The 120,214-nt window shown below is 42.1% G+C and overlaps 2 protein-coding genes across 7 annotated transcripts in view; both read left to right on the top strand.

Annotated features, from left to right (window-relative positions):
• The window catches only part of fermt2 (FERM domain containing kindlin 2), a 41,295-nt gene extending 1,240 nt beyond the window's left edge, over positions 1-40,055 (top strand). Inside the window, exons 2-17 of one of the 5 annotated variants that reach the window (XM_035167694.2) lie at positions 554-724; positions 15,323-15,556; positions 21,993-22,121; positions 24,345-24,377; positions 26,363-26,588; positions 26,740-26,842; positions 27,137-27,244; positions 29,865-29,999; positions 30,387-30,436; positions 31,040-31,164; positions 31,793-31,899; positions 31,990-32,208; positions 34,688-34,708; positions 36,564-36,688; positions 36,827-36,968; positions 37,102-40,055. In XM_035167694.2, the coding sequence (XP_035023585.1) occupies positions 568-724; positions 15,323-15,556; positions 21,993-22,121; positions 24,345-24,377; positions 26,363-26,588; positions 26,740-26,842; positions 27,137-27,244; positions 29,865-29,999; positions 30,387-30,436; positions 31,040-31,164; positions 31,793-31,899; positions 31,990-32,208; positions 34,688-34,708; positions 36,564-36,688; positions 36,827-36,968; positions 37,102-37,275 (2,088 nt within the window). In that variant the 5' untranslated portion in view covers positions 554-567 and the 3' untranslated portion in view covers positions 37,276-40,055. The remainder of the gene's footprint in view (positions 1-553; positions 725-15,322; positions 15,557-21,992; positions 22,122-24,344; positions 24,378-26,362; positions 26,589-26,739; positions 26,843-27,136; positions 27,245-29,864; positions 30,000-30,386; positions 30,437-31,039; positions 31,165-31,792; positions 31,900-31,989; positions 32,209-34,687; positions 34,709-36,563; positions 36,689-36,826; positions 36,969-37,101) is intronic. The other 4 variants (XM_035167693.2, XM_035167696.2, XM_035167695.2 and 1 more) reach the window with 4 other exon arrangements.
• A 14,138-nt stretch (positions 40,056-54,193) lies between these two features.
• stxbp6 (syntaxin binding protein 6 (amisyn)) lies at positions 54,194-113,169 on the top strand. 2 transcript variants are annotated; one of them, XM_035168429.2, is made up of 7 exons: positions 54,194-54,533; positions 64,711-64,936; positions 98,959-99,089; positions 99,203-99,368; positions 102,817-102,915; positions 109,071-109,228; positions 111,669-113,169. In XM_035168429.2, exons 2-7 carry the CDS (start codon positions 64,783-64,785, stop codon positions 111,690-111,692), a joined length of 732 nt encoding a protein of 243 aa, XP_035024320.1. In that variant the 5' UTR covers positions 54,194-54,533; positions 64,711-64,782; the 3' UTR covers positions 111,693-113,169. The 2 variants fall into 2 exon arrangements, with proteins under 2 accessions (XP_035024320.1, XP_035024321.1); XM_035168430.2 differs by lacking the exon at positions 102,817-102,915.
• Positions 113,170-120,214: the final 7,045 nt, after the last annotated feature.

The following is a 120,214-nucleotide window of genomic DNA, read 5'->3' as shown; positions in this document are numbered from 1 at the left end:
ATATACATTGGATCAGTTGAATGTGGTCTATGGATTCAATAACCAAATGGAAATCTTAGTAGTTGTTTTTTTGTCTATCCAGTGTATTTCATGTCTGACAAGTCAAGAGATCATAGTAAATTCTCAACACTATGACTTGCAGCCTTTCCTACAGTGACCTTCCTTCTACACTGCTGAGGTTTTGTGTTGCACTTCCATGAAGCTGGTGGACTTGCAAGAGCGATAATGTAAACTCTTAATTTGCAAAGTAACTAGCAAGCACAGCTGTCAGGGCAGTGAAGTAAATGTACAAAATCCCACAAATGTACTGGAGAGAAAGCTTTTGAAAAGAAAATATTCACGATTAGTACTTTATTCATTCAGAAATGTGTGCCGAGTTCCACCCCTGCAAATAACAATTTAGAGATATCAGCCTAGTGTCTGTTTGGAATATCTACTGTACAATTCCTTTCCAAGAAGCATGCCTGGCTTATTCCTCTCCAGCAGGTCCAAATGTTTCTTTACACCCCAGTGGGACAGAAGTTTAACTGGACCTTTTCTCTCCGGTTTGTGGGTTTGTTCGGCAGGATGGCGCTGGACGGGATCCGGATGCCTGATGGCTGCTATGCCGACGGGACGTGGGAACTGAAGATGCATGTCACCGACCTCCACCGGGACGTGTCGCTGAGGGTCACTGGGGAAATCCACATCGGCGGAGTCATGCTCAAACTTGTGGAGAAACTAGGTAACGCTTTCTAAGCTTCTTATCTGAAGATTAACATGCTTGAACATGGATGAGCATGAGTTCTGCAGATTTAACATCCATATTATTTGCAATAAAGTGGAAATGGGTCAGGTTGGCAGCTCTTGCCTTTGACCTCTTACCCTGCACCATGCTCCTATAGCTAGTTCTGTGTGTGTGTCAGTGGCTGACTTGTGTTATCTGTTAATATTTCTTGGGCAATAAATACCTTTCTATTTGCGAATAGTTACCATTTCCGAGATGTGAGATTCCACTAAGTATTAAGCTGTTTCGGAACACTGGCAAAGTGAAAAACAGACCTGCCTTCTCATGGCTCGGAACTCAAAAGTAAGAATTATGTCTGGGACACTGAGGGAAAACGTACAAAATCACAGGCTGAGGATCTGCTTGTGTACAAGACATGTTGTTTAAGGAGAAGAACGGGAACCTGTTTGTTTGCTACTTTTATAACAGTGCAGGATATTTACAAGAACATATGAGTGTTGAGTTTTGTTGTCTTTGATAACCAACTGAGGTAAATGTTCCTCTTTGTTACCCTGCGGTGAATATGGGTCAGTTACCCAAGGTATAAAGAGGCCTTAGACACTGCCCTCCCCCCACCGTATCATGCACTGTTCTGCAGCCATGCACTTGACAAGTTTGGGTACAAGTAAGCATAAGAGTCCTCTGTTCCAGTCACTTGAACACTGTCCTGTTTCATGCGGGCTGGAGAAAGGTCAGTGCTGATGGCGGCAGTGCAATTCGGGAGTGACAGTGTGTTGTGTGTGTCGTTGGCGCTCGAATGCTCGGCATTCCTGCAGCGCTCCCAAGGTTTTATTCCCTGCCCATGGTCCCGTTTTTAGCTCTCCTGTTAGAGCCTCCACATAATTGAAGTCTTTGTTCTCTGTGGTCGTCTGTGCTGAGCAGCATCTATGCAAGGCGAGTGCACTGTTGACTGCCGGAAGTGGGACGTCATGAATTCATTGGTCCTCCCCGACTCCACTCAAGGCCCGGCCTTATCCTTTGTTTGAGGTGTGTTCGCGTTGTGTGTTAAGGTCTTTTTGAAGGGTATGACTTTCCTGAACGTGAAACCTTTACTGTGGTGTAGTGAGAGGAAAGTCTGGTGACATTGGTTGGTTTGTCATAACAGTCGGATACAAAAGGGATAACAGTGCAGTGACCTTTATAACGGCTAATAGAAAATTCCCCACGTTTTTGAAGTTGTCTTCATTGTATTACAGTAATATCAAGTTCTATTGGGTTCTTTTGTTGTCACTGTCTAGTTTTCCTTGTCTTAAGGATGCTGCTATTTTGCTGATGATGCCCTTTTTTTTTATCTCTTCAGGATTCTGGCGTTTTGATTTCCTCACATGCACACTAAAAATTTTTTGGGGATTTGTTTACCATGATCTGTTGTTGACTTGCCCAAGTGAAATAATACGACATGGGTGTGCACAGTTGTTTGTGCTGCCGTCCTATCAAAACAATACTATAACTCCAGCCTGCATGGGTCAGTATTCTTAAACATATTTCAGTCTGCATCATCAAACTACCACCACCATGTAATAGAGCCTCTTACTGAGAAGCAAAACGCTTGAAGCGGTATTAACAGCTCTGTGAATATCTACGTTTGTATTTGAATCCGTTGACTGGTCGTAAAAAAGTAACATTTAATTTGCCTGCCATGTCCCTGCTACCCTGGGCCAACAGGTTGTTATTGCATTGTAATCATTAACCATCCCACAACATGGGTTTTCCACATGGCCACACGCAGCTCGTAACTATGCACTGTTGGTGTGAGACGTGATAATTTGTGCTTGAAACAGCCAGTGCAGATATGTTTTTTATAGTCCTAAAGAAAAACCGCAACATCTTAAATGTGATTTTTCTTTCATGTACAAACTTTAAGTTGAGATAAAGCTATTTGTGCAAGCTAAAAGGTATTAGTTAAAAAGAAGAATGCTGCACAATTTGTTCTGTTCTCAATGTGACAGTGCGGCACAGTCCTCACTGAACACCTTGTTCGTGCACATATCCAGATGTGGTAGTTATACATAGATACTGTATTTGTGCGTATGCACTTGTATCCACCTCCACAGTGCTGTGAGAAGGGTCACGTAGATACCGCTGAGTTTTGGAAGGCAGTGCGTCACTCTCGCATCGAAAGGACATCCTTGTGCAATGACAAATCTCTCTCTGTCCTTCCCAGCCACCTCTCTTTCCGTCTCTCAGTCTCTTACACTTCAAAATGAAGGACCTCTTGTGTTCAGAAATTGGCTGACCCTGCCATTTTTGTTCTATGGTCAACATTTGTTCCTTGATACTTTTCTTTGTCCAGTGAAAATTTATGTCTGTAGCTTTCACAATTGTGTGGATGTGTGTTGACGTCAGCTCTCGTCTGCGCAACTACCAGTGTTCACATTAGTAGTATTAGTGCACGTGTTTCCACATGTGAACATAGCTGTGTGGGTCGGTGGGTGTGTATCCTCCACATGTATCCTGCTTCCCTCGTTCGGCTCTTCCTGTCGGCCGCAGGTCTCCCGTCCACATCGCAGGCTCAGATGGCCTTCGATAATGGATTAAATAGACAAATGCCAGGAAGGCACTTAGCTATTGATCACGGCAGTGAACGTTGCCTCCATTTCCCCTGCAAACCCTTGAAGGGGAGTATTTAAAGCAAACTGATTGACCACCCTCTGGTCCCCAGCTCCAGTAATCATTTCATCCCTCTGCTGGTTTCCATCATCGTTGCTTTTTCTGCCTTAGTTGATGTTTTCTAAAAGCTCTGCCGCCCTCTCTGATCGCAAACATTGCTCCATTACAGAGGGAAAGCAAATAAATCACAAACAACATTAGCTAGCGGAAATTTTATTGGATTTAAAGGGGTTTTTCCCAAGTTACATAGCTTTCAGGACCTCGGCTTGCAGTAAGTGTTTGGAGTATCTGTTTCACACAAATACATCGCCACTTTGCAAATGCTTCAGGTGGACAAGAGCTTTTTAAGTGCAGCCTGAGCTAAATGTCAAGGATGCTGTTTAGCCTATGGACGAGATTGCATTTTAGCTAATTGTGAAAACTGCGGTAGAGGCAATCTTGGAATGAGTAGCGTGTTGGGAAATGGGGAGAGACTGATATTTCAGTTGCTCTCCTGCAGGCTCTGCTTATCCTCACCAAGACAGCTGAGGGGAGAGGGACGGGATGGAGAAGAAAAAGGGAGGGAAACAGAGAGGGGGAGGAGTGAGGCGTGTGGAGCGAGGGCTGCCCTGCTCTCTTCTCCTCTGTCCCTCTCTTTCTCTGTGACGTTAGCCATGCTGCTAGAATTCCATAAAAGTCTTCGATGGGGCAGGAAATGACTTCCAGGGTTTGGCATGTTGTTCTCTGGTCACTGTCGTCATTGCTGGATTCTCTGCTGACTACTTCACACACGCCCCTACTCCCTCTCTCTCTCCCTGTCAGCCCTCCCTCTTTTCCTTTCTCCCGCGTTCTCTCTTTTATTAGTCCTTCTTCTTCTAAATATATGTTGTGGAAACTATTTTTATGATTTAGTTTCACTTCTTTTAGGCATTTGCAGCCATGGCTTAGTATTTTGACACCATATACTGCTCCAGCCACGTAGCGAGGCCTTACTATCAATAGGAAAGTTCACATTGTTCACTTTGTCATGATTTCAGAACCAGATTCATATACAGTGACTGTTCATTGTTCCTTAAATAGAACATGAGCAAACTAATTGCTCTGGTCTGACTCTGATAGTCCATGTGCTTGTTTCCAGTGAGGGGCCTCACGTTTTTTGGCTGCTGTAGCACCAGTTAGCCACAGAACTTTCCCTGCCTGTCAGAGAAAATGTTGTTTTTTTTAAATTTCATTTGCGATAACCCACATATTGAATTTCATCATCCCACATTTATTTCAATTGTTGCATTGAATCATGCAGGAACTGTACTAGTATTAGTTTTTTCATTTCTACACTGTTGTGTTCAGAACCCCTGACAAAACATCAGGAAACTAAAATCCAGTTATTGTTTTAACGTTCAACTAAGAATGACTTTAATGTTTCCTGTTTTCATGATATTACTCTTTTTTTCCCGCCAACTATTTGAAAATTCTGTGTTCTTTTTAACATGCTAAGAGGCCGTCTGCTGAAGTTGTGGTGGCCAGTTGTTGCTTTTGACAATGGAGCACAGATTTCATTAGGAAACAGACACAATTCAACACAGGATGCTGAACTTCCTCTTGGCTTTTTTTGTACGCGTTCTCCCTTCTGCCTTCCCTACATTCCCACCTTCCTGCCCCTCAGTGTGTTCAAGTTTTTTAAGGGACATGATTTTGCAGAGAGTAAGATGAATCTTGTCCTCCAATATCACAAATCAGGGGAGAGGAGTATTTTTTGGCCAAGTCCAATTTCCCTCTGCTCATAATCTTGCCATAATAAATCGTTACTGTGGAGCCATCCTAAAGGCTTGGCATTATGAAGTGTGAAATGTCCTGGCAGCCTGTGTGATCGTCCTGCTCTCTAATCTCTCTGACAGGAAGTAGTTAGCCTAAGTAGCAGTCCTGCCCAGGCCAGAGCTTTCCTGTTTCACTCCAAGATGCTGCAGTGATTGTGCTGTTCTGTAATCAGACGTCCACATATGTAATCATACTGAGACTCCTTGTCCTATACATTTCCATGCATACTCATTGTTTCTCATAGAGTTTGTTTATTTTGGCATCCAAGCAAAGTAGATCTATTTTTGTTTACTTTCATGTTCTGATCCACAATGCAGCTACAACTTTGGATTGACTAAAAAAGTTTGAGTGTAACTATCAGTTGATGAATTCATTAGTAGATCACACAAAACTGGGTTTACCAATTTTATTTCCCCCCACTTTCTTACATTTTATAACCCCAACATTTAATCAATATAATAATCAGCCGTTAATCTGTAAAGAAACCAGACTTAGCAAGCACATTAATGAGACGAAGACACCATATAGAGCTTGACTAATACCTCTTTTACACCAAAAGTGGGTAAACCTGCTGCAAAAGGCAATGACTCCTTCTCCATTGCCATTAGAGGAGTTTGCATTTCAGTTCAGCCATGAACAAGTCGGAAACTTGCTGCCTTGCCAGTGTTGCATCTTGTGTGATACAAAGAAAAAGATGCCGCAGCCTGTTGTGTATAAAACAATAAGTACTCAAATGTTTTTGGCTGTTTGCGTGCCAATGTCCGGAAGTTCGATGCGCGACATAATGTTGTGGTGGAAAAGGTTCAGCATCAGCACTTAGACTTCCAAAATAAAGAAGAAGACAAAATATTTCCATCACTGTCGATAGGAGCTGAAGCCGATTTAAAATAAAAAAACTGTGTCCACAGCTAAATTATTTGACCCCGGAGTGAATGCAGATTGTTTCCCTTCTCGTTGCACACACAAGCCAGATGTTGGTGAGTGTTGGTGGGTTTTTTGACCAGTGGAAAAGGGCCTTTTACTTTTTTTCCCCTGAACAAATCGCTCTAATCGGGCATCTTAAAGAGATCATGTCAAGTAAGAGAACCAGCTGTAATTTGCGCCGTGCTACTCAGTTTGTAAGTAAGTGCTACTTTCACATGACTTTAAACTAAACCAAACTTGACTTTGACAGCTGGTGGTTTTCACTCCCTTGATGAAGAGTCATGTGGGAACAGTATCAGCTGCTTCGTGCTCCAAATATCACAAGATGCATTCATCTGAACGAGGCAGTCAGCTCTGGACTATTTTGCCATTTTACAAATTTATCGATGAAAAACACAGCATGATCAAATATCTGTAGCTTTTCACTGTTTGTCCAGTTTTTGTGGAAGCGCACTGTTCTTGCTAACATGCAGTGGAACAAACTTTCATGGCTCCTCTGGGGAATCTGAAGTCTGTTGAGCCCAGTGGCTCCAGTGGAAGGAAATGTTAGAGGAGCACATTGTTGTTGTAACACCACACCTGTGTGTCAATGGAGTAAACTGAGCTGGAGTTTTTGTTGAGGCTATAAGCCCATTTCATTCATTTAAACCTGTTCCCGCCTCGCAGCCTCTCTCTGTACTCGCCCTCTTCACAGAGCAAAGCAGCAGGAGGTTGTGTTCAAATCCTCTTTTAGTGGAGTTTGCTCTACAGTTCTGTCACTCTTAAGTTAATACATGACATTGTCTCTATTTTACACTTCTTTTTATACCTTTAACTAGATTGTGCTTTTACCCTAAGTCTTTCTTATTTTAAAACTATGTTTGAATATTTAAAGTAATGATTAACCTCTATAAGCAGTGGCCATCCTTAATTTCTGCTCCTTCAAAGCCTGAGAAGCGGCAATTGTCTTTGCTCGACATTGTGAATGTTTGTCCTGTCACAAATTATAGAAAAGCAGCACATTTTTCACAATTAAAAAGCTGTAACTAGTAAATATTTGATTTATTATCAAAGTCTTTCTCATTTACTACTTGATACTTTACTATTCTATATTCATAATTTTTATATTTCTGCATTGCTGCAGTTTTTCCAGATATTAAACCTGAAACCAATCACACTTAGTGGCCTCGAATATTCCAAAGTGTCGCATTAACGTGCAAACTCTGATGAGGTTTTCTAGAAATGTGCAGCAAGAATCTGTCGAGCGACTGAGCTTCCTGTTGACCTCGTAGATGCATCACTGGGATGGCTTATCACAGTCCTGAGGGGTTGTCTGGCAGGATGTGTACATGGGTACAAGGAGAGATGAATATTGTCTAACTGCACCATTGATCTCAGGCACAGAGTTTGTAATGTCATTATTCCAGCGGGTCCCTGAACGCTTAATTGTGTAAAGCTGTGTCAGGGCGGAGGGGAGTACTCCCTCTGTTTGGATGTGTTTGGATTATGACACAAATGGATACAAACTATATGTCTCCAAGGAGGTTTCTTCTAATGGCCGTCCAGGCCTCTACTAATGCATCAGAGCCAGCACTGTTGCTCTCAATGGATGCTCCTAAATTTCCTTTTAAGATTTCTGCTTCACTACACTCACACAGGAAAATATCTGTTTTCTATCAATCAGTTGGCCTCCACATCTTCACCTGAAGGCCTCTGTGTTTTGTCCCAGCTCTTCTGTCGACCTGAGCTCTAGCAAAACGGTTTCATCTCATCCTCTGGAGATCTCAGATGAGCTAAGATGTGAACCTTGGTGCACCAGAGATCTGGCCTGAAGCCCAAGTGTTAACAGCTTGTTTACAAGGCTTATCCTGAAGCATAGCCCAGGCTCATCTTACATTCTTTAGCCTATAGGTGTGTGAGAGTACATGTGTGTGTTGTGTAATCCGGCAGAATGTTGCATTCTGAAAATATATACAACAAGTTATGTAGTTTTAGACCGGATTGTGTCTCTGTGTGGAAAAAACTGTACATTTTTCACTATCTGAATGAGGTGTATGGCCCACTGAAGCAAGTATTGTAATATTTTTGTATTTGTAGTATTGTATAGTATTTTGAATTGTGTTGTAAACTGTGTCCATGGTGACATTCCCAGAAACAACTTTGTTTAATTGCTGCCAATCCCCAAAAAAAGATTCCTGTCTCCACAGCTTCACAATAAAAGCATTTAACAGGTGAAATACATGTTTAATTTTATTATGAAGAAACCACAGGAATTGCAGTGTGTTTTTTCAGAGATCTAAGCACTAACTGCTGTTCTACAAAACAAGACAGCAGTCATTTTCTGCTGTATTTGACAGTCGATCAAAAGAAAGTAATGGATCAGGGAGGAGCAGCCATAGTGAGTGGTTAGATGAAGAGCTGCAGACGAGGGCCTGCACACCTCAGATTTTCCTGTGAGGTAACCAACTCCTTTCACTGTGTCCTGCTGTTTCCAAACTCATGCCGTGTGCAGAAAGAAATCAGATCACAGTTGCTCACAGAATGACGGACTTCTTTCTTAAAGCAATCGTTTGTTTTGCTCCCTCCAAACCTAACCTCTAATATTAAACCTTATTCGCTGTTACCACCACTAAATAGAGCTGTTGCTAAATCAACCAGCAGTGAAATCTTCAAGATGACATGAGCTGTGTGTGTATCACTGACACAGGGCACAACCATGATGAACTTTTGTTTCCCATTTCTGCATCTGAAGAAGCTTGAACACCAGCGTCTTTCTGTTTGTCCAAATGCTTTGTCACATAAGGATTAACCTGCTTGAAAAGCCTGTTTGCAAAATCTCCGTCTGAATACAATGTGTCTTGCATAGTAATGCCTGTGATAAATGGCCTGTTTTGAATTTTATTGACTGTTGGCAGAAAGCTGAGCTGTTGTATAATAACTGACTGAAATATGCTCAGCTAACCTCAGTCAACTGGGCCTGTAAACGGAAAGCACTTGGGTTTAAGTGGTATTGGTTAGTGAATACATGAGGGACTTGACTGAAATACATCAACACTTTAGTCAATGATTTCACCTTTGCTGGTGTCTGGAGTCTGGCAACAAGACGTGTAGCCAGCTGTGTCAATAGATGATACAGATGCACTGAAAAAGATGAGTGAGATGATCTTTCCATCTCTTTGTCACAAGTCCAGAAACGCGTTTGTCTGCTCCTCAGATGGAGCGGAGTCGACAAATGCTGGTTGTTTCTGGTCCAATGGTTGTTGAATTTCCTGTATCACTTCAATCTCCCATTGTAAATGTGCCACTATCTCATGTCTGCGAGACAGATAACATCATCGCCTGTCTCTATCGAACCTGTTGTATACATGTTGTGTATCTGATGGCGATATAATCTGGCGTGACTGCACGAGCGAGCGGCTGCCTAAAGGCCATTTACTGTTACAGATCTAATTTGAGGAAGGGACAGAACACTTGCTTCCTGTATCTTAGCTTGTCAATAGCAACCTTCACCCTGCATCAGACGTGGAATATATTTAGAAAGAGAAGGGCTTTGATGTTGTAAAGAGGGATGAGTGTGTGTGTGTGTGTGTGTGTGTGTGTGTGTGTGTGTGTGTGTGTGTGTGTGTGTGTGTGTGTGTGTGTGTGTGTGTGTGTGTGTGTGTGTGTGTGTGTGTGTGTGTGTGTGTGTGTGTGTGTGTGTGTGTGTGTGTGAGAGACAAACCTGCTGCTGTGTGTGCTTTGTTATATATAAAAACACATTGTCGCCATGCACCATTGCACCTGGGGCGTCAGCCAGGAGTCACCAAGGAAACAGTGAGACCAGCCTCACCCCCTTGTAATGTTTTTATCAGCTGATGGTGGAAAATGACAAAGCCTTCCACTGGTTATCACTGACAACAACAGCTTTGCTCTGACCTCTTGTGAAAAACATTATTATAAAAGCGCTCACTATGCAAACACAGTGAAAGGTCCTGACACAAATTGTGTCTCCTCTCAAATCGCCTCCATCAGTGATGCTAGAAATGAGCCTGCGTGTTGCTTTAGGCATCAGCTGACTATCACAGCTTTTCGAGATAAAACCTTGTAAGGAGAAAAACTAAATGTTCGTCTGAAAAGATTTGCACCAAACTTGGTGGAGGGATGAGTCAGGAAAGAAGCAATGAACATTTTTGTTGCATATGCAGGTAAAGAGGCAGATCCAGGATCACTTTCTAAACACCATCACTTTTTTTTGGCTTTGTCATCAATCCCTCAGGAAGTAATGTTTGGAAATTTGGGCTGGACGAAATGGATATCAAGATAAAACATGTCAACATCAGTCAATTTGGATAATTGTCACGATAAATGTCACATTATTTCTTTGTTGCTATTGATGAAAATTATAGTGCGATAATTATGGATATTGTTTTATATGTTGTATGAAATGTACACAAACTAAAAATTCTAGTATTGAATTAAATACAGCAGTTTTTTCTCTTCGACTTGCTCCGACTCCCTCTGATATTGTTTCGTCCCCGGTTTGAGCTCCTCCCTGTCCTCTGCTCATCCTCCTCTTCTCTCCTTTCCATGCCCTTTCTCTCATTCCTTCTGTCTCATCCTCTCCAATTTTGTCCTGTCCCCTCCCCCTCACAGACAGGCTTCTACAAACATAGCTGCCACTTCGAGTAGGAGGGGAGGGACGTTGCGAATAAAGTGGTTGGAAGGAGAGGGACAGTTCAGTTTCCTTTTTTTTTTGGTGCCAACAGTGCTTTTAATCTCAGTTTAAATGTTTTGATTTTGCTTTATCTTGTTAAAATGCTACTTAGAATATTACAGTATTAATCCATGTGTTTTGGAAGCAGCATCTCTATTTGTGTCATCGGGTGCACAAACCAGAGGAAGACGTCTGGGTCGAGAGCTGCGGCGTTGATGGCGCTGAATGAAAATAACTCAGTTTGACAGAATTTATGGATTAATTTAGCTTGTTAAAGCACACACACGTACAAACACACAGAGCTAATGCCGTTAATGGATGGATAAGAACACCCTCCCTCCGACAAACCTGCACACACTTCTGCACGCATAACACACACACACACACACACTCCGTATCATCTTTCACGTCCTGCAGAGGTCATAAAACATGTCTTTGTCATTCTGTTTCCCCTCCCCTTGTCTCTCAGGCCCTCCTTGTGCACACACCCACATACACGCATGCATCAGTCCACTCGGGGTCTGTGGGTCCACATTTAATGCAACCAATTACTTAAGCCACCCCCCACTCCCGCTCTTCTGGCTGCTGCATTACGTCAGGCTTGGCAGGCTGTATTTTTAGCTGGGAGATGCCATTGGCCCTCTCTCCCTCCTTCTCGGTGGATTGAGTTTCCACCTTGTTGCTGAAAGAACCCAATGGACGCCTTTCCCAGCTGCCCTTGTCCAATCACAGCACCTCGAACCACCGTGTAGGAAGCAGTAGGAGAGAATATGTCCAGTGAGGTTTTGGTGGTGAGCAGCGACAGAGACACAGTGGAGCAGGGGCCAGTGGGAGTGTGTTGAGGGTAACTGAGACCCGCCAAGATGTGCATTCATGCCTTGCCACAGACTGTATGGTGGTCATGCATGCTGAGTATGAAGACGCTGCTATAGAACGTCTGTGGTGAATACTGGAGTGCCAAATGTTAATGCTAGCTGTTTAGCATTTCTCCCAGACACCAGAAATTATAAGTTTGTGAGAGGAAAAACAGTGAGAAGAGTTATAAAAATACACGCAGCTCTATTTTCAATTTCCCCCTTCCTTTTTCCCCTCTTATTATTTCAGCCTTTAATAGCGGCTGTATACTTAAGGGAACAGTTTTTCCCGACGGTGGCAATGAAGCTGTGTTCTGCACAGCTGAGGCATGAGGATGGAGCGATGACAGCTAGACCCCATGCTGCTAGAGCAACTCACAGAGGGTCAAAGAAAGCTTGGAATGTTTTCTCTTGAGTGAAACACCCAAGTGTCAGCCTATCGGAGTAAACAGTATAAAACCCAACAGCTTGACAAACAACCCAATGCAGTTCACACAAGGCCTTCACAGTGACATGTGCATTGAGATGCTGTCGGCCACTCTTCTTCTCAAACTTTCCTCCCCATCTCAATCACCAGTGTAATCTCCCCCTCGTCGCAGCCGTCATGTTTCCTGGGTCAAAGCAGCCAATCTGTTGTTTCACCAATTCAACCGCTAATCCCATTCACTCCGCTTTATAAACTGGATCAGCAGGAGAGTGTCAACAATGCATACGAATGCCCCTATGTAAAGTTAAGGTCAGGAAAAACAATAGCAACTGGTGGAAAACGGAAGGCCACTCAAGGTTTAGGTTTCCATGGCACCAAGCAGCCTGATTGACAGACAGAGGAGATCACCAGAGGGTAACATCAGCATCATACTTATGACGCATGTAGGTTGCATTTACTCGTAATAGAAAAACTTGGACATATTAGGAGTTACAGATCAGCTGTTTCTTACATCTTGCAGGTAATTTGTCCAACTCTTACAAATAATGTTGCATTACTATTTCTTATTGGACATGAATGACCATTGCAACAGCCGAAGCTTAAATTGAAAGACTCCACTCAGGCCCTGCTGTAACTGCTGTTTGCTCACTACGCTATGTATTAGTAGTGCATTATGGTTTCAGTTTGTCCATTTGTAGCTGTGGTCTTCCTCTTGTAGTGTGTATATATACCACATTTAGCTAATGGGCCACCAGCCTTGAACACAAATAGATGTTTCCTCATGGGGATCAAAATGGAGCTGGGATTCCTTGACCTAAAGCATTCTTATTTTTGACTCACTGTTATGTATTCATTACTATGGAAGATCACGATCCGGGGATGGGGGGGTGGCTTAAAGTTATCGTGGTAAAAGTTTTAAATAATCGCAATAGTGATTTAAATTCCTATCACCCAGCTTTACTCATTACAATGGTACGGCTGAAACAATAAATAGATTCATATGTTTGTCGATTGAAAGAAACTCCAACAAGTCTGATAACTATTATTATTTATTAAGGAAAAATACCAAATATGTGCTGGTTTAAACATCCTAAATGTGAGACTTTTCTGCTGTTCTGTCTTTTATATAATTGTAAAGGGAATATTTTCAGATTGTGGACTGTTTGATAATGTGACCTTGAGTTCTCAAAGCTTGTGATGGGGCTGATTGTGGCCCTATAGTACTGTGCAAGGCTACCTGACATGAAAAATGTATGTAATATAACTATTGTATTATGCAGTGATACATTATTCACTTAAAGGACAGGTTCACATTCTAGTGATGTGTTTCAAAGTCAAATTTTTAGGATGAATGTTTCTTGTGATATTAAACATTGGCTGTGACAATACATGACAACATTTTCTCCTCGATCAGGGTTGTCCCCCTTATCAGAACTACTGACACAGCAGATTTAAAGACCTAACACAGTTCAGATTAAATGTTTTGATTAAACGATGACTAAGGAAACCAACGTCTGTGTCTGGACACTGACTCATTGAGAGGAGAGAGAGAAAGAGAGAGAGAAAGAGAAACCCAGAGTAAGATGCAGTAAGGCTGGAGAAGCGATGAAGGGGTGTGTGGGTGGAGGAAATGAGACACTGTTCTAGGAAGTGCCTTCCTGGACTAATGCTAGAGTAATGACCTCAATGTTCAGGGGGATATCTGGAAGTACAATTAGCTTCAAAACTATCGGCCTGTTCACTCATTCTTATCTATCATAATCTGCACAAGGCAACATGCATGACGTGGGGAACACGTAAACAGCCAAGACTTCTGTTCTTGTGCCAGCTAACCTGCAATTCATTTGGACCTGCAGCCTAGCATACTTAGCTATTCAGTGAAGGTAAACAGTGCTTTTCTAGTCTTCTCAACCTTTCAAGGGCTTTACAGTACAAGCCACATTCACCCATTCATGCTCTTATTTCATACAGCGCTACTATATGCTGCTCTTTAACCATCACCATTCACATACAGCCATCCGGGGTAATTTAGGGCTCAGTATCCGGCCGTAGGACACTTCTGCATGTGGAGTGGCCCAGAACCACCAACCTTCTGGTTAGTAGTCGACCCGCTCTACCCCCTTAGCCACAGACGCCACCTGCCATTAGAGGGTTAAATAAATATGACTTGGAAGCAGAGGAACAAATGCTCTCCTTGAGTTTGGGACTACTGCGTTTTTTACCTTTTTAGCTTTGAAGTGAACTGCAGCTCAAACCCCAACCTCAGCCCATAACTAGCTGTTCGTACAGAAACCAGAGCAAGGTGATCCTGAAAACCAGCTGCTTCGAGTTCCCTTAAATCCCTGCTGTTTTCACAAGTCAGACACACATCATGAGACCACAGGTCCGTCCCCATTGTTCTGAGCCCCTGCGGAGCAAAAGCCTGGGAGCTATGTGGGGTTTTGGGTGGCTTGTGTCTGCTTTGGAGGGATCATAGTGTGACTATAGAACAAAAAGGGAGGTATGAAACTGATATCCCCACAGTGTCATACAAACAGCCACGTCTTTCACGCACTCAGTTGTCTCCTCCCTTTCACTTTGACTTCACCGCCCCCGTGCAAACCTTTTCTTGCCACCCCCCCCTTCATCCTGAATGTGACCCCCTGCCCCCTGAAGGGACAAATTTGGTGAGCTTAGGTCAGTACAGTGAGAGGGATACAGCCTGAGCGCTCTAGTTACACCTTCCCTCTGCCTACAATATCTTTACCTTGGTGACACAAGTGACACACAAATGGTCACCACCAATATAGTCTATATCCATACTACTACATGTAGTGTGAAAACAGCTTTTTCAAAATAAAACAATCTCTGTCCACACAAGCATTTTGGCTCCATATCAGTATTAATCCCCGTCCATACTAACACACTTGAAAACGCATATCACGTGACCTCTCAAGTGCACTGGGCAGGCACATGCCGGTGTACACGAGAATTGCTTGTCTTCTATGCATGTAAGCATTTGTAGCAGCGGCTGTTAGCAACGACAACAGGGTTAGCAACACTTGCAATTGATTATCCATGTTGCGTCCTACACTGGTAGTCGAGGCTAATGCCGGTTGTTTTCCTCTGGAAGGGGGTCATGTTATCGATAGGAGCCAGGGTTTCCAAACTAAAATGTAGTAGTATTGATGTAGCCATTGCCTTGTTATGAGATATGATGTGTTTCTGTTTTTATTTTCATCCCTGCAGTTCTTATTAAAACTAATCCACTCTATTTTTTTTATTCCTCTGTACAGATGTGAAGAAGGACTGGTCAGACCATGCTCTGTGGTGGGAGAAGAAAAAGACATGGCTGTTGAAAACCCACTGGACATTGGACAAGTACGGCATCCAAGCCGATGCCAGGCTGCTCTTCACGCCGCAGCACAAACTTCTGCGCCTCCAGCTGCCCAACATGAAGCACATGAAGGTCAAGGTCAACTTCTCGGACCGCGTCTTCAAGGCTGTGTCTGACATCTGCAAAACTTTCAGTAAGTGGAGCGAATGCAGGAATCATTTAGAGAACAGCAGGCGAGGCAGTGTTCATATATTTGGTGGTGATGTGGAGTTCAGTCTTACTGAAGGTGTCCACCGGGCTCAACCTCAACTTCCCCCAGTTATACTATTTTTGGAAAGTTTCTGGACATTATCTAAGGCAAACAGAGCTAATCATGTTCTTCCTCTAACTGTTTTCATCTCCACCAATTTGTTGTGTTTATTAAACACGCTCTGAGCTCTGTGCACCGGAGTCACTTCTCCTGACTGGCAGTCCGCCGTTCAACTGTGGCGTCTTGTCCTTGGAACCTGGGCTCCATCTGTTTTACACTAATGTTTAGTAAACGGAGATTATGAATCCGTCTCTGGATCATAACACAGACGCACACCAACAGACTTATTCATGCACATGTAAATAACTCCTTCTCACTGTCTGACTTACCTACCTACCATCTCTTGCACTAATAACATTTCCAAATTTAACTGTCCCACATGGCGTAAGTAATACCGAGGGGCTCACATGTATATAGCTTCTATCATGGGCACCCCGGTGTCCAGTCAGAGACGTGTCAGAGGTCACACCCTGGACCCTGCGGACCCCCTGACTTGCTAACACCCACTTTTCCTTGGCTCAGCTCTCGCCCACTTGCCCCTGACTCGTAGTCGGTGTCTGCAGTGGGGATTGCAGGTTTGGACAACACCCACACATCAAAATCCTTCTATCAGGCAGGGTCATCTCGAGCAGTCAGGATCAGGAGCTGCAGTGTTGCTCTCCTGTTTTTATTGGCTTCTAGGGTTTAACCTTGTTTTTACTTTGGTACGAATGGAACATTTAAATGATTGATCAAGAACAAATAGCACATTACACCTCTTTGTGTAAATACAAAGAGGTTGTTTTGCTGGGGCACGGGGGAGAAACCGGCCTGCAGTCTTGTTCTCAGCCAGGCCTGATGAGAAATATGTCTGTTGCTTCTCTAATAAATCTATTTCAGGACAAATTGCTTTTGGCTGACTTTGTTGTGTGCCAGAACATTGCAACAAGTATGGTGGCTGTAAAGGGCCCCACAGTGAGATGTGCTTCTACTCTTTGAATCACTATGTATTATAGCTTGTAAAAAGCAGAATTTAAGTTAGCGGACAGCGGGAAGCTCTACACTGTTAAAGAGGGTATGACAACTGACTTAGCTGATTTACAGCTGGTCTGGCTTGGAATTGGTTAATTTTGTTATCTGGGCAACTTTTGAGATTTACAATTTCCTGGACATATTTTCTGCTGACTGCCTGTGAACTGCACAGCACAGAGAATCGGAGGGGACAGGAAGAGACCAAGCCTTTTCCAACTGGCCTTCGCTCCAGACAGCAGAAAGGGAGTGGCAGAGATCCTGGAAAGACAGTGGGGATTGTTTCTAAATTGTTTTCAATTTCTTTTGCTCTGGCAAGTCCAGTCAATTGGTAACACAGAAGCTATTTCCTCTTCCAAAATAAGTTTGGATTTCAGTCCTCTAGTGAAGTATTTGGCAGTTTTTTTATCCCCGCCCTCTTCATGGTGGATTTTTTCCTATTATGCTCTACAATTTAAGATTAATATTAAGCCATCAACACTCTGCTATTTTAAAATATAAACAATTTGTATAAACAAACAACAAACTTTCTATTTTCTCTTTAGCACAACTTAGATTATGTAAGTGAGCTTCCCATACAGGACCAAAGCATATAAAATCAACATAACACTACCAAGTTAAAAGCATAAAACCAATTATCACTGCTGTACTTCTCCCATGTCCATAGCAGCTGGGTCCTGACAGAGACACAGTCCATCTGGCCCGGCTGGGAATGAGGAGGACTGTGCGAAAGGTCGATGTACTGTAACAGATGAAAATCAGTTTCACTCCTGTTCTGACCTCTGTTTCCATTAGGCAGCTCCTACGTCCTGTGCTGCTCTGCTTACAAGATAGTTACGGTTAAGGAATTTGGGCTTTTCCATTTATAGTTGCAAGATAACATTATGATAACGAATGAACTCTGACAATTCAGAGAATTCTCTGCATATTTTTGTTCCTTCGGATGTTTCTGAATTTGTTGCGCAATGGTGCCACTTGAAACCCTGTAGAAATGCTGTAGGGTTTTTCAAGTTGACATGTTCGTCTGCATCTTCTACGTGTATGGCACCTCTTTTTCATCCTGAGATATTTGTATTCTTTTAGTTTTTTTTTTTTGTTTAGTTATAAACGCCATCAACTTGCTTACCTTTTCCTGCTGTATTCTCACATGGGCTCACTCTGACTTTTACCTGACATTTTACTAGGTGACTGGCAGGAAAAGTTCTGGAAAATGTCTGGGGTAACTCAAGAAGATATCCGGAGTTCAGTGCATGTCAGCAATCAGATATTAAGATGGCTTGTTTTGTCTCAATGGCTGTAAACCCCTAATTCTTATTTGACAATTTTCTAAAATAAAGATCAGCCATGGATACTCACATTAAAAAAAGTCAGAATGTACAAATATAATGATCTTTGTCAAAAAATCTAATAATCAACTAATAATTTCAGCTATAAAATGCAAAATGAATAATATAAAGTCAGGTCTGCAATGAATTGGATATCCTGGCTTTTCTAAACAATGATTTGCCAAGTGAAGACTCATAGTCAGACATAAGCTTCTCCTGTCTAGACAACCTGGACTCACTTCCACACTCGCACACACGTCCTCCCTCTAACAGGAGGCTGTTTTTTTACTCTTCCTGTGGGCCAGCACACAAAATGTACTCTTCACAAACTGACTAACACATGACTGTGGACCTGGGACTCGAGGCGGTACAAAATGAGGCTGCTGCTCTCTGCGAAGCACCACTTCAGGGTAACAGGAATCAGGCTGTTCCACTTAAGCACTGTGTTTTTTGGTAAGAACTGCTTTGCTACCATTTGTTGGAAACCTGAGGCACCAAAGCGTTCGGTGGAAAATAGAAAGGGCAGCAACGCTGCTGTGACTTCTCTGCAAGTGGAGGTAGCAGGGATGAACATAGAGGGCACAGGAGGATGAGTTTGACAGTTGAGAAGTGTTTGCTCACTGCGCACTGTCCTCCAGAAACCTTTCTCAATGTGTGGCACTGCTGCTCCATCGTCTTGGTCCAACAGATTTGTGGCACATCAGCCTGTGGTCTGCTTGACTGGCCCAAGCCACTGTTGTCATAACACAGGAGGGGTGCGGTGTAGCCTCGGCTCCGGTTCCTAAATGAAAGTGCATTATTGTTCTTTCTGAATGGCCTTTTAGCACCTTTTCAGCCTCCTGTCTGATAAATGAAGGACTCCTCAGACGCCAATTCCTGTTATCGTTTGTCCTTAAAGTTGGACTGAAAAACACTAAAACTGGTCTGTGACGTCTGTCTCATGTTATTGTATTAAATCAAAGCATCACTTGACTCAGCTCAGATGCCAAACATCTGACCTCACTGCACTTCATCACAAGCTGAATTCCTTAAACGTAAAAAAATCCACATCATGTTGTCTGTTTCCGTTTAGACCCAGAATGTGTCAGTCCTTTCTTAGCCCTGGTTTTATTGTGTCTTCCCTGGAACAAATGACAAATTTATTGTTCCACAGTATTGATCATTCCAGCGAGTGCCTCTTCGAATCAGTAAGAAATGTGCAAAGGGGGAAATAGTTGGTGAAATCACTCCTCTATAATTTTTTTGTCCATGTAGGGTCTCCATCTGTTTGTACTGTAAACCTTAGTGCTGTAAAATTAGACTGTGACGGTGTTTGTGATTCTTCTGCGGCTGGCCTTACTCACTGCAGTGAATCATGTGTTCCAAGGAGTAGGTCCTGCGAGCCCAGCTGGCTCCAGTTCAACCCCCCTCTCCTCTGGCTCCCGGCCTGGAGTCTGCAGGATGGAGGATTGGGGGGGGGTCTTATTGTCAAAGGTGTCATTTCTGCTAATGGAAGTCGACCAAGCTTTTGTAAGCACTCAAACCATCACTCACTCCTCCTCCTCGTCCTGACACTGGCCACAAGTATGCAGTTTGTGCAGGAGCAGTCTTTCCCACCAGTTCACGATTTCCCTAAATTGTCTCTATAAACATACAATTCAGAACTCGTCTGGGTATGTCAGCAGAAACTGACTGTTTCCTGTCTAGTGGAGTGTTTTTATATAGTTTTTGTCTTCTTTATATTTTGGATAGTGTTTGTGCTTCAGGACACATCCGTTACACCTCCACTCCTTTCATAGGAGTGATAAGTACATCTGTCAATTTATTTACCGCATCTTCCCTCTTTCCCACACACTGGGGCACAGCAATCTAGTAAATGGGTCTAAAATATTGATTTTACAGGAACATTAGTATATTAATTTTCTCCTCTGATAATGGGCTTTTTTTTCATCACACTGAGTAATTGGTTAAAAAGTCTTTGTGACCAAAATCCATGCTTTTGAGCCACACGTTTCATCTATAGATGGTTGTAATATTCGTCAATGTTAGGAAGCTACAGTATCATTGAAATACTTTCTATTTCTATGTATAACATTTATTTACACAGGGTCTAAAAACATTCTAAAATTCAGTAATCTGAATTTTAGGCTTACATTTTAGATACAGATATCGACACGCCATAATTTAACTACAACCAAGACAAACGTGGAACTGTCGTCTTAGTTAAGGGAAAGATTATGAAAACCCATGTCTCTGCCTCTAGTGTCCAAGTTAACGTGGCATTTCAAGTGTTATTCTAAACTCAGCTACTTCACCTTAACCTCAATTATGTGGAAGTCTAAGTAATTCTGGGACTTCCATATTCCTTCATTTCTGTCATACTTGACATAGGCCTTAAATTTAATTCATTATGGTATTAAATACCCTTAAATTTAACTTGTTGAAAGCGGCAGAAACCCTGTTATTATCACTTATTACACTGGTCAGCTTGTTCTGTAGATGGCTCATACTGTACTTCCTGTGTGGACAATGAGGTCATATGTATGAACAATTAAAGCAACTTTGTAGTAGAATACCACATGCCTCTGTAATGCCTCAACAAAAGACAGGAGCCCTGTGTACATACACAATTTGATACACACTCCACTGTGTGTATTAGGCTGCTTGCACAGCTCCGCGCGGCTGAAGCTCGGCAGCACGCCTGCAACTCACATGGCTGTATAAGGGCACAGGGATTGCACTCCACCACTGCAGCAGAGCAAGAATGAGGGAGGAGGGAAGAGGGAGTCAGCGAGAGACGAAGAGAGAGGGTGAGCTCCCATCTGGTAGTTCTTAAAACTCCTGGAATGCTTTTGCTTTAGTTACACAAACCAAACAAGATCTCTCACCAAGCCAAGACGTTCGCTCTCTCCCCTCACACGTTTTAGCTTTTCCCCCACCGGCCCTCAGCAACTTTTTTTTAATTAGTGTGCAACACCTTGTCAATTCTTCATCTTTGGAAAATCAAGAGAGGTTTATTTCAACTGATCTTGGAGAAAACCTTTTCTTTTTTTTAACATTCTTGTCTAAAACAAAGTGAAAATAATGAAATAAGATTCTCGGATATCGGCTCACTCCTTAATTCATATGGAATCTTTGACAAAACCAAATCCAGCTGAGGATCCAGATGTTCCTAAAGCTTCTAGACTATAGCCGCATGTCTCCTGGTTCTGACACTTTCTGACTGTCTCACCCACTAGATCAGAACCAACCCAAACTCATCTTAAAACGTCATTGCCGCCGCTGAGTGATGGCTCCCTGGCCTCCAAGCTCAAGGGTAGGAGGGAAAAGAGGGGAGAGAAGTCGGGGGAGAGAGGTCGGGGGAGAGAGGCTACTCTGTTTTAGTCATTATCTTCAGTGCGGTATCTCATTTTCTGATCGGGATCTTGCACACAACTCTTTACGCACGCAGAGTTAAGTCGTGGGTGTTTATTTAATTTATCCTATCCGAGGACCATCAGTTTTGTTCTGTATTTGTGAAAGCTGCGCTCTCTTCCTCCTGGTTCTGGTTTCATGTGTGTGAGGAGAATGATCCAGGTTGTGTCTGGCATGTGTCTCAGTTGGAGATTGGATACAGTTAAAGAAAGATTTGTTGTGGCCCAGAGAGAAGGGATTTGCAATTTTCCACCCCTCTTGTGCTCAGCTCTTTTCTTGCTCATCTCCTCCATCCCTTTGCGTTCTCTTACTCCTTCTCCCTTTTTTGCCTCTCAACTCATTTCAGTTCAAGTTTCTTTAGCATCTTTATTTTCACATATAAGACTGGTTCTATGCATTTATAGCCCATGCAAGAGGTTGTGTGGTTTATATGAGGCCTGTAGTTGAACAACATATAAATAAGTGTATGCTTTTAGTAGGATTCTAACATTAAAACCTGCCCATCCTGGTGTCCACATTGCTTTTGCTTCATTGTTATTCAAGGTTATTTTTATGTAACATCAAATGAACTTTCTTTCTCTCTCCCTCTCCAGATATTCGCCACCCAGAGGAGCTTTCTCTACTGCGTAAGCCCCGTGATCCTAAGAAGAAGAAGAAAAAGCTGGAGGAGGCAGAGGAGGATGATCTTGAGCTGGAGGGTCCACTGTTAACCCCCGGATCAGGTGTGTTGATGGACAGTAACTCCGACACTAATGTGGAGATGAAGCACGTATGGCTTCAAACCACTTGCTACAGTATTTTCCAGCTGAATATGAGGAAGGAGGAATAGAATTTAAAGATTATTTAGCAGAAAAGGAAAATATGAGACAAGTGCCAGTTCTGCTGAGATGAAAATGGTGAATTTATACAAATGTAAGTCAGAGGAATCAGGTCTTTAGGTTCAGATCTACTGTGAAATAATTATAGGTTTCATTTTTGTATATTTTGAAAAACAATAATCTAATTTCCCTCAAGCAGCAGGGTTGAATAACAGGTTCCACTGGCTGCTACAGAGCATCTTCCATTCTTTTTTTAGTTTGATTGCACTTGTGGTTCAAAACAACCCGCTAAGATAACTCCAGATTTCTGCAGCCTGCCTCTAATGACCAAATATGAATGTGTAAGTTTGAGGCCTGCATGTGATCTGCAGCCTAGGCTTCCTGCTCCTTGGCAGGGAGGACGAAGAATGGTTGAGATTCCACGCATAGTTGGTCACGCTGCCATTTTAAACCCAAACCAGGCTGCACGACTGCATCTACACCAGCCACGCCTCCCTCCTTCTGCCACTGATGGGAGGGTTACGACCATGTGAGCAGAGAGGGGCAGAACAAAACAGGGTACACCGCTGTCACAGAGTTAGCATTGAGCAAAACTGCAAACTCTATGAGACAGGGTGAATGGGACTCTTTGTACGCTCTGCTCTGGCCCTCGAGTCTGTCTTCTTTCTCCTCAGACCCGGCTCAACATGCATATAGACACTCATGTGAGTGGAAAAAGGCCTGAACTGTTACTGCGAACTTGGTGAACCCTCACAATTCCCTGCAGTAAAGAAAGGCTGATAATGCTGATGTGCAGAATTGATTCACTGCCCATGTATAGAAATATGAGTGACAGAAAAGGCTTAAAAGCAGCACACGTATTCACTCTTTTTCTTTTACAGTTCATTTTTATGGACACAGCTCATGAAAGTCACACCCAAAGTTGCACCATTACATTTCATGGGTGTGCTGTGTTGATGCCTCTATTGTGGATACATTTTTTTTCCCATTGGGCAACTGTGGTCACAATACTACGTGGTGCAAAAATAACAGTTCCATCAGGAATGTGCAGAATTTGTTCAATGTCACTTCACCCACACACTTCCTGTCATCCTATCCATCAGATCAGTCACATGCTGCAGTCAGAAGGTGTATTTCCTGGCCAAGTTGAAAGGCGTTGTTTTGTCGCTTGTGGGGAAGGGCTGACCTCTCAGCTCGGGTCTCTTGATAGGAATCACAAGGTTTTTCACACAGGCAGCGATGCAATCAGAATCCCGGTGCTCTCCTGTGCAGCTAAAGGCTCATGTATAGTCCACACCACTTTGGGGACAAAGAGAGGAGAGCTCACTGTAGCTTGCCATGGCGTTAAGTAAATACTATACTGAGCACACTCGGATATCTGTCCCCAAATGTGCCTGATTTGTTCCCTCCTTGGTGGAGGTAATAATATTTTCTACTTCATTTTCTCCCACAACCCAAAACTGTGGAACTGGCATTTCTGTTAAAACTGATAAATTACCATTTCACAGCTCGGAAACATACAGTATAGAGTATGTGCAACTTTATATAGATGGTGACTAATTATTTCCACTTTAAGACTGGCAATTATTTTCCATAACCTCAATCTCTGTCTTTAAAAGTACCATTTTGGAAACTCTGTGTCCCTTGTCTGTCTGCACGCTCGTGTCAAGTGCCCACAGAACTGTTCATTTTGGTAGAAAAAGCCATGTTACTAATCCTCAGCTGTTGTTTTGACTCAGCCTGAGACCCACTATGTCTCCCAGCACTTTATATTTGTGCTGCAGTTAATACGTGCAGGGCTGGGTCACACTGACCAACGTCTTGCTTGGGCTTTCAATCAGTTGCGCTGGATGGTAATGAACGTGTGGATGGAAAACGACAGAACCTCGCTAGTCATGCCAGGGTGTTCTCCCTCTGTAGAGAGGGTAAACTGAGTCATCCGCTCTGAGGCTAGCAGTTGGCATTCTTCTATTTCTCTATTTTTTTTTGTCTTTTCTCCTCTGTGTCCTCACCGCCCAGTCCTGCTGTCTCAAATCTGTCCACTTGATGTTTTTTTTCCATTCCTTTTTCGTCCCTCTGCTTCCTTTCCTGTCCTCCTTTCTCTTACTCTTTCTCTTTCCATCCTAGCCTCTGAGATAGTATACATCGGACCTGTCAAAGGTAAGCTTTCCTCTTCCTCTGTCCTTTTACTCTTCAACACTGCTTCCTCACCCCTTCCTATCTACCCTCCACCCCCCTCCCACAGCCAGAGTGTTGAGGTCACATGACATCTGTAACCTTTGGGACTAGCGGCCGAGTCACCTGACCGCTCCTCGAGAGGAAGTCAGCTGGTTTGAAAGGTCACATGATGTAAACACTTTGCCTCTCCTTAGAAATTGGCTCAAAGCTCACTTTTTTCATTACAGCTACTCCAGGTCTGCTCACAGCCACACTTTATACCATTTAGCTTTAGGCATATTTTGTTGTGGTAGCTGCTAGCTGACTGTAGGCTAACTTCACATGCTGCCAGAGTCATGGGAAACTACTTCAGTACAGAGCTCAGGCACCAAAATGATGCACCAAAATTTGCAGTGGGATTCAATCCGATATGTACTTGCCGTATAGAAACTGGTGCGTAATTGGCACCAGATTTTGGTACCAAACCCTACTCACGATTGGTCAAGCTCGTGTTTTGATGGGACCTTTTAACGCTGCTCTATGCTATGATCACTACTGCGCAGCTTCTGGCTCCAAACGACGTCGAAAGAGCAACATGACCACACCCTCATTTAGGACATATTAGTTACATTCTTGTACAGCAGAGGAAGCTGAGACCCGCTGTCCATCCTTATATACAGTATGGTTTTTGCTATACATTTAGTCCAAGATTCATATTGGTCCACTACTGTACATTCGTTAGTGCAGCCCACACAAAAACTTTCTTATAAAAATCAAAACCACCAGAGACGCATCTCATTATTTTTCAACCCTCTCTTGGTTTACTTCTCGTCTTAACAGCCCATGGTGGTCCAGCTCCTTCCATATAAGCCCTCTACAAATCCCCAGTGTGGGAGCATTAGGAAGTCAAGTCATGTTGACATTCTTTGTGTAGTTTCGTTTGTATTGGAGAGTCAGTAAACAGGATGGAGGAGGACCAGTTTTGTTGTTCAGTGGGATGCCAGCTTTCACCTTATACATGGTGTCTCTGAATATTTGGGATTCCTGAGGAACCCCTACGGGAGATGGGAGTACTCTCCCTGACCCGATGAACTCAGCATCAGGGGGAAAACCCTTTATAGAGTCACTGAATAAAGCCTTCCCCCGCAAGGGATGGGTGGCCATAGCCGGCACCCTGTTCTCATGACCTCAGCTTGCAAACACAAACACACATGTACACACTCACAGACACAAGCCAAGCCCACTTCCTGATTTCAGAAGGGATTTAGTGGTTTAGCCAGTGTTGCTTCTTGACCTGAGCCCTACAGAGGGAGAGAGGGAACGGAGGGGTGTGGGGCCAAAAATACTCCACAAGGCGCAGCCAACAGGAAATGCAGATAACTTCTCATTGGTGTCCTGCTTTTGTTTGGAGCCAAAAGCCAAGGTTAAAAAACAAATGGATAAACTAAACCTCAATTCTATTGGAAAAACAACATTCAAAATATTTAGACAATTTCATGAGGATTTGAATTTACAGTTACATCTTATTGTAATCCAGGCATCCTCCTCCCACATCTTTGCGTTCCTCCTCTCCTCTCTGCAGCACGTTGTGCAGTTGTTTGCTGTGTGCGGTGCATTCCTGCAGGTTTTTTGACTGTGAGTAAGCGGGTGACCCCGATCATGTAGTGCATCATCTGCATGCTGATCCACATCAATCCCACCATCAGCAGGAGGACATGGATGGTTGAAGTCACTCATCTGCAAAGTGTGGGCTCGTAGTCACATGGTTGTTGTTGACTGCTAGCTGGCCTGGCTATAGGCTGCAAGTGTGTGTGTGCTTTTTGGAAGGCGTTCACCATTTTACCCCATAGCTGTTTTTAATGATCTATTTGTGATTGTGCACCTAATTGGATTGTCTAAAGCAAAATGTCAAAATTATGTTTATTTAATAAGTACTTTGTGTGTATTCTTTGCACTACAAGAACTGATTGATGGCTCTGTGTTTCCAGGGAGCATCTACTCCAGTCCAGGCTTGTACAGTAAGACAATGACCCCCACCTACGACTCCAGGGACGGAAGTCCGCTGTCGCCCACCTCTGCCTGGTTCGGGGACAGCCCCTTGTCCGAAGGCAATCCCAGCATCCTCGCCGTCAGCCAGCCAATCTCCTCACCAGACATCCTGGCGAAAATGTACAAGCCCCAGTCTCTGTTGGACAAAGCCAAAATCAACCAGGGGTGAGATGAACTCTGCTCAGTGGTTTGGCCCTTTGGTTAAACTGGTTTAAGTTTTTCAATTGAACAAAACAGTTGCAAGAGGCTGCATCTCTTCCAGAAAGATTGTTTTAAAAGACAAATTCTAAGCAGCTCATTCACTGTCTCTTTACAGGTGGTTGGACTCATCCAGGTCTCTGATGGAGCAGGATGTAAAGGAGAATGAGGTGCTGCTGCTGAGGTTCAAATACCACAGTTTCTTTGACCTCAACCCTAAGGTACATCCCACAGACAAAGCACAACAACTTAACCTTACAGTCTGTTGAAAACATTTCATACTGACAGAGTTTTAACCTGTGTAGTTTGCAGTATATATTACATCATACTGACCCTGACCATCTATGACATTTGAAGTTCAACTGACCTAATATTTTTATGACAACAAAAATCAGGGTAGAATATAACACATACAACCTTTTAAATATTGCATCACCAGATTTACTGACATCCTGTGTGTATCGGACTGTGAGACAGCGTTAGTTTGTTTACTGTTTGTTTGTGCCTGTCCACAGTATGATGCCATCCGAGTGAACCAGCTCTATGAACAGTCCAAGTGGGCTATCCTGTTGGAGGAAATCGAGTGCACGGAGGAGGAAATGATGATGTTTGCTGCCCTGCAGGTAAGAGGACTCAGCATGTTTGTGTCCTTCCCTGATCCTATTTTTTTCCTGTTTCAGCAATGTTTAGTCAGGGTCTGAAATTTGAAGATCTGTACACTTCTCTTCATCGGCCAATGGGCACATTTCCTTCTCAACCGCAAGTTAATAAACGGAATGGGCTTCCAGCCCAGAGCTGAGCCATATGGCTGCCAGCTCTGCTGCAGCATGCATACTAAAACTTGGCTATTTCACAGTCTTGCAGAAGGAGTCAATAGGGGTATTATCGCACAGATTCCCAATGGACTCATCACTATGCTTTGATATCAATCAATTCCATTTATATCTGACTTAGTCAATGGAAAATGAGTCATTAGGCTTTTAAACCAAAAATCCTTTATGAATAATTAATTTTAATGGACTTTCCGTACTTAGCTCAACAGAGTGAAATCACTTTGATTCCTAGAAACAGTGTAATGAAGAAGAAATGAGATGTTTTAATGTTATATTCTTATTTTCATTAGCATCCTTGTTGGTATCTAGTAAGTAACAACAGAGCTGTATTCTTCACTGTATTCTCTGCAAGGCTTTTAGCTTCATGTGACCAAGTCATTTCTGCCAACCTCGGGGCCCCTTGCTGTAGCCACTCACACTGAGTTGCTCTGCCCTGGACAATCGTGGCATCAGACAAACTTTCTCTTATGAGACAAGTTTAAAGGACGATCAGATGAAAGTGAAATGACAACAAGTGGCTTTAAAGGGGATCAGTGGAAGTGATATACAGATGTGAGCACCTTTGCCCCCCTCAGGATGCCCCCTTCAATCTGGGGTTGGTGCCCCTGCTATTTCTGACCCTCATAAACTGTGGGTGCCAAGACCTGAGGACGCCATCCTGTCCGCACCCCCAGGGTAATTATAGAGCATCTTGGTCCCGGGACCCAGCGCTGCAGCCCAGACCACCCACCCCATCATGACACTGTCTCCCAGACAGACCTGCTCACATGCCTCTAAAAGCCCTTTTACACTCTGAGGTGTTAGGTGTGTCTCATCAGGCTGGTTATAATTACACTTAACTAGTTTCTTGTTTCATTTCCTGAGAGAGATGCTAATCTACTACACTGTTGCTACCTGTCTGTTAGCACTTTGGGGAGCTACCACTATGTTTCAGTTGGGTGGCGTGGGCTAATGTTTCATCGTTGAGAGTGGATACACAGGGTCTAAATTAAGAGCAATGATTGTCCACTTCCAGCATGTTGCTGGCCTGTGCTACTGTGCCATCACCTGGAAGTGTCCCTTTGGCAGAACATAGACGTGAGGTGATCATTAGTCGAGAACAGTAATCGACCTCAGAGTCACGCTGCCCACAGGAGAAACTTAGGGCACGGGTTGTACTTTGTATCTCAGTAGATAAACAGTTGGGTTCAGCCATTTATACACACAAACAGGAAGCAAGCCCCTCACTGTGAAAGCATGGAGGGTTATCGAGGGCCCTTTGTCCCACATTCTGTAACCTTAGCTGACTAAAGCCTCACATATCTCTGTCAAACTCTTGTCTCTGTTTCTCTCATCTGCTCGACAGCTGTTCATTCATATATTGGTGGGGGGTTGGTGATGGGTTGACATTATAAATACCATTTGTCAACAAGTTGTATTTAGTATCTGTGACTCACAGTAAGAGGAAGCCACAGGCGGGTTTTTCAGAAATGAGTCCCATCTTGATGAATTGCTGTCTCCATTGTTACAAGAGCACACTGTCTCTTATCACATCCCATTGGCCCAGTTGCACATGTGTTCCCAGTAAAAAACGATTCATGAGGCTGTTATAGTTGCTGAGAACACATTGTCTAAATCGTCTAAACTATTTCTCTCAGTGAATCATCACCACCAAGCACTTTATTCTCCCCTCTTCCTGAAACTAGTCTTCTCATCTTTAAGGACATTGTCCCATCACTGCTGAACTCAGTGCTGCGCAGTGGCATTATTTGCTAACATAAATGCCAACAAAGCCTTTCACTATTGAAATGGTAATTAGCCGAGACCAGTTCCCTTTTATAATGCAAAGTTTTAGTGTCTCTGCACCAGTCGCACACATTGCACGAAATCAAAACTGTTGACAAAGGTGTTGGAGTAGCTCACATTTGCTAGTAAAGTGTTTCTGCAACTTGCTCTTATTTTACTTAAAGTCCGTCTCTGACTGAGGCTGTTTTTCTTTTTCTTCTGGAAGGCTTCCATTTATCTGCTGGATAGAAACCTTTTGTAACTGGAAGAGTTTAGGTTTTAGTTGTGCTGTGAGGATAATAAATGTGAAACCATTTTCCATAGTACTTCAGACTTTTGCTACAACTCGCCTCTGATCCTAAACCTCCAGTGAAGTACATATTGCACACGTGTGTCTGAAAGGAAGTCTGTAATAAATATTCTTACATTTCTCTGTATGTGACTGGTTCATGTGCAAGTCTGAGTGTAAAATTGTAGAATATCACCGTCACTTGTTATAATATTTCATGTTTGTCAGTCCATTGTACTTTGACATTTTTTCATATGTGGAATTTCTGAAAATATCATGGATTGTCCTAAAAATGTTAGAAACCCTGGTTTAATGCAGAAAACTGGTGTAACTGGTGTATTTTCTCTTTTCCGTCAGTACCACATCAACAAACTGTCAATCATGGCTTCAGACAACCACATGAACAACAGTGAGAAGGAGGTGGACGAGGTGGATGCAGCCCTGTCAGACCTGGAGATCACGTTGGAAGGAGGGAAGACGTCCAACACACTGGTACGACGACACTGCCACATCATCACATGCACTGGAGGAAATAGCCTCTATGGATTAATTGCACTGGGCTTTTTTTTCACTTTGTTTCTCTACTTCAGTCTGATGAAGTCTCCTTTCATACGTCACATTAAACAGGAGCATAAACCTACGTAAACACTGCACACTGACCGGGGGGAATTAACAATGACATTCACTGTGAGAATTAAGTTTATACAGCTTATCAGAGGAAACTGAGCTCTGAGATATTACGCAACAAGTGTTTTCTTTAGAATATTCCAATGACTAATGACATTGAAAATGAACAACGTTGATCCTTGAGTCATTGTTTTGATTTCAACCACTCTCTCATGTTCTGTGTTTTTACTAAAATGTCTCCTTTCCTTCCAGGGTGATATCACATCTATTCCTGAGCTAGCTGACTACGTGAAAGTTTTCAAGTAAGTCCACATTCACTTTCAATGTTGTAAAAAAAAAAACCTGCGTGTAACAACTGTGTATGAGTGCTTGTGCAATGATTTAGTTTGTCAAAAAGATGTTGAATCTATTAGAGGAAATAGCATCTTCTGGCTAAATACGCGCGCCCTTGCCTGTTTTGCATCAGTGTAATAGACCAGGTTGTTTGCCAGAGGACATTTGCAGGCTGAGCTTGCAGTTTCGTTCTTTTCTTTTTCTAAGTGATTACAGTTGGACCAAGCATATTTTGAACCACAATAATTTTTGGCTGTAGGTCTTTGCTGACAGGCAGGTGGCCCCTGGGGTGGTTGTCTCATAAAATGTCTAAACCATCAAGGCGGGGGGGGGGAACGATATCGAGAGGCATTTCCTCTTTAATGGTTTTCCGTTAATGTTCATGTCCAACGCTGGCTCCTTTCCTGTTCACCTCGCTGACTTTGCACTGGAGAACAGCCCCTTCCTCCCACTCCTCCTCCCTCTTTGTACTCACTTATGATCTCCCCTCCCCCATTAATAATAAGAAAAAGTTGTTGTTTTTTCCATCTGAAGTATGACATGTTTCCCTCTGTGTCTTACATATTTTCCAGACCCAAGAAACTGACGCTGAAGGGCTATAAGCAGTACTGGTGCACATTCAAGGATATCACAGTTTCCTGTTACAAGAGTAAAGAGGAGGCGCACGGGACACCTGCTCTACAAATGAATCTAAGAGGTGCAGACCCTCATACAATTTACATAGAAACACCAAAATAAAAGCTGTTTTCAGACACTCCAGAGAATGTCGGCACAATGGGGTCCGGACTTTCTCCAGAGTTTGCCTTCCATATATATATAAGAAGGAGCAGGAGATTCTCCGATAAATCTCTGGAGTGTTTAGGCGAGAGGTGGCGCAAATAGATCAATAGTCGTCACCAGCGCTCGCCCTTATCACCAAAATGTTCTCTTGACACCCTTTTTCATCCTGAGATATTTGTCTTAATTTTGTTATTTTTCATTTTTGCATCCGTCACGTATTAGAAACGTCATCAATACCTTCATTCGCTTGCGGTGATCTCCTGCTTTATTCTTACAAGGGCTCATTCGGACATTATCCAGAGTTTTTACTTGAGGGCTGGCAGGAGAGAAAGTCCGGAGCCTCTCACTCGGACGTTTGCGTTCTCACTTACAGCCCCTCAGGAGAATAACAGGAGATTATCCAGAATTCCACTGCATGTCTGAAAGCAGCTTAAATCACTTCACACCCATACAAGAATTTAATGCTTTATTTTTCGACTGCAAGTATGCATTCTTTGCACCTTTGACCCATTTTTCCTCTCTGCACTATGGCTTCACATGTGTAGGTTGTGAGGTAACTCCAGATGTTAACATCTCGGGTCAGAAATTCAACATCAAGCTGCTAATCCCTGTGGCTGATGGCATGAACGAGATCTGGCTTCGGTGTGACACAGTAAGACTTGACATTGATCCACCGTTCACTACAGTTTCTCGTGGTTTGACGGGTTTTTGATTATTAGCTTTGTTTGATTTTCATCTTCAGGAGAAGCAGTACGCCCACTGGATGGCCGCATGTCGTTTGGCCTCCAAAGGGAAGACCATGGCTGACAGCTCTTACAACCTGGAGGTCCAGAACATTCTGTCCTTCCTCAAGATGCAGCACATGAACCCCGACCCTCAGTTCATTGAGCCGATCACCACCGACATCAACCCAGAATGCCTGGTGTCGCCGCGCTACCTGAAGAAGTACAAGAACAAGCAGGTAAGCGTTTCTGTCGGGAGCTGTCACACAATTTCCATATTACAACTCTGAGCAAAGTTAAGTGTGTTGTCGGAAAGAGACAGAAAGAAGACAACATCTTATCTGTGGTCATGTGTGTTTTCTGGGAAGCTCTTTACTTGTTTGATGAGTTGCTTGTGGGGTTAGACCGAGCAGCGTTTGATGCTTCCCAGATGGGCGCCTCCTGGCATCAGGGTTGTCTTGCGATGGAATGCAACCTCTCCTCTACTCCCCCTCCTTTACATTTCCTCCTCCTCTTCCTTCGGTTCCTCCTCCCCACCCCTCTCTGTCCGAGGGGAAACCAGGACAGCAGTCATCCAAACCACTCAGGGCTGCACACAGTGGAGCTGCTCATGTCAGACTGAAACAGATACTTAAGCTCAGCTCCCAGTCTTTGTGCTTGTAGACAAAAGGGCTTATAGCGAAGAGATCCCAAGACGAGACAATTCAATTTATTTGTCTTTTTAAGGTAGAAGCGACTATAAGTAGCTGTCAGTAGCAAACATCCTAATAACCAGGTGTAACATTCAAACACTGACAATGAATCTTTGTAGGCGTTAGGTAAATTCTACGATGTGCCCAGCAGATTTGCATGCAAGCAATAGGCTGGTGTGTGTGCACTGGAACAGCTGAGTACACGAACGCCATGGCAGTGTTAGATGAGGAAGAGAGGGAGGGGTCTGCTCGCATTAGCTTACTCACCCAGCCTGGTTTTATTTAAGTCATAGTAGAAAAGTAGAACGGTGCAAGGGGGTTGGAGAGATGTTAGGTAATGTTAGGTAATGACTCAGAAATGGTCAGAATTATAATGATTGTCCAGAAAGTGAGGAAAGATTAGAGGGGAATGGAAAAAGATTGAGAAATGATGCACCACAAGGATCTAGGCGTGTGTTTTATATACAAAACCAGTGACTGATAATACAGGAGAAAGACGATTCCAGCAGACACCTTCGATAGTAGACGAGTAAAACACCAGTGTTGTTTCTCATTTCTTTGATACTTTGTCATACAGGAAACGTGTTAAAGTTAAAAGTTTGAATTATCCAAATACCAACTGTGGCTTCAGTTCTCACTCTTTCTGTATGTCTCCTTTTAGACAACCCCTTAAATATAGTTGGAGCCAATGTGTTCCATAAATATAGATTTTTTTGAATCATTAGTGCTTTTTTCCCACTGAAAAGCTGAAACCTTATATATAGATTTCCTGATCGCATATTTCAGGAGGTCATCACTTCAGTGAGATGAAGGAATACTATATTTGGGAGCATTTAAGAGTTAAAGCTCCCGTGAACCATATGCGTTCTATCAAACCGTAATGGGAGTTGTTATTGTTGAAAACTAACAAATTCCTTACAACGATAAGCTGCTCAAATATCACAGTTCACTGTTTACTGACCCAGTTTTGTAAAGAAGACTCCAGTTTCATATTTCAGTGTTTTTCACTACGACAAATAAGGAAAATAAACCTCTTTGGCTTAATTCAGTGCCTGGAAGCGAGGCCAGATTGAACAGGAGGCAGGACGTGGACGAGAGAATGACCCCAGCAGGGTGTGTGTCTGTGGTTCTTTCTGGCTCAGGTCCAATCGCTTCTTCAAACCCCAGTCTAATAGCGGGTGTCCCCAGGCTCAACATGAAAGTATGGTGGCATTATGTACAGTATGTGCATGTACACACATACTCATGCAGTTAGTGTGAGGCAGCAGGAAATGAGCCCTTCCTGGGAGTGCTGCGCGGGAAAAGTGTCTGGGAAAAGCCCGTTAGCTCTCAGTCAGCTGTGACCCCTCCCCACCTCCCTCAAACTGGACTTCCTGTGGTAAGATTTGTCCGAGGAGACTTCCGGGCTGCAGCTCCCAGCGGATACACACACACACACACACACACACACACACACACACACACACACACACACGCACACACTGTACACTTCACCATGATGATCAGATCTATACATTTACATGAGAGAAAACGAATGATAAAGGCACAATGATAAACTCCTGGATCTTGGAGACATGGCACTCCTTCACACTGGTGCTTCCGAAGTGTGTTGCTTGGTATATATCACCATCTTGTGGATGATAGAGGAATTGCAGAGAACATGTGTGATTCCTACCATGACCCAATGTGAAAGTCTATAAAGAATAAACAGACACTATCTAGACCTGAAATATATACACAAATGTTGTTCAACTTTCTCCCTTTAAAAAAAATCTCAAAATGATACACTGTGTTATTGCTGCTATACACCCCTCTTGTGGCCAAACACTGCATGACATGCCAAACCCTTCTCTTCCAACTTCTTATTTTCTTTTTTATTACAGTTATTGTCTACTTGTTATTTTGTCTTTTTCCTCGCTCAACATTTATCTTATCTGCTTGTTCTCTTTATCCACTCTGTCTTTTTCTCTATGCATCTCCTTCATTCCTCTGCATCTTCCTTCCATCCCCACCTCTCCCTCCTCAGCCAGGCTATATCAGGGACCTGGTAAGTTGAGCTGTGTGTCCACTGGGTGCCGAGCAAACCTTAGATATGTGCATGATTGTCTCAGCTCTGAGCTCTTCACTTTACCAGAGAAGTAGTTGTAGGAAATCAGTGTTTCCCACAGGTCAGAACTATACTTGTGTTGGTAGCTGGTGAATATGAGAAAATGGTGTTCAACATGGGACAAACTGGAAATAAGTGTGACCTTTCACATTTTAAAATGCACTGAATATATATTTAAATTAAAATAATTTAAATTCACAGATCCAGAATAACCGAACCCTCCCCTCCATTTACCCACATGAACACTAAGAATATAAAACTCTGTCTTTCTGGGTTTTTCAAACAAGAGCTCCAGTGTTTGTGCGTATGTGAATACATCTAGTGCTCGTCCATTCATTGATATCCACAGACAAGCAGCCAGGTGCTCCTCAGTCTGTTTCTGCCGTCAGTATTTGAATAAACAGACGAAAAACAGATGCTTGGCTTTAATTTAACTATACAAAAATGAGATGCAAAATATTTGGCGCTGAAAGAAAGATAAAATCCATCACCAGGTTGACAAAGGAGACATAGATTAAGCGGCGCTGCTGCAGATTGAAAGCCAAGGTAAAGATTTGTGCACTGAATAGACTCTTGAGTCTTGAAGCCAGCAATGCAGAGTATTGTTGTTACTAATGTCTGAGAACATAATTACACAATAAGGAGAAAAACCTTTGCTTTACCTGCTCTGTCCTTGCTTGTACAGGAGGGTTAGAGCGAGGGGAGGGTTTCCATGAATTAACTGATCACATTCTTCCGTTGGATAGAAATGAAAGAAAACTACCAAGATGTGTCACCAAATACATTTGACAGCCATTGATACACCTGTGCATTCAGCCCAAGTAAAGTCTGTGTGGGAAACATTGGACGTAGTCATCATAGTGGCCGATATAGTAGAATAATTAGAAACCTTCTTAATAGTTTACTGTATCTTCTCAAGTTTTCAGGGTGACATAAGACAGAAAAATTACATTTAACTCTATTGATGTGACATCAGGGGGCATCACTGTTGTGTTTTTATGTCTTATTACATTACATGGAAGGGACAAGTAGTGATGTTACATGATATATTCATTTCCACCGACCGTTTATCAAACCACACCACAGGTTATTACATAGTTTTAATGTGTTTTGGAAAGTTTCTTACCCTGAAGGCTGATACGGATTTTAATTCATTCGTTTTAATATAAAAAGCAGAGACTAGACACTTGCTGAAGGTAAGTGATCCGTCACAGTGAAGCTCAGTAATTACTTTAATTATTTGATTGGAATGTTGTTAAACTTAAATGTTGAGCTCAACTCGAGAAAGGAAAGCTACGTTCTCATGCATAACTTTAATTTGATTTAGAAAGTAATCAGCAGTGTGTCTCTAGACAGAGAAGTCAAAATCCTCATGTTGCGTGAAGTATAACTTGAATTAGTTAAGGACAAAAGAAAAGGATTTAAGGACATGAATACACACATGCATGCACACGCACACAGACTAAACACTTCTCTTTGCTTTTTAACCGTAGTCTGGCTCCCCAGGTGCTCATGAATTCATAAGTGTGTGTGTGTTTTCTAGCTGTGTGTAGACTTGTGACACCTCTCTGGTTATCTGTTGTCACTGTGCGCTGATGGCTCTGTGCAGTTGGCCTCAGCTTGTTTATACAGCGGGTGTGACGATGTGGGTGTATTGGGTTTCAAATGTGGTGATGTTGTGGTGATGGGAAACATTTGTTTACTTTGGGGAATGTCTCAGTGTTTCTGGTGACTCAGATGGTGGGAACACACCGAGATATTGTGGGTGTAATGTGTATGATTGTGTGCTTGTCAGATTTCAGGACGGATCCTGGAAGCCCACCAGAACGTGGCACAGATGAGTCTCATCGAGGCCAAGATGCGTTTCATCCAGGCGTGGCAGTCGCTCCCCGAGTTTGGAATGACTCATTTCCTCGCAAAGTAAGTTCAATAAATAGCTCATTTGCTTTATACTTTAATCTCCTTTAAGCACACATTCAGTTTTACGTCCTGACACCGACTCATTGGGTCATTTCACATTTTCATTCGCCAACTTCTTTTCCAACATCTTCTCTGCAGGTTCCAGGGAGGAAAGAGGGAGGAGCTGATCGGCATCACCTACAACCGTTTGATCCGGATGGACGGCGGCACCGGAGATGCCATCAAGACCTGGCGCTTTAGCAACATGAAGCAGTGGAACGTCAACTGGGAGATCAAGATGGTAGGAACATATAAAAAGTGACAATGTGGTGAATTAGCTTTTCCAAATCAGCACGACACGTATCATTAATATCTGTGAGGATTTGACACGGAATGTCTGATGTGACGCGCTCCGCTCCGCTCTGTGCGCGCAGGTGACGGTGGAATTCGCCGACGAGCCGAGCCTGTCGTTCATCTGCGCCGAGGTGGACTGCAAGGTCGTCCACGAGTTCATCGGCGGCTACATCTTCCTGTCCACGCGCGCCAAGGACCAGAACGAGTCTCTAGACGAGGAGATGTTCTATAAGCTGACCAGCGGCTGGGTCTGAGCTGCACCACCACCCCCCCGAACAAGCCAGGGGTCAACGATTGTGGGCCGGGGGGGCCAGGAGGGGAGCGGTGGGAGTGGAACCACGTTGTATGGGTTTATTTTATTCTACTTTTCTCAGTCTTTTAAAGTTTTTTTTGAGCTGTGCTGAAGAGTCCAGAGCAGCAACCGTTGCCATGCCGACAACCGTGTTCTCTGTTGTTTTGCCGACGAGGTCACTTGTTCTAACACTAAATTGTGGTTGAATCAGTTCAGACGAACTTTGAACTTAAACTCCTGTGGTTGAGCAGAAGCCTGTTTAACTACGACCACCCGCCGCCTCCTCCTCCTCCTCCTGGACCGCCGGCCATCAACTTAACGTCCATGACTTCCCTTTAAACACCAATCAAACACCAAATTTAATCCCAAAGATCCTTTGATTTTCTTTTTTCCTCTTCACTCTTTTGTCTTTTCCTTTTTCTCTTCTAGAACCGGACTAAAGAGCTGATGTCCAACTGTCGTTGAAACATGTTGTGATTTAGTGCCACAGATACCCACAGTCATATCTAATTATTTATCCTAAAACACGGACCTCCTCAGAGTCTGATGGAAAGGGGGGGGGATCTGTAAACAGCAGTGTACATCCTATCCGCTCTATGAAGGGTTTAATCTCTATGAAGTCACGTGTAAGCACTTCTACACTACACAGTCCTGTTTTTGAATAAGCTGTTTTTTGTTTTTTTTAAATGTCCTTTTTTTCTTTCGATGTCTGCGTCTCCACAACCGGAGACAGTCTAGTCCCTCCTATGAACTTTCATCGTATTCTCTGACAGGTGCGACACTGAGAGCCTCAGTTTAGTTTTTTGTATTTAACGGACTGCTGATAGTGAGCATGTCTGCAAACACACTACAGCTCAGTGCACTGTAACGAGCGTCCCGTTTGTTCGGAAATCTGGGTTCAAACCATAGACCGGAAAATAAAGATGGACATCGCCGCTTCCTCCCGTTGTACAAACATGAAGCTCAAATATCTAAAATGCGGCCATCTTGCACTTTTGACTTGATTTGGAGCCGGAGTCTGGGCAGTAGTAGTTGTTATGAGGTCCTGCCGATGCACGCGCGCAACCAATCATGAAGTTTCACCCCATTTTTATAGCATCAAATAACTCATTAAAACATTTCAACGAGCATGTGTGATAAGAACTACCTAAAATGACCTATTTTTATCCATGTCCCATCCACTAACACAGAGGAGGCAGGGACCTTACACTGCCGCCAACCACCAGGGGGCGATCAAGACCGTTTTGGACCTCCACGAGTCGACCTAACAGCAAAAATAGCTCAGTCTAAAAAGTCATTAATTCTCATGTTCGCAACATTTAGTGTTTTCTCAAAACACGTTTTATAAACACTAATCAATAATGTCACAAGTTGTCAGTGTGTGTTTAAAGTGTCTCATCCCATCGACAGGTTTTATCCTTGTTTTTTTAATATTTAAACACTCAAGAAGCTAAATGATTTGTCAACATGTCCACTACGTTTCCCAAAGTTTAGAATGTTCTTTCATCATCATGTGACCTGGAAAGTGCACGTTTAGAAATCATCCTATTGGCAGTGATTTTTCAAAGTGTCCACTCCCTTTCTCCAACCTTAAGCTCGTCTCTTAGACCACATTCTTTCCTCTCCTGACCTGAAAGTGCAGATTTATAAGTAATGTGCATTAACATTTATCCAGACGTGTGTTTTTGGCTGCATTTGAAAATGAAGGAAATCACATTATCATGCTTTCGATTACATTTAAAAGCCCTGACATCTCATTGCTCTGTGCATTGACACTACATAACACGAGGGATCATCGCTCCCTTCTGCCACCTTTTTCCTCTTCTCGCCTTTCTGTCTCTCACACCGTATAGTATTAATATTGTTGTTGTTATTCTTATTTTTATCATTACACACCAGCAAAAGGTCACTGAGTTTGAAGAATGAATATGCAAAATGTTTTTTTCTTTTCTTCTGTTCTCAGTTATGAAGGATCAGTCAGTAAAGTATTATTTTTTTGTAACTAATGTAAAAACACAAACATTTTATAGAAATTGTACAGTTTTTTTTCTGCTTTTTGGGGGTTGGAAGTATTTCCTTTCAGGAAGAAAAAAAAAAAAAAGTGGGGTGTCATCTGTCAACGTGTAGTATTCAGAACCGTGCCTGCTCATGTTGTGGTCTTACCGGGTTTTCAGATGAAGATATATATGATTATATATGAAGATAACACTAGTCTCAAACTCCAGATTTGATGAAGATGTTTGTCGAGTACATATATATATTTTTTTCTAAAATACAGATACGTATGCCTTTTCAATGTGTTCTTTGTTTTCTTGTATTACTGCTTAATTTTATTGATTTTCTGCTTTCTCTTCTACCACCTGCGGCCCAGAGTCGCATTTTACGCTCATTCTTTCGACTGACGGTGAAACTTTACGTGCATTTTTCGCTGCAAATTTAATTTGCTCTGTGCCTTTTTTTTTTGTTGTTGAAGTACTTCACCTATTCGTCTGATATTGTGTCACAACCGAAGTGTGCCATTTAATAATTGTCCATATGAAGGAGACCCACATTGCTTAGACCTTGGAGTTTGAGACAAATCAGCAAAAAATGAAGTTGGGAGGAAAATCAAGCCTCGTCTTTGTTGTCTGATGTGTTTGTTTGCCTCCAGTGTCGGGAGCAGCAGTGCATGTCCTGCTGCTCTGTTTTCTGACTGTAAAAATGCATTTATTTTAAAAAATAATAAAGTAATTTTTATTTAAACTCTGTGTGATCTGGCCTTGATTATGCACTTTAAGCCACATTCAGTTACCACCACTGGGTGATATCTGACACTCCCTGTAAAATATGCTTAAATATCTAAATTAGCTTCATATTGGGTTGAGATTTACAATCGGCTGCACCTCGGTTTCTGTTACGTCTACGTACCACTACCAGCTGTCAGATGAGGTATAATCCACTTTTTAAATCCACATAGGAGCGCCAGGATATAAAAAACTGAGCAAGTGCAGCTGGTGACAAGTCTTGCTCCATCAATTTGTGCAAAGTTGTAGTAAAATGCATCAAAGTTGGATCAAGAAACTGAAACTATGGTAGTTTAGAGAAATTACACCAAACAGTTACAGATATCAGAGAGGAGCTAGACCTTGTGTAGAGATCAGTCTGAAATCTTTTAGTTTAAAAATGGCAAACTGAAGATCTATTGCAACATGTATATATCTATAGCGTGTGCACTGGTTATGTTTGTCCATCAGAGGGCAGTGTGCAACAACCTTCCTCCCCTGTGCTCTCTCCCTCTGAGGCCTCATCCTCACTGCTGTCCAAACTTCTCCAGATCTGACATGTTTACCTGAAGTCCCAGCACCGACCGAGCGGCAGATTGAGGAGGAGATTAGATCAGAGCCGCCTGCAGACAGGCTGTCTATTCGCAGACCCCCTCTCACACACACACACACACACACAGTTGACGTGGCACATATTAGTGCTGTCCCCTGCTGAGCAGCTGGGGTATGGAGGTGGCTGCTTCCACCCCCTGATGTCCACTGCAGTGTCATTTAGAAAAGACATTAGTGTCTCTGCATTAAAGAACAATAGCTCTTCTCTCTTGTTGGTGCAGTAAGAACCCAACAGTCTTTGCTGGAACATGTGAATGTCCACTCTTCTATTGTGCATCTAATATTTAGATTTATCAGTTTCTAAGTATTGTTTCAGTTACAGCTGACACACAGATTTCTGCAGCTTCCAGTCACGTCTGAGATCAGATGAGTGTCGCAGTGGGAGCGATGAAGCTGAGCTCTGCAACAACATCCTCTTCTTCCTGAAGACGGGTCTCAGTACAACACTTACACTGTTGTGTTTGACAGGAGTAACTTTCAAGGAAGCTTTCGAACGAGGTCCCCTGTTCACCCGTCAGCCACAATATTAAAGCAACACTCTTACAGAGCAACAGCGCCCTCTGCAGCCCCACGTGGTGATTGATGCTCTGTGTCCGAGCGAATAACTTAACAACTTGTTATCTTGTGATCGGGAGTCTTGCGGTTGTTGTGAGTTTACCCCACGGGCTCACACTCGACATGGTCTTTCATCAGGAGAAACCCTCTACTGGTATGTCCGGTCTGCTCTGATTGGCCAATTTGTTCATATATTTAGACTATGGATATCAGTCGGAAGGGGAAATGTGTCGGCGAGCATCTTGAAGAGTTTACATGTTTCTGTTATCGAAACTAAACACAGACTTGGCTCCTTTTGTCAGCGAGTTCCAAAATTTGTCGAAAATCTGGTTAAAAACCATGTAGTACGAAATCGTGGATTTCATGTGGAGAAAAGACAAAGCCTATCAACCTTTGACTGGAGCTCTGACTGCCCAGTAACACTCACTCAACTGAAACACAACTAACCAGTGGACATTACCCATGAACCAGAGGAGCTGCCACTGCAACAAATCCAACAAAGTCTGGTTAGAGTTCTTCATATTTTAAAGAAGGACATAGACACTGGATTTTTATAGATTTAAGACTTTTTGACTGATCTACTGTTCGACGTCACTCTTGAACTTGGGCCTGATTATTGGAATCTGAGCTGTTACATAGAGCGAGAGCAGGTGTTCAGGGTGAGGAGCGTCACCATTCTCCTGATTCCAAGTCAGTGAACCATCAAAATGATTTTGAAAAGCTGATATACTGTTCCTTTAAAACCTCTTTTAATGCTCCCTGTACAGCACATATTTCTGAGGGACTCTAGCCCCACCTAGTGACGAGGAATTCCTCAGAGACCTCTGGAGGACGGAGCCGGACGGAGGCTTTGATGTGAAAATGTGGGAGGAGACCTGATGCAGACTGTGCTGCTCACAAACAATTAAAATGCAGGAAGTGAAAACATGAAAGAAGTTGCACAGGACAAGGAGCAAAGTGCCGGGAACCATTCAACTGCAACTTCCTGGGTAAACAAATGGCATCATTCAGATTCAGGGGAACATTGATAGCATCATTCCTGACGTTCACCACCAGTACAGTCACTGGTATTGTCTCTCTCTCACATTCTCTCTCCTGCAGTGAGTGGAGTTTTAAAGACGATGTCAGACACGGCAGCTGAAGTGCAGATTGAAATTTTGCTTGAAGAATCTCACTCTTATTCCCTTCAGACGTTTTGACCTTGTCGAGGAACAACTGCTTTTTAAAAGACATTCTCTCTCTCTCCACTGTCACCAACTGTCAGGAGGTAATTTTCAGAGTTCACTTCGTGGCGGCTGCAGGTGAAAGCAGCTGCTGTCACGATGACAGAAAGAGATGAGATCTTACAGGTTTCTCTGGGGACGCCCATGTTGGTCTGTCCCTCCATCCACCGCTTTGCTCCAGACTGAAATATCTCAACAACTGCTCGATGGATCGCCACCAGATTTCTTTTTAAATTACATCCATGGTCCCCTGATGTTAAATGTCATTTTCTCTAGTGCCTCCATGAGGTTATGTGTGAAATCTCTCAACAATTATTAGATCTTCACGACATTTGATGTAGAGATGTTCCTCTCAAGATGACTTTAAATGACTGTGACGCTCCTTCGTCTTCTCCAGACATTCACGTCAGCCTCAGTTGTAATTTACTAATAAGCGATTGTGAGCGTACTAGCATGCTAAACAAAAATTGTGAGCATTATAAACATTTTGTCCTTCAAGTCATGTTAGCATCGGGAACGTTTAAGCGTCCTCCTGTTAGCATTTAGCTCAAAGTATCTTGACGCTGTAATGGATGGAGACTGTATATTACAGACTGTATATATATATTTATATTAATGGACGTAGACTCGTGTGAAATGTGAAGCCAATGTGCCTGAAACCTGTATTATCTCCATTGACCAGCAGAGGGCGACTCCACTGGTTGCAAAAAAAAGACGTCAGTTTCTATAGAAGTCTATGTCTCTGTGAAAACTACTTCTCACTTGATCTATAACATTGGTAAACATCTTCATTAAAAGTTTATGGTCTCAATCGCTAGTTTCAAGTCTTCTTCAACACAACATGATGTTCATTTAGTAAATTATGGTCCTGTTTAGAGTCAAACAGACGATAAAGCTCCATATGCATTGAGTCGTGGATACCGTATGATTGACAGCTCGTACCACCCAATGGGTGCAGCTGTAGGGGACGTGCAGCTTTCAGTCAGGTTCAGCTCCCATATGATTACTCCTGGTTCAGATTAGCCAAGAGTGGCTGCTGGACAAAATGTCAAACTGGAGGCTTCAAAGCGGCTGTTCACAAACCAGTGGGTGAGGTCATGGTTACCACTTGATGCAGACCTTTAGTCTTGAGAGGTTTTGCTTCCCTGTTTCTCTTTAATTTACTTTGGTTGCAAGAAACGCTCCAATATATCTACTTTAATCAAAAGCCATAATTTAACTTTTCAAAGTAAAAATTCTTCTCAGCATAATTGAGAGCCTTGGATATTTTGGTTTGTAATCAATAGCAAATGGAAAACACTTTAATTACTAAGTAGCTGGATGTGTTTGCTGCATTCATCCCCTCATGAGAGTTTTGCAAGTCAAACCATTTTGGATTCTTACTCAGATATTAAAAGTGTTTATTTGCCATAAAAAGCAAAAAGTAATCGTTATGATGATTTACAGTCCCTTCCCTACGTAGAGTCTGTGTGTTTGACCTCTTTGTTTTCCCATCAAATTCTACCTTAAAAAACCTCACATATGTTCTTCTCATCATCTCCGACGGTTCGGTTTAAATATGTTTCAGTGGAAAAGGCTCAGTCTGGGCTGAACACGGACGAGAGCCAAGACTCTTATCTTGATGTCATCAGTTCTACTCTGGAGCTGCTAAACTGAGCCTGAAGGCTCCAGGAAATCATGGATCTGGTAAAAAAAAAAAAAGAAAAAGTTCTCTTTGGTTCAAAGCCTAGAACAACAGTTTAATACGCCCAGAAAATCATGTCCAATTTAACCATTAATTAAGTCATGTCAGTGACATTTGTTAACAGATGTAACAGGTCAAGAGCTTTTAGTTTCTATTTCAGGAAGAACAGTTTACAAACAAGTTATCGTCATGACGTTTTTTCTCCCTGACTCCATCTACATCTTCTGCAGAGATGATCCCTCACGTGTGTTCTTCTCTTCGTATGAAACCTGAAACAGTTGAATCTATAAACAACATTCTGCGCCGCTGCATCTGGAGTGTACGTGGAAGCCTGAGGTCATGCGCTCTGTTAGTCTTGCCGTACCGTCTGGGACATCACGCGTGCCGCTGCAGAAATTCTAAGCATGTCATTAAAGTCTCCGAGCCGATCTGCAGGGTGTCCTCTCAGCTGATGAGGTCATGTCACATGGTGTTTAAAGAGATGAGATGGGACTGTTGTGAGCCAAGATGCTAAGACCATCACTTTGTGCAGCACGCAAGAATTGCACGGTCATGCATACATACGCTAGTATAAGCACACAGGCGTTTGTGAGTGTGTTGTGCTACAGATGTTGTGTATTCCAGCTCACATAACAAATTCAAGTTGAATCTTCTCTCGGGCTATTTGCTGTGGAGTCTTCTAAAGTAATGCACTTCTCCCGCGGGGGGGATCTCTGGCTTTAAGCACTGTTGCACAAAATTGGGTAATTTGCATCACTCACTAAAACCTGTTGTGTTTGGCAAAATCCAGTTTTTCTGCGGAATTAATGCAATTTCGAGGCCTGACGTTGTTTTGGAAGACAAACAGACAAAGTGTCAGGTTACTTTGTCGTTTGCTTTACGTGGTGGTTAAGGAACCTGTCTTTGCCTGGTGCACGATGGGAGCATCAATCTGCTGAGTTTTCCTAAAAGAAGGAAACAAATCCAGGGAAGATATTTCATCCAAATCATAACATGGCAAAAGTCAATATGGAATCCAGGTTTAAAAAGAGGAAATAAAGAGCAAACAGAGGCTCAAATGGGACACCAGGGGCAACTTTCAATTAAGCCGGCTCCGTGGCAGATACTCAGATAATTCAGCTGCTTATAAATTGATCCCTGTGGATCCACAAGCCACACCACATATCAGGACCTCATTGGCGCCTTCGTCTTCAGTTTCATCCATTTGCTTTTATTACGTTTGCCTCAAATTGTTCCCAGACTTAATAAGAAACAGGTCTGTGTTAATCTCAAACTCTCCGAGCCCCCTGTGTGCAGCTCTGCGGTGTTACGAGTGTGACATTGTCTCCGAGTGACACCGCTTGTCCGGCGACAGTAAAAAGACCAAATTGAACTCGCAAATAAAATTGGATTCTTGGCTTTTTGTGTTACCCAGAGGGGCCCTGTTCATCGATCGGCCAAATTAGGTGCTTTTGACTGTCATCTGCCAACAAAAGGATAAAAAGGGGGGAGAGGGAGTGGGTTTACTGGCAGAGCAGCAGAGACAGGAGAGAGAGGATGGTGGAGACACGACTTGCCGCGGTCTTTCTGTGTCTGAATGCAGGTTTCCACCAGGAACTCCGGGTTCCTCCCACAGTCCAACGACGTAGATTGGGGCTGGGTAAACTGGAGACTCTAAACTGACCGTAGGTGTGAATGTGAACCCTGTGATACTCTCGCTTTGTTTGTCAATGCCCAGCTGCCCACGTGACCCTCAAATGGATTAGTGGTATAGGCAAGGCATGGATGGATGTATGGGTGGATGGATGGACGGGTGGATGGGTGGAGGGATAGATGGCTGGATGGGTGGATGGGTGGATGGATAGATGGATGAATCCTCAAAGGTTATAACCAACACTGACTGATGCATGGAAATAGCACCTGTTTCCCAACAAGGTCCCGACATTTTCAATCAGTCATCGACCACTGAAGCTGAAGAAAGTGAAGGGGTCGTATTCTTCAATATGACTGAGACATGGGGTCTGAACCCTCTATAGTAACAGAGGTGACTTGGTACATTGAGAAATGCCCCACACACAACCACCCACTCCCCCACACATCTATCATTCAGCTGTCTGACTGCCACGATGGAGATGGATATAGTTTGAGGTGTTTAATGGCGTGTGGCTCCATTACAGAGTCTTCTACCCGGAGAGTTGCTCAGAAATCTGACTTCAGCACACCCCAGAGTATTCACTCTGATTCAGGACGGGTTTTTCCCTCTGAAAATCCTGTTTTCACTCCCGAAAGCGTATAAGCTGCCGCCTGTGGGAGCAGTGAGATTAAATGTTTCTCCAGTGTTGGCATGATGCGTAACAGCAGGCGAGGAGGAAACAGAGAAGTCAGACTGAGAGACACATCTCACTGTTTTGTATTCCACTTGGTATTTCCCTTTGTACTCTGTAGTGAAACAGATGTAGGGCTTACAATACGAGGGTTTATGTATTTACCATTTTCACTTCAAAAATGTCCTTTTCATAAGACCCCAGATGTAGAGAATGATCACTTACAATCAGTTGTATTGACGTTGTGTTAACTGCATTGGCACCGATTTCATACTGTGACAATCTGATATGTGAAATCAGAAAAAGTGCTTAGACAGACAAAGCAGACAGAGGGAATTAAAAGTCACACTAATGAAAACCGTTAAGAAATATAAGCAATTAGAAGTCAGTATCACGCAAAAACAATAAAAAGTTGACATTATATAAAAGTAATTAAGTACAAATAAAAAGAATAAAAGCAATAAAACGATAAAAAGTTTAAAAGATGACATCACATTTAGGCAAGTCTGTAAAAAAGGTTTTTAATAAGTGATTTAAAAGACTGAGGGACCCTGATGGACGCTCACCTTTAGACTTAAGTCCCGACTGTGGGACGACCAGAAGGCTCCCACCTTACAAGGCTCTGATCTGGGGCCTCAGCATCTCTGCTGTGTAGTTTGGGGGCAGACCAGGTGGGCTTAGAAAGTGATCAGTAAAATCTTAAAATCAATTCCAAACCGAGCAGGGAGCCAACGATTGAGAGAAGCCAGGATTGGTGTGATGTGACTTTGTCGATTAAAACCAGTAAGAAGCCGAGCTGCTGCGCTCTGAACTAGTTGGAGGCGAGAGCGTGACTTGATTTATGCCAGAGAAAAAAAAATGAGTCACAGTAGTTGAGTCCTGAGATCACAATTAATAGGAAAAACTTCTACCAGGTTAGAGTGGGAGAGAAGAAGTTACATTTTTGAGATGGTTTACTTCAAGAAAAAGACAAAAACCTGTCCAACCAGATCAGGTAAACAGAATAATATTGTTGTGTTAGCGATAGCTCCCTCTTTCCCTCATAAACCAGCCGCCTGAATGTGATTAAATATTGATTTTTGTATACATATTAAAACTAAATACGTCACCGGCTGAACAACAATCTCTATTACTAATGCACAATTCAAAAACTGACTGGGACTCAGAACAACTTTCTTTGCCATATTTTCTGAAGTGTCAAAGCAGCTATGATTGATCCGAGTATGAAAGCGGTTACTTGAGGCTGGCTGGCGTTCACATGATGGATGGTTAATATTTGCTTCAAAGACAATTAAAGTGGCTGCTGCTGGCACAGAAATATTCCAATGACGGATCCCTAAATCCACACTTGAAAAGGTTTCAAAAGCCATGTCCATGTGCGCAGTTAGGAAAAGATGTTTTTAAAAGAAACGACAGGCGCCTCTGCTCCAGCAGTGTCTCATAGGTCATGTGCATGATTCCCATCATGTGACAGATCATCTGGACTAATCAGATGAATCCTTGTTACGACTATTGACCGAGAGTCACTCATTGTAAAAAATAAATGCAGATATGGCTTCAGAAAATGGCCGTGAAAACTGGTTCTGCTCAAGAGAGAGATCTTATTTGTATTTCCGTGCTACACTGAACCCAATTCTGCTTGAAAAAAAGAAAAATGATTTCTGCAAGTGCATCCCAACTGAGGCTGATTAGCAGAGGATTTAAACCAAAACGCACTCAGGCGAGGAAAGCTAATTGAACATGAGGAATAGGTGAGATTCAGTATTGCAGGAAAATGTCATTTATTCAGCTTCTGGTGAATCTAACAGGATCGTTTAGTGGCCTCATGTGAGAGATATTCTATCAGGACACTTGCAAGTGAAATCAATACCAGATCTGAGGTATTTGATTTTTCTGTTTTTACGCCTCTCAAATATTATCAAAGTGGATTGTTACACTTGACCTGGTTCGATAATGTGAAATGTGCACACACACACACACACACACTCACACACACACACACACACACACACTCTGATCCTCTTACTTGACAAGTGAACCTGAAACGATTGGTTTCAAATGACCTCCTCCCAGGGGCCAGACCAGGGGTGGGGCCAGGGGGCACCGGCCCCAGCTAAAATCTGATTGACCCCTAGAGTGCCCCTCTCCTCCCAGCAGTCTTTTTTAAATATAATAAACAAGTCACTTACTAACAATACAAACAATAAATATGAACAAAAAAGATTATTTATTTTTCTAAGCTTTTTCATGAAATAATTAGAAATTTCACAATATATTCAATGATGTGAGGCTTTGCTATAGATCTAACAGAAAACAAGGAATCGTGTATCGATGTTGGACATATGTAAATTGTGGATTTACACAGAGGGGCCCTGTATGGCCCCTTATTTAGAAAAATCCAAGATCCGCAACTGCTCCCTCCTCATATAAACACACTCCCACCTCCCTGAATGTGCCGAGTTCCACGAAGTTACCGAGAAACCACGAACACACACAAACCGATGAGAGAAAATCAAACACGTACTGTTTGATTTTCCCCACTTGGAACACAGACAGACTTGCAATGAAATCTCAAATAAAAACATGCAACAACACACACACACACACACACACACACACACACACACACAGTCCCTTTTTGAAGTAATGTATGCATGTCAGCTCCACCATAAAAAGACATGTTTTTCTCCCCAGTGCAGCTCTGTATAACCAGTGTGTGATGTGTGTGTGTTTCATGCCTCACACTGTGAAGAGTAAATATCAAACCACATGAATGCAATGTTTGATAAGTGCAGCAGAGAGACGGAGGGAGAAAAAAGTGGCGATGAAGTGTGTTGGGTGTGTGAGTGTATGGCGGCCATCTGGCCATTTGGGGGAGATGAGAGGCAGCTGGTGGTTCCGAGCAAAGGGTCCCTCGCACCGTTCCATTCTTCCATCGTCAGATCTCCATGTTTACCCTGCTCGCCACAGGGACTGAGGCAACTCCTTCTCCCTAATCCAGCCAGCGCGCACTGCTCCGTGAGTGATGTCACAGGCAGGAAGGATGTTTATGTTTTCCAGGATTTTTCGGATGAGGGATAGAGAGGGCGCCCAGAGAGAGGGAGGAAAAGGGGATGAAACACCAGGTAGAGCTCCTGCTTTCTGTGGGAGTGCTTCAGTGATGGACTCAGAGAGAAGTCACTGATTAACCCTTCAATCCTACAGATGCTTTTTAGATTCCCGACATGATTCAAAGGTTTTAAATAATGCCAAATACCTAAAACAGAATTGAAACCTGTATAAAGGGAAAGGGATGTATGATTTTCCATCAAGTCGTTTATAAATATAGAGCAATTTAAAAACACAGGGAGTTGAGTCAATCAGGAAAAGAACAACAACAACAGGAAGTAGTGCAACGATAGAATCAAAAACTATGCAAGAGAAAAAGACAGAGGAAAAGACTAAAGTAACAGATTAAAAAACATGGAATCATTCAAGGCCAATTTGATATTTTAGTTTGGTCCATCGCCCATCCATTAACATGGAGGAGGCAGGATTTATGACCTATACTGCAGCCGGCCAGCAGATGGCGTCCTATACGTTTTGGCTTCACTATTGAGGAGCCGTCATGTCGTCCATCTTTCTATACACTGCCACAAGCAGGTACACATGATATCAAAGTGCATTATTATAAAAAATTTTAAAAACAAGCTAATGGAAACTCAAAAGGGAACAATTGGAAGATACATTTTTCATAATGACGTGTGCTCAGGGTCATGGGAAACAAAGGTGCTCCAGAGAATTAAAGGAGTAGCTCAACCATTCTGTAAATTTGGCGTGGTGTTAAAAAAAACCTAGCACAGTGAGACCATATGACCACTGCATAGAATATTCAAACCAATCCACAAGGAGAGCCGCGATTGGTTACTTTCCCCCCGCCGTTCCCAAAGATTCCAATCCTATAACACATCTCGGAAACTTCAGGCCACAAGAGCAAAACCTGGAGGATGTTTCCGTCTCTGCGGTGTGTCATGGATCCAGAGCCCAACCTCAGGACTGGATTGAGCAATAAGCTGTGTGCAAGCTTTCAACGTGTTTGCTGGCCGCTCATTCGGCAGACTGAGACTGGCGGTGCCATACAAATACAAAACCCGGACGTGGTTCAGTGTTTCGCCTCTGTCATCGGAACAAATCATCAGCCAGCGTTTCCCTGGAGAGACTCAACTGCCTGAAATCCCAAACGCACCGGCAGGAAACAGCTAATGCCCTTTTAACCCTCTCTGCTGGTGTGCATCACTCTGTGTTTGCACATGTGTGTATGTGTGTGTGTGTGTGTGTGTGTAATGCATCATTTTTCCCCCTTCGGCATTCTGCTCTTTTCCCCTCCACCTGGAAAAAGTGACTCATTACTGTGAAAGTGTTTGCTCGTGCAGGGGAGCACAGATATACAGTTCATTACTTCTACAGTGCCACGGTCTAGAGAGTGCAGCTCGGTCCCCGTGGCCCCCCCGAGCCAAAGCAGCAAAACATCCCCCTTCACATCCAAATCTCTACACACACACACACACACACACACACACACACACACACACACACACACACACACACACACACACACAGCAGAAGAGCCTGCATGTGGATATCAAAGCGGATTGTCTGGAGGTAAACGTCTCAGAAGACTCGGCAAACATTTTTCAAATCTAAATTCTTCAATTGAACTATTTCCACATGCTGCAGCAGATGGTTGAGCAGCTCGCTGCAGCGTGGACTCACTGAGCCAGACAAGCTGTAATATGATCCAGATGAAGCTTCAAGGGCCGGAGAAAAATAAGGAACATCCACATTTGATTATTGTTGTGCCAATGTCCAAGTCTGATGTTGTTTTTTTTTGTGGATTACAGACGTATTTATCAAGGGTCTTAAGCTGTTGTCAGTGTAATGATGCTAGTTGGTGAAAAAGTATATGACATCTCCCCTTTATGCAGCTGGTCCTGCTCACATGATAAATGAACTGTATTTATAAAGCCTCGCAGAAGGTTCCCGGTTCCAATCCCGGTTTGGCTGGTGTTTTTCTGTGTGGAGTTTGTATGTTCTCCCCATGTCTGTGTGTGCGGTTTCTCCAGGTACTGCCCTGCCGATTGGGATTATAGGTTAATTGGACTCTCAATCTGAGGGTAAATGGTTGTTTGTCTCTGTACGTTGGTCCTACGATACGCAATAAGCAAAGTTGGCTCTAGCTCCCCCTGCGTCCCTCAAAGGATAATAGATGGATGGAAAAAGGCTTATACCTGTTTGACCCCAAAATTAGCGGGTATACGCAAGTTTTTATCAACGCGAGTTAACTCTCTAAACAAAAGGAGGTCGACTCCGTCTTTCAGATTTTTCCCCCTAGTGCTTCATGTTTGATGTCACGGACGCAACAAAAACTGAGGCTCTCTCTCACTTATCTGTCTTGGCAAATTAACGCATTCACCCGGGTTTCTCGTTTCCATCACGGGACTCAATGCCGATTGTGTCCATTCCCACTGCAGACAGAAGCCAGATGTCAGGAGGTATAAGTGAGTTTTTGACCAGTAGAAAATGGGTTCAACATCATTCACACTGTTGTTGTCAGGGGCAATTTGGGCTTCACTATGTTGCCCAAGGACATTTCCGCATGCAGACTAGAGGATGACCGGCGATCGAACCACAAACCCTCTGGTTAGTGGACCACTCGCTCTACCTCCTGAGCCATAGCCGACACCTTACAAGGGCGGAGGTTTGTAGCAGATTACTGTCGCACGGAGACGTGGAGCCAGACGACCTCAAAGTGTTTTCAGTTAAATCTTGAAATTAGAAACATTCACATTTGATTACAAAGCAGCTGCTTGTTAGCCACAAGTGGATCTGTTGTTCCTGACTGACCCAAAGGACATCTGCTGTAAACTGTAACCGGCCGTTATCATGACAAATAATGACGAACACAACACTTATCGAGTCCCTCTGCAACGTGCAAGTGATCAGCTGCAAACTTCCCGAGGTGAAAAAAAACCAGAAGCCCATTTAACTTGAACTATCTCGAGTGAGGCGTCGGCGGCGTCGGCGTCCAAGTCTGTTTATCGAAATGAAGGGAGAGCTCGTAAAAGAAGCCAAATCTATCAGGAATTAGATCTCTGCAGGGAATTTGGATGACTCACAATCAGCCAAGCAAAACATTCGGCTGACACAATCGCACACACAAACACGCGCAGAGAGAGAGAGAGAGAGAGAGAGAGAGGGAGAGAGAGTTCCACTGCCTCCGTGTGTGAATTCCCAGGGGAACAGATTTCTGTTGGCATGGCTGTAGAAACCAAAGATGGTGGTCAGCAGCTGCTGGTGATGCTGTCCGTAAGCTCAGGTAGAGCAGGCCTGTCGGAACAAGGAACACAGAGACACTAACTTTTCTCTGGAGTGGCCCTGGGGAACGACCGAGTTACTGCTCATGAAGTCATATCGTGGGAAGCCTCCTATAATCAGAGATATTTGAGCCTTGAGTCATCGTGAGGATTTAGAGTCGCTGCGGTGACCTCTTTAAGTGAAGACCTGCCCGAACAGATCATTCAAAGACGTTGAGCCACTTTACATTTTCTTTTGACGTTACTGTTGATTGATTTTGTTGAGCGGGGCACCAACTGCGATCAGGTATTTTACGCTTTAGCCAAAGAAACTGGAAATACAAACCACACGATGCAGATTTTTCCGTCATGATAATCTTATGGGACTTGAAGTTCACTGTTACAAGTCCTGCGAGCAAGTTTCGTCAAGTCTGTCTGTGCAATTTATCATTGTTATTGTACAGTACATGCAGAATTGGGAGATTAGCCTACTGTTGTCAATGTTATGCAACGTTTGAGTGACAGGGACAGGCAGCATTACGGCCTGTTACACACCATTGAGTACTTAAAGTAACTTTTCAGCATGTAAGCATATAGACGGATTGTCTAAACAAGTATTAAAAACATGAAGCTGCTTTTTCTTTCTCTCGTGACCTTAAGAAATATGATATTGATATATTGAGTTGATATTAAAGAGATATTAAGTTAAAGGGACCAAATCATTAAACTGTGTCATCATTTTCCTTCACCAGTTAATATTCCCATACGAACTTGTGTCACTTACGTTATATTCAGTAATCACGTAGTATTTTTTACTTACTATGCTTTTCTTGTAAATATGTGCAGTTGTAATGAAGGTTCTTTGATGTTTGCATTGTGTCCTTTCACGTTTGTATGGTGGCCCTGAAGTGCAAATCACAATGACAAAGAAAATAAAACTACAGCAAATCAAAAAACACAGCGGCAAATAATTTTTTTTTGTGTTTTGTGATTTGCTGTTGTGTTTTGTAAATTGTAAATATATTTGTATACTTGTCGTTGTGTTTTCTTACTTGTCGTTGTGTTTTGTTGTCTTTGTGTTTTCTTACGTGTCGTTGTGTTTTGTACTTGTCGTTGTGTTTTGTTGTCGTTGTGTTTTGTACTTGTCGTTGTGTTTTGTACTGGTCTTAGTGTTTTCTTACTTTACTTTGTGTTTTCTTACGTGTCGTTGTGTCTTCTTATTGACTTCTCTTATTGAACACTGAGTTTTGTAACATGTCTCAGTGTTTTGTGCACTTCAAGGCCACCATTCCTCTCTAACCCATAGAAAACGCTGCTAAAGGCAGTTTTACTTCTCACTCCTGACTTTGACCCATGAACACATTTGGTTTCCAAAGCTTCTGTGTTCTCTCCTCTCACTGAGACTCAGACAGAGGCTGCAGATGTGAGCAGCAGCTACGTGCTGGTGTCACACTGCTCGTGATTGGCGGCTGAGTGTGTGTGTGTGTGTGAGAAACCAGTAGCAGGTTCCCAGACACACACACACACACGCACACGGTCTCCCTCGGCAGAGACAGGGGAAACCAGCTCTCCTCCCGCGGCTCACACGCACCAGCTTCTGTCGCGGAAACAAAGTGGAGTGGACGCGATGTTGAGGGAGAAATGTTCCCGCTGACGGAAACAACAACTCGGAACAACTGTGACAGCGGCTGGAGAAATTAACCCCGGGATCCGAGCTCCACACGTGGACACCGCCGCTGAGACACCTCGGTGAGTGGGTTCCGGTCCTTCTCCCGCTGTGGAGAATATTACATGCGGAGGTTTTTACTCATGAGGGGAAAAGTTCAGGGAACGTTTTATTTTTAACGCTTGTTTTCGCGTGTTTCAGCCGCACTTTGTACGCAAATTGCGTCAAGAACGTTTCAGCCACTTTGGCAACTTTGGCGTCTGATTAACTGATGAAAATATTTCATTAAACCTCATATATTTTGTCTTTATGAACTTATTGTCATTTTTTATGAATGTTTCTATTATGATGAAATAGTCTTTTTACCATTTCTTTAAAAAAAAGTACTATATTGAAATTCATTTACTGTAGGAAACCTGTTTTGTTTAGTATAGTTCACTGAGGTGAACCGTGTCTCCCTGTTTAAACAGAGCTTATCGGTTGTGTAGCAATGAAAACGAAAATAAATCCTCAACCTTCAATATTTCATCAGAACAAGTGTAAATGGTCTTAAAGGTTTGTATTTATATGGAGCGTTTCTAGTCTTGATGACCACTCAGCGCTTTATGGTTTTTCACCCATTTACACCCATTTATACAGTTCACCTATGAGACGGGTTCAGTATCTTGCTCAAGGACACTTCGGCATGCAGATGGGGAAGACTGGGATAGAACTGCTGACCTTCTGGTTCGAGTACGACCACTCTACCCCCTCCTCGCCTTGTAGCTTTATAACTTGGAAGTCCAAATATTCCAGGGAATGCCATGAGAATATGGACATTTTATTTGTATAGCCCATATTCACAAATCATAGTTTGGCTCTATAAGGCTTAACAAGGTGCAAAATCCTCTGTCCTCAGCAAGAGTCAGGAAAAACTGCCCTAAAAGATGTAGAAATCTCAGAGAGAGCCTCACGTGAGGGATCCCTCTCCCAGGACGGACAGAAGTGCGGAAGATGCAGCGACTAGCAGAGCACATCAACAAAATAACAATACCTTCAACATTCATGAGAAAAGACAGTGTCTGACATAAACAGAGAGGTGTATCAATGATTAAAGTATCTGTACATAAGACAATGTCCGACAGAGGGGAAGGGAGCAGCGATGACAGTTGTAATGGTAGAGGTGTTACAGAATATGTGGGGAGGTTATAATGTATAACTAGGCAATCTAGTTAGAATTATAATCCCTGATCAACTGACACCCTGATTCACGATCACGATCCACGATCTATGTTCAGCTGCCACCACAAACACGATCCATGATCTCGATCCATGATCTACGAGTGTTTTCTTGAATAGTTGAGTTCCCCTGTATCATCACCGTTTGCTCTTAAACCAGCAGCAGATATTTCTCTCCCGTGATCACAGTATTGACTATCACCATAATAATCAAAACCTGACTGAATGTTAACATTAAATCTTAAAAATGTTAATTACAAATGTTGGACTGTCATTCGTGGTTGCTTTTCTTTTGAGAGTCAAGACATTTTACAACCATAAAAACACTGAAAAAATGTTTTGATACTGTGTTTTTTTTACCTACTAACTCAGTAGCCTTTTTAAAAGCCTTTAGGGGCCACCTGTGGGGCCCCAAAACAAGCAAATAATCAAGTGCCAAATGGATGTTTTCAATCCAAAAACCTCAGCATAACTGAAATATTTTGAGAGACATCCATTTGAGTTTTTGACATCATTATTCAAAAAGGGGGGAATCTGCTTGTTTTTGAATGCGAGTGTCTCTGAGTAGCAATTACCCCGCGTCTCTGGTGTATCTCTGCGACAGGCTGGGATCTGGAAGCCCGTTTGGTTCCGATTAGCTGCGAGTCTCCTAATCTTGCCCTTGTGCCTCCTGATGCTGTTACCTGACCTGCTTACGTTTAATAGATTGCTTCTTCCTATGCAGGAGTTCAGGGTTTCATTTGCTCCGGCACACCGTAAAAGATACGTTTATACCTTTCCCTATATATTTTAGTGTCCCAACTACAAGGGGCATAATGTAAACTGTCAAGCATGGCTCTCTCGCTGTGTGCCCCCCGCTCCTTTCTGTCGCCACAGCAGACAGATACTCTTAGCGGCAGACATAAAGACAAAAAAAGCCTTGTTTCTTCAGTGGATCATATAATTAAATTTAGGAACTAAAACCTGCCTGTCATTGTTTCTGACAAAACGACACGTAGCTTTGCAGTCCGCAGGGAATCTGCCTCACAGACATTTTGTGTTCTCTGTGTTGTAAAGTTGGACACGTGGCTGGTTATGTTTCTGCTCTGTGTACGGTAATCTAAATCTATTATGTGGTCTACGTGCACTGATGCACTGCAGTTGCTTTGAGCTTTGTCCTCATGCAGACTAACTGTACTTTCACTTTTGTATCGTTAATGCCTTGAGCCGTGGCCTCACTCTATTATTGAGTCTCTGTTAATGATCCCTGCACTTGTGTTGGACGCCTCTATTGGGAAGTGCTCTACGTTTGCTTTCCTTCTGTTTACCAACTGCTGCTCTGCCCCTCCCAAATGTTTTATTGCCATAAGGTGGGGGGACATAAACAATGAGCTCATTTGGGGTCATTCATTGATTCATGAATGGACCGTGCCTCCCTGGCACTATATAATCCTCAGTAGCAGCTGAGTCAACCAGGAAAATGGATGGGTCGTTCCATACACTTTCTCTTTTGTGATTGCAACATAAAATAGACTTCAGCGAGACAGTATCTGTTCTCATGGGCATTGTTGTTTTTCCCCCCTGCACCATTAGTTGCCTTTCTTATTGTGAAGGGGGCTCACTGACCTGCACCCATTGGAGGGTACTAGACTGTTTTACTCTAAATTGGACCATAAAGTAGACATCATGCTGGTCCTTGGAGAGAATACAGGTTTCAGGCATTGGCATCACTTTCCAGACAAACAGTCAATGGTTTTAATATGCACTTATCGATACTAACATGGGTTGCCCCGATCATGGTCATGTTGATCGTCTTCTTCTATTAGACATCCTTCTTTCTTGTAATTTCAGTGTGATGCCGGCTTCGAGTCGCACATGAAAAGACTTTTTATTTGGAATTGGATGTGAGGATCAATCAAATTCAATTTATATCGACCATATTCACAAATCACAGTTTGTCTCACAGGGCTTAACAAGGTGCAACATCCCCTGTCTTTAACCCATCAACAAGTAAGGAGTGCTTCCATGGTCCAGATGCCCTGCTGTCTCCAAAACTACCCAATGGTTTCAACAAAACTTGGTGGAAGGATGGAACATGGACCAAGAAAGAATCCATTACATTTTTAAAACCATTTTCTTTAACATTACAAGAGAGGGTTATATTTTTTACATTTTCACCAATTTCCCAGGGGATAATTCATAGATCTTGATGAAAATCAGTCATATTTCTGGGACTGATATCTAACAGTGGCTTAATTAAATATGCTTTCCGTGCCATTCTAGTTTTCACTCGTTCTGCCCAGTACCCTCTCAGTACACACTGTACTGCGACAGCAGAGCAGATTTGAAGTCCGGCATATTTAAAGATTCCTGGATGTCTGAGATGGCAGAAAACTGTGCTAATGAGCTTTCCCCCCTGCCATGCACATTGAGCTGGTTCCAATGGGGGGATTTGGTCTTACATCTCAAAATGTGGACAGCCAAATGTGGTCTTACTCAGCCCTAACAAGCTTTCCTATGGTCCTGCTTGTTTTGTTTGACTTTGTAGTAGAAAATTGTTGGGTTGCACAATTTCCACAAGGTAATTTCAGAGAAAACACCCTTTGTCTTAATGTTTCACAATCCAGCTTGAAAGTAGAGATACCAGTGAGAGAAGAGGAGTTTTGGAGTGTTACATTGTAAAAGTACTATTGTAATTATTGGCACTTTTTCATTGGCTTTCCTTATGAAACATTAGAGTTTCTCCACAGCATGAACTGCAGTTGTGTGATATATTTCTTGGTGTTACTGGCACTTGTCAACAAACATGACCTGTGAATAAAACACTTTGACTGCACATGTCAAGACTGTTTGTCTCAATGCAGCACTAACGTTAGGATTCGATTTTAATAGACCACAGACTGACATCGACACCACACACGCAGCAGGGTAGACGGTGTAATCTTTTAATTATTTCAAGAGAGGTAACATCGACCATCTGTGTATGTGGCGACGTCAGGTACCGCTCACTCAAAGAGAAACTGTTGCATGACATCACTCTGTGGAGATGTGTTCACGGTGGGAGGCTTTTCTGTGAAATCAGGACCTTGTGCAGGGCAATGAGTCAACATCATAAAAGACATGCGTTCAAGGCAGCTGTGATGTTGACTTCTTTCATATATCTACGAGAGTGCAGTTTGCAATGAAAGTTTTCAAAGTCAGTCAAAAGTGAGTGGGAGGAATAGACGCGGAGGAGGAATTGCTTCAAGAGGAGGATTTTATTATCGTTTTGAGTTTGTTATCTTCCCAGTTATCATTGTGTTCCATATTTTCGTAAATCATATTCATGTATTTGAGATTTTGTCTACACCCTTAAATTGAAGTGAAAGCTCTGTCATTGCTCTTACTCTTGTTCTCTGCTGTTGGAAGACGGACTCTAATTCCTTGTCATATTACTGTCTTACCCCTGAGCAATAATACTTGTTGACACACCAGAGGAGTGCATGTTTACTGAATGTTAGGTATCTGTCTCTCAAAATACTGCACGCTTTCCTGTGGAAATAAAGTGTTGTGTTAATGTTCGGATTGTTTCTTTAAAACTACAAGTGATAGATTGTTCCCAGCTGGCTAATTTTAACAAATAGTAAATTCCTGAAAGCAACCCAACAACTGTTTTTGACTGTTTTCTTAGCATTAGTCCAAGACACTACTTTTCCTTCTTGTGCTGGGTTTTGCAATTCTGGCTGTGTACACAGAGTCGACTTTCCCATTTCCAGTTATAACAAAGAGCTGGAAACATGCAGAGGTTTGGCTGAAGCTGGCAGCTTCTAAAATGAAATATCTCAGGTATTCTAAGTTAAGGATAATATAACTTATTCCTGGTGATGTAACCAAAATCCTGTGATCTCCTGAGTGGAGTTAATACGTTAGTTCCTGCCTCTGTCTGCTGCACCTGGCTGCTCCACCTCTCGCCTGAATAATGCGGAGGATTTGTTGTTGTTGTGAACGCGTCTGTGCAGAGAACCTCCCGCTCCGGGTAAATGCTGCAGCCACTTTTCCGGATTTAACACGGAGGTCTTGTCTGAAAACAGCTTAATTGAAGAATTGATCCTCACAACTGCTCACAGATTCATATTTAGGTGACTTCCAATGGCACCATAAGTTAATAATAAAGACAACAGTTACCAGTATTTCAACTACATGAGCAGCAGAATACATATTAGAGATTTTCTGATTCTGATACCTGCATCGGAAATGCCTCCGATACTGCTGAATATGCTGCATCAGGCATCGGCGAGTACGTAAATCTATGTAATGATCCAATACCACGGTCGGTATATCAGTTTCACCTTGATAGAAGTGCAAATTTATTTATAGAAAGAAGAATTGATTTCCTCTCGTGCACCGTTAGCCATAGTTAACGAATATGTCAGCAATTTGGCGATATTTCAGGCTGGAAAGCCCCAAGTAAAACTCTGACGTGCACCGTATGCAAGACTTCAGTTTCGTATTTAGTTATTTGTGTGCTTTTTTCAGTTATGGCTGTAAAACAAAAGACATTCTATCGGAGTCATTGTCTTATGTGTTTGTTTTTCAAAGGGGTTTAATCTGAGCCAGACCAAAACAACAATGACAGCAATCATCACCTCCACACAGGGTTTTTAGCATACAGCTGGTAAGACGCGTTATATGAGTTGTTCTTTTTTTTGAAATGCACTGGAATCAGATCGGCGCCTGCATCGGGATATGGAAGAGAAAACTGGTATCGGAGCATCTCTAATACCTGATTATTCCCTCCTAGATGAATGTTTAGCTTGTGCCAGTCTGGCTTTGAGTTTGTACCTCACACCAAAGGAAATTAAAGAAGCACCCTCAGTTCAATGTGATATGGCCCATCTCTTCCACCTGTCTTTTAAGCCCCTTTCCTCCTCCTCTGCTGCTTCAGCTCCTGTGCCAGGTTCCCGTGAGCCCGCGAGCCCAGGCTGGAGAGTCAGGACTGTGCTGGCGCTCAAAGTAGTGGCTGCGCAGCTAACTCAAAGACAGACCCCACTCCAATGAGGTGTCCGGAGAGCCGTGAGCGCAGAGCGAACAGATCTCACGCAAACACACTTGGGCAAGAGGGACGCAGGCGAATGAGCACGACCGGTGCTTTTGACTGCTTGGCAACGCACAGCCACAGTTAATGAAGTGTTTTTTGAAAGGGGCTCTGCTTGGAAATGGGCTGATAAGCAGCTGTAAACTATCCACACGTCGTTCTCACTGCCGCAGCAGCTCATTGGCTCCCAACAATACAACTGCTCATGGTGAGCATTGCATAAGACTGCTCAAAGTCAAACCCTTAGCTATGCATTGAAGCTGGCTACATTTCAGTGCCTGCAGGCTCCTGTCTTTCCTCCTCTTCCTCCTCCTCCTTGTTTTCTCCTCGCATCCCCCCCATCCTCCTTAACCCTCTTTCCCATCATGCTTCGGTGGGCCACCTGAGGGGGGGATATGCGATCCCCTTTGCCTGGTGACAGCTCGCAGGGAGATGTGGGCAGCCTTCCGTCTCAGCTGGCGAATGGTGGAGAAGGATTAGGGCTTCCACAGAGAGGAACTCCGCCGAGAGAAACAAGACCTGTGACTTTTCTGCATTTAGTTTAGATTTTCTGGTTTTGTTTTCTCCATTGTGCGATCCTGGGTTAGGGAGAAGGGAGGGAAGACATTAAAGGATGGATTGCCAGGGGAGGGGTTGTAGTACACTGTTACTGTGCACATGTAAATGAGTATGAATACAGATGATTGTTATATATGTATGTGTAGGTTGGTTATTGCATAATATGATGGAGAATGTCTTCTTTTGCTCTTGAACAGGGAAAATCCTTGTTGCTCCTGTTGGCTTCAGAGTGTGTAGAAGGTCTGAAAGCGCAGATACAAAGCACGTCTTTTAAACTGCCTTCCTCGGTGAACATGTAAAGGCTAAACACATTCTGAGCCGACCTCTGAATATTGAAAAAGCTTGTTATATATTCAGAGAACACGATACAAGTTGTTTTTTTGCACACGAAAAGCTGAGTTTTGCACAGTTGTTACTTTGCGTGAGACTCCTTTAAAATGATCAAACTGAATGAGCTGTCATGCCTTTTGAGTGCAAAACATGTTTCTGTTTGAAATCAATAATGTCAGGAAAATTAGGGTGTATTTTCTAGCTCCGTGTGGAGATGTTGGACATCACTTGAATTCCAAACAGACATATTTATTAGCCCTTCTAATTACTCTCCACAAGCTTTTGGCCTGGAGTTTTGTTTACTGTGGAGCATTGCATCGCTGACAGAGCAGAGAGGAAGGGAGAGTGTTAGAAAAGGAGCATGTTCAAGAAGGATGTAAACGTCGGTCTTATACAGAAACAAGTGCAGAAGAACAAATGTTGTAGATGTGGACGTTTTATAATTACTAACAATCCTTGTCATATATGAGTTTCATTGTGAGTACCTAGTGATACATATTTTTACACTTTTATAATTCAAATTTGAGTCCTCATTTAATCCAATGCGTTGAGCCATTTATATGCAACAAGTCCTCAAGTCTAAAGAGCCACATAGTTTCGTTGTGGCTCTTTAGTTCGTTGTGCGTATCCCCGGAGTTTGTCATGGTAACAATAATAAACAAGTAGCCTCAGTGTGAAGGATTTAATGGTGTCTAGCTATGAAGCTGCATTTTTCTCAAGTGTATAGAAAGACCTGTGGTTTCCTTCAAATAACATAAAACCATAGAAGTCCATCTCTGCAGCCAGTTTGTTCTGATCTACTTCAGAAACATGGCGTCGCAAAGTGGTGGATTGTGTTTGAATATGAAAGTTTCACTCTGCGATTTTATGTGCAGACCATTAAACACTAATCCAAATCTAAATTCTCGACACTAGACCTTTTACAGGCCCTTTCAGGTTTGCACTGCACTTGCTGCGTTGTTCAGAGAGGGGACAAAAAAAACAACCTGGGTTAAAATAAGTACTTATTTTATTATTAGGTTAATAAATGTTACTATAAAATGCAACTGTAGGTAGTAATATGCTGCTTTTACAGGCAATACGGTTTCTTTCTTAATGTTAAATTTCTGCAGGTGACTGTGTCGGAGCGTTAATGATTCAGCTCACGTTGTTCCTGTAATGCGATTCAGTGTGAAACCACCACTAAATGCCGTCTTTAGAAATTACCATAGAGCTCATACACTCACCAGAAATGAACAATAATTGCCTCATGGAAGTACTTCTGACTGCAGGGCTGTTTAATAGATTGCATTCTATTGTAGCAGCGTGAGTGTCTTCAGAGGTTTCGTGTTCCCTGCTGTCGAAGCGTTCTCTCGGGCTCCACGTAATCGTACTCTACAAGGAGCACCAGTCAACAATGGCAGCCTCTCAGCCACTAAGCTTGGGTGTGGAGAAGTTGCAGGTTTTGCTCGTTTTGACAATCAGGGCTGAATCTTTGACCCTGTTTACTCGCTGAGCACATGATTTGCGGCGTTGTCAGAAAGCGACTAAGTGTTTTTGTGTTTTTTATTATGAAGCCCCATCTGACGAAGGCCTTGTTTTGCAGTCTGGCCCGGCTTCGCCTTGCAGTGGAGTGTCTGAGACTGACAGACAGACGGGATCATCTGGGCGGCCTTTGTGGTGTGTTGTTGCGAGTGCTTGTGCGTCCCAAGCGAATATGTTTGGCTGAGAAGATGATTAAGCTCCCTGGTCCTTGTGAGAGCGTTTGGATCTAATTACCCAATTTCCTTGCGACTGAGTCCTGCACTTAAGCACAATCCCAGTTCTCCGTGACGCAGACGGACGTACTGCTGCGTCTCTCAAAGCACGTTCGCGGTCACCGAGAAATATAAATTCACCGCTAGGCTTTGGCTGTAAGAGTAGAGTACATGATTGATGCTCCGTATCCGTAAGACTTACCCGTACTCTTTAACAGTTTCTGCTGAAGTCATTTCATTTCTGCAAGTGGCAGTGCTTCCAAGAAGAACATTGGCAAAGCATTTAGAGAGACGGAGCATGGAGACTGGCTGTAACACAGAGAGATGCAGCCATTTCTCCATTTGGGACCCTTCACTCCCTCTGTCATTACTTTAATGTGCAATACACTGTGAGCAATAGAGAGTGCACCAGTCGAGATTGGCTGTGTGTGCACAAAAGACGTAAGGTTTACAATTCTAACACAATGAATTCTCCTGTTTATTCAATGTCATTGTACTGTATATCCAATGTCTTTATCTTTGTATAAGAATTGATCCGTATTAAATAAAAACACTTCCCTCTTGCGCTGTGGTTCAAAAACTGGTGGCAGAGACTCCCCAAAGAGTTACAAACATTTGGTGAAATGATAACGGAAGCAAGAAACCAGACGTTATTTGAAAAATACACTTTATCTTTAGGCCTGTGACGAGGGGTCGTAAGTGTTCTTACATGGCTTTATAGGTCCCAGGCAAAAGATTCAAGAACGTTATTGTCCTTGTGCAAGCAAAACAAAATCACATACAGTGTCATCCTCAATTTAAATTGTGTCTGTAATAAAGATTTACTACGGAAAAATATACAAATATTAAATCAAGCAAATGTATATTAAAAATGTAAAAATAAGTCTTTCCCAGCTTTGGGAAAGAAGCTGTTTGTGTGTATGGGGATAGATCTGAGGGGCTTAAGTAGATGCTGTTCGGGATGTGTGATGTCTTTTATGATGTTCTTTGAAGGTGGTTCAGTGCCATTGTCCTGTGCTCTGTGGTAACCACTGATCTAATGCTATCGGGCCATGCAGATAGGTTTGGTTACATCCCAGTGCAGTGTAGGTGAAGATTTCCTCCGTGCAGCTCACACTATCTCTCTTCAGTATCGGTGTCCCTGTGGTTTTAGATAATCCTCCGAACACCCTTTCAACAGTTTTAACAGGGACTATTTCTTTGGATGAAACTTGTATATCTTAGAACGAGGCCAAATAACTGGTTGAGCAGATAACAGTAGAGTCAAGGGAGACGGTATTATCTCTTGATTGTGTGAAAGTGAGAAAAAAGCCATTTCTGCCTGGTTTCATTTGCTGTTTTTCTCTCCTCTCGTCTTCTCCTCAGTGAAGCGCGGCTCTCGTTCCTCCCCACTTGACCTTCTTGCCACCTGCTCCACTCCTCACGCCCACTTGAGAGATGAGCGCTAAGTCGGCCATCAACAAGGAGGTGTTCATACCCCACGACGAGAAGATGCTCGCTGCTGTGCAGGTGAAGCGCAGGACCAAGAAGAAGATCCCCTTCCTGGCCACTGGTGGTCAGGGAGACTACATGACCTTCATCTGCCTCTCAGGTCAGAGAACAAATGAATCTCCTCCTCCTCCTCCTCCTCCTCCTCGTCTCTTCTACTCTCCTTTAAATTGTTTTTTATGTGTTCCTCTGTGTTTGTGTTTGCCGTGCTGTCGTAACCCAAAGCTAAATTTCCACATGTCTCCCTTAATTCTCCTGCTAATGTTCACACTGATGAGCATGTTTACGTTTCCAATGCCAATAGAATGACACGCTAAATCGATTTACTGCCGACCTTTACATCAATCGCTCTCAAACAGATTAGATTTACGCTGAAATTGAATAATTGTTTCAGCAGAAATTGAGCTTTTAATGATTCTAGTTTTTTTCTCCTCTGTTTGAGCATTAGCTGAGATATTGCTTGTTAATTGAATTAGCCACGCATGTTATTCATGAGAATAACAAGAGACTATTAATTTCAGTGCCAGCAGAACTGCTTACGAAGATCAATGACACTTCTTTATCCCGCCATTTTAATGTCTGCTTCTGCATTATCTGATCACATAACAAGCATTCAAAGTTATGGTGAATCGGCAGAATTTAAAGTTAATCAGTTAAACACAAGGGCCAGTTGAGCTTTCTCTGCTTAGGATTCAAATTGAAGGTTACCCTCCAGTAGCTGCTGAACACAGATCTGCTCTGTTTGCTCTCTCAGGTAAGAGCACATGAAAAACAAGCACAAGTCACAGATTAACCTCATGTTTGTTGGAGCGGACGCTGCTTTTCTGATGAGTCGTCTCTTCTCTGATGTGAACATGAGTATTATTTGATTATTCCTTGTTGCAGCAGCCTTCACCTCTGTGCCCTGTTTACATATACATACATTATCTGATTACAATAGAATACATGACATGAAATAACTCGATTTCAGATGAGTCTTTTCTTTCCTTAGGGTCCCACCTATAGACGTGTATATATACATCTATAGTGTATAAAGATGTACGACATGACTGCTCCGCAAAAGTAAAGCCAAAGTACCTTAAAACGATGGTTTCTGTCATTTTAGGTGTTCTTATCACACTGATGTATGTTCAAGTGCAGTTTTTCCCAGGAGGTGTGGTTTTCCAATCACTTACTTGATGCCATAAAAACAAGGTGAAAAGTCACGATTGACAGTCGAGACTGACTTGTGATTGGTCGAGCAGGCGAATCAACAAGACCTCACTACCACAGTTCCATCCCCCCCGATCACTGCTGCGTAGACTGGTAGCGTTCGTGTTTTCTTTTTGTAGAGCATCAATGTGTGAGCATAGAAGACCCATGTTTATGACACTGTTACAAGACACATCCAACACACAGGGAAATACGTTATTAAGCAAAAGTAGAAATAATTTAGGAAAATCATTTATTTTTCTAGAATGAATCCCTCTGTGTTATGTGATTGCACCTTTAACCTCTGATTGTTTCTTTGGGGCCCCTCGTTCTTTTACACTACAAGGCTGCAACGCTACCAGGCAGTTTCTTCTTGTGTGGGTGTGTCTTCTTGGGTGTGTGTGTTTGTGTGTGTGTGTGTGTGTGTGTGTGTGTGTGTATGTGTGTGTTTGTGTGTGTGTGAGTCTGACGGACTGAGGCAGGGTCAGTCTTAAATCCCAGGTGACGCGTCGAGCTGTAGCCAATTTAAACTGCTTCAAAGTTACTATCAGTGGAGGATTTATATCCTGGATCATTGCATCAACGGAGCAAGATAAGTTGTATTCAGTCAGCGAATCCAACCCGACTTTATGGATGACGAGATCTAACGTTGAACTGTGTGACTGTGGGCTGTTGCATTCTTAGTTTTCTTTTCGCCTACTTTTTCGATAACCCAAATAAATAGGCATCTTCTGTTCTTCTCATTTCTCTTATTATGAGCAAGACATCATCTTTCATCTTTTTCCAGAGAAGGATGAAGATTTGTAGAGTCTACTACCATCACCACCATTCCTCCCAGTTAGTCTCCTGCTTTAGTTGGCCTGTTAAAAGGTTCCTGCCGTCTGCTGTTGATTAACAGTCTCCTGACTAAGCTGCGGTTTTGTATCACGTGGAAGAACAGTAGTGAAGGCGAGCACTGTCATGTAATTCACTTGGTCATGTGGCATTTATTTGTGTGTGTGTGTGTGTGTGTGTGTGTGTGTGGGTGTGTGGGTGTGTGTGTGTGTGTGTGTGTGTGTGTGTGTGTGTGTGTGTGTGTGTGTGTGTGTGTGTGTGTGTGTGTGTGTGTGTGTGTGTGTGTGTGTGTACTTTATAGCCAACCTGTGAGTGTGAAACCAGCCTGTGCCCGCCTCCCTACAGACTGGAGAAAACAAGGCTGGCGTGTGTGACTTTAATGGTTGTGTGTGTGTGTGTGTAAATATGTGAAAGCTCTGTGTATGCATGCAGCGATGGGGGAAGGGGGGGGCACTGGCAGTCTCATGGCTACAGTAGCAGATAGTTGAGGCCTGAGGGCCGGGTTATGTAATCTGTGGCATGTCGTGGCTATAATAGGAGGAGCAGAGCTGCAGCGACAGCCCACGGGCACCTCAACGCTCAAGACGCTCGCTCACGATGAAACACCAGGCCGTCACTGCAAGTCCAGCAGCATATGCCCTAACACTGTCAGAAGACAAACAAGATATGTTCAACTCAAATGACTTGTACCGCACACACACTCTAACTTGAAGTTTTAAAGTAACAACTGTTTTGACGCTTCTTCTCTGTTTGGAATTAATCACAGCGCTTACAGGCATGTAATATGAATTTAAGGCAATTGACCACAATACCCAGTTTGAGCTGACTTTTCCATGTGGGTGAGTGAGTGTGTGAGTGTTTGAATGATCTATTTTTACTGTTTGCTACATCTGCTAGTGGGACAGAAAGGCCTGGATGGCTGCCACTTGGAGAGCAGGGATTCTTATTCCAGAATTATGTGTGGCTCCAGGAAAACCAGACCGGTTCAGCTCATTGAGCAAAGGCTTGTTTGGCTTCAGGACGGAATCTTGGAAAACGGTCGTGGGTCACCACAGCAGAACAGTGCTGTTCTTGAGAGGCGACACAACCTGGAGCAAGAAACAGATTTTCATTAGAGTAGGTTTCCTGTTCATGGGGCCTAAATCAGTGAGCTGACTTTAAAGGAGACATATTCTGCTTTATCAGTGTTTCCTTCCTCTAGTGTGTCACATTGGTTTTTTGTGTATTGTAAAAGGTTGCAAAGTTGAAAAGCCCAAAGTCCACAGTAAAGTGAGCTTCTCTCTCGAAGTAGTCCATCTGATATGTCCGGGTAATTGGGATGTCACGTTGTTTCAGACAGAGGCTTTTCAAGTAATAACTCAAATTAAACTTATGAACCTGAACATGAGCTTTATATGTCTTCTTTAAAAAGGCTTTTGGTTGTTTTGGGTGCATCTGTAAGTTGCTGTTCGTAAACCTGTGTGGTTTAAACAACCTGGACCATTTTGTCTGCTTGGCTCTGCAGTTAGCTCCCACAGTTTCCTGGGTTTCTTTCTGGCTCTTGATCTTCTTCTGCTTCCTAATGAAATCTGCTGTGGTTGGAACACAGACCATTCACAGCATTATTTAATACATGTGACACACATTTTTAAAGCCAGGCTAAACAGCTTTTCCCCGATTCCTCTGCTGATGATGCTGATCGCTGTTGCTGTATTCCCTTCCTCTTTTTCTAGCCGCCCATTAAATACAAATGAATTCTGCATATCAAATATAATCGTCAATATCAAACAGTGAGATTTGAGCTCTGCGGGACCACCGGGAGAAACGTACGTTAACGCTTTCACAACAACACCAGGGGTCCTGATGACAGCGAAGTGGGCTGGAAGATCAACACGGGCCAAGTTGGGTGGCGAGCTTCCTCTTTGATCACTGGGCTTCACGCGGTGCCTGTGTGGCTGGACCTCAGATTTGAAACACTGGACCGCCCACAGAATGTTTGGCAGGAGAGATGTGAGGCCCGTTGAGCGCGATAAGACACTGAAGGTTCACTCGAAGAGCCCATTAGCCCACACGGTGTTCATTTCATTTTTGCTGATTTGAGAGGAAAACATATTTCACTCCTTCCTCATCCCGTTGCTCCTTTGAGCAATTCTTGTTCTCATGATTTTTCTTTTGTCCTTGTTGTTTACCTTTGCGTGACTAACTTCTACAGGTTGGCAGCTTTCGGGGGTTTAAGGAAGGAAATGAGGAGCCAACTGCTGGTTTCTAAAACATGCCATCCTTTACACAATGTAACCTTGCACAAGCCTCATGAATCACCATCCTACTCCCAGTTTCTGTCACCGACACATTCTCTGTGTGTTCGGCTACACCAATGCATTATGTTAATATGTGAATTTCCTTGTGGGAAGCAAGTGGGTATCCACGTTCATGGGTGTATTCATGCACCGTGTGTTTATGCAGGCATGTTATTTTGTGGGTGGGTTTACATGTTTGATTTAATGTGTAGGCTGTGTGTTGCATATGTGCTATGCAGAGGTTGGTATTGCGTTGGCATTTATATTGTGTTTTGTTGTTGTTGATATTTAAACTAGAGTCCGACCCATATGGATGTTTGCGGTAACATATCGGCAAATGTAAAAGCAGATACTGATATATATATGAAATTGGTTGATGAATCACTCAAGCAAGAATGGATACACTTAATCATATGATACAGAAGGTTTGTTTGATTTGAATATCTTTAACATATGGCAGTTGTACACGTTAGACTCAGTAACACAGCCCAGCATCATTGCTTTTCTCCAAGGCTCTTTACAACAGAAATTCCACACTTAGGGCACCGGTTTCCACTTCACTCCATTTGTCATCAGTGTCCTCGCAGCTATTGATTCGCTGGGGAGATGGATGGGCGAGCACACGGTGTAGCTCACTGGTATATTAAGCTGCTTAGACCGATCGTAAAGTCAGGGCATGTTTACTCAGTCAAAGTCTAACTTAATGCATCCGCACACATACATCTTAGCTTGTAGGTGTGTTTTCCAAAGTTTGTTCAATCTTACAAGTCCAGATAAGAACACAAATAAGAGACCATGCATTCAGATTTATTACGATCTGGGAGCTGTAAACACACACAGCTCAGGTAGTTTAATGCAGAGATGTTTCTTCGATTAAACTCTATTCCAAAAATATAACCCAACTATTTATATAAAATGTTTTAACATAAACCTATATTGTGCCATTACATATATACAATAAGAAAAGGTTATAATACAGTAGTGATCAGTTTGAATTCAGTTTGTTTTCTATCCTTTCTACCCACGCACCATTTCTCCATTATAAAGAAGTTCAGCTCCCTGTTGGATTGGTGCATTTTACAGGATTTTTCTAGTTTGGTTTCACTGTTTTGCTGCATCGAACCGAGATGGAACTTTTTAAAAACCATATCAGGGAGTCTGGACAAATGTTTGTTAACGAGGTTTAGCCAAGCGGGGGTGTGTGGGTGGTCGGCGTTCTGCTGAGAAGAATGTTGCCCTCTGTGGGTTTCTCACAGGGCCAGTGTAGCTGCAGTGACTGATGCCGGCCTCCCAGTATTTACTGAGAGCAAAGACATAAAGCCCACTCACACAGGACCAGATACATCAGCACAACACTAATACCACATCTCCTGCGGTGCGTGCGTATGTGCATACCATCCATACCAAATCTCTTTGTGTCAGTGTGCTAGGGAAGCCTTTATCTCCACTAATTGGGTTCTTGCGGCCGCTCAGCTCATTTCTGTTCCAGACTACTCCCCTCCAACACATGAACTGTCTTCACTCTTGCCCCCGCTTATCATGTCAACCTCCCCTCGGCCGCAAACCTCATCTTGGAGAGTCCTTGAAAGCCTTGGGAATGGATTCAGATTCTGAGCCTTAGAGAGTTGGCTGAGATGGAAGATAAAGGGTAAAGAAGTGATGGCAAAGTGAAAAGATTAAAGTGATGAAATGACAATCTTTTGGAAGTTTGGGTATAGCAAGCGAAAGGCCTCTGGGATATACTAGAGAGTGGATAATTGACTCAGGCCGGGTTTCGGACAAAAAACTTGAATTGATATTCGGGTTCAGGTCGGGTTTGGTCAATTTGGCTGAGCTATATACTTTTGCAGTGCACGTGCCTGTAATCGGGGAAATCATTGGGGACGGGTCAGGTATGGACATAAAAAACAGAGTCACGCTCTAAAGCAGAAACTCATCGAACTCCGGAACATATCCCGAAATTAGAGAAGAACCTGTATGTGAGAATATTAAGTATTTTCTGCAAGCCCCTGGTAAATACTCTATGTGAGAATAGAGCAGGTTAGTGTTTGGATTCTAACATGTGACGGATACAAAACTGAAAAAAAAAAAGATTTTGGACAACTTTTTACTCAACGTTTAACTTTGCAATATAGAGTAAACGAATAGCTGAAATTCAAATGAGGATGAAAAAGAAAACCGACCACTTGAATCCCACCAAGTTATCTTTTTGATGTTCTATAGAGGATGGCATAAAATAACATTTTTGACATTCTTGCGAAACGTAGTTCACAGAAAACAATTTTTGGATTAGTCCAGCAGGCCTGACCTTGACGCCTGAATGGCTGCAGATGTCTGGTTCCTGTCATTGTTGTGTAGCACTTGAGTCTACAATTATGGATTCAGTGCACTCATCCTTTTATGGTAGTTTGTTTGTCCCGTCCTGCGGCTCTAACACGAGTCCTGATAGCAGACAGACCTTTTTATTGTTTTGTGAGGTCGTATGTGATTCATAAACTTTTGAACATGGTTAGTAACACGTAAGCCATTGGCCTATTTCTTTAGTCAGATGTTTTATTCATCACGGATTCAGTTGATCCAATTTTAAAATAAAAAACGTTTGTGGAAACGGACCAATGGATTAAAAGAAGCCGCGGCTGGCAGTTGCATAATAAGAATCCACGGTCTCTGATGTCTCTTTGACTTGCTCACTCGCCCACACACACACACACACACACACACACACACACACACACACACACACACACACACACACACACACACACACACACACACTCATGCTCACAGCAGGTGGAGTCGGAGAGATGAAAGGCTGAGGTGTGTGTGGGACTTTTCATAGAAACCTCTGCGGAGTCGGCCCATGTGTTTCATCCAGTCCACAGTGTATGGTGGGAAATCAGTACATGCCCCAGTGGTTCTGACAGATCCCATCGCAGTGCATTCCGCTCCCAAAGCCAAACTGTCCATCATCAGCTCCTCCTCTGTACTTGACTGTGCAGCTCAGTCTGCTCGCCTTCTGTCAAAACAAACAGCCCTTTGGTTCGCGGAACACCTCTTCTCTTCATGACTCCCTTCACAAATCAGCCATGTGTGCTGTTTAGCTGCCACTGCTTTTGTCCTGTGTGTGTATTTGTGTTTGTGTCTTCTTTTTTTTCCAGCAGTATCTGTGGGGTGCTTTTCTGTAGCAGAGATATGTTAATTGGTGTTGTGGAGGCAGTGCACAGTCGTTAGTCTGGAACACTCTGCTCAGCTCCCTGTAACTTTTCATTCACTCCTCGGCTGCCGTTGGTCCCACACCATCTTTAGGACTCGGCAGGGTTCATGCTTACACTGGAAACGCTGTGGAGATGGAAGCGATGGAAATGATGGGACTGGGGGTAGTTTTTTCTTGTGCCTGGCGTGCCTAGAGAATATATTTGACATCGGGGAATAATTTGTGGTTGGCTGTGACTTGGAGCGGATAGTTTCAGTTTGTTTACAGTAGTTTATAGTTGTTGTGGTGTAGAGAAGGATTTCTCAAGCGTATACATCCCTAAAGTTAGGATGTTTATAGGGAAATCCAGTGGTCTGGTTGTTAATTGTATTAAAGTGCAGCTCAGACCACATTTTTTCCGAGACTGTCCAAGCCCGAGAGAAAACTCTCAGAGCCCGACCCGAACCCAACAGGCATTCTGTCTTTTGTGTCCTGATGCCATTAACGTAAGCTGCACTGAGTTTGTTACCCTGTCCCTGACACATAGTTATTGTTTCCCCTGATTATAGACATGTGCAGTGTAGAGAATCAAGTGAATGTGACCGACCCCAACCTGAATATCATTTCAAGATTTTTGTCCAAACCCGCCCCGACCTGTTGGGACCTGATGGGCTAGGGTCGGGTATCCGCACTCTAGTATGTACCAATCATTAGTTCTGAAAGAAATGTTAAGAGACTGTTAAATTCATAAGAATGTAAAGAAAGACTTCTCACTGTCTTCGTCACAGTTGATGCATAAAGAGTGGATTTTCCCTTCGGCATCCACACAGTCTCCGCTGGTCGTTACGACAACAGGACGGTTCTCAACCTTAAAAGACTTTATGGCTGCTCTCAGTTGTTTGTGCGGAGAGGTTTTGTCCCTGGCCTCCTTGCTGGGGCGCTGATGGCACAGAACAGCAGGGAGTGGCGCGGGGCCACGAGGTGATGTGGCCACATAAGAATCACTGAGGACATAATTATTCAAAAAGAGGACCACACCACACATGGTTTTGATAGTGTGTACTCTGACAATATGCATTAGCTCACTAATGGAGCTCACTTAAACAATCCCCTGTGTACCTGGAAGACAAGTCATCTTCATTGTGTTCTCAGCGTTTGTGCTGTGTAAACAAAGTGCGTACCCCGGATCCTTCCTCTCATCTGTGTGAAATGAAGAGAAAATAGAGAAGGAGAGGTGAGAAGACAAGATGGAGCTAAAATGACAGAACAAAGACCCCGGCTTATCAAAGTCAGCCGTCCATAAAATTAGCTGATGCTTTGTTCTTGTCAAACAAAGCCTTCACGACTGAGCATTTAATAATCAACTGTAGTTACTCAATCCAGTTCATCTTCCGAACCCACTTCATTTGTCTGTGTTAAAACATATTCAAGTGGTTCATATGAAGACAAATGTTTTTATGACCTGTCTGGAATCAACTTTATTTGAGCAGATGTTCTCTCTCATTTCGCAGTGTGTCGACATTGATGATCATTACAAAATGTTCTGCCAGTGCATTTTAATTAGGCATTTTATAAAGACGCTTTCTTAGTCTCTCCCATCAAGTCCCAGCACAGGAATTTGAGCGTAATAACAGCTGTCCCTTAGATCGAGGTGTTGCCTGAGAAGTGGAAAAAGTTGCCTCCTACTGTTGGTTCTGAGGCGTCTTCCACCCTTATACAACAAATGCTTTAGCTCTGTACCAGAAATAATCTCTGTCCCTGCTGACGCACCTGAAAATGTCACACATTCATGACCAGTCACACACTCTGGTCATGAACCAGGAACAGCAATGATGAAAAGTCAGGCCTGGTATTTATTTACTTGGGCCGACAACACTGTGGAGCTGTTACTGACACTAGGCCTCAGAAAAGTGTTGCATTCACCACTGTTAGTTGAAACGTGACTGATAAGATCCAATTAGGTGCGTCATCATTGCCAAAAGTTTCTGTTTTAAGGTATTAAAAAACCATGGAACAGTGTGTAAACTAAAACATAATAGTAGGATGTAGCCTAAGGGTCGTGGTCAAGTGGAGATAAATTATTTGTTTATCCTTTGGGGATCAGGGCGTGACTGCTGATTTGTTCTTTTTTTTTTTTTATGTAATGTCGCTCTCCTGTTTTTGTCCCGGACACGGTTGAGAGTTTTACTCAACTCCATTAATTCAAGCCCTCAATGTTGTCTGGATCCTTTTTACTGCACCTGGCCCTCTGCCAACAAGTGCATTTGACTTGGAGAGGAACACTTGTTTTATGTTGCTCTCACAACAAGGAAGTCCGAGTCAATGCTGTGGACTGCCTGCTTTCTAACAACTCTCTGCAGTCCACTTGCACGACGCCACCTCCCTGCCGATACATATTTCTCGATCAGCTAATCTCTTTTCTACAGTTTGTTTTTCTGTGTAATCTCTGGGCAGTGGTGTTTTTTCTTCAAGCAGTAATTTAACAAACAGGACTTGTTTTTCTCTCATATGGCTTCTGCCAACTTGGGGAATCGTCAGAGGATGGATGAAATAGAGTTTGAATTAACCAATTTATTTTGTTAATTAAATCTGACAATTCTAGTGTTGTAGTAGGGTCTCTGAGATATTTAGTAGTTTACTTACAATCTTTGAGTTGGTTCAACTTTAGGCATAATCAACTGCATTTGCAAAACATTTATTGAATAGAGGGAACATTTAATCTCACAAGCTACAACACTCCTTGATGAAAACACTTAAAAAAGGGAACTAGGTAATCTCCTTCCCAGCAGCCAGTGCCATCTGTCCTTCAAGCCTTTACAAAGGCACTACCAGAATGCTGTGGGTGTTGAAGTAATTAATATACCTGACTGCAGTCAACCTGATTGGGCCATTTGTTTGTTTGCCAGTAAGGGAAAGTAGATTGATAGGATGAACTTATTATTAGAGTAGAGGGCTTCTCCACGTCACTCTATTAAAAATGTGCAGAGTTTCTTCTGGAGGAAGAGGAAATGGGTTAGAGATGGAAGAACCCGAGAAGTGGTGAAGTCCTGCAGTGTATGGATAGACAGTAGTAGCTATCAGGCTATCAACCTATCAGGCTAACCACAAATTTGAAAATGTTTTTGTTGTTAAAGGTAAATTCACGTTGTTTTGACCGTCGCTCAACCTGCTGTTTGTTGGATAAGCCTCAGCAAACAGGGACTTACCAAAGTGTCTGTTGGCTGGAGTATTGACACCACATAATCATCCTGGCCTGATGCCTCCTGTTCAATTTATCATCGTCTTGGCTGACAAAGTTCGGTACATCTGCAAAAAGTATTTAGCTTTATGAACGCATATGGACAAATTGCTGCCAGATGTCATATTTTACAACTTTGCATATAGTTTCTTTTATTTCTGAACATATTTTGAAATATACAAATAGAATCAGTGTTAAATTGTGCTTCACTGTGATATGCACATCGATTATAATTGAAATACTTATTACTGGATTATATTCAAGTATATGAGAATGTTTTATTAATTATAATCATAAGCCTTTTCTGTTCTTTATAACACCTTGAAATGTAAAATCTATGTGGAAGTCTATCATTTCACGAGTCCCTCTGTGACTCTTCTTGTCATTAAATACTTATCTGATCATTAGAAACTATCGCAGACACATGGTAACTTTTAAATGTAACCTGACTCAAATAGTTTTTTGGTGTGATGTAGAATGGAAACACAAATAAGTGGCTTTGTTTATGACTCACAACACCACAATGGGCTTTGTATGAACTGAGGAACTATGATGCAGTAGGATGACATCCATCAAGGAGGCTAAGTTTTCACTCCTGTCCTTTTGTTTGTTTTTATTCAAGATTACGCAAAAACTACAAGATGGATTTCCAAGAATTTTGGTGGAATGATGCAATGTACGTGTCAGGGGAAGAACCCTTTGAAGTTTGTTGTGATCCAGATCGATTTTTTTTACATTTTCCCCGATTTCCAAGGGAATAATTCCTGGATCTTGATTAGATAAATCAGGGATGTTGAGGGGACTAATTTCTATGTGCCTGCAATTTGGTGGGGCTTGATTGAATTTACGTTGCCGGGGTATCCGCTCGACTTGTGCCATTCCAGTTTGATGATGTACTGTATTTCACAATCCTTCCAGCATGAGTTAATGTCTTAGTCTCTTTATTCCTCTGCTTCAAAATTGAAATTTTATGGGGTTAACATTTATGTGCAGTGCACCACAATGAAAGTGTACTCTATCTTCTTTCTCCGCATATCTCTCGAGTCTTGTCTTTGTTAAGGTTAAGAGACACATTTCTTTTACAGCCTGCTCGTGCATTGATGTACAATTCCTTTGATGGCCAGAAAGGTGTATAATACCTTCATAATAAATCTGCCTGGGCCGTGGGAGCTGATCAATTTATGCATGTCCTTTTATAAAGTGTCAGCGTCTCCTTTGTCTTTGTCTGCACACAAAATTTAACATATGCACATTTCTCAGTGCTGTTTTCTTCCTTTTCTTTAACTTTATCAAAAGCATTAAAAAAAGTTTGATGTACTGCACTTAACTATGATTTCTCAAAGCAACTTACTTTATTCTTTTCTTTATCGGCATTGAGATGTCTCATGTGCTCAACCTTAACCTGTATCGTGGGGCTAATAAAGCTGAAAGCATACTGTCTCTGAGGATGTACCGCAGCCAAACACACACAAAGAAAACTGAAATCTCCATGCATTAACCTTGGGGACTCATCTGCCTGGTTGGAGACCTTTAAGGAGAAACATGCTTTTGTTTTCTGCTCCAGCTGCCTCCCCCCCCTTCTTTCTCCCTCTCTCTCGTTGTCCAATTATCTTTTGTCTGTATATCTTTAAAGTACGATAGTTAGGGAGAGAGTGTGTGTTTCATGATCCTGTCACTATCCCTCTGGCAGAGATATTGGCTGTGTTCAGGATTTCGGAACATAAATGAACATGGCTTATCCACGGCACATTAACATTTTAAGTTTTGCCAAGTGAAAATTAAAAACCTAGCCTGATTTAACTTCCCTTTCATCATACAGTGCAGGGTTATCCTCTGTTTTAATGTGGCAGAGGCGGATATTTAACATTCAGGCAAAAAACACAGCAAATACTGTCTAGTAGTTAAGTTTAGTCTGTTTAGACTTTTATCTAATACTTAAAATGATCTCAAGATGGAATCTATCATAGTCTGGGTAAGTTGCCACCTCTGCTTCACAATATCCTGTCGGGAAACCTTGTGAGTTTATGTTCCTGCTGCTAACATGCAGTCTCCAATCCCCCTCCCATTCTCCAGCAAAGAGTAAAATAGAGAAATAATTACATTATCCTTTTTCTATAATTTCTATAATCCTGTGCTATAACATTTCCATTGCTCAGGGAGTGGAGCTGGAATTTAACTGCCTCTAGGTGATCGAGGCACAGACTGAGAATAATCGATACGAGTGTACTGCAGAAAAAAAGCTCCTGCAGCTCACACAGTAAATATTTGTTTGGCCCGGAGGTTCGAGAACAAATGCAAACCGCACATGTGGAATTATACTTTGGAAAAGCAAACGTGTAACGTAAAGTACTCCGCCCATATGCTCCTAGATGAAGAGACAGTCAAAGTGCTCATTCATTTATTCCATCTATGAAGTAATTTATTAGTTATTTATTAGTATTAGGGCTTACATGTAGTCATGTGACCTGACTTTTGGACACAATCAAACTTATTACCTCCACCAAAGACTTTATGTTTTCATCGATAGCGTTTGTTTGTTAGTTAAAAGGATTAAACTATCGTATGGATTACAAGGAAACTTGGTGGAAGGATGTGGTACGGACCAAGACAGAACCCATTACATTTTGGTGTGAATCTGGATCAAGGGGCAGATGCAGGATATTTTTCTTTCACTTTCTTTAACATTGCGAGATAGGTTATTTGTTGACATGAACACCATGTCCCTGATGCAGCGTGATTGAATTTAAGGGAAGCGTTGGACCTTGGCGGAGGTTTGCCTTCTGAGTGCCATTCTTGTTTACTAATTTACCACTTATCTATCATGAGTCATATCCTGATGAAGTTTTTTGGGGGTCCCAATCCAAGTCTTTAATATCGGGTATCAGCTGATTCAGAATTTGATCCCATACTTATTTTGCAGTACATAAATATTGAGTGTATCTGGCACATTGAAATAACACAGCTGTAGACTAGACAATGTCACAAGCCTTATTTTTATGAGGTCATTGGTTATAAAAGTATATATTTTGTCTGTTCTGTTCTTGTCGGCAGTGAAATCGAAGTTGAAGGCATAAAGAAATAATTTTATAGATTTGATTTTCCAAAGCAGGGAGCTACAAAGCAGGAAACTGCCTTCATTGTTCTGGAAGTTTTTAGTTATTTTTCAGACTCTGCAGAAATGTTCTGTGCCTTTGTTCAGGATGATTTGGTCAGACCACAGCTGTCAAAGAGTGGGGAGAAAGGAAGATTTAAAAGTAAAGTAAGAAAAGCTTCTCTACGCCGGCTTCTAATAGGGTAGAGCAGGTTGATACCATCAGATGTAATGAATTCGGAGCCGTATTCCACGGTCATATGTTCACTGAGCCTGATGATTCTTATATCACACTAAAGCCGGTAGTATTGATTTTGAAGCGAGGCACATGGATTTGCTGAGCCAGTGCATCTGGAGTTAACTCCAGCAGTCGCTTTAAAGGGAGAGGGGATTTATCTACTGCACCGAAACCGAGAGGAATTCTGCCTTCCAAGCAGATCTGAGTCGAGCCGCAGTCTCACAAGACGCGTCGGATTTGATACTTTATCTTTTTAGCATGGTATTTGTCTGCTATTAAAGACAAGGTGCTGCTGCAGTTCTCGGGAATGAGAAGTAGAAAACAACTGTTTCAATCAACAGATCCATAACAACTTCAGTTTTACACTTGCCTTGGTGGGGAAGTTAACACAGTGAATGATTGGTGCTCCCTGAGAAACATGCACTCAAGGCTAAGTCTACATGAGAGAGCTTTAGTGCTTAACAGTACGGGGTGCTTATGCTAGTGATTGGGACAGGGTCCAAAACAGTCCCCCACATCCACGACTTAGTCTGTTTCTAATCCTTTCCCCTCAGAGGCCACTAACAAACTAGTGACTGAATGATAGAACGCAAGTGAGAAATTAATAGAAGAGTGACAGTGGTGACAGCAAAGAGCTGCCTCGGGCATCACAAAGTGCTGTGTGAGGCAGCACCATACATATGAACTTTTGGGGTCTGATTCCAATATTATAAAGTTATATTTCTAATATAACAGTTGACATATGTATATATGTTTTTATATATATATTGATCTTTCTATGTTTGTGTTATTTTTGATGTTTGAGGCCTGAATGATTTGAATGTATGTAAACAAATTCCAATAATGATATACTAACCAATTGCAGACATTAGAAAAAACTTGGCAATGAATCCTAAGATGTCTAGAATTAGAATGAACTTGAATAGAGAAAAAAGGTATTTATGTAAAATGTAAACATACATGCTCATGTTTTCTGCATTGTTTATTCTCTAAAAGCCAGGATGTTCCAGGTTAGAATCCCAGTTTAGTCATGGGTTTGCATGTTCTCCCCGTGGGTTGCTAACATAAACACAGACACCGATACGTCTGGGGAACGGCTCATATCAGCCAATTTCTGTCGTGCTCCACAAGACACTTATTTGAAGTGTAGGATACTTATCCAGTGAACTTTTGTTTCCTCGTTTGTCAGGTTGACCACCTTAGTTCACCCACGGCTGCAGACTGGACTGATCTAGGTTACATATGACATGGTCCGTTACTGGTCAGCGTTTTGTTTGGGTGGTTACGAATGTGTTTGTTTGCTTGTTGATGAATGCGTGTTCAGTACATCAGGCCATTAGATGTTGGATCAGCTTTGATACAAGCAGACAGCACTGAATCTACTGAGCTTGAGTAATTGGACCTTGTGGGGAACATCAGACCCACTTATGGTAAATGCACACACTCGTGATAACACTTGCACTCAAACACACACTCGTCCTCACGCAGCTTCCCATAAAACCGCTCTTTGATAACGTTATCAGATGAACGCCGGCCCAATGTGAGGTTAGAATAAATGGCTTTCTGGCTAAAGAAATTCCTCTTTGCCAGTAAACTATCGTGAGCAGCGTCAGGGTCAAGTCAGGTAGTCAGAAAGAGATTGATTGGATAAGCCACAGTCCAACTAGGGAGTGCTTTATTTTCACAGTAGGGGGAAACAACATCTGGCTGGGGTGAGAGTGTGCAACTGCTGACTTTCACCCCAGTGAAACATTTTACAGGGACATGTCAGATGTTACAAAATCTCTAAACTGACTTATTACTCAAAATAGGACATCTGTAACTCTTTGAGAGCCCCGAGGTAAACTTGGTCTCTCACAGGACGAACTTAAAGTTTTTGTTTGAGTTATTAGTTCTGAAAAGGAGCGAGAGAACCTGAAGTACATACAGCTCGAGGATATAAGTAAACTGCATACAAGTTCAGTGGGCATTAACAGGCCAGGCCCACTTAGTCGTCAGCCAACAGCTTTTTCTACAGGTTATTATTCAGATATCGCAACATGCTCACAGGGAGTACGGTCAAATGTGAGACCCACGGCGGAGAATACCTCCTCAGATGGTTCTAATGAGCAAGGATTTTTTAACAGATTAACCAAGAGTTCAAAATTGGTCAAATTTCTTATTGTCGGTTAACAATTAAACGGTTAATGATGAAAATCCCTCTTCCTGACCCATTTGTTTACCCATTTGTCACAGATTAGACAATTCTATTGATTCTGAATTCTAGTCTTGGCCTCTTGTTGTTTCTTCTAACCAAATAATGTAAGTTGCTAAGGGGGGAGTTTGGAACATGATCCCTGTTTTTCATTGGTGTAGTTTAATACATTTTGAAAGCTTGAAAGCGGAATACCCCCTTAGAAAAGTTTCTATGATCACATTTGAAGTGTGAGTCATCATCTTGCACAATTATCTGGAATGCAAAATATGTTTTTTAATCAAGGCATTTTATGATGGACATAAATAGGAACCAACAGGCTGAAAGTGGTGCCAAAAAACTAAAAGGACACCAGATTGAATTTGGCCTTTTCTGATGAGAAGTTACAGATAAAGAAAAATGTGGCTGTTTGATTATAAACCTAGAGAAACTGACAAAAACACAGTTCTGTATCAGATATGCATCTACTCACAAAAACAATACTGCCGCGCAAATGCCTTTTAATCAACAAGCTGATGACCTCATGCTGGTTTTCTGGTTTTATATGCACCCCTTCAGTTGACATATGAATTTGAGGAACTTTTTCCTGAAGGGATCTTGAGATGGAGTTTACCTCAGCTTCACCCTGGACCCAGCTGTTGTTACACTTTGTTTTGTAGATTGATAAAAAGTTCATATGAAGTTTACTGTATTTCCTTCCATGAAATCTATGATTCTAATCAAACACGTGGGGGCTAAACAGATTAAAAAAAAAATCCCACCCATAACTTTTATCTGTTCATCTTTCCCTGTCTTGATTTCTTCACTTTAACGTCTTTGAACTTTTACCTTATATTCAACATCTGTTGGTCTCTATCTCCTTCCTCTTTTAAACAGGACTCCCTCTGCTCGGTTCTTATCTATCATAATGACGAGCTTTCTCCAGATCCTGACCTAAGGAAGACAAATGCTAACCTAGCGTAAACGTCTGTGCTTGTTTTCTGCTGGTTTGTTACTTTGAATTTCCTTTGAGAAAATCGACATATTCATATTTAATTTAACAAAAAAGTCGTAAACAGATTCTTTGGAGCTGTATTCATCATTTGGTGAAGAACTGCAGGATTTATGCTCGTTGCCTTCGTAGTGGTACGACCTGAGGTGTTAGTTCATGTGGTCACTTACAGCTTCAGGTAGGAACCATGCCATAAGACTTTGAGGTGTCTCGTTGACAGCGAATAACACCACTGCAGTTTCACATTGGCTCGGCTTCTATTAGCATGTCAATAAAGGTCTGTGGGTTTAGTTCAGTGGACAGTAGAACATACACAGTAGGCTTTAAAAAGTGTGTCATATGACCTCGGGTCACGATTTGAATAATGTGCTGCATTGAAAAATCTATTGTAATGTGCATATGTGTAGTCTGTGACCCTCAAATGTGCATTTGCTATGAATAATGAAGTAGTTATTATTCAAACATCAATTTTATTCGTATTTGTTATCGATTATAAGTTATGATAATTTATGGCTGTTTTCTAGTTTTGGCATAAGTACCCTCAAATATATAAACGGTGACAAGGCTATTTTTTTCTGATGTGTCGGCTTGAATTTACTGAAGATAGATTAACCAAACTAAACTAATTCCTATATGTCACAAAGGATTGTTATGTTAGCTCTTAAAAGCTACACTCTTTAATTTCTATCAACCGTACATCTTCCATATGCACTGATCGCACTTCCACAGATGAACTCGCCTTGATTAGCTCCCTCGATAATCTTTAACCATCAGACAGCCGGGTCAGTAAGAACTGTTGGAGGCCGTTCTGCTCTTCTCTCATTACATATCACGACTGCTCTCTGACCAATTAAGCATTGCTCTGGTTTGGCCTGCCTCAGTATCAAGGGACCCGGTCAGGGATGTAAATGATTGGGTCTGTGTTGAGGAGCCGAGGGAGGAAGGGGGTAACGGCCTCTGCGTTCACCTTGTTGGGCCTCTGTGGTCTCCGATTGATTAGCTTGAGAATAACAAACAGAAGTTCCTGAATAAAGTGCCCATTAGCTGTTGTACAAAAAGCCGTTCTCCTTATTGGGTCGGTGACACAAAGCACAGTGTTTTGTAACTAAGACTGTGGATCTTTTAGATAATCTAAAGCAACTGTCCAACTTTAAGTCTGGCATTGACTGTTGAACGTAATGACTGATTTGCATCTCATTTCTATAAAGTACATAGTGTGTACATACGTGTATTGTATTGACTGATGCAGACAGTAAGTGGTGCTAAGCAGTACATTTTTATTCTGCCTCACATTTCAACTTTCAGCACAAGACCTGACATTTAAGACCTGTTGACTGGACTTTTGGACTTTTTGTTCCGTCCAAACTACAATAATATGTGTGATAGTTGCCAACCTAAACTTAGGCCGACCAAAAGAAGTGGTCTTGGCAGGAGTTCGGTTCATTCGCAATGTGAGAACACTTTTTTGGATAGTGAAACCACTTAAATTAACCAAACAAAACTTGACGAATGTAATAACCATATTGACAACAGGCTGATGTCAGACAGGCACATGGCCGTCTACAAACCAATCAATGTCAAGTATAGGTAGACGCAGCCCACGTGGGTGATGATGACAGGACGTATGTATATCAAACAGAAGTTTTGGATAATAGGATTAGCTGATAGGATAATACACGATTAGCTAATGATAAATTGTTATTCTGTAATGTTTGTGATTCCTACATGACCTACCTTGAACACAACAGGTTATTGACCTGGTATTTACCATAAATGAAAACAAATCATCATCTCTTTTCATTTTTTGATTAACTCTTTATTGTTGTGATTATTTTAATTTGCATTGTATTATTTAATTTTCTCCCAACTCATTTGTGACATGTCCCTCGTCCATCCTCTCCTCTCAGCCCATGCTTACAGTGCAGCTTTGTTTGCCTGTGAGTGGCGTGCATGTTAATTGTGGTAATGAAGGTCACCTAGAGGAGCAGCTGGAGTCCCTCTCTGTATGGACAACACTCCCTGCAGGGTAGCTTCTGCCTGGCGTGATCCTCACCAGGACACCAAGAAACACCATATGCTGCCCACCTGCCGCCTCACACCTTTCTCAGGGATTGCCACAGAGAAATTCAATGGGAGAGCTCAGAGCCTTGCAAGACGCGAGATACTGTGAGGTCTGCCGTCCAAACTTGGAGCAAGTCAGACAGAACTTTCTGGACTGAAATGAACTCAAGAAGCTGCATTGTCTTTAAATTGACATCGCGTGACTTTTGACCAACAGGAAATTGAAATATGCTAAATTAACCCTGAGTTGGTCAGGTTATTATTCAGCAGGTATATGGCTAATTATAATGATTAACTGCAATCAAGCAAACACAGCAACCTGCACATCCTAGTGGACTTCATGGCCTCCTGATGAATGTCACAATTACTAAATGCTAGAGATGCTACAGTGTGGAAAAATATTGTAATCAATTATAGTGCATATTTTACAAGGAAAGACATGTGACCTTGACATAACACCTGTGAGGCCCAGTTGTCTTCCAGGTGAAGGTGAGAGTGTTTAAATACTGCAGCCTTCATCAAAGTTTGCAGATTTCCTCATCAATGTAATGAGGTCACCTATTGGCATTACGGTTAAATCTGAAACTTAAGCCAAATAAAAGCTGTTGTGCAGACTAAGTATTGATAACTAGCATTTTATAGTTTGCTAATACGCAAAAATATATCTAATGTCTATTAACACTGGTAACATGGTAACCCTACTGATTACTGAAGTACTGTATTGTAGTTTAATTTACATGACTACATGAATAACGGCGAACCTTAACCATTCATTCACCACTACAGAAACTTGCTTGTTGTTTTCATCCATGTGGTGCTAATAGGTTCAATTTTTTATAATGTCATATTAAATTACGGACAGATTTTCACAAATGAGAAAATAATATTGTAGCTGGTTGAACTCAGTACAGACTCTGACCTTTTTGCATTCTTGCCATAATTGCATAATCATCATAATCGAATAAGTGTTTCTACTGTGGGTTCGAAAGCATCGACTTTTCTCTTGAGCATCTTGTTGTCATTTGTGAATATTTTGGCACATTTTGTTTTTGGTTGTTCATTGAATCTCTGTTTTTCATAAATTTTACATCTCTCTGTTATCACCAGAAGGCCGACACCTTATCTTACATTTCTCATTTCAATGTGACCTTTATGTCAATCTGCCTGTCCTGTCAGACCACACGGCCACAGCCATGCGTAGTGTACGCCCATTATCCCTCCATCAGTTCCCTTGTTTTTCTATAAAGATGAAACCATGTCTTCCAAACGCCAATTTTTCACAAAGTTGGAGAAAGAATCTTTATTTGAGCAAGGTGACAATGCAGTGCAAAACATCTGGTGGAAAGTGAATCACCTTCGTGAGCTTTAGAATTTGGACAGAACATGAAATCCCTCTATTTATCTGAAAATGCAACAATCATGAAAGTCTCAGATGCATGGATTTACTGGGGAGCAGTGTTCTGCAGCAGTGTGTGGGAACACGGCCAAAGGATAACAGCCTGGGAAAATGTTTTCTAAATGATAATTTTTATCACAGCAGCATAAAATGCTATGTTTTGGCTCCACCACCTTCTCACTCCTGCTCATCCCCTAATGCTGCTTCAATTGAGTGCATAATTTGTTTTGAGGTCAAATTCAGTTCACACGTATCACCTTAACTTTGTGTGAAGAATTCAGAGTAAATAGTACATGTAGTAAAATAAGTAACCAAATGAAATACTTAATATGTAATGTAATATGTAATATGTAGGCTTGCTCCGTATACTACAAGACCAACAGCTCCAGAAGAGAGTAGAAACCGATATCAAGATAAACATTTTCATATTAGCCGATATCGATAATTATTGTGATTAATGTCACATTATTATTTCTTTAAGTTTAAAAACTTTTTGTCCCTGAGTGACGGTTCTGGTTTTAAATTCTTCTTTCAAACAGGCAAACAGTGGATAATCATTGCATCGATAAATATTGAAATAAGTCATTGCTACTGATGAAAATCATATTGCGATAATTATTGATATTTTTTTAAGGCAGTGGATTAGGAGTGGAGTTGTAAAGTTTTATAAAACGTTGCAGTTGATGGATAAAGATCACCTCTTCCATACATGACTTGTTCTTAGCAGGTGTCGGGCAACTTGATGTTTAGCGTTATTTAGGATTTAAAGGTCAGACGGGATGTGGACTGGCACCTTGGCATCTCAGTCTCTCCAGGCAGCTGTGAGGCTGAGGCCGGCCTGGTGACAGCCGACTGCAGGAACTCCAGTGGTCTACTGCTGAGACCTCCGCTGTCAGGCCCTGGGTGGGCTCTGCTCTGGTATTTCACATGAAGGGCACGTCTTGGCACTCCTGCCGGCTCCCTGACAGCACTGTATCGATACACACTGAGTGCTAGTGGGATGCCAAACACACACAAGGTATGCACATTGATGCAAATCTATTTTTGCATTAGTGGGAGATGATATCAGAACAGATAAGGTGTTATTTAAATATTTAGCTTTTTAGTTTGGATAAAATAATTCAGACTTTGAAGATGAACGGACGACAAAAGAATGACGCTGAACACTTCCTGCTAAAGAAGGAAGGAAAGGAAGAATGATACCACGGTTTAATATTGTTCTCGCACCCCCGCACTTCCTGCTACATGATTAATGGAAAGACCAGATGGACTCTCATTGACTGAGGGAACAGATGAAACTTTTCCTGCCTCGTTCGTGATCCATCCTGGCAGAATAGCAATCTGTGCCCCTTCAGCGTAAGTCTTTGTTTTTGTGACAGGTCTCAAGGGGCCGTTATCGTTCCTCTCTCTGTGCTCTGCGGTCACACATTGGTTGAACTGTAACTCCCTCTGATCCGGCAGAGATGAACCTTAAGCTCAGGATGTGGCACTTGCAAGGAAACTTTGACTTTTTGGGGAAGTTTGCTTGTTCACCCGCAAACCCTCACTCAGAATTTAAGTTTGAAATCTGATTCATTTCTCTGCTGAGTTTACAGAGATTGGTCCGGGTTGTGTTTAGAATAGATTATTTGAAGGAGTCTGACCAGGAGTAAACAGCTGACATTTCAAAACTTTGGAAAACTTTCCAAAACTGTAAATGATATGACTTTAGGCTAGAAAAACAAGATAACAGATGAAGTAAGTTTCCAATACTTCCAAGAGTAACATGGGGTTTTCTTGTTTTTGGCAGAAGTCATTAAGCTCACTACTCTTCCAGTCTTTGAGCTAAGCTTTGCCAACTTGTCTTGGCAGCAAAGTTAATATCCCAAACTGTCTAGCGTGTTCATTAGGAGAAAATAAAAAAAGACTTAACTCTCTGTGTAAAGTTTCCTATATGTAGTGTTTTGTCAGTGAGCAAGGTTTGAACTGTACCTCACTCTTGCATTGTCATCGTTTGTGCTGTGCCTGGGACCTCGATCAGCAAGAATGCATAACTCTTTTTTAAAATCTCTGTTCTTCCTCTGCAAAAGTTCCTAAAGATGAAGAGTAATCTGGTAAATAAGCCACTCAGGTGTCCCCAATGTGGAGAGTGGCTGAGAACCAATATAAACAACCAGTGAGTGAGCCTGGAAGCCTAATTGAATACTCGAAGAGAGTATGGATCTGGATTTCAGGTTTGTTAATGTTGACATCGGCAAACCTTTCCAATATTTCACTGTTTTATCCCCTTGATGCACTTGGCGCAACCACTCAGCAACCACTGGAATTTACTTCTAAATTCCAAACCCTCTCACTACAAGATCGCAACATACATTCATCAGTGCACAGATAAAGTGTAACACCCCCCAAAGCCTAGACTGCATTTGGAGTAATCCTTAACTTCACGAGAGAAATCCAGGGTGTGCAGAATCTTTGTTTATTATATCACTGCATGAATATGTTCTCTACATACCAATGTATACACTTATGTGGTCAGGCCACCCCCATATATATATGTTCTTACCCATGACTCCTTTGTAATGCAATGAAGTATTTCAGCTCCTCTCCTACTCCTGCTTTGATCAAATGCACCTGACAGCTCTAATGGATTTAAACAGTGTAAAATGAAATGAATGTGACCCTCACGTCCTGGATAACCTTCCACTATCCACTAGCCTTTTACTACCATACACATCATTTTGGGAACTATCCCTTAGTTAATCATCATCTTCCAGTTTAATATACTACATATGTGCCTTAAAAAGGCCTCTAATTGCACACATCTGTCAGCACTGAGTCATCTTTGAGATTAGGTCATGTCATCTGTACATAAACGGCTGCTATGATGGGGGGAAAAAAATATCCAGCAGAGGCATAAAATAATTAGGCCCTAGGCACCTATTATTATAGTTAGTGTTTTTTTATTTATATAATTGCAATTGGTGTAGAGGAACCAATTCAAAATGATATTGTAATAACTCCTGGGCTTTGGTGTTGTCCCCTAAGAAGCACACTTAATTGAGCCTTCTGTTCTGTACCAGTGCTTTCCACAAGTGACGGCTGTCTGCCAAAGAGACGACTACTCATCAAAGTCCAGGCCGCTCACTCTACGAGGCTCAGATAGTGAAAAGAGCAGTTTATTTAGCACAACTGGAGGAAACTGGGCTTTAGTTGGGGCAGGCTCATTTTATCCATGACAGAATAGTGGCATCACCAGAGGTAGCACCAAATTTGTTCACGGCAAAACAAATTTACTGGCTTGCTTCTCCAAACCCTCGTTGAAAAGTCCTGTGCACAAATGCCTCTTTTGTTCAATGTCATGTGTGGCTCAGTTGATTTAGCTTCAAGACCTTGATCACACTGTGCACTCTACAAAGGAAAAACCTCACTGATGCACTTTAACTGAATTGAAAAAAGCATTTTATGGGAACAACGTGTAATTCCAATCGATATAGTCCACGAAAGGAGACTACGATCACTAAAGTAGAAAGCTGGATCAGAATCATTTAAAAGAATACCTGCTACTCAAGTACACTGTACAGTGTGGTCTAATTTCTGGAGGAGGGTGAGGAGTCCTCACGGAGCCTGTTGGCAGTGAGGAAGACTTATAACTGCTCCTTACCGTCCCTCCTGGGTCACATGCCACATCTACCATGCTCCCTGACATGTATACGTCGTAATCCGTAAGCAGATTCTGTTGTTTCATGAATGTTGCTAGAAGAACGGCTGGTGTAGCAGTGAATGTTCAATCTTTAATCAACCTTGAAGATGATTTCTCATGTTCTCTGAGTGCATGGTTTTTGTAAGGATGACTTAAAGGTTAGTTCTCAGGCAGATTAGAGCTGTAGACTGCAGGAGTTTGACTTGATTCCTTTTACTGAATGAAACTTCTATATACGCCACATGAAATATTGACATCTCCTTGCAATACAAAGAAAGTGTGTTTATACAGTACGTGATAAGAATTGTGAACGTGACCCTCGCTCAATCCCTGACACAAACATCTACACACAAACATCCACACACACACACACACACACACACACACACACACACACACACACACACACACACACACACACGCAACTGTTAGATGGTGCTTTTTGGTATATAGGTGTTTTCCTCTTGACTTGAAATGGCAGCAATAAATAAAAAATAGCAATGTTTTTGTTTTTGCCTTAATCCTGTGAAAAGTAAACAGTGCATCAAAGCTGGAAGAACAAACCACCATATAACAGAGTTCTACATGGAATCTTTTTCTTTGCTATTCAGAAACTGTCTTCTGCCGCCGTCGTCCCTGACAAAATATCGTTCTCTGACTTTCCATAACGGTGCAACCTGTCTCCTTTCTTAAGGCTCGTTTCAAACCGAAGAGCGATATGTATTCTTGAGCGCTCGGAGAGGGCCGTGCAATATTAATCCGTGTCTCTCGCCTTCGATATTGCAAACAGACAGTGCTTCACTAAACCTTGTGTAAAACAGAACAGATGGGCTCAGGAAACGCGATCTGGAAACACGCCTGAGATGCAATGCTTTGATTCATCATTTGATTTCCCTTTTTCAAGCTTAAGGTAGAATTAACTAGGGTGACTCACCGGTATTCAATCCAACTCCACCAGACGTTTCGGTAATTGCAATGAACAACTTAAAGTATAGGGGTAATGGATAAATCAGGGCCACGGTAGATGAGTCGTTACATTTCCTCGATTGCAAACATCAGGGACCACCCAGTCGATAGATGAGTACTCTTGTGTTTCCTAAACTGACCATGTATAATGGAGGGTTGGGATGTATTACACCCAGTTGGGTTTGGGGTAAGCGGAAGAATGACATAATGAACGAGTTGTTTTTTTGAGGTACTTTCTAAAGAGATGTCTCTGGATTACGGTAAAACAGGGAGGGCGTGTTTCTGTGATGAACAGCGCGCGGTTATTTGGCTTCATCTGAATGCAACGTCCGCCCCTGCACACAAAACCTGCACATTACTAACAAGGTCTGTCAAACTCTATGTGACCCAGCTTTGACACAGAGGTTGTTTTCGGTTGGAGGATTTCTGGTCCGGGCTCATCAGTTTAGATCATGCTGAAGAAGTAAGTGTTGAGGAATGCACCTTGTTTGGACTGTTTGAAATACAGGCCTAAGCTGTTGCGTGACGATATCCAGATTAGGTTGTTATCAGGTCCTCTTGTATTCACACGTACAGACAACGCACTTTGTATGCGTTTTATCTTCTCCCGCACCAAGCTGAGTTAGTACTGTGGAATGAAATGACCTGATGTTAGTTTGCATACATATATTTACCTTTCCATTTATTTTTATTTCTCACTTCTGCCCTGCAAAGTGGAATATAGAAGTTTAGTCATGCCGATCAGTGAGCAATAAAGTCGTAATTCAATCGTAAAAAACTTGTAATTGGTGAAGTCGTGAAGAAACACAATCAGTTCAGAGTGTACTTGGCCATTTGGGAGCCTAGACAGGCAGTGAGGTATTAACTCCATCCCATAGTATCCCGGTAGGGGAGAAGCCTCAGGTCAGTGCCCCAGTGAAATTAAATATTTCCCCGTATCCAAGGGCTCCGGCTCCAAAGGAATGTCTACTATGTGCACTCGGGCCAAGCCTGAATAGTTCACCCGGCACCGGCTGATGGACGAGCACAGCGGGTCATCATGTGGAATACAGGCGTCACAATAGACCCTGTGTTTCCTCCTTGGTTGTGCACAGGAGCAGGAGGCAAGATGAGACGGAGAAACTTTACTCCGTGAACAGTGTGATTGTTTTTCTCCCTCCGTGTCTGGTGATGAAGTTTTTCCTTTGCTTCTCTTCGTAGAAGATTGATTGCTCATCTTTCAGAGTGATTAAATGCATTCTGTGCTTGTGGCTCTGAACTTGTTTATCACTTGCTATAAGACAACATCTACCCTGTATTTGGTTTAATTTGTTTTTTTGCTCTGTTTCGCAACATTGTTCTATCATTTGGGGGTTATCATTAACAACTTCTGGGGAGGTCGAAGTCTTCAATTAGCAAACTTGCTCAACAAATTCTCACCATCTCACTTCTGTGCCACAGCTGTTTAAATGGCTCCTCTCCCTCTTAACCTTCTCCTCTTCTTTTTTCATCTTCTCACAAACATCCGTTCTGACACCTCAGCAGGAAACATCCGTGGCTGCAGGCTTAAAACCTGTTTATTAAATTCCTTACTAAAGTCGCTACATATATTATGAGTCTGGACAGACATGGATGTAAACTGCAACTTGACAGGTCGGCGGATGCAAACGACCTTAAAGCAGCCATTCTAGTTTCCCTCTGTGATAACTTCATGATTCAACTCCTCAAGCTGCACCTGGAATCTCTGATATCGACGGAAATGTCACAGTGATCAGTCGCGTGTTTGTATTGTAGCGTGAACTGTCAACAGAGCATCTTATCGCCCCCATGACCAAAGTGCAGCTGAGATAGTCTCACTGTGATTCAGTTCAGTAGCTGAGAACAAAGTTTATGATTCAATTCAGGCCATAGTATGAATTGAATTAAAGAGTTACCACATTATTTTACATTTTGTTAATATCCCATAGTATAGACTCTGTAAAAGACATGTTTAAAACCCAAAACATGAAATCTGATGAATATTTCACTGCAGACACAGTTTGTAATTTAATGATATCTGACTTGCTTTGGTTTGAACTCAACTTAAAAAAGCTCTGGTGTCTCAAATGAGAGGGATTGGGATGTCTGACGCCCACGATTCGTCAAGCCTCCAAAATCTTTTTAATGTGTTGTCCTTGGGTGAGTGTTATAATTGTATGGATAACAGATGTGACCGGAGGCAAAAAGGCAGCTATGCTCTCAAAATCATTTTGGGGTTTTGAATTCTGACTGTTTGAATGCGGTCGGATGAAGGAACTGACTTTCACTAGATCCTCAAAGACTCAAAATGTCATTTTCATTCTGAGTGTACAGCTTGAACATGAGCTTATCAATGCTGCTTCATTCACAGGTTAATTCAAATATAAATGCACAAGTTTTCAACAATAATATCTAGTCTCCTGGTGTTGTAGTCATTTTAATAACCATTAGCAGTAACCCTTGTCAGTAACCTCAGTGGTGCATGATTGTTGTTTTTAGTTCAAAAGTTCAAATACACTCATCGGTGGCATAACCCCAAAAAACATGAACTTTTCTTTTTAATGTCTTGCTCAGTTTTTAAAGAATACTTTTTTGTTTCTGTTGAGAGTTTGTAAAACATGTCATTTGAAATCTTAAAGCAGTTTGAGCTTGATTAAAGTGAAAGTCAGATATTTACTATCTGCTTCTCGCTGACTATAAAACAATTTCATGGATAAGATATATTTAGTCATCTGGGATTTATTTGAACTTTATGACAGTCCAACTGAAAGGTTATAGAGATAAATCAATAAATATATATATACCACACAATAGAACTTGTCGAACTCAGATTTATTGCATTGTGTTATTATCTTGGAACAGAATTTATTGTTGTATTGTGCAGCTGTGCATTGCTCCATTGTAACTGTGCTGTTGTGTTCAGCCAATGGTGTCTGTAGCTATTATTCACCATGCTATATACACTCCCTTTTACTTGTGGTGCCTTGCCTCTGCATGTGCACCATCCTGGTGGCGTGTACACAGCAGCCACTGTGTTCCCGAACCAGTGAATAGACTGTGGAGGCCTTTGTTCTTGTTGCTAGTCTAGCCAGTGCTGTGGTTCATCCCAGTGACAGCTTCTTTCTGAAGATAACAGTGTGTTCCTGCTCCAGCAGAGTGGGGGCAGCTTTAAAATAGACCTGTAATCATAGGCCCGGACGGAGAAAAGGGTTAGACATGCTCTCACACGACAGCTCTAATAACACGCTGCAGAACTCAACCTGTAAGGGAAACTGTTTGGATATTTACCTTGCAAGATAGTGTCCTTTGCAAAAAAAAAAGATAGCTCTTTTAAATTCTGTAGCCCACATGCAGGTGATCATTTCAGGCTGTTGCCTCTAGAGATGGGGACATGAAATGTGCAGAATACATCTTTCTAAGAACCTCAACTCCACTGATAACGACTTCAGTGATTCCACAAAGTGTGAAACACATTCTTTGCCTGAGATGAAAGCGTCGTGCGAACTCTTTTCCTCACATGAACTCTGCACTAAACTCACCGCTCACCGCTCGTGATGTGGCCTCATCTGTTTAGTTTGTGCAACCACGTATGATCTATCCCTCGAGAGCATTCCTATTTTACAATGGAGTGAGAGCGTCGGCCAAGCCAAACAGACTACAGTACAACAGATCTTGTGGCCAAGCCCTTTTTTTGTCCATTAACATTTCCTACTATCTTAACAATATCCAAATGGCTTCAAAAGCCTGTTAATTGTGAACAGGCGTCGACCCGGAGTCGCATGTGAACCGCCCTCTCGCTCGCTCTCCCTGCATGAGAGTGACTCGGTTTTAGCCTCTGCTTCTCAGGTGTCTTTTGTGCCATGCAAATAAGATTGCCATGGCAACTGTGTCTACTTAATGTCAGAGCAAAGGGGCCCATTGACTGAAGAGGTCTGATTAGTCAAGAGATCATTAGCCCACATGGTTGAGTAGGGCAGATGGGTAAACATACTTTTATCTTTTAAGCTTGAGTAACAGGGTATTTTTTTAAAACTGTAATCAGAAAGTGTGATACAAATAGAAGATCTGATAGGTTTTTAATTTGGTAAAACTTGAAACAACCAGTGATTCCAAGAGCAACACTGTACTTCCCCACCAGCACAACGACACTTTATCTTCCATATCTGATGTGATCTATTGTTGTTCCCTGGTGCAGGATTTTCATATCTCCGCTCGGATGGCCCAAAAATGTTGATGCATATCATATTTATAGCTCGTGTAAGTAGATTTTTGATAAGCGTCAGTGTTGACAATGAGGATTAAGTTATATCATATGAGGGGAAAGGAAGTTATTAATGTTTTGCCCGTGTGGGTGGTCCTGCTTCAGATTTTATGAGCTTTTCACGGTGTCTCTGGCAAGCTCAGATACTTCTCCATACATTCCACAGTTGTTCCAGATGATCCATGTTTTCACAGTGTTTAATTCAACATTTCCACAAATTCTTGTATGCATTCAAAACCGACACCCTGCACGCTTCTCACATGATCATTTGTGTCGGTACTGTTTTTGCCAGAAATCCCCCAAGTGCTCACATTTCTCTCGTAACTTCCACAACTATTATAACATTCCCTCGGGGCAGAGCTGACCCTGAGAATGTTTTTTCATGTGTGGCGGCCACAGTATGTGAATGGTAGAGTTTGCGTTTTCCTTCAGGGAGCAGAGCTCTATCACAGCCAAGCACAACAAGCGACCGATCCACTGGAGGAAGTGAGAGCATGTCACGATCGGAGCATGAGAAAGGAGCAGGACAGGAACCCCAGCATGGCCTTCCTCTGACAGCCAGCCCTCATGGAAACAATGGCCCTGGCAGCCTGTCAGTGGTCGTGGTCTTTCCCTTGTAACTAGATTCATGATGTAGTAATAACTCGTGTTTGATCATTCAAGAGTTTATTATGTGTTAGTATTCTGAAGTCAAATTGTTTGAGTTGTATCCTCTTCTAAGTGAAGAAGTTATCATATTCTATCCATTTCAGTTAATGAACAACAAGGGAAAATACGTCTTCATCCATAAAAGTTCAAACTTTGTTGTGACCACTCATAATAAAACTGGATTGGCACTCAGTAGAGCACATACCTCTGCCAATCGCCTGCCAGTCGCCTTGAAGCCAATAAAACAAATTATAATCCCCATTGCGGAAGAATAATATGTTTTTTTTGTTAAAATCCCAGCATCATTCCCTTGGTAATGGTCAGAAATAAGTGGGAAAAAAACCCAGGACCACTATATCTAGATTTTCTCGATGTGTGCCAAAATATTATGGGCTCTTTCTCTGCACTCACTCTGTCACTCAGTGATTATATTTATTGTGAAAGCAACATGAGGTTTAATTTCAGGGTACATTTTTTCCTCGCAGACTCATCTTTGATTGCTGTTTCAATAAGGCGAGCTCTCCTAACTTTCAGTAATTGATCAACATGCCGGGGAAGCTACTCAGACAAGGTGGGAGTTAACCGAATATGAATATGAAATAGATTTCCGAGGCTCTGGAGGGTGTCTGGCACTTTGATTAAGACCTCAGTGATGATGTGTTGACAATTTAGCTCTGTCCTCGAGACGCCTCGTCACTTCCACAGAGATATAGTCACATATATAGTAGATGAGTTTAGTAGTCAGGTTTTAGAGAAATGTTAAAGTTTGGTTTAAAGGTTTGGTGCCAGTGGATTGTGTTTGAATGTGCAGTAAATGTTACTCCCCATGTGAGCAATGATGAGTTTCTCGTGTTTCATGCCATTTCTCCACTGTTCTAATCCTGGAGTCGGTGTGATTGTTTCAAAAGGCAGACTCACCACGGAGCCTGTGATAAATATGCTAATGCAGGGACGTCTCTCTCAAAGCCTCTCTCAATTGCACTCATTTATTATCCTGAATTTATTTTTCATCTGTTATGTTGTACAATATGCTCCAGGTTGAAAAAAGAGATTACAACCAATAAACCATGAGTACAGCTTATTGTAAAATCACTGTTTCTGTATTCATGCCTCCGCGTCAGGGTGTTTAACGTTTTCCAGTCTGTCCCCCTCATTCTTGTGAATAGATCTCAAGAAGGACTCTTCAGATTTGGTTAAAAATTTCAATTTGACTCAAGGGTGAAGTGATGAGAATATCACAAAAACAGTTTTTGTCTTGAACATGATAATTCAAAACTGGCCTTTGGGAGCCTCTTCAAATTATTAGTCCAGGAAAGAAATGTCTGCAGATTTAACATAAACTTGGTGGCAGTAATTCTAGTCTCAGTCTGCTGCGTCCCACTTGCATGCAGCCTGGCAGATTTGGCTTGGATGGGAGATCACATCATTATCACATAGCTGACATCGTGCTGGGCTGAAACAATTGGTAGATTTTATGATATAAAAAATACCAAATATTCACTAGTTGTAATTGTGGCTGCAGCAGTTTTTGTTTGAAACCAACGTAAATTAATTGTGTTTGATTTTTCCCAGATTCTCAGCCCTGTACAGTTTGGTAGTAGGATGATTCTGGAAGGATAAGTTGGAGGTGAGGCTCATGTCTAAGAGAGAGATGGTTTCTTGTTGAATTCCTACTCTCTCGTGTTTTATCTCTCAGCTACCAACGTGAAACCTGAAACCACTTTCTACCAAATCGTTTCAGACAATGTAGCTCTGTGCATTAGTCAATCATTTGCCGTGAATGTGGCTTAGAGACAAATTATTCTTGCTGCGAATTCATTGACCTCAGTTTCCGGACGTCTTCCCTTCAACACACCGGTTCATTACATGCAGCTGTCATCGTCTTTCTTCTATTAGCCTACTGTGTGACCCGAGACAGCTCTGATCACTCACTTCATCTGTTTGTCATGGCTGTGGCTGTCGGCTTGAATAAAAATAAATCCTCAAAGAAGGGAATCAAAAAAGAAGTATCTGCCAGTCTGCCTGTACTGTATCTGTCTGCCTTTGTCTGTTCCACCCTGCAACCTCGGCGCCGCACCTCGAGTATTAACTGCAGCTGTCTAAATGGATACACAAAAGAAATCCAAACATTCCTCCTCTCAGGGGAGTTCACTTACTGAACGCATCACCTGATCTAACACTCAGCCCCCTACCTATATTTTTTAAAAATCCAATCACGGGTGTGGTGGAGCCTTCACAAAGCGACCCTGAACAAAAGGCTGAAGTAAAACATGACAGCTGGCAGGATAGCCGTGTTTTTTTTGGAGAGACGAGAAGCAGAGTGTCGGGCAGCAGCAGTGAAAGTGACCCGGACACTTCCCTTTCTGTCTGAGATGACACAACGGCAAATATGGGACAGAGAGAGAGAGAGCGGAAGCAGAGGTTCGCTGCCGGGGTTAAAAAAGCAACACAGGAGCACGTTGCCCCTGAGCAAGACAAAGGGGTTCAGTGTCCAGACGCACACACATCCAGCTGCGAGCCTCGGTGATCTGTAAACACGTGGTCGGGGGTCATCTCTATATAGGAAGAGTCGAGCATGGATATTCAGGGCAAGGACACAAGTGGCCAAGTTGAGGACAAAGTGATGAGGTCAGTGGACAGAAGGTGAAAAGTCTGAGGAAAGTTATTGGCAGCTGAAAAAGAATCCTGGTTAGTCATTCATGAATATTACACTTTATTGGCCTATTTATTTTTGGTCTTGTGAACGCGACATCCCTGGAACACCTTGATGGTATTTCTTCATATTTGGTACAAATGTTCACTTGGACTCTGAGATGAACTGATTACATTTGGGTGATCGATGGTCAAAGGTCAAGGTCACAGTGACCTCTCTAAACCCTTTCTTGCCTTCTCTAAGAATAAGAAGTAGAAACTGATGTCATATTAAAAAAACACTTGTTTGACATGTAACAAAAACAGCAATTTCCATTCGATGGCTTAACAAGGAACAACAATTTACTTTCTTTGATTCCCCTAAAAATTGTTTAGTAGATATAAACATGTATATTTTCTGATCTGTCTGCAAATCATTCCATTCATAATAAGAATATTTACTTTTTTGCTGTACATAAAATGTAGCTATTCTTTTCCTGAACCGCACAAAATACAACTTGTGAACGCACCGACCGATAAAACCTTTGCAATACCTAATCATTTTAATGGCAACACAATGTTTCACCCCAGTTTGTTGTTGTCGTTAGTGAGCTGTTTAAAGCCAGTGCCTCAATGCTTGAATGTGTAATTTGTTAGCCACTTAGATTATGTCAGCAAGTGCAGCGGAGGAAATACATCACTTGTGTGGAGATTAATGAGTTGTGCTCAGCACTGTATAAAACCACTCAGCTATTTGTACTTAGACAGGAGCAATACAAGTGTTTGTGTTCTCCAAACCAGTTGTGTAGAAATGTTTGCTTTATTTAGCTGAAATACAACAGATATTCATCACACAACATGTATACAATTATAGCAGTTTGACAGGGTAACAACAAAAGCCAAATCCATGTGTAAAGGTTTTGTCTCTTCATGGCTGGGCTCTGTCTTCTCATGAGAAATGGTATCAGGGTCTCTGTTGATATTGGCGCCAAAACTGAATTGTCCATTGTTAATGGATCCCTTTGTTTCTGCCGCCCACAGAAAGAAGCTTATTCCTTTTTTGCGTGACTCTTAATATTCCTCATCTCGTGACTCAAACTATCACATTCATCCTAATCTAAACTTCTGCATGTCATCTGAAGAAGTTGCACAAAGACCTCGTTCTCTGGAATTCAATGTAGGTGTGTGGAGTTGCTGCAGCATTCTCACGTGGTGTGTTTTCTTGCTTTTGTTTCCACAGTGACGAATAAGAAACCTTCCCACTTATCCATCACGAAGGTGAAGCAGTTTCAAGGATCCTCCGCCTTCATAAAAAGGTCACAGTGGACGATTGACCAGCTACGGCAGGTCAACGGCATCGACCCCAACAAAGTACGTCATTTTGACTCTCTCTCAGCCACTGGTATTTATTTAGTGAATATACCCTCGAGGATCCGTAGAGACAAAATAACTTTCCCCACCCTCTCACTGTTTATCTCTCCTAGGACTCTCCTGAGTTTGACATGATGTTTGAAAATGCTTTCGACCAGTGGGTTGCCGGTTCAGCAGGAGAGAAGTGCACCTTCATCCAGATCCTCCACCACACCTGCCAGCGCTACAGCGCGGCACGGAAACCAGAGTTCATCAACTGTCAGTCCAAACTGCTGGGGGGTAAGACCGTTTAAAAAGCCCCCCCCACTCTTCTGGGTTGATATTCCTGTTGATAACACAGTGGCTCTGCAGTGACAGACTCGCTGCTGTCACACTGTGCTGTAAGCCAACCCGAATCTGATTATGTACGATGACAACCAGCACCTGCTGCGTATGAAAATGCATATTAAAATGCTTATTCGCTCGTACACAGCATCTGTTGAGCTCTCTGTCGAAGTGAGGTCGACGAGGATGTCCAACAAAATGCATCAGCTGTGACTCAAAGCACAGATTGACACAGATCGACTGGTTTTACAGCACAGAGAAAATACAACACTAAGCAATAATTATTCTCTAATTTATATGACTTTAATATTTCGCCGTGTGTGTCTGAAGTGTGAGACTCATTCGTTTTGATGGGTTTCCACCCTTTAGAATAACATTGAAGTGCTGTAACAGTCCCTTAATTATTGTCTGACACTGATATTAAGTCTGTGAGACTGAGGAGAAACAGTCAGTCCAAAGCTAACCTCTCCCTGTGAAAATAACATGGATTTCATGCCCGACGAGTAAAGTGAAGACACGCTGAGCAAACATGTCCAAACACAACCGATTCCCAAACAGGTCGGTGTGAAATGTGAAAGTAAAACCACATAATTGGTGATATCCTGGCTGCAAAGGATTTGTTTACCTGGTAGGTGAAGGGTTGTCTTGTTGTTTTCTGCAGTGCAACCCAGTAGAGAATGCAGCATGCTGCGTGTCTTGATCAGATATTGATCTGTTTACCCCCCCCCACGCCTCATCTGTGAGCACCACTCAACCTGTTGTATTATTCATGGAATTATTTATGGAAACCCCGTAACCGCCTGCAGGTTGTCCATCTGCCCCACATACAGGAATCAATTACCTTTTACAATTACAGTTTACTGTGAGAAAGGCGTTGAATTAATAATAATTGATATTGAAAATGTGCACTTTTGTTAAAGCTGTCACTCTTTATGCAAAAAAAAAGATTTTTAGGGATTTCTGGGTGATGCCTCAGCTTTGGAAAGTATTTTTTATCATTCAAATCTTGAATGAGAAATATTTTATTTATCTCCGGGAAAATTGTGTTTTGTTAGTTATAATAGACTGGAAATGTATACAGATCTAGAGAATTATGATACAAAGACAAAAGAAATATACATAACTATTTGAAAAATAAGATGTATTTAGAAAAGAACTTAGACAAAAATAGGTAAAATACGTTTAAAACAGTATTAACAACAGCTAAGATATAGGTCTAAAAAATAATGAGGAAAAAAGTAACCTGTAATATAGAGTAAATGTGGAAAATATACTGTATGGTCTATAAAGTAGGAGAGTGTGTGTGGTACTATAATTACCGTTTGCTTTCGCTCCTTTCCTCAGCCTGTGTGTGGGATCCCACTATCTGACCATTCATGACCAAGATGCTGCCTCTCCTTCTTATTCTGTTACGTTGCCTTGACCTCCCTCCTACTCCACAAACCCTGACCATGTGAAACTTGCTTACATGTACCCCTGGTGCATAATGTGGCCTGTTAATGTGTAGGTGGGAAGGAAGTGGTGTTGGGGAGAGCACTGAACCCAGGGGTCTTTAGAGTGGGATGGATTATTCAGTGTAAATGTTCCACATCATCCAAACGCCTCCAGTAGATCTGAAAATTACACTTACACTGTTATTTTTACTGCACAAGTCATAGATGATTATCAGGCACATAGCACAGCCTCGTAATATATCGATGAATTTACCGACATAAATGTCCTATTTAAAAAACACGTTTTAAGGGCCATGAAACCAGGGTCTGTAGCATCATCTATTGATCTAGCTATTGACACCGTGCTGGAAATCCTTCAGGGTGATGATCTGATAATAAACTCCTGGCTCCCAGTGTGTGTGGAGGGACGCTGTGCGTGAGACGGATGCAAAAGTTGACAGTTCCCCCCCCGCACTTTGTGACAAGAGGAACAGTGAGGATTCCGGCCCGAAGCCATCTGTGTCTACTCCAGTTTAAGTCTCACACCAGTGCAAAACAAAACTCATGACGCTGCTCAGGTGTGGGACCATAACTGTGGGAGACTCTACCTGCAGAAAAAACATCCCAGGGTGGCAGTCGCATGAAAAGATAAAAAAAATACACGGGTAATTCAGGAGAGAGAAACTAAGACGCGCAAATCGGTGCAATAAAAACATTTGGTTTAACGCCCCTTGAAGACAAACATGTGTTGTCATTCAAGTTAACAAGCACATGATTAATGTAGCGGATGTTACTGCCAAGTGACAGATCTCTCAGGACGGGTTTTGGTTCGTACATGTCTGAACTGGGGATGTTAAAACTTGACAATGTCAGCAGTGCCAGCAGCTCGGTTCTTCACACGCCTCATCTCGATCGGTTTTCCCAGGCTGACTCCACGAGATCCTGTCAATCTTCAGTTGAAAATGATAGTAGACTGCAAGCAACGGCCATGTAGTCAATGTGATTCATCAATGACTGTTTACATGGACAGTTTGACACCAATATTCCGATATTAACCCGATTCAGCTGATAGTCTGAAGAAGACACTGCTGTGTAAACAGTGTTTTCTGATTAACTTAACCCAGATAAGGTCATACTCTGAATAAGTAATAATCAGATTATGATATTTGGAGTATTCCGACCTGAGTATGATAATATGATGATATGTATGATATGTCTGATTCGCAGTATAACATCCTATAGTTCTCAAAGCATTTTGCGACATTGACATAGTCCAACTGCTCGGTGACGCATGACCTTGGTGTAAACAAGTTGGAAAAATAGAGAGGAGTTGCAGCTTTTGCCAAATTAGACGTTAGAGGATATAATGACACAATGATGTCATAATCAGGGTTTGTGCTGTAATATGTAAACGGTAATGTGAATAGAATATTCTATTAGCATCTCATGTAAACACCATAATCAAAATAGCTCTCTGACTCTCAAAATGTGTATATATATATATATTAGAACAATAAAGGATTTGATGTGGATATGCAAAGCAATTTCAATAAAACATTTTAGATTCAAGGTTGAAATTGAATTCAGTAAGATAAGTGGAAGCTTTTAAACCTGCAACCTGAGACAAACTTGTCATGGACTTTCTTGGAGAGTGTTTGGCTTAAGACTACTTCAGTGTGTTGTGAACAAGCGTAAAGTGGATTTTTTGCCAACATGTCTCACTAGTTAAAGTTCCTGAACATAAAATAACCATTAATACACGTTTCACTGTGCAGTATCCATTTTCCCCAACAGATAAATGATATAACAGTAACCAGTTTTAACAGTTGCATGACAATTACAAAGAACTGAACCCTTTAACTTGTGGTTTCATTTCCCAAAACAAATAACCCATCTGGACTAATTTCAAAAACCATATCCTGTTGTAAACATCCAATCTGACCATGACTGTTAATATTTTCTCACCGCAGAAGGCCGAGCTGTAGATTCAGTCATTTTCCGTTGCAAGGTCTATTTGAACAGAAAGAGGAAAGAATTTGTTTCCCGCCACGGTCATCTGCTAAGACAAGGTAAGACAATGGTTTACAAAACAACTTGGAAGAAATGATTCCTTACTAAAACATGATGAATTCTTAAAATTAAACAAATAATATCTCCCTATATGAGATATCTACAAGGGGCACCCGATTTCCATCTGAGATTAGCATCAGCAATATGTTAAGTAGTACTATAAGAAACATTTGAAAGTCTTATTATAATTAATTTTGATTTCTAAAAGTTTAAAATTAATCCAGTTTTCTAAATGTCTGAACGGCGGCTGTGCTCCTGGCTCTCAGGGACTTAACTGACCCGTGTTGTTGATTTTACAGAGCTGTGCTGTAGTTACAATTTACACACACACAGATTCCCTCTGTGTGCTCCCAGTGAGCACAGGGTCAGCATTTCCCGTGTGTGTGTGTGTGTGTGTGTGTGTGTGTGTGTGTGTGTGTGTGTGTGTGTGTGTGTGTGTGTGTGTGTGTGTGTGTGTGTGTGTGTGTGTGTGTGTGTGTGTGTGTGTGTGTGTGTGTTAGCACTGTGGGGGTTCAGTACACGCTGGAAGGGAATTTAAGTTTCCATTAAAAGGCTGTGTGAGTTGTGCTCACTTTCCTCCTTCCTCACTGAATGTGCAGAGGTAATTCACACTTTGATACAAGGTTGATTGAATGATTTCTTACTTTTCTATACTTCTTGATATAATTTGAAAATAGAATAACATTGAAGCTCAGTAAAGACTCTAATGATGGATATCAGTATGTGCTTATGTGCTCTGTGAACAGAGTTTTCTCTTCATTAATACCTAGTAGCTGTTGTTCTGTCAGTGCTGAGGTGCTTTAAAGACAGAGTGTTCCATGTCTGGCTGATGCCTTTTAACCAGCATGACTAAACAAAAGGCCAACTCAGTAAGAAAGGCCAAACCTTCCGTCCAACAGAAAAGTGTCAGGGGCAGATTGATCTCCTTTGCTTTTTCCCCAGTTTGACGAGATTGAAGGTGTCATTCGGTTGCTACACGTCCAAAATAATAATGCAATAACAAGTGTGTTAGAAGTGAATCAAATGTGGATCATGCCAGAGGGGCCAAAAAGGTAATAGGGCCTCCACACTAACAGATTTATTACTGGTTATAATAGGATCATTTGTCTGAAGCTCAACATTGATTCCCACATTTTATATTAACAACCGAGTTTATATGCCGATGACGAATGTTCAACAAGTTGAGGTCCTACGCCTGCGGAGGTGGGAATGAGAACGTGCAGCATTGTGCTGCCTAGTCGACTCTGATTTAATGTATATGAGACATATACAGTAAGCTGTACTTACGGATATAATATACTTCATGGTGGAAAGGGGGGTGTTATTGGAAATATAGAGAGAACTGCCCTCTATGAAAGGTGTTTAGGGGGTGACCATCGAAAGAGTGAATTAACTGTATGGGGAATAACTACAGGAATAATGTGAAGGAAAGTGATTGGATAAGAGACTAGGGAGAAATAATAGGTGTGTATCAGGATTGCCAGAGGGAGGTGACCTCCCTGGAACCTCTGCTATAGTTTGATCATATGCTGCTGCAGGTAATGTACAGTAATGTCAGGATTTGCATGAATTCAACTGCAGCAGGGGGTTCTCTTGCAGCAGGAGCAGCATGACCCATGTGACCATTACAATCGCCTGCTCTGTTTTTTTCTTATTTTAGACATAATCCATCTGAAAATAGGATACTTAAACTTGACTTTGTAGTATTTAATGAAATAGGAAACAGTTTACACATGATAAATAAGGGACTATAAGAAAGTCAGATTAAAATATTGTTCGATTTTTATGTCGTCAGATAAGAAATCGTGTTAAATATCAGTCTACAAAAGCATTGAAAGAACCTTGATGCAACCATGATAATTTTATTTATCCAACCGAAATACATTCAAAGATGTTCTTTTATCACAAAACCAATCAAATTCCAACCAAGATAATGGTTTGGATCCTTGTGCACTCATCACACAAAATAAATTGATACTTTTTAAAAGTATTTTTCAGTTTCAGTACTTTTCTGGATACTGGATACTACTTTTTAACCAGTGCACTGCTGCCCGTTGTAAGTGTGTCTGTTTGGAATGGGCCGTTTGCTCGGCCTGTGGTGATGCTGAACCTGACCTGCAGTAATTGAGCTCACCAGTAAAGACCTGCTCCAGAGCCCTGAACCCACTACATCGCTGCTGTTCACCTGTTTATTCAAAGTTCAGCGAAGCTCGACTCAGTCTGCAGAACCCTGGGGAATCAGTTGTCGTTGCTGTTGACGTGAGCGCGCTGTTGTCGTTATCAACAGCATCACAATTAAGTTGATGCTACAGAGCGCCGGTCGCCTGTTTATTCAAAGTTTGTTAATATTGAACACATCACGTGTCACAATTGCACCAAATTGACACTGCACTTCCTTCTGCCTTTAACAATACACATGTCAAGTGTGAAGCCGATGAGATGATCATCAGACAGAGATTTCTGGAAGTAGTTGTTTCATGGACCACACACAGTTGAGCTAAATGTAAATACGAGTTTAAAAAGTGACCATTAACTTGGTTAGAAATATATTTTTGTTTGTGCACTCAACTGTATTAGTCAGATCAACAACCAAACATGAGGATAATGTAATCATGCTGTATGTCCTCTCTGTGAACTGAAATTACATAAACCTCCAGTAAAACAAGTGATCTCATAAGAGCAGAAACCTGGGGAAAAGAACGCCCTGGTTTAAAATAATAGCAATTACACTTTACTATAAAGTAAAAGAGACCCTGGATGTGATTGAGTGGGGTTGCGATCACTTAAAGAAGTCCTTGACGGAGCGCTTCGTGTTTCTTGTGAGTGAATAACAGCAGCCTTAAAGCCCTCTGGTAATCTCTGGGTAATAAGGAGACGTTTTTGATGGAACTTGTCGGAGTGCAGATAAGTATGTAAGGAAATTATTGTAAGAGACACACACTCTCTCTCTCTTCAAACACCCACACATTGCACCCCACAGCATTATCCCTGCACTGGGGTGATATGAGCATGTACGCTGCCAGAGTGAAAGTATGAAAGGCACTTCATCATCTTGTATCATTTGCATGAATCTGTTTTGTGTAGGTGTTTCTTCTTGAAATTAACCATCCGATCCTGTTTGCCTCGGGAGTGAATATGAGTTGTTGAGTGTTTATTTTCTGACACGTTCCTGTTGATGTCCATCAGCAGTGTAGCCTGTAATCTCGCGCCTACAGCTGAAGTGGAAAAGGAGAGAAGTTGACGTTGAATGATTTTTCCTCTTCCTTGTTATGTTTCTTTGGCCCCAGCTCCTATTTTCTACAGTATTTTGTCGATGGAAAAACAACTTCCCCCTTTTCTTGATTCTCCATTGTTAAAGAAACCCTGGCTTATTGTGAGGACATCATGGGGTACAGCAACAAAATTCCTTGTGCATTTCTGAGAGAGGCGTGTCATGGATCAACAACGTATGTGGATGAAAAGGCTCCTCTTTTAGATCCACCAGTGCAGCAGAAGGGTCATAATGGGACAAACTGTGAACTCCTGCCTCATTAAAACTAAGACTGAATTAATACCAGCGAATCCCCAAAGTGAAACAAAAGACCTGCTGTTCTCCCCACTAATAACAGCGATTGCTGATGTGTTACCATTTTAAGTTGAGACACACTAAAGCCGATCACAGCGGTGGCACCGCGTAACATAAACCACTCCCACACACCTTTTTTTTTTCTGTAATTACATCCTCCACTGGGGGAGCCCACGCTGCCGCCCACCACTGATCTAAAGAGAGAAGGAAGATGGTGCGCAGACATGTTCTGTGGGTGAAGGGTGTGGAGAGGGTGGGGGGTGTGGGGGGGTGATATTGAGGGATGATGGGAGTATTACTCCCTGGGTTACTCTCCAGGAGGAGAGGATTAAGAGGAATCTGTCTGAAGGTGAAAAGGTCTCCTTTCTAGTGAAGACCTAAAGCCACTGTGAGAAAATGTTTCTTCTTCCCCCCTCAGACAGAAGCGGAGCAGGAATGTGTTGTATGTGATCTGGAATCCTCATTTTCCAGGTATTGTGGTTACATAACTTTGCTCATGGTGTCATAGTTCAAAGGTAAGAAAGTACAGGCCTTGTTGAGCCCTATGAGACACATTGTGATTTGTAAATATGGGCTATACAGATACAATTGGATTGATAGATTGATTAAATACTACATCCACGTTGTCCGGTGTCATTTTACTGTTAACTATGGTGTTTAGTTTTAAATTTATTAATCGGGTGAGGCTTAGTTCACCATAGGTCCAGATGTGTTCCCGCACCTGTGGTTCATTTGCTGTAATCTCTGGAAAACTAGCTGATGTAAGACTTTCCATTTCCTCTAGTGCGTGGGTATGAATTGCAGTGTGTCCATCTGTGTGGGTCTGCGGCACATTTGTGTGTCTACACCAAATTGCTTTGACTTTATCAAGTTAACTTTCTTGTGAAAGAAAAGCAGCTGGCCTCGCCGTCTGCTTTTGGGGCTGTCTTATAACCCACTGCAGTGGAACTGTCCCAATTACCTGTCACTCACTACCTGCATTGATGCTACGGGACATAGACTCACTATATTGTAGTTTCCTGTGGGAAAAGATGGTCGGGTCTTAATACAGTCAGTACCTTCAAGCTGTTGCTCTGTCTATTTCTTCTCCTCAAACTCATTTACTGTTTATGTGAGAATATCGTTTCCTCTGGCTTATCGCATCACCTGGTGAGTTTCTTTATTATTTTGAAAACTTTTCAACTTTTTTTGAAATTGTCTGCAGGAGTAGACAACAAAGTTATGAATTCGGCGTTTCAGCAGCCTCTCGCTAACAATTCAGACCGGGCCGAAGCAATAAGAAATAGGGAGAAGGTCGGGTCGCAACTTTATACCCAAACCCAATAGAGAGAAAACGAATCGAGCTGGACCTGAACCCAACAGGCATTCTGTGTTTTCTGTTTGAACCCGACTTGAGTGGGATGTTTTCCATGATTACAGGCATGTGCACTGTGGAAAAATCAAGTAGAAAAGCCTCCGAACCCAACTTGACTGGGTGGGGTATCCACACTCTTAATAACAAATGCCATTTGGTGTTTTTACAGCAGCTGATAAATCGCCATACTCAGGAACACATGTTTTAAGACATGCTGAAAGTAATTTAGTCTCACAATCAATTTTTTTATTCACTTTTGTAAATGTACCTTATTAGTATCTTGCATCCAGCGACAGCCATTGTCAAATAAAGTAGTGTTGAATTTATTATGTGTTGCTCTCATTTTTAATAATCTCTGTTGTAATTAAAAATGACTTTTCAAGACGTCTCTTTCCGGCCAACTAAATAGCAGATCCCATCAGTAGTAGGTGACAACTTTAAAAACAATGCAGATATTTTCTCACACTGGCATCCTGTCCTCGGGTACATTCATATATATATATATATATATATGTGTGTTAATGACAGATTATACCCCACTGGAAGAATGCAACTGTATCGCCAACAAAGAGAAAGCAGCAGGAAGATTGCTGTTCCTACTCGAGTTGTTAGCGTAGTGCATAACAGCAGCACCCCCGACACGCGGTGGATTAATGGCTTGTCAGGAGACACATCCGCGGGGCTGCCACAGCTCTCTGAAGATGTGTTCCGTCTTACAGCCACTGCTGATTTCTCTCCAGGGCTGCCAGTGAGCCAGAGCCCACACGTCCTCTCTGTGTTGCACTATTGGTTAGAATAGAGAAGAACAATCCCAGAGCCGGCACCGAAGCAGCGCTGGATGTCAACAGAAATGACATCCTCCCGTTTTAAAGAGACTCTAAATCCAGCATTGCATGTGTCGCCGTTGCATTCCTTTAAGTTTGAAAAGGTTAATTTCACTTGCTCTTTCCTTGAAGTAAATCAGCTTTGAAGAAAAGTCATTAGCCACCTTCCCTCGTTGGCCCTGATGGAAAGCCATTTACTTTTTCATGTTTTAGTCCTCCACCATTAACAGGAATACCCTGGGTCACTGATTGGACGACACCCATCTAATGTCACACGCTCATTTTTCACAGCCGCTCCCCTATATTGACCAAAGGACTGATGATCTCCTTCCTTTTTTGTCTTTTCTCTTTCACTTTCTTTATTCTCTTTGCCCATCTGCTCTTCTCCCTGGTCCCCTCTGTTATCTGCAGGTAACAGTATACTCCACTCAGCCGCCGACAGCGTGACGAGTGCTGTGCAGAAGGCCAGCCAGGCTCTGAATGAGCGCGGTGAGCGATTAGGTCGGACCGAGGAGAGGACCGCAGACATGATGAACAGTGCCGAGCAGTTTGCTGTCACTGCACACAAGGTGAGTGCATGTGCGAGGAAAGATGCATTACAATGCAAAGCCTCAGGGTGTTTTAACACAAAGCTTTGAAATGTTGACTTCGGGTCTAAACTTATTCTATTTCAGCCAAAAGATGAACATTTGACTTAACCCATTAAGACCTAAGGTGCAGAATAAAATTGCCCCCTACAACCTGAGCGTTGTTTGGAAACGACCCCCTAAAACCTGAAGGTCTTCTGGAGAGCTGACAGAATATCCAATGTATCTCAGCCTCTGAAGCAGATAAAGATAAAATAGCTTAAACATTTGGTTTGCAGTGTAAATCACTGTTGTGTCCCTCAACTTCATAAAGAAAAAAGAGAGACCCCCTCCTTCCTCAGGGCTCAGCAGGAACATCATCTGAATCTTCTTCATTGTTGTTTTCATGGTTGTTTTCGTCAATGAAACACTGGTGTGCCCTGCGTCAATATCGCTCCTGTCGCTAAGATCGTCGGCCAACGTCTGAAACAAACTCCCATCATACATTTCACCTTTCCCTAGAGTATTTCAGCGAATCACGACGTATTTCATCAGTCTGGAAAACAATGACATCGTGGATAAGACGCAGAGGTCTCATGCGGCTTAGAAGCACAGAGACATCGCAGCCGGTCTTAAAGATATAAACACACATCTGGTCTTTATGGGTTAAACAGAAAAGTTGAAGTTCTTTGAAACTCCGACCTTTCAGCAGAGTTGCTCTCTGCTGTGGGAAGATACGTTTGATCCTCTCCTCTCGTTTACTCTCTTTTCTCGTCTCGCCTTATGCTCCATCTGTCCCGTATCTCATGTTTGTCAGGAAAACCACTAGCAAGCTGTTTAATGAGGTTATAAGGATAATATGATTATTTTTCTTCAAAACAAAATGAAAACATCTATTGCTTTGTAATGAGAGCACCTGATTATGACCAGCAGCCTCTCTAATAGCACACAGGATAACACCCACCCCTGGTTTTGCGGCTTGACATGAGCCCGCTGAAGTGGTGTCACTGACTTCAATAGTAAAGCCATTCACTACCCACTGAAATGACTGTTTTGAGTGATGCATAACGCCGCACCAGTAATGGAGGGATAATTGAAAGACATTTGAGGAGCCTTGCGCGGCTCTTACTGTTCACAGATGAGCTTCCCCACTGTGATGAATTACAAAAGCTGTGATAAGCAGAGAAATATGTCTCGGCTGCGGTGGTTTCTGGAGAAAACGACAGCAGGACCCCCACGAAGAATCACTCGATTGTCTGCATTTCTCATTTCACTTGCTGCCATTAGCTTTTTTTTTTTGTAATCATTTCCTTTATAACTTATCATTTATCCTGCATATTAATATCAAACTCATACTGCTGCATGTCTGGAGCCTTCTGCTGAAGGCAATAGAAATGGTGAAAGAGGTCAATCCTGCGGGAATCAACAAACTCTAACTCCTGCACTTTCTCATAATTCTGTTTGAGAATGACTTTGGCTTGACAGGAGGTTTTATGAAGGATTTGAGTTTCTCTGCAACTTGCGTCATCTGCATGTGTTTAAAGTGGACCTCTGCACATAGTGTAACTTTAAATCAATGCCCAGTGCATCTGAAGTGCTGTGACAGGGTCACCTTGCTTCTTCTCCTTTGTTCCCTCCTGTAATTCCCTCACTGCGCCTCACTGCATGACAGCAGGCGATTTAGCTGCTCAGTTTGAATCAACCTTTCTGCATGCTGCTCTGCTGCCCCCACTTGTTCAGTATGTAGAATTCAATTCTCCTCATTCTACTACAGCATACCCCATACTGTGTGTGTGCATGTGTGTGGCCCTGCTATTACTCATATTGTGAGGACCTTAATCTGTTTACACACTCACGTTATGGGAGCTTGTCGTCCTAATGGGGAAAAAAAGCCCAGATAATGTACATTTTAAGGGGAAAACGTTTTAAGGTTTAAGTTAGGGTTAAGCAAGTAGTAACTATGGTTAAGGTCAATTTAAGTCTATGTAATGTCCTCTGAAGTCATGGAGACACGGCCGTGTGTGTGTTCCATCCTTAATTGTCTTCTGTAGCTCTGTATTAGTTTGGTGTCCCCGGTCATCTCTCTAACGACCCTTCAGCCAAGACCCATTAGAACCCTTGTTAATGAGATAAATGAACCTGCCTCGTCATTGCCTGAATACAAAAACACCAGGACCCCTTGCCTGCCTTCCAGCACCTGTGTAGTAAACCTCTGCTAACAGCTTATAATTATTCTGTGGATGAGCTCTAAAGTCATCTAATCTGAATTAAAATCACATTTCCTCATTTTATTCGTTCATATTCTTGTTTTCACTGTGGGGGACAGTGGTCAGCCTGTTGCATCTGCTCATTATTTCAAGCTTTTTACTCCACTTGAACACTGTCTTCTTGTATTACTCATGGTATTATCCTGTAACCCCCCCCCACCCCAATCTTTCTACAGCTTGCCATGAAGCACAAGTGTTAGACCACTGCCAAATCCGACTGGGCTGGGTGGGGTTTCACCTATCGCCAGTCGCTGTACAGAAGAAGGATTCCAGATTTTATTCTTTTTAAAAATCTTTAATATTATTACTATTTGTTAACAATGTTAACATTTTAATGTTTTGGGGGTTATTGTGCTCTGGTGTGTCCTCTGGGGACGATGCATCGATCGGATGGCGGGACGAGACGTGTACAATGCTCCTTCAGACTGTCAACAGAACGCTTCATGCTTTTGTTTTGCCCCAAAAAAAGGTTCAAACTTTATTTGATAACTACAGTCGCCCAAAACAACCCCCTCCTGTTTTCATGTGCTCAGACACTGATGTGTGTTCACGTGCTGCCAAGTCATCATCGCTTCACGACGAAGAATAGCTTGTCTTTGCAGATTATCCAATGTTAACAGTTATTTATGAGCCCTGCCGTGTTTGAGCAGTAGCTTTGTGAGCCTGAGCCTCTCATGGAATCACAGGTGTGGTTCTGGATTGTGTGCTGCCATTACCACACAAATATGTATAACACACACACATACCAGACAATGGCCTGCATTTTCTGCTCTGATGTTTACTTTGCACCCAGATAATTATTGAACACATCCAGAAGAGCAACACGTCCGTCTGCGTGACCAAATCCAAAAAGTGTTGATTCTCACTCTTCTGGTCTGTTTTTCTGTCAATGATTTCAAATTCTATTACAACAGTATTCGCCAAAAATGTTTTCAAGATATTCACAAACTGCCGATGACGCTGAATAAGGTGTTTCTGATGACATAATATAGAACAGGATTGAAATGTGTGGGTCTCTGTTAGACTGTTAAAAAAACAACCAAAACAACATGGAATACAGCCGCCAACATTTTTGGAAGTGTACTTGAAGAGCTCATTTTCTGATTAAGCTTTTTTCATTATGATAATTTAAGTTAAGTGAGGGGATTTCAGTGAACCAGCTTCTGCGTTGTAAAAAGCAAAACATGTGATTCTTCTCGTACTGTTATCTCAGTGTCCGTAGAGCTAATACGTCCCATAAATATGGGGCGTTTTGAAATTACTCCTGGCTGTATTTCCACTTTAAACATCTGTTAGTCATCTCTTGTGCTTTTTGTATAATTTGGATTGAATAATATTCATAATAATGATGTTTGTACTGATAGATAAAGGACTAAATGTCCCAAATAGCAGCAGCAGCGGTGTTTGATAGTTTATTTTTCTGTGCCGGCGTCACACTGCCTGTACCTTTGGCTTCCTCACTGGCAAGATATCACCCTCAACAATGTATTTGATTCTTTTTTTTATAGTTTGAATTTTATAATTCATGATGTTACTATACACTGACAACTTTTATCTTGCAGAGCACTGTTGAGTTCATAATGAAACGTTCCAGTTGCCTAACTCTGTGTGCTTTTATTCCTCTCTCTAACACTTTGGATGTTTATTGTTTTAATAAAAAAGACATATAAAAATGAATTTAATATGCAGTGTCCTTTTTTTAATTAAAACCATCTTTAGCACTTCCATCAAACAATGGAATCAGAAGTCTGCTTTGTTGGGTATTGTGTTATTGTCGTATTTCTGTATTTCTACATACGTTCCCTTTGAAAAGTCACATTTTCTTTGTCTCTGTCCTCAACCAAAAGTTTTGGTAACATTAAAATACTGTATACTGTGTTCATACTACAGGGGAAAGAGATGCAAAGCAACAGTATGAAGTTGAGGGTCAAATATTTGCATTTAAAATTACTACTTTTATGCAATTGATTAGTTGTTTACTTCCTAACTTTACATCATTAAATATTACTTGAGCCTTGTTTCACTAGGTTTGAATTCAGTTTGTGGTCAAACATTGTGTATGCAACACATATATTATTTATTGTAGATGGTAGTTGATCTTTCATTTCTGTCAACCATAGAAAACTGTACGTCACCAAAAAATAATAAACATTATACTTCTTCACATTGTAAAAATGTAATGTAAAGATATGTTTTAAGATTTGGGTATAAGGTTAGGCCAAGGTAAAAGTTAAGTGTGTAGGGAAGTCGTCAGAGGATAGAGTAAGTTAATACCCCTTCTCTCTTTCCTTATCTCTCTCTTTCCTTATCTCTCTCTTTCCTTATCTCTCTCGCTCTCGTAGTTGAGGTAAATACTGCCCTCATGTGGTCTGCTTAAAAAATATTCTTTATTGCAAGTAAGCTATAAACGACCCTGCACAGGTCATTATGACAAATTATTTGAGCTTGCCGTGATGTCAAATAAAAGGTACTTTTCATCAAATAAATTACTTTATTCAATAACTAATTATATAAAATGTTATTCATTTTAATATTAATGCATAAATAGTCTATTAAGAGGTGGCAAGGGGGGGTTTGGACTACAATACACAGAGTTCAGATTTTTAATTGTCTTTATGACCTTGTAGGTTCATAGTATTATAAATGCTATGTGGTCAAAAAGGTTTTATTATGCAAAAGAATATAAATAATATCTAGAATACTGTCATTTTACATTTAACACTTTTCTCTAATACATCTTTGAGGTATTAGTCTGTGAAAGATATTAAAGTGTATTTATATAATTTGATTTTACAACATTGATGGTGTAGCAAGAGTGATTAAACTATTACTTTACCATATAGGTCATATTATTCCCTAATATGTCTGCAGCCTCCAAACTGCTGGATTCTCCAATTCCCATAATCCAAATCAACACTGCAGTATCTTTTTATCTTTTTTTTTCTTAGCCCCTCCATGCATGGTAAAGACCCACATCTTTCAAAAACGCACTGGAGGCTTCCATTAAATATTTATACTTTTCAAACCCAAGCTGTGATAACCCTGTTGTTGTTTCGAGGCTTCTCCCGACTTCACACAGCTCCTCTCCAGCCACGGAGGACGGTATCAAAGTGTTTGCACAGACTGAGCAGTTCTCTCCGTGACGAGTAAACTGACCTCTGTGCTCAAAACCAGTTTCCTTCTAAGGGAAACTTGCTTTGGATGAGTACCGAGCCAGATTTGCTTTTCATGCAGACAAGACAGTATTATTCAATATTTATACCCACCATGAATTCATATTTATATCCATAATTAAGATAGGCTTATTCATATTTTGTTCAACATACCAGCACATAAACAATACGCAATAAACAACAGACCATAAACAGAGACAATTGGGAACGTTAAACCAATAATAGATAACAGATATTACATTTTTGTGAACTCAGTTCCATAAAAGACATTGAGTTTTGTCACCATTCCCTGTGGACTGAGGGAAGAGCTGGTGCATGTATGTATCAGAGTCAAATGACCAGATATGAACCTTATCCAAACATCTGGGTTATCCTCTCCTCCCCTTGCCACCTCTTAATAGTATTTTATTCTCCCGGTTAATGATGTGGGCCAATCTGGCAAGCAGAACGGTAGTAAGCATAAAGCAGTGCTGATATATATGTGATCTATAGCATTTAGAGCTGCAGAGCGGTAGGTAAGCACCTCATAAAAGCCTCTATGCAGGACTCGGCTGCCATTACTCACACTGCCAGCTCCTGTGAATTACCCCTCGCTTCTGAAACCCACCTCTAATCGCTCAGCTCCCCGCTCCCTTTCCGTCCCTGCTCCGGCAGCACAGTGGCTCCACGTCTGTCCATTTTTTTAAACAAGTGATTATTTGTGTATTTGTTTTTCACGTTCAATGTGTACAAAGAATACTTCACAATTTAGATTCAGCAAACCACTGGAGGGAGCACTAGCTTTGTGTAAAGATCAGCTCTCTGCTTTACTGCCCAGTGGTGCATTGATCAGTAGAACCAGTTTTTTGGTGTAATGTATACATTGATTGCAGGTTGAAGGCGTGAATTAAGGGCAGATTGAGAGTCGCTCAATCCCAGTAATTGGTACAGTGAACGTCTTGACAGGGACCTGAGTTACAGGGAGCATCCTGCAGACGGAGCACAACAAACACCAGGAGTCTGGAGGGAGGTAAACGTTCAATACGTTTGCGAATGTATCAATTCTACTAACTCTATCAATTCGACAGAGTAGAGCTTGTCCTGTAAGATATTCTGGGTGTTGTGTAAATTGTGTTATTACTTTAAATAATAAGGACCGACAACAAAGATAAACATAATGATCTAGTAGAGAAAAAGCAAAATATCACAACATGAAAGTCTAGGTAGAGATAACATTGAGGAACTGAAATGTATCTAAGTACTAAATTTAGCTCAATTAAAAGTACACAAGTGTTATCAGTAAAATATGTTGATAGAACAGAATAAGTATTCTTCATGGAGGAGCCCAACCTCTCTAATTATAGACATATATTGAATTAATTACTACTACTGATTGACTGACTGTAGTTTTGCCTATATTATTTGCTTTATATGCTGTAGGTAGTTAAATATTTTAAAATGTAAATATCTGTCATAGTTTTTGATGTAAAAATCTTGGTTTGCAAAGTAACCACCAACATTAAGTCCTAAATAAATGTGTCTAAATTAGGAAAAATGGAAAAACTCAAGTAACTTTTAATTAAGACTCATTTCAAGACCTTGTTTTTCACATGCATCATTAACATCAACACTAGAGTGGCTGACAAATAATATTGTGGCGATCTGTGAGCCGGTCGATGTGATTGGACAGTTGTCTACAAAGGCTCATGGGAGTTAGGTGTCCTAGTTAAATATAACTGTTTTTGTCATTATTCTAGTGTTTTAGTTTTCTGACTTATATTCTGGTTATGTGTTTATGTGTTAAGGGTAAGTTAAGTTGTATTTTTAGTGCTAATAAAGCCAGTGTGACTGTTGGGTATGTGATGTGTTTCATAGGTTCCTCTAACAGATCATGTGAAAATGTCAAATAAATCTTGCAACTTGCTGTAGGTTGTGAGCTAATACTTAAAACTTAGTTTCTTCCAAACGACTTGGCCACAATGTGATAATACCATATTCCTTGAGTGAACTTAGCACTGCAGACTGTAGAAACTGTCCAGTGAGGTTTCACCTTGAGAGGTGCATTGACATTCCTGTCAGCCGGGGAGTCTGTGCCACATCAGCAGAGGCTCAGTGGCTGCCTGAATAACTAACTGGACAGCCAGCCTGGGGGCAGCTCCTTTTTTTAATCTGCCAGCCTCCCCAAAGCTCCACAGGAGTAATTACAAGTTACACCCAGTGGTGAGAAGCCCGAATGAGTCGGGCCTGCACCTATATTTCTCATTATCGCGTACAAATCTCTGCAGGGATTTCCAGAGTAGTCCTATTATTCAGGACTGGGTTTTTACCTCAAAGTCAAAGTTGAATTACTGCAGCAGGATATTTCCTTTGCCCCCAAGGTATTCTGGGAATTAGGATTCAGAGTAATGTGTCTGGACTGGAGTCATTTACAAACTGATTCCACTGCATAACTTTTGAACACCGTACAGGAACAGCTCTGCCTCAGTGTGGCTTGTATGTTCTTTTTTGGGAAATGGAAAATATAAAATGGTAAATGTCTCTATGTCTGTATTTATATAGCAGATTTTCTAGTCTTGACTCAAAGTGCTTTGCCATTCACATTCACATTTATACAGTGCATCTCTCTATCATACCTCATTCATGCACCGAGGTTCTGTATCTTGCCCAAGGACACGTGAAATGCTTAGAGACCTTGTGAGCCACAGAAAAAAACTGATTTATTACCAAAATGTGAGAGTGCTGTGGAATAATGTTTTGCTTCTCTGCACTGATGCATGGACAAAAGGAGGCCAAGCCCTTTTTTAATAGCCAGGTATTCCAAGGGCGATAAATGAAGCACAGAACATTTAGCAAGTAATTACTCGCACGTCCACGTAGCCTTGTACTGGTCACATAAAAACGTCAACCCTGCAATCACTTTCCCCTCCAACAAGCACGTGTACAGTAGATCTCCACTGTAACGGGAGTCCCATCCAGACTGTGACACCTTGGACATCTGATAATGACTTTTGAAATGAAATGATTTCAAGAAGAAGTAGGAGCTATACGTGTGTTGCCCGCCTTAATTAACGGCTGTAATCTGAGGTTGAGCCTGGGAGCCAGTCCGGGGACGAACTCCACAGACCTCCCACATGACACGCTCCTAAATCCAGTGCACCTTTTGTAATAAGGTGTTTAAACTGTCAGCCCTCTGCCCACTCTCTCGCTCTGCTCCACTCGTTTGCTAACTCAGCTGAATCGCCGCTTCCAACGCTTTTACTGTGCCGCTCATAAAACAACGTCATGAGTAAGTTCACCTGCAGAAAGTTCCACGAAGCTCCAGGGCGGCTCTGTGGAGGGAACGGCCGTTTGGCGTGGTTCTGAAATCTGATGTCATTGTGTTCCGTGAATCTACGTGTCGACCTTTTGGTCTTTCAACGTGTCTTCTGGGGCCAGATGTTGAGGTTTCTCTTTGCTGAGTGCAGCTGGAACAGCTTCACTGCTTGGTTTCTCATGAGTGGATGTTATGGAGCTGGTGTCACTTGCTGTGGTGGATGTTGTGGTGTCTTCTGGCTGTTTCTGTTTACATGGTGATGTCATGTTATTTGTGCTTTACTCGTTCTGAATTTCTTATGCAGGCTGTTGCTTTTTTCCTTAATGACTTTTTGGCACCTGCATCCTGATGATTTTATTCTTTTCTTTTGAATTATAATAGTTTGTTCATTTGTCATTTGTCCTCCATCTTTATTGCGTTGGCTTTGGTGTAGGGTTAGAGCGAAGGACGAGGTAAAAGGTTCAAGTCAAATATCAACGTGTACATTCCACATGAGAAGGGTGAGTAAATTCTATGGCTGGATGGAGGGACTTTATTTATTTATTTAATGATCTGGAAATTGTATTACAGCAGCAACATGTTTTTTTTATATATACTGCAAATTTACATTTCTACAGAAAATACTTGGAAACATGTACTAAACTCTTTTCTTCAGCTTAAATTATGAAATGAGTATTGTTTTGTTTTGGAGTGATGGAAATAACAAAATCTGAATACATTCAAACTTGATGGAAAATAACACAATCAGCAAAACAAGGCTTAAAACAGACCAAAGGTTAAACACAGGACGACCCTGACAACTGCTTGATCTTGTGTAATGTAACACTCACCCACACAGAGTAAAGTCACCTCATGGCACCAAGCAGCCACAGAGTCAGCAGTTTCCTGCGAAGCTGAATGTGGACGGAGGATTCTGTAGATTTTCCCTGCTGCCGTCCAGACCTGTGAATCAACAACATTCTATGTAAAACTCTACAAGTATGTTTGTTGTTCGTCTGGGCAGGAAAACCTTAATATATCAACAGAGTGAATCAGTAGTTCATGTAAGGAAGAGGCAGAGGCTGAACTGGTAGAGCTCGGGAAGTCACCTCGGCGCCCTGCCCACAGTGACTTGGCAGATGTGTAGCGAGGCGAAGTGCACAACAGCTGCTTGCTCTAAATCGGGACGCCCATCCTCCCCGTCCTCCCCTCTGCCTTTGAGTTCCCGTGGAGTGCAATGTCAGCCGCGCTGGAATCATCGTTTGTTACCCTGATACGTATCTGCCTCACATAGCTCACTCTCACACTTTATCTGGAGTTGCTTCCTCTGATGTGGAAGTGGCTCTGAATTTACAGACTTGTTCTCCTTCTGCACTCTTGAGTTTTTATCCATGCTCAGCTTTCTGTTGAGTTGGTGTGTTATTCTGCATCGGACCAGGAAAAGACCCCTAATATAGTTTGCTAGTGTTTATTGGGGAAAAGGGAAAAAGCATAGATTGATACATTCTCTGTTTAAAGGATACAACGACCACCCTACACTTCTGCTGAAGATGAGAAGACAACGGCTTTTTAGAAGACAAATGGGGGCGGAGGGAAGACATCTGCAGTGACCCACTTCCATGTGTACATTTGTATGCTTTAATGCCACAGTGCAGTATAACGTACACAGGATTATTGCTGTTATACAAGGTACAGAACAATAGAAATCCCAGTTATCTGTGAAAAAAAACAACAACTGCAGTGTAAACCACGCAGGACAGATTCTGCAGTAACACGGTCTCCTTTCATGTCTCTCCCACCTTTAAACCTTAAAACATACAGGAAGGAAAGAAGGAAATCATGATGTATGCTGTCATGTGTGTGTGTGCATATATAAACACACAACCTGTAAGACTCGTGCTATGATGTAGCGTCGTCATTGAGCTAGAGGCCCCGGCCCCTCCAGTGTTTCCAGCTGTTTTACAATATTGACTTGACTGAAGAAACAGATTGGCTTTAAACAAGCACTGACACGCAATCTTTCCCTCTTCTGGGAGCACTCACAGCCCCAGCTCTGCCACAGGGATGGAGCCCCCCCGCTCAGGACACACTATATCAAACTGGGGATTTCTCCCCGGAGATATATACAGCTGTTTCTGGATTAAAGGTGCAGACCTTCACATTTTAGTACTTTTTGTGTGATAAAAGTATACAGAATAGAAATGGTTTGTTTTAAGCTCCAATCTCTGCTCGAGACAATTTATTATAATGACCTACCAACATCCTCTCCTTCAAACCT

The sequence above is a fragment of the Hippoglossus stenolepis genome, chromosome 10 (assembly GCF_022539355.2).
Source record: "Hippoglossus stenolepis isolate QCI-W04-F060 chromosome 10, HSTE1.2, whole genome shotgun sequence".
NCBI classification, from domain to species: Eukaryota; Metazoa; Chordata; class Actinopteri; order Pleuronectiformes; family Pleuronectidae; genus Hippoglossus; species Hippoglossus stenolepis.
This window is presented reverse-complemented; position numbering and strand designations above follow the sequence as displayed.

Bases quoted from the DNA above. Each gene is read 5' to 3' on its own strand.
- stxbp6 (XM_035168429.2), top strand. From the start codon at position 64,783: ATGAGCGCTAAGTCGGCCATCAACAAGGAGGTGTTCATACCCCACGAC. The intron at 99,090-99,202 runs GTACGTCATTTT...TATCTCTCCTAG, and splicing joins ACGGCATCGACCCCAACAAA to GACTCTCCTGAGTTTGACAT. The intron at 99,369-102,816 runs GTAAGACCGTTT...TTCTCACCGCAG, and splicing joins TCAGTCCAAACTGCTGGGGG to AAGGCCGAGCTGTAGATTCA.